General features: G+C 48.1%; 5 protein-coding genes across 6 annotated transcripts; 1 reads left to right on the top strand and 4 right to left on the bottom strand.

The window, feature by feature from the left end:
- Positions 1–16,877: 16,877 nt before the first annotated feature.
- Positions 16,878–27,756, bottom strand: LOC144180362 (uncharacterized). Its single transcript, XM_077708723.1, has 4 exons — positions 27,529–27,756; positions 21,021–21,265; positions 18,730–19,065; positions 16,878–17,381 (listed from the first exon to the last, which is right to left on the bottom strand). The coding sequence occupies exons 3-4, from the start codon at positions 18,996–18,998 to the stop codon at positions 17,060–17,062; spliced, it is 591 nt and encodes a 196-aa protein (XP_077564849.1). The 5' UTR covers positions 18,999–19,065; positions 21,021–21,265; positions 27,529–27,756; the 3' UTR covers positions 16,878–17,059.
- A 13,712-nt stretch (positions 27,757–41,468) lies between these two features.
- On the bottom strand, positions 41,469–49,345 carry LOC144179758 (uncharacterized). The gene is made up of 3 exons (XM_077708196.1): positions 49,268–49,345; positions 45,332–45,521; positions 41,469–42,156 (listed from the first exon to the last, which is right to left on the bottom strand). The coding sequence occupies exons 1-3, from the start codon at positions 49,343–49,345 to the stop codon at positions 41,906–41,908; spliced, it is 519 nt and encodes a 172-aa protein (XP_077564322.1). The 3' UTR covers positions 41,469–41,905.
- Positions 49,346–52,395: 3,050 nt separating this feature from the next.
- On the bottom strand, positions 52,396–56,212 carry Cysrs (cysteine--tRNA ligase, cytoplasmic). Its single transcript, XM_077706842.1, has one exon. The coding sequence runs from the start codon at positions 56,127–56,129 to the stop codon at positions 53,871–53,873; it is 2,259 nt and encodes a 752-aa protein (XP_077562968.1). The 5' UTR covers positions 56,130–56,212; the 3' UTR covers positions 52,396–53,870.
- Positions 56,213–56,427: 215 nt separating this feature from the next.
- LOC144178751 (GATA zinc finger domain-containing protein 1-like) lies at positions 56,428–70,808 on the top strand. The gene is made up of 4 exons (XM_077706843.1): positions 56,428–56,818; positions 57,921–57,980; positions 61,115–61,295; positions 69,429–70,808. The coding sequence occupies exons 1-4, from the start codon at positions 56,531–56,533 to the stop codon at positions 69,623–69,625; spliced, it is 726 nt and encodes a 241-aa protein (XP_077562969.1). The 5' UTR covers positions 56,428–56,530; the 3' UTR covers positions 69,626–70,808.
- A 14,602-nt stretch (positions 70,809–85,410) lies between these two features.
- Dtd (D-aminoacyl-tRNA deacylase) lies at positions 85,411–91,831 on the bottom strand. Of its 2 annotated transcripts, none has more exons than XM_077706853.1 (2): positions 91,684–91,831; positions 85,411–88,081 (listed from the first exon to the last, which is right to left on the bottom strand). In XM_077706853.1, exon 2 carries the CDS (start codon positions 88,027–88,029, stop codon positions 87,508–87,510), a length of 522 nt encoding a protein of 173 aa, XP_077562979.1. In that variant the 5' UTR covers positions 88,030–88,081; positions 91,684–91,831; the 3' UTR covers positions 85,411–87,507. The 2 variants fall into 2 exon arrangements, with proteins under 2 accessions (XP_077562979.1, XP_077562978.1); XM_077706852.1 differs by lacking the exon at positions 91,684–91,831 and adding an exon at positions 91,267–91,652.
- Positions 91,832–130,000: the final 38,169 nt, after the last annotated feature.

Below are 130,000 nucleotides of genomic sequence, written 5' to 3' on the forward strand. Positions count from 1 at the left end.
ACTGTTTTACCGTTAGCACTTCGGGGACAAATACGGGGTTCCTCCGAGCACAGACAGCATTCTTTTGACAGCATCGGACCCCGCTGTCGCCCTGTTCGAGTCTTACTGTAAGCTCGCCCGGAAGAGTGATGTTCCTGTATCGCCGCTGATCATCTCTCGCTATGCAGTAAACCAGTTAAGTTTGTTTTCGGCTTCTTGCCGTCATCACCAAGGCAGCAACGTTTGCGGCCGCTCGACCACCAAGCTACCACACATGATGGAGGCGACAGATCCCGGTTCTGGGACGTCTTCCCGAATCTAACAACGTACAATCGATACCTCCGAAAATTGGCGACCGACAACATAAAGTGTGCATGAAGAGCATAGTGATCACGTCGGGGCAGACGTGGAGACCAGACATGCTAAACCGTAGACCCTATACTGACCAGCTACGTCCAGCAGTCACGTCAAAGTCCGCCATTGATACTTCGACAGCGTTGCGCTCAGCCGCAAGCTTCACTTTCTTCCATCCACAATGCCTCTTGCAGTCGTTGTTTATGCTTAAGGGAGCCATGCAGACAAAACACAAGTTTGGTTCATCCGAAAGATTGCCTCCTTAAAATCACACTGACACCACTTTTCACGTAAACTTCGCTCAGATAAGCTATATACTAATGAGGAAAAAAGGGAATGGCCATGCGCCCCATAGCTCATTTCCCGCAATAGAGCCTATGACGTATTATGCACAGCAGCGATTGGCTGAGGCCGGCAAATGCAAACGCAAGTTAGGCAGGGCCTACAAGCTTGCAGAACGAGCTATCTTCGCTTAAGTGTAATGCATATTCATTTTATAGCAGTAAGAATGGGGAGGTCAAACAATGGAAGTTACGAAAGTACACGTAAACATATAGCAGTACCAGTGCGTACTGCTGTTGGTACTGCGTGCACTATGCTTGTAATAGCTGCACAGCAGTCTGGAGCCTCGGGGTTGTCTCACGCGGCACAGGCAGATTAGCATAAGCTACATTGGCTTACATGACCCTGTTTGTCGAGCATACCCAATGTTTCGCGAAATGATTACTACCTACCCGCACAAAAACAAACCAAGTGCAAATACGGTCAAAAACAAAGCAAAGGCAGACAGCGGTGCGGAGCAGTATGGTGGCGCCATCTAGGAGGATTAACGGTAAAAAAAGCATTCCGCATTCCGCTGCAGAGTAAACAGCGCACTAGCGTTCGCCTGAAGACCTGTCCTTGCTACGTCATCGCAGACATCACGAAACACATGATTTGGTGGGAGTATCAAAATTGTAACATAAATTTATTAATTTCTCAATGAATAAAGCATCGCTTGCTGCCGGACAAGCGCTGGGGCACTATAAAACACCAAATATTCCGAACAAAACCAACTTTTATCTTGTATGCGTGGCCCCTTTAAGAGGCTGAATTTATGTCTACCTGAGACCCTCTACAAAACGCGTATGCGGGGAATGGAACTACAGAGTGAGACACTGCAACACTCTGTTTAGCCCACTAGGGTGCTGCTTTGGGCCTGTTTGAATGACATGACGGAATCTTGAAGCGCTAGGACACAGGGACAAGCGAGTGGGACAACACAAGGCACCTTGTGTTGTCCCACTCGCTTGTCCCTGTGTCCTAGCGCTTCAAGATTCCGTCTGTTTAGCCTATACAAGGACGCTATTCCCGCGGATAAACCCAAACGTAGGACTTAACGCTATTCCCGCGGATAAACCCAAACGTAGGACTTAGAAGGACTACAAGCCAACTAAAGGTTTGGTGGCGTCGCGTGGCGCTCATTCAAATTCCAGTCAGTGATGGCAATGTGAACTGTTGGCACGCTTCACAGGGGAAGTGGATGTCAATGCTTTTTGACTATACTTAATTACGTCTGACTTCCGCAAGCAGGCTTCATACCGGATTGCGATGTGCGCCAATATTACCGCATACTACCTTCCACTGCCTTGGGTAGCAAAAAACATTGCAGGGTAGTCAAATAACCCCCGTACCCGCAATGGCCTCTGACTCCTCGTTCGGCGCTCTTTGGAGGAAGAACGAACCAACGCTGGGGCCACACCGCAACATCGCCGTAGCTAACTGGGTCGAACATGTTTCTGAACTCTTGGCGGAACCGGCGCCACCACCGCGTTGTAGCGGGACAAGGGAGCAAAACTAAACATAGAAAAAAAGCTGCAACCCGCTGGGTGGGGGAAAGGAGGGGTTGATGGGAGTAAGAAAAATGCCTGGAGCGGTGCTCAGTAATAAAAAAAGGCCGCCGAGCAGCCCGCGGTGGCTCCACACCCTCACCCCGTCAGCCTCTCTCCCCTCCTCTCCACATCCTTAGGCAGGCAGGGCCACAATTAAGGTCTAATTAATTGCCTGCCGCGTAAGTAACAATAGCTCGCGTGTGCGGACCGCCGGCGCCGCCGCAGCGGCAGCCGGTGGGAACCGCTAGGCTGCGCCGTTATAGGGGAGATTCTTCTGAGGCTTTCCCTGGAATGCGCAGCGCACTGGCCCATTTTTCAGGTAAATCGGGGCACGGTTGTCGTTGGGGTTGTTAAGGAGAACTGAAATTAATTTATTCCTTTCGCGCTGGGAACAAGTATGACAGAAAACAAACGCGCGTACACACGCAAAATGGCACGTGTGGGGCCCCCGTGTTGTTCCCACGACGACATAGCTGCGAGGAAAAGTGTAAGAAAAATGGCGCGTTTGTTTGCATTGCGGTTTCGCTGGGGAACGTAACAGGCCGAAAGCTTGGAAACTAGAAGTAGCAGCAACATTACCAATATTTACCAATTACCTATAAACGAGGCGTCAACGGTGATTTTTCGTAACTAGGCGGCTCTCTTATGTTGTTTTTGCGCCTCAAAACACTATAGTATACGTCCGGGTTTGGGCTTGTTTATTATAGGACAGACTACCGATCGCCGCAGGTTTTAGCACTTGTTTTGAGGGGCCGCTGCGGAAAGCAACAAAACTTCTGTCTCAAACCATCACATATGCGAATCCTAAGCACTCACACCGCACCCCGCCTGAACTGCTGCATTCTAAACTTTCTTTCGTCATATTTTTATCGCCGTAAAGCGTACTTTCATGTCCTCTGATGAGGTAATGCACGAAAGCTCGCGGCAGCACTTCATGTCCTCCTGTCCCCACCGTTGGTACGGGTTAAATTACTGAACGGCTTGGTGATCATCGTAACTATTGTTATCATCATCTCCATCACCGTCGCCGTCCTCGTTGAAATAATAAAATCACGTCTCCTTGCGTTTTTTAGAAACGACGTCGACGGACAGTTGCGTTTCTGCCTTACCACGTAATGCATCTTTTCCCTCCGACTCCCGTTCTTCTTCATCTCACCGCCTCTGACGCTTTAGTCACTTTTCCCCTCTCCCATTCCTCATTTTCTCCCTTTTCACCCGCTATCTCTCCATTACCTGTCCTCTATTCCTCTACTTTCTCTCATCCCTCTAGCCTTCTCTTCATTTTTCTTGCTCTCTTCCTTCTACCCCAACCTCCCCTTATACATCCCAACTCTCCTCTAGTTAGATTTCACCTCTCCATCTTCTTGGTGAATGATGAAGACGAAATTATGAAGTTCTTTTGATGCTCGAGCCGAGAGGACGATCTCGACTCACTCCGATGACCGACGTCCGATGCTTGAAGCAGTTGAGGGATGAGGACTGCCTTTCTTGCTGGATATTAAATTTATTTACACTATTTACATTACTCCAAGTATCTATACCAGGACAGAATGACGGTTACACTGTCACTCTGCCCGCAGCAGCCTGTTCGGCCAAGATCTATACTGAACTAGATCCCTCACGACCGACCTACCCCGTACCAAACCCCACGCTCCGGTTTTGGTCCCAAAAACCACGCCTCCAAAGGGGGCGTTCAAGAAAGAGCGAAAACCCTTTTCAACATGAATCGTATGAAGCACAGATTGGCCACAAGAACCAACCAATCCTAAACATGTCCCCACCTGCGGTCACATGACCCAACACACTCTCTCATGCAACTCCAAGTACGTTTCCCGCGTACGTTATTGCAACCGACAAGAAAGGACAAAACATCTGCTACCCAAATTCACTGACCGCGCGGAGTGGTCACACCATTACGTTGAGCGGGCGGCATCTGCTCAAAAGCCAAAGCCGAACGCTTAGAGCGGTCTTCGCGCGGCTAACATCTTACAGTGTATTCGCCCTGCCGCCCCGCATTTGTCCGCGCGCGCTCGCCGGCACAATGAGGGAGTCGTGGCTAATCCCCTCCCAGACTAGGGACGCCGCTGCCCGCCGTCTGACTCGCAGGAAGAGCTGTTCTAAGCCCAGGCGACCATTCTCGAGGCGAATGACCCTTAAACGAACAGCACCTACGCCGGATTGGCAAATCCTCAAAGCATACGCCGCGCTAGTCCACCTTGATGACGAACGACTGAGCCACTTCCCAATATCGGCAAGCCATAATAGCGGCATGCGCGCTGTCCGAGAGGGAACCCCGCGGCGGAGCTGTTTTCACTGCTGTGCACCCATCCGCCGTTCACTGATACTGCCCGGTCGAGCTGACCGCATACCAGTGTTGTACATGTTCCTCTAAAACAGGAACGAAAGCTCGTTCCTAATTCCTCCCAAATTTTGAAACGAGTTCCCGTTACAAGTTCCTTTATTGCAAAAGGAACACGTTCCAGTTCCACATCGAACATTGCAACGTGTCGTTACATTAACGTTACATTACATTACAAAACCCAAAGATATGTACACAATCACATGATCCACCCTCTCCCTCTCACTCAAACTCCCTCATCAAAGTAGAGTACTCATCAAAGTGCTCATCAAAGTAAAAGTATAACACAGGCTAAAACCGACCAACTAAAGCAACTCTGAATGCTGGCCGCCGACCTTCGGGCGGCCTCTCTCAGGTATTGTCCATACGGCGCGCGACGAAATTATGGCCAACAATGACGAAATTCCTGTCCTTTGTCAACACGACGCGTGCAATACAAAAAGACCTGGCACTCCCGTCGACCCATTCCCGCCAGATCGGCGACAGACCACACCGTGAAGAAATGGGCGCGTACTCGGTAACTTCAGCACAACAACCCCAGACACTGCGGTGCGCAGCTCTATTGATAGCCGGTGACCCTTCGAATGACCTCACAGCGAGTGCAACTCCCCCGACAACAACGCACCCGCGCCTCCCGCGCACTAATGCGGTAATTACCCTTACAATGTATAGATACCGTGGTTTCACAAGGGACCGCGCAGCGCCGCTCGGACTTTGACAACCTTTCCCCGGCAGAAAACAATTCTATCGTAGCGTCACTAAATAAGCTACGCTTAAGAGTACTGCCACTTCGTGCACCCGGGAGCGTCTGGGGGCCATTTTGTTTCTGGCTTGCAGTGTTGCCATCTCTCCCAACGAAACCGCCGCCGGTTGTGACGGGCAGAGTGTGACCAGCCGCTCTAGCATCCGCGCAGCAGAGAGAGGGAGGAAGGAGGGAAAACGTTTATGTATATTTTTTAGTGGTTGGGCGGCACTCCACCGAGGGCTCGTGCCACGTGCGACAGTTCCCGATGGGGTCAGCAGGGTTGGCACCCTTAGTCCAGGGCTCCAACGGCCTCTGCTGCTTTGCGTGCCCGCTGAATCAGACCGATCAGGTCCTCACACCAAGCGCTGGCTAGCAGTGCCTCCCATGGCTCCGCATTAGAGAGAGGCGCCTAGGAACAAAATGGCTGCGCCCATATGTAAAGAAATATCACATGTTGCCGACCGACCAAAGAAAATCCTGGTGGCACATAACAATAATAGAAAAGAGTGCCGATACTCTAAAAGCCTTTATTTAGTGACGCTATTCTGTCGGCCAGACACGTATACTGGACTCCCCAGACAAACGATTAAAGGTGAAAAGCATCCTCGCGGCTGCGCTATTCACCCTGTCGAACGCCGCGTAAGCTCAACCGGCATGAAAGCAAGCACAAGCTGCGGCCCGCTGTGTGATTGCTCTTCTGCCTTTGACCGTCGAGGAAGCACGTTCCGCTGAAGGACGGGCAAATTGGCCAGCTTATAGGAAGAGAAACACAGTAGCGACTTGTGGAGTTTTGTACTCGAGCCTTGGCATCAAAAACAGCCAACGCCTAGCGACGTAACGTTTGAAGAAGGAACGCCGTTCCTGCCGTTCCTTCAAAAACCTAACGAGTTACCGTTACAGTTCCACCAACCCTTAATGGAATGGTGGCGTTCCGCCAAAAAGGAACTAGTTCCAGGAACGCCGTTCCTTGGAACGCGTTCTGTACAACACTGCCGCATACCAACGCAACAAAGGTACTCGGGCTAAGCACCCAGGTCTTTTGCCACACAAAAGGAAAAAACACAAAGCATGCACTCGGCGGCCCCCAACTTCGCGTCCCTGCGGTTGCATGAAAGGAACGCAGCATGACAGCTACAAGCGGAGGCGACGCCGATACATGAGCCACCGGCGGCTTTCATTAATTAAATGAGGATCCCGAACTTAACACCTCTCCCATCCTCTTCCCCTCAGGTACTTGTCCTCCTCATTTCTACTCCTCCCGCTCCGCGCCTCTTCCCCATGCCCTGTCCCCCCAACCCCTCACCCGCTTTCCCGTTCTCCTTCCGTTCTTTCTTATTCATCATCCTGCAGGGGAGAGGCTTCCCTTTCCCTCCATCCCCATGCCGGTCTTGCTGCGTCCTCCTTCCCCGCTTGCTATTTCCTCCCTCATCATTCAACTCCCCTCCGCCGCAATGTTTGCCTTCCATTCCTCGCTCCCATTACCTCTCCCGCTGCACTCACCTTCCCACCCTGCTGTCCGCCCTCCCTCTCCACCCCACTGTCTTCCCTTTCCACCACTCTCCTTGCCTTCGCAATCCTTTTTCTACCCCACTCTCCCTCCTCCCTCCCTGCATTCCCCCTCTCTACCTTTCCACTGGATCCGATCGCCTTTCTGCCTTTCCACTGGATCCTTTCCGGTGGACACGAGACCCACCACCGATGACCCGTGGCTATGGGTAGCCCATGGGTCAAGTGACGCGTGGGTCACGGGTTAGTGCTGGGGACCCAATCGCTAGCGATTTAGCCGGTAACATTTGTGGATCATGCGGGTGAAGGACAGACAGACAGACAGACAGACAGACAGACAGACAGACAGACAGACAGACAGACAGACAGACAGACCATAATTTCCACGTTTACCTAGCCAAAAATATGTGCTTAAAATCGGCGGGAAAAAACCTTTATTACGTGGTTTGCATTCTGAAGCGTCGTGAAGGCGTTATACTTTTTGGCACTGCCACCGAAACGCAGTGAGAAGAGAACCACCGCAGAATTAAAGGCACTGTAACAACGACCGAATTACTTTGCCACTGTTACCATGTGGTGTCAAAATAAACATCGTCATGTAGCCAAATCACCCAACTTGGGACCAGGCGCGTCACGTTAACTTTTCGGCTTTAGTAGCACAGGTGCTGCCTGAAAGCGTCGCGTGGGGCAGAGCTGAAGAGGGTGGACTGGGAAGGAGTTGCGGGTCTCGTTTTCAGAGCGCCGCTGACGCCGTAGGTGGTTCCTCCCACGCTTGAGTAGACAGAGTGCCTGCGGCGCCAGGACAGGAGGCCCGCATACTCCACGTTGGCTCGTTGTCGGGGCTGTTCCTTTTGTCTCCTTGCTTGCGCTTTTGTTGCTTTTCCGTTCCGCTTTTATTTCTGCGTGCTTCAGCTGTCATCACCGTCCAAGGGCAACGGCACGCCTCACCCCACGAGGCCCGTACGCGCCTCTCGGAAACAACGGGCTTGGTGCCGTATTTCGGGCCGGAACTGGCGTGACTCAGGACACATGGCTTTAACCTTTGGAGGGCGAAGGGTCGTTTTAAACACGAAAGTGTTTTGTTCCGGGACACACAAAGATGTCACTGACGTCATATCCGTCACGGAAATGGCGCCAGTACAACGAAGCAAGTGGCCCGTAAAGGGTGCACCCCTGCACACATGGTCTTCTTGCGGGGAAGCAACCTTTAGTACTAAAGGCTACGTTATACTTAGGGTTGTTCGTTTACTGGTTTTATATTTTAACACGAAAGTGTTTTATGCCGGGATACACCAAGATTTCACTGACGTCATATCCGTCACGGAAATGACGGCAGTACACATTTGCCGAAGTGACCCACCAGCAGGACATCACTCGCCAAGCGCACCCACAAGACAGCCGCCGACTCGCAAATCATGCTCAGCTGCAGATTTCGCCGCACATTTCATTTTACTGTTTTACCGATTCCTATAATAGGGGAATAAACATCTTTTTTTTTTGTAAAAGTTATCCTGTCGCCAAGCTCTCACAAATTTAAAGGCTTCAGGGTTAATTACGAGGTACTCTGAAGAAAGTAGTTGCGTGTAACTTTACGTAACTTGTTGCATAATGGTACACTACTGACGGAACGGGCGTATTAACGTAGTTTGGTTGTCCAAACGTCGTATGACCTAACTGTGTGGAAATCTTGCTACACTTGTGACAACAGTCTCAACCTGCCGTAACCCGGACAAGTATTGACGAGACAGGAACGCTGTGGGAAAACACAAGGCTGACAGTCAGAAACAGAGGGGTTCGTTTCGAAGTGCGCAAACAATGGATGCGGATGCGACTGAAACGAGGACAGTGGTAATGTAAATAATCAACTTGGCGATTTTGAAGCTGGACGAGAAAGCTTTTATCAAAAGATTTAGGAATGGGGTCGAATTCACGATACGAACTACATCTATATTGCATTTGATGACGAATTTACGGACGCATATCTCCAATACGGAGACGAATATTTTCGGGGTCGTCCTAAAGCAATCGAAGGTTTAGGGGCCGACTTAGTGGTGGCTTTGTCAGGCTACACGAGATGCAGTTGCAATCACAGAACACCGACAAATTAATTCGTCGGAATCATTTTGGAAATATTTATAACAAAGATGCATCCCCAGCCGCGTTTCAATACACATAGTTATTTTCTCGGTTCGGACATCCACTGACCCTACATATATTTACGTTTTTTCTGTCATTCTTCCCTGCAGTGATTTTTCTCTTTGAAGTCCGCCCCTTTCTATTCGTATAAGGAATCGTTACCGGCGGCGCCCCTTCTCAGCGATGCGTTTTCTGAATGGCAATAATGTCTTTCTCTATGAGAATACAAATGAGAATACAAATCCTTACTATTATGGATTGACAAAGAACATTCACGTAACGTGCAACAGCTCACTGTCACGGAACCGACCGGTCGCTGAGTGTACTCTCGCCACGTAGTCGGCGCGCATTCTCGGCATTGCGTGGTCGGAGTGAGCGCCGGCCGCCTCAAGCGTCACGGGTCACGTGACGGTGCGGTCACGCGGCGCCAACAGCCATCTTGGTCAGGCGGCTTGACGACAGGCTGGCGACAGCAACGAGGGTCACGGGCTGTGCGCAGCCCCCTGTCCTTTCTGTCTGTTATTTCGCACTGACTCCTTATGCTTCCGTGCTTTGATCGATGATGACTGTGCCGTAGCCTACATGTAGGCCGCAGTAAAAGAAAAAAAAAAGACAACGCAGGCGTATACCGTATACAAACAGAACAGCTCAAGCACGTGTCTTTTCGCGACAAAAGGGATAGAGACACTCGTTCGTGCTTTCGGACAAGCGGGCTCAAGCACGGCCGCAACCAGAGGGGGAGATCTTTTGATCTCGAAGAAAGAGATGCGCTTTGAGCGGACGTACGCCACATAGATGGACCGAATTTTGTGCACGTGGATGACCCAAAGTCATAACAGAGGAGAGCATGGTTGCCGGTGGTGTCGCGTTTGTACCGTAACGACGTAAACGGGAATTGAAGTAGTGTATGTGCTTTGCCTTGATTCCTCCTCCGTTACTTTTTGGTTTGGCTCAGCCATTGCTTGTAATCGCGCGCTGAATCCACAGAAGAGATGGCCATTCATTGCTGCACTCTCAAGCAGGGGAGACCGATTGACAAGACCCGCACTAGGGGGTGATTAGGCGGTTCCCAGCTTGTGGTGTGCTTTTAATAAGAAACCGACAATCAAGCAGAAGAATGACTGACTGGAAACTGCCTCCGCTTGATTTCATTGGTTGTGGGGTTTAACACGCCAAAGCTACACCGAGGCTCCGGATTAATTTAGACCGCCTGGGGATCTTTAACGTGCGCCGAAATCTCGAACACACGGGTGTTTTCGCCCAACGCCTCCGCCAGGAAAGCAGGCACTGCGACCGGGATTGAACCAGCGTCCTTGCGCCCAACAGCGCAACGCCTTAGCCACTGAGCCACCGCGCGCGGCGGGTGATACGGTATGACAAGTATACGGGGATTTCTTTTACCCACTTATGGCACATACCCCTGCTTTGATAAGCTATCCTTTTCTGTGAATTTTCTATTCCTTTCCTTTTCTCTTTTATTCATTATCATGTGCCTTGGAGGTAGATTACCGAAAAATCGTATTCAAGACCCCGGATCGTTTCCTTTCTCATTGTCATTTATTTATCAGTACGATTACTTTTATTTGATCGAAATAAGTGTACATGCCGACAGAACCTGATGAAAGCAAAAAAGAAAAGCCTTTATTGTTGCGTTGTGTTGCAGGGGTTGTAACTACAAAAATGTGTCTCTCTTTATTTTGTCAGTTACAAGCTATTTTCATTTTCTTCTCCTTTGTACCATACCAAGCGAACAACACGGCGCCACTTCTTGTGCTGCATCTCTTTTTATACCGTTGTTTTTCTAGCGTCGCAAACCGCAAACTGCGGCATCAATTACGAGTTTTGGGTCTAGTAGGTCTCTTTGCAGTTACTACATGACCAGTCACAACAACAACAGCAAGCATACCCGCTAAGATGTAAAAGTTTTCGTACTGGCGCTCGTTTTCGTCATATATAGCAAGAACCGTGCAAAGGCAGTAGTTGTTTCCCCGATTTAGACTTCACCCTGTCGACTCCTTTTGTTTTCGTTTTCTTATCTCCTCCTGTCGCACTTTCTTTAAATAATCCTCTTCAGAGGCGGCCGATTCCTGGAGCGATGCATGCGTCAGGTGTCAAGAGTAATTGCGTTTCCGGGAAGCTGAACGCTGGCGTACAAACGGAAGCGCACCTTTATTTCCGCTGTTGAGGAAGCAACGACGGAACGTGTTTCTTAAATGCGCCGCGTCAAGGAGAGAGAGAGAGAGAGAAAGAGAAACGGGGTGCCCGTCTTACGGCGTAACATCACGATGCCACAGCAACCGGTGCTGCTTCTTTCTGTTGCTGCAGCGCTCCCAGCGCTAATCCCAGTGCAAGGCACCGTGCCAAGCTGGTTTCGGTTGTGCGAGAAATGGTCCTCGTGGCGCCATCTCTCCGCGTAATTGTTCAGCTAGCTCCTCCGCGCACGGATCTGCGGAACGCGCTGTACTTTTTCGACGGACGTCCCGCAGCATCCGTTCTGCCTCCCCGGTTTCCGGAGATGCGCCGATGTCTCCAATCTGTCGGGATTAGCGCGTTGCAGCGAGTGCGGCACTTGGTCAACGGGTTCGACGTGCGGGACGCTGCGGGCAGCCCGCTTTACCAGAATGGGCGCTGAAGCGCCGCAACGACCAGTGAAATTGGTAAGAGAAAGGCGCCAAGAATATCAGAGACTGCATAGTTGCTTCGCCTACTTTTAAATGCAGAGCATTTCAGTAACTCACGATGTCACCCGCGTTGACGTCCGTCGTAGTCCGCACCCCTACACTATATAAAAAAATTACTATCCGGCGCCTGGTTTCGATCCCTCGACCTTGCGGGCGGAACGCAATGTACATGGTGCTCTACCCACTGCGCCACAAAGCCGACACAGAATGGGAGGCTACGAACGCGCCTTATATCCTTGACTCATTCAAACTACGTCAAGAAGCTGCTGATACAACGCATTCACTACCACCAACTCCCCAAACACTAAACGTTAACGCAATACACCCACCCCCTATGCGACGCATTTACTCGAGTCCCCCTCGCGGGGAGATGGGCCCAATTTTTTCGGTATCTGGCTGGCAGGAGACCATCTAGTCTTACGCCGAGGCATTTATTGCAGCTGCTGTTAGTGTAAGAATGGACAGACAGACAGACAGACAGACAGACAGACAGACAGACAGACAGACAGACAGACAATAAACAAAAAAAATGGGAACAACAGCAATAAAAATGAAGTCAAACAGAAAATGTAAAGAACTTATGGGTTGAAAACGCGAACGTATTAATGTAGAATTCAACGCCGCTGAGCGCCCTTCCAGTTCTTCCCTTCCAGTAATGTTTTCGGGCTTTGTATCGGGGTAACATCTGCGGTGTACTGGCGGGGAAGGTGTACTGACAGTGTACTGGCGCGGCCCTTCGCTACAAGCGAGATTGCGGCCGCCGACGATGTAGGTGCTTCAGACTCCAGAGCGGTACGGTACGTACGGCCACGCATAGTGGACTAGCTCGCTAGTGACTGTTGCGCCGCTGGATGAAGCCACGCGCGGCCGTGCTTGTTCACGTCTCGTTTCCCTCAAACGCCACAGCGCTCTCCGCTTTCCACGTGGCTCCGCGAATACCCAGGCGTTGCCTAGCAACGGGCGCCCGTAGCCGTTTCACTGCTTACAGACGCCGGACGCTGGCTTATTTTATTTCCTTTTTTTTTGCTTAATGGGCCATTTACTTGGTGGCAACCGTTGGCCAATGCACCTCCGCGGGTATGTGCTCATCAATGGGTATGTAACTCCGTGTGAGTACTGGCGCAAGGGCGAAACGGACAAGGCTGTGTCTAGAGCGCCGTCCATCGGTACTATAAGCATTACACTAAACCGACGTCCACCGGCGTTTTGATGCAAAAATTCCGCGTGTGGCACTACTTCGATTTCTGTTAACGTAATGTAACGTGAACTAACCTGACATAACCTAACGAACAGAACAAATCATCTAAAACACCGAAAACTAAACCAAGACATAAAAATTTTAATTAAAAGTAGAGATGTAAAAAATAACAACGCAAGTGCCGGGCTCGAACGACCGCCCTAAAGAACTTCTACACCAGAACGGGAGACGCTTCGAGACGTGTCAGCCCACTCTTAAAGATTCGAATGTCGTCGGACTGTACTCTAGCCAGGCATGTAGCGCTCAGCTGGAGTGCCATCGGACGGCACTCTAAACACTGCGAACGAACAATCCCGGAAGTAAGCATTGACCAATATACCTCTGTGTGTGTAGGCCAAGCGTCAGAGCCAAACGGGAGGTTTTGGAGCCGTTTCTCTGCTACAGAAATCGGAAATTATTTCGCATTAATAATGCCCCCCGTTGATATGGCCTTTGTGGACAAATCGTTCGCGAAGATAACCACGCCACTCTCCGAACGCTCTCAGCATGACCTTCCCCGGTGATGGTGCATCATTTCCTGGTGGCGCCGGGTGAATTCATGAACGGAAACTTCTTGCTTCGTGATTTTGTTTCTCGGTTCCAATGGTGGACCCAGTACTGATCCCTGGTGATAAGGCGGCTGAAACGGTCATCAGTGTCGCTCTCGTAAAACTTCGAAATTTTGGCGGCTTGTCCTTTCCGCCAAGCATTTGCACTGATGTCGTGTATACCGTGTAACTCCACGCGCAGCAACCTTTCGTCGTGCTGTGAAGGATGTTGTGCACTGAGCCCGCATACACGTTAGCCTGCAGCGCTATTTGTTCAACAATTATCCGCGGGTGAGCGAGCACTACCTGCAGCCACCACTTGTGGAGCAATATGTGGTTAACCTTCGAGCGATGGTCGGCCGTGTACCATTCATCATCGCCCATGTTCGACTCCGGATTAATTTTGACCACCGGGGGATCTTTAACGTGCGCCGAAATCTCGCGCGCAAGGGCGTTTTTGCTTTTCGCCTCCATCAGAAAAGCGGCCGCCGCGGCCGGGAATCGAACCCGCGTCCTCGTGCTCAGCAGCGCAACGCCTTGGCCACTGAGCCACCGCTGCAGGTGCCAATGATTGAGAGAGAGAAAAAAAAAGAAAAACAACGAAGTGAACAGTTGAAATCAAACAAGTTTGTGATGTTTCTATTATTGTTTTTAATGCGCATAATCATAACTGGTCTAAATTTTTGGGAAAGATTTCTTCAGTACGTATTGAGGATGGTTCATCAATCCCGTTGGGAAAGATTTCTTCAGTACGTATTGAGGATGGTTCGTCAATCCCGTTTTAATGATTTATTTTTCTTCAATATCTCTAAGAACAATTTTTCTAAGGAGCGCGTCTGTGTTCTTATTAATATTTTACGCGCATATTTTTTGAAACGATTCCTCCTGCGAATATTTATTAAGGATCGTTTCTCGATCCTCTTTATTTTAATTTTCTCCCGGATTTGCACTAATCAATCTTTTCAATATTTTTCTGCGTAGCAACGTTTTTTTAAAAAGCATAAAAGCATAGAATGTGAGCTTCAGCGATATCAATGAGCAGAGATCAGTGTCACGAGCGCCACTCACCACTCACGAGAAGTGAGTGGGGATTGCGCTCACACTCGCAAGTGGTGACTAATAAGTGGCGCTCACACTCGTGGGTGGTGAGCGGGGCTCACCGCGAGTGGCGCTCCAACTCATGAGTGGTGAGTCGGGCTCACCACGAGTGGCGCTCACTCACTCGTACTCGCCAGCACGAAACGATGGCTAGGTTTACTCACCACTCACCAGTGAGGAGTGAGTGAGTGGCGTACGAGTGCATTGGTGAGTGAACCTGCTGTCCTACGGAACTTTGGCCGCATCGAAACCGTTCGCGCCATTTCACTACAGTGCCAGAATCTGAGGCATTGCCACCGTACACCACATCCAGGTCGGTGTGACTCCTTACACACCAAGGCACGCAACATAAAGCATGCGATGACCGGACACGCTAACCACACTGTAACTTCTCTTAATAAGAGTCTACAGCGTCGAACCCAATACCACGCGCTGCTAGACATCTTGCAGAAAACTTATCGCCTCTATATGCACGACTAAACAACGGAAGGAAATCGAGATTTCTGCGGACGCCAATATATCAAAAGTACTCTGCCTGTATTGGCGCTGCATAAATTTTCCCGGATGAGCCTTCCACACTAGGCACTCGACATCTTTCCATGCCGCTCACTCCACATTCGATGCCGAGCTTCTGGCCAAGGGTTTATCCAGAATTTCGATTTTGGGGGGTTTCGAAATCCTCCTGGGGGTGTTGGGGGGCTGTTTGGCGTGTGTGTGTAAATCCCTGGGTGGGATGCTCGTCAAATCCCTGCTGCTGGCCATCATTCATGCCTTTGACTTTGTCATGTATGAGCGCGTGTTTTGAACACCCTTCACGTACGTATCTTTAGACCAGCGGTTCTTAACAACGAGTGTGCCGGGAACCCCTTTCAGGCTTACAAAAGTGAAGGGGGACCACACGATAGTGGCGTAGCCAGAAATATTATTCTCGGGGTAAGGGGATGGGGGGGTGCTATATGCCGCCGGCAAATAATACTAAAAAGAGAGTGAGCCTGTCCCAAACAATATCTGAGTCATTTTTATTTCTATCCGTGTCATTTTTTTATTTGGTCTTACATGTATTTATTGTTCTTTATAAAGAGGGGATGGTCCACCAGGAGGCATAAATTGTCTCGCCTAGGGGCGGACACCAGAACGCTTGCTGGTGTAGGGGAGGTGGGATATGGAGGAAAGAGTACATAGGAATAGGGGGATAGGGGAGAAGGTTTACATAGATATGTTGATTCGGCGTGTAAATATGGACGTAAAAAGACGAAAATCCCCCCCCCCCCTTTCCTCTGGCAGCGCCTCTGTCTAATGTTAAGTTTCATAATGTCAAACAATTTGCTCGTGCACCCAGCCTTTTGTGTCTGGCTCTCCCGCAAAGCTGACGGATTCTGCAAAAAGCCAATGTTAGAACGTGGGCTACGCGGAGAAAATTCATGCAGAGAAGCCACTGTTTCGCCTTTCCAGTAACGTTTAACAAAAAAAAAAAAGAGAATTGCGTGACAGGGTCCCGGGAGAGCATCAGGGAGGGCTTCGCGGACCCCTGAAATTCTCTCACAGAACCCCATTTGAGAAGCACTGCCTTAGCATATTTTAAGCAATCGAACTATGGATACCCCTATGAACACACCCACGTTTTCATCATATCATCAGCCTTTGAATCACGCTCTTCACCCATGGCAAATTGCGGCTGCTGCTGCTGCAATCTGGGAATAAACGCGAAAAAAACGAGACGTAGAAAAGAACACACAGGATGGCGCGCAACTAGGAACTGGTATTCTATTGGGAAGGAACAGGCATTTATGGTGTGAAAACTCCCAGAAAAAACAAAAACAAATAAAAACAGAACGAGGTACGCAGCATTGTCACTACACGCGCGGTTGCCGAAATTTCAGTGCAGCATTGTGCAGTCTCAGCGAAGGTTGACAACGCACACCGACCCCTCCCGGCTGATATGGTACGCTTGTGTTCTCTCTCCTTGGGTTCTTCCCGTCTACGTCTCGTCTTTTTCTTGCTTATTCTCAGAATGTATCGCCACCTCGCCCCACGGACATAAGGGGAGAACCCAAGGAGAGAGAGCACAAGCGTACCGTATCAGCCGGGAGGGGTTGGTGTGCGTTCGTCAACCTTCGCTGAGACTGCACAATGCTGCACTGGAATTTTGGCCACCGCGCGTGTAGTGACCATGCTGCGTACCTCGTACTGTTTTTAATTTGTTTTTCTTGGGGGGGGGGGGGGGGGGGGCGTTTTTTCTCAGGAAATATGCCTGTTCCTTCCCAATAAAATACCATTTGCTAGTAGCACACCGTCCTGTGTGTTATTTTATACGTCTCGTCCTTTTCGCGCTTATTCCCAGAATGTATCCCCAAGTCGCCAAACTTTCAATTGTGTTGTACTGCTGCAAGATACAAAAAAAAAAACATTTTCGAGTGGAAACGTGGCGTATTGGAAATTTATAAAACTAAACCAGAAAACACTCTCAGACAAACAGTATGTAGTCCATGATCGGCGCATGGCGGGTGACAGCGAGGTGGCGTCGAAGGGTCACCCAAGGCAAAAGTCAGCGCATAAAGCTCTTGCGCCAAGTCCAGCGCATGCGCGCAAGCTGCCCCAGGGGCACGACGAGGATGACGAGCGCGTAGCCGCCGATGGCCACGTATCCCCACAGGTGGAGCGCCCGCGCGGGCGTCCAGAGCACGGCGTAGTCGAACGTGGGCTCGTCCGACATCGTGAACAGGGCCACGCCGAAGCCCGGGGAGTACGTGACGCGACCCGAGCACGAGGGTACCACGAACTCGAGGTAGTCCTCCCTCGACACCAGGTGCCGCTCCAGCTGACCTTGCTCGGCGTTCACCATGCTCGCGAAGTCCGTAGGGTTCTGCCTGAAGCATCATGCAGAGAGAGAGAGAGAGAGAGAGAGAGAGAGAGAGAGTTTTGATTTGATTGATTGTAGGCTTTAACCCGTCGACGCAACGCAGGCGATGAGGCGCGTCGTAGTGGAGGGCTCTGAATTAATATTGACCACCTGGGGATCTTTAACGTGCGCCGAAGTCTCGTACACCCGGGCGTTTTTGCGTTTCGCCTCCATCAAAAAATCGGCCTCCACGGCCGGAATCGAACCCGCGTCCTTGTGCTCAGCAGCATAACGCCCTAGCCACTGAGCCACCTATTTATTTATTTATTTATTTATTTATTTATTTGTTTATTTATTTATTTATTTATTTATTTATTTATTTATTTATTTATTAAATTTTTTATTTATTTATTTATTTATTTATTTATTTATTTATTTATTTATTTATTTATTTATTTATTTATTTATTTATTTATTTATTTATTTATTTATTTATTTATTTATTTATTTATTTATTTATTTATTTATTTATTTATTTATTTATTTATTCATTCATTCATTCATTTATTCATTCATTCATTCATTCAAGATACCCTCATGGCCCCAGAAGCATTACTGAGGCGAGTGGTACATGAGCACTACAACACAAACAAAAATGACAAACATAAGACAACTTGGCAACGCGTGTGCAAAGGAATAAAGATATTAATACAGCCAAAAATCTGTAAGCGCGTTCGTACTCGTAATAAAACACGTACTCAAAACATATACGACACGACAATGACAAATTGTAAATGCTACAGTGAACAGATGACCCATGAAAAATTATTACAAGACAGTAGCGAAATATATGGAACATTGTACATGGAATGAAATACTTCACTCAGCTGATAGAATACAGGTCATTCAAACGTCTTTTAAATATAGGTTTGTTTGTGACACAACAACCCTATATTCTGTATCACCGTGTCTGTCGACACTCAGGTCCTTTTATTGCTTGATGTACAGCACCAGGAGTTCATTGGCCTTCAAGTACTCCGTAGAGCCAACCAAATGGTGTAGGGAAGGTAGCAGCAGAGCAAAGGGAACACCGCAAAGAGGGCTGCTTCAGCGCCTTCTTCCGGTCCTGTTTCTTTCTTCCTCGTATTCTTTTGCGGTGCCCTTTCCCGTCATCGATAACTGAGTTTCCAAATACTTAATATATACTTTCTCACTGGCGTGACCTAAGGGCGATTAACGCTTTATTCGGGCGCAGACTCTCTTGCAAGAATTTACGACAGAAGTTTAGACGGAGTTTTGTTTTTCTGAAAGCAACCAGTTCCCGTTTGCCAAAACAGCGCGCTCACATTTTTTTTCCTCAGCTCCGTCGTGCTCACCTGGTGGCCCGGATGAGGGCTGACGAGAGCTCGTGCGCCGAAAAGATGACGTCGGGGCTGGCTCGCGCCAGCGTCCAGTTGAGCCGCACATCGAGCAGCGGAATAACCGGCGCGTGCGACAGCATGACGCGAACGGAGCCCTTGGCCGGTATGCGGACGTCTCGAGGCGGCTGCTCATAGACATCCCAGTGGACCGAGTAGAGCTCAAAGTTTTTGGCCACAAAGCGCAGACCAGGGGCGCCGAACTCGCGCCTGAAAACTCGCGCCATGACCTTTGTGTCCGGGGCCTCTATGTCCCAGCCGAGGTCCAGCTCTCCGGGAAGCACCACGGACACGCTGTGGAAGCCCAGAGCAGACGATGGTACGATTATCAGCGCTACCGTCATCACTATTGGTTGCATGCAGGGGAAGGCCTCTCCTAACAGCTTCTGTGCGATCCTACCTGCATCATCCGAATCCACTCTTTGCCCCCGCTACGATTCTGCGCGCCGCTACCATGTTCGCGCGTCCTGCAATTTGCGGAGTGCTATTGTGCTTTGTGGCAGAGCCTACAACTACGTGCGCCTTCCGCGTGGGCGCCTCGCTGCCGGCGACTCAAGCCGTAGCAGCGACAGCAAGCGGTTAAAGTTTGAGCTTGTCCCGGCGAGGCGGATGCCGAAGCCGAGATCTCCTCTCCCGTCTCTGACTCAGCGAGTCTGCCGGCCCCTCACAAACTCGGAAAGAGTGCGGTGTGTGGCTCTACTATGTTCTAGCTGTGTGCAGAAAGCATTAGAAGACCTGTTTGACTGTTAGCGCGTCGGGCATAAATACGGGGTGCCTGCGAGCGCGAAATTCATTCGTTTTGGAGCAGCGAATCCATGGTCCCGTTCTGCTCGACTCCTGTACTGTAACCTCGTATGGAAGGGCATTGTTCTTGTCTTGCTTCGGCTCATCTCTCACTATGCAGTAAACCAGTTAAGTTTACTTTCGACTTCTTGTCGTCATCACCAAGGCAGCAACCTTTGCTCGCCGCTCCCCACCACGCTACCATACGCATTAACAGAGGCGACGGAGTACGGTTACGGGACGCCTTCCTGTAGGTAACAACTGCTGCCAGCGGTGGGATGGCAACGTCGTAACATCCCTATGATCTAACTCTGCCTCGTCTGCGTTGCTCCACTCTCGGTACACCCTCAGGTACACCGGTACAGGCTGTCCTCAGGTACACCCTCCCTTGCACGTCTGACTGACCGGTTGCCCGTCCTTTGCGGCCCTTCTGGCCTGACCAGCACGTCCTTGCAATTTCATCAAGGATGTCTCGAGCACGAGCTCAATACGCGTTCGCAGAGCAGGGTTGAATGCGAACTCAACCCTCACCTTCGCGCAGACCAGTTTAAATTTAAGCTTCATTTTAGTAGGCTGCTGACAGCACCCGAAGAGTGCTTCAATTTCTTAGGCCGTGAAGGCTGTGGAAATTTTCACATGGTTCAAGCAGGGCACAATGTGGATCAATATGCAGCTACAAAAAAATACAGCAAAGCCCATGAAAATGGCCTTCGTCTATAAAGGCTCTGTAATAAGACGTGCTCCAGGCGTGAGCAATCATTTACGACAGTCTAAAAATCCCGTGCCCCATCCACTTTGTGAAGAAGGATGACCAGCAAAGCTCGGAGAAGTGCAAGGAGTGCACGAAAGAAAACACGTTTGTCCTGCAATTTGTGATTCAGCATACTTTTTAGGTACTTAGCTGAATGAAACTTGGAAGGACGAGAGTTTAGTTCCAGCGGACAAACATGGGGCTGTCCGTTTCCTTCCCGCGTCGTAGGCACCGTACTCTCTGTGTAACACACCAACCCTAACCGCTCGACCACGAGGACAGCAGTCAGGTCGCATCAGGCCGTGAGACGTCCACGTTCATCTCCCACCAGCACAACGGGTATGTCATTGCTGAGCGCGTAAGGAATGGTTTCGCAGTGCATTCGGGGTTACGAGGCTGGCGTCATGCCACCTAGAGCATGCCGCACCTCACGCCGGCTTCCGCCGGGACGCGCCACCCGCTCGAACGCTAAAAGTGGGGCAGCGCCTTGCGTTCCCGGGGTTTTCAGCGGACGCCGCAAGTGGCGCTAGGCAACTTGCGCTAGGGCAAATTGCGCTAGGGAATATCAGTTACAAATGAAGTTCTTGGAGCCTTGGACTACCCATCACGCGCAGTTGTAACTTAATTTTACTGTGTTTCGGTTTTCGTTTCGGTGACAAGCTCCATCGACTCCGACAGCCCGTACAAATAGACGGGTGAAGATGTGCGCACGTACACGGACGCGCTGAGCGCGAAGATCTGCTCGAAGCGATCCCTGAGTGGACCGGTCACGTTGGGCGACGGCAGATCGGGCGGCTCGGCGAACAGGTCCCCGAGGAAGGCGACGGCGTGCGGCTGCACGTGCTTCAGGGCGGCGCGGAAAGTGCGCCGCACAAAGCGCTCGCTGTCCCAGGACGACGGCCACTCGAGCAGGCCGGGAGAGAACGGCAGCCGCGGGTCGGCCACGAGCAGAAGCCGAACCTGCGCGGGAGGGAAACGGGAACCACCTTGAGCTCCCTAACGCCCCGGCTCCCTAACGCTGGTAGTCTGTTTAAGCGTGCGTCGCGAACGTGCACCCTGCAGTAGACCGAATGGCGCCCTGCTACTCGAACCCAAGACTCGAGTAAACCACCGACAGGCACTTGCCCTCCTCGCGGCTTCGATCGAGTGGTACTGATTTGTGTGATAGTTACCTTTTTGTGGGAGAGTCCGCACCTGTCGACAAAAGAGCAGTGACCGTTAAACCGATGCAGACTCCGCGCCCCCTTCCCCAACGCGCGGGACGAAAGTACAAAACGTGAGATGATCAGCGGCCAAACAACATGGCCGACGGAACCTGACCGTAGCCAGCCGGCTTCGTGAACTAACCGGCGTTTGCCGGAGGTGAAGTTGCATTGTAAATAAATCAAATGTAAATGTACAGTTCTCGTCACAGCTGTCTTGTTTACTGGAGATCCAGGAGCTAGATCCTCGACGCTACTGCTGCTTGGAGGACAAGCTTCACACTCTAAGAAAAAAAGGTAGAAAAAGGGAGAAAATCGCGGGTTTTCTCTCCCAGCGGAGAGAATTTCTCCCTTTAGCTCATTACATGTAACGCCCTCTGTACGCCCGCTACCAAACACCGAAAAAGGGGAGAAACTATCCCCTGCCGGCTGCGATCTGCCGACGGCGCCGACGCCAATAACGACACCGTTCCTTGGTTGAACAGCGCCTTTCGCCGATAGGGCGTACATGACGGCTCTGTGCAACGCCGGCGCTGTGTTGCTGTTTTGGCCTTTCACTGTCTTTTTTTATTATTATGCCCGCGACACGAAAACACATGGCTCCGTGTATTGTTTGGCTCACGTTCTGTAGGCACCGCTTCACGTTTACTGTGTGTGACTCGCCGGCGCCCGGTTCAACGCTACCACCGCATTTGCGGACGCTTTCTACTGATGCCCAAGGGTAAAGGACGGCGGCGGTGATACTAAACTGCCGGACGCGGGTTCTATTTCCGGCCGTGGCGACCGCTTTTCTCATCCAGGCGAGAAGCAAAAACGCCCGTGTGTTCGAGATTTCGGCGCACGCTAAAGATCCCCGGGTGGTCAAAATTAATCCGGAGCCATCCACTACGGCGCACCTCATCGCCTGTGTAGCGTCAGCGCGTTAAACCCTACAATCAATCAATACTAAACTGCCCATTTCTGCGTCAACGACCACGGACCGCAGCCTATTGGTAGCGTTTGAAACGGGTTGAAATGGTTGCCAGACCAGAACAAACATACGCGCCGTACTGTTTCTTTTCAAGCGCTATTTTTTGTTCTTTGTGCTATTCTACAACTTCTTACGAAACTTGAAACTGAAGTTGCACTTGCAGAGGTACATGTGACGGAATAACAAAACACAGGTAAGGCTCACATTGCTGTGGGTTATCAACACAAATAACAAGCTCATTGTTCCTACTTGCATGATATGCGATTAGTGTAATACTTTCTAGTGGGTTTGTGATCACGCGAATGTTATGGACATGTGAAAAGTGTGCGATGTGTTGTGCAATGTGTATGTAAATGTACGTGTATTATGGTTTCGCTGCTGCGTACTGCATGTATTGTGCGTTGGTGATGCTTTTAATGAAGCATGTCTTGCTGTGTTGGGATGTATGTTTTTAGGCAAAACATCGCAAAAAAAGATAAAGAAAGAGAGAGATACACGACAAGGACTGCGCTGCGTGTATCTCTCTGTGTCTTTGTCTTTTCTGCGCTGTTTTACCTAGATTTCCATGCCCAATTTTCCACGTTTATATACGTTCCTTCCCAATCTGGGCTCTATAATGTGCTACCTCTGTAATGTTGCCTGCGTTATAGAGGAAAAACCTTTATGTAAGCGCCAAGTCATATTGATCTTTAGTAAGCTCCCCCCCCCCTTCACACACACACACACACACTTTTTTTTTAAGTGCTTCGCGCACCAATAAACGACAAAAAAAGTCGAGTGGTCCGGATCACTAAATGCATCGTTTTGCAATTCGCAAGTTCGAATCCTCGATAACGCATCTCTCTTTTTTTTAAGTTGATTTATTTGTTTGTTTGGGCAATATATTCTATACTGAATTAATCATTTTTGCGCTGTAAGGTTCATTGCTACATGAGCGAATTCGCAGAACGCGCGCAGACACACCGACGCGCTAGCGAGTTCTCGTTGGCGTGCTGTTGCCATAAGCACCGACTGCTTGCGGGTACAGTCCCGAATCAGCCGACCCATGGCCTGGTGCGAACAGGCTTTTTACGATACAGTCACGAGCCAGGCAAACTCTAAAGTTGGGAGAAAAGCGCATCGCATTTGAGCGTCTCCGGTGACGCGGAGGGCGCTCATCTTCTGCGTATGCCTCGGCTAGTCAGTGTTACGATTCCAAGCCGTGCTGGTAGACTTATCGGGCGCATTTTACAACCGAAAGCGCGGTATGCCGATTACTGAGATATCGAGAATACCTAGCCAACCATAACATCGGATACCAAGCATGTTATTTCACAGAACCGAAACCGAAACAGGTTTGAATAATAATCTTGGACATCGTCCAATCACATAGCCCCTTGTATTGACGTCACTGCTGTTAGTTGGTGCGGTCACCACAGACCGCGCATAATAGTTCTTCTTTCGGGCTTGTAAGAATTAATACCGCCTTATCGACCGGATAAACGATGAAAAGTGTGTTTATTTGAGTCAGTCGACGCAGTGCAAACAAAAACAATTGCTTGAAAAATTCCCTTTAGTGTTTCTTTAGGGCATTTTTCAGCACCGAATCAATGCGAAAATATCAATTGGAAGGTCAGACTTTCATTTGAAACCAACTTGCCTGTTGCCTTCAGTGTTCCTTTAAGAAGTACTTAAATATACTCGGACTTTTATTACATGGTGATCTGGTTCTTGCCTTTCAAGAGGCATTCACAGGAGGCATTGTCTCGCCCGGAAATCGTGTGTGACCGCATGGCCGACGCTAAAGATTTCAGTAAATCTTTCCGTGAAATGCAGCGGGTGGGTCACTGTACGATTTAATAGATTTGGCCATCACTGAAAGGGCTCGTTCACGGACGCTACCTCCCCTTTATTGCATTTTGACGTAAATTAAGCCACTCCTAATATAAAGTCGACGTGAAAGGAAGTAGTTGGAGGTAGAAGCTTTTAGAAGCTTCCAAAAACAAACAAAAAATACGTTGCAATAACTGCAAATTGTAATAACGTGAAAGGAAGTAGTTGTAGGTAGAAGCTTTTAGGAGCTTCCGAAAACAAACAAAAAATACGTCGTAATAACTGCAAATTGACTGCAACTGCAGTTACAGTAAATTTAATTTTGACGTCAATTTGCATCAATTGGAGTCAATTGGTGACAATGTGTAGCTGACGCATGCGTCAACTGCAAATTGGCGCCAAGGGAAAGTAAACTGAATATTAAGATTAAAAATCGTATCAGAACATTAGAATAGCCTACCAGATAAAAAACGTTTATCTCTGCCTCATTCTGCACCTTAGCTGTCTTTCTTGCATGAAATGCGCTGCGTTGTCTTCCGCTGAACGTCTTGTTGCCGCCCGTTGTTCCATGTAGCGCAGTCTATGGCTTTTATCGCGCTTTCGGGCTTAGCAAACGCCGTTTGTGTAGATTGGGTTTTCTGCGCAGCTTACGCGCCTTGTGGCCGAGTAGCTCCCTGCAGGTAGGCCATCTAGGTCGACGTTCTGAAAGATCCACGCTACATACTAGGCGAGGTTCAAGATTTAGTCAATTGATAAATTTTGAAATAGATGGCAACACACTCGCATTGTATTCATAAAAATGAGAAACAGTTTTAAGAAAATGTCAAGTGGGAATTATAGAATAAATGTTTAATTAAGCCGTTCTGCTATAGACCGAGACCCTTTGTACTCGGACAAACAGTACTGAGAAGACACTTTTTCAGGCGCTATATAAACGGTCTGATACAAAAGTAGGAGGCGCTATAGGACCTTTTATTTCATACCTCCATGAGACCCCCTGTATCCCAATAAAACTCGACATACCGATGATAATGATAATGATTGATGATTTTTATTGGTTTCCCCTTTGTAGCGGGGTGATGACGTGTCATCTTACGAAAAAAATTGGCCGCGTATCTGCTCCTTTCGTTGCAAATGCCGTCAAAAGACGATAGTCTTTATCGGCTTTTGCGAAGTAAATGCCTCTCTTCGCTTTCCCGCTCACCTCTCATGTTGTTCCTCTTGCGTCGCGCTCCTCCCAAGGTAAAGAGACCAAAGGTTTGCTTAAATCATTTTAAATTTCCCGCGTTCCACTGCTCCAAACCGGGTGTCTAGATGCGAACGCTGCCGTACGGCGAAGACGCGCCTTAATCGAGACGCCCTACTTCAACGTTTATAGAACCGCGTTTCCCTACTCCACGTGCGTTGCAAGAAGAACGTGGAACCTATCTAGTGGAACCTTGCGTAACTGTTGCCGGTTGATTTCTTAAAATGGCGCCAGAAGCTATAGTGGCGCGGGCGACAGCAGGTGACGGCGGAGTGCATTCTTTTTCTGCAGTTGATGAAGTATTTAATTTCGCAAAAGTCAAGCATGTTTGATTTTCTTATAAAGGAACACTGCAAATATCACTTCTGTATTGATTTGTTGTCTCATATTTGCGTAATGTCTTGTTCTTATTCAACAATGTTGACAAGTATGAACATTACACCGGACATAGACGGGTAGATTTAGCTGTGACTATATAAGACTATTGTGCAGGCATTGTTTTGCTTTGGCCGGGTGGCTGAATCGAGTCACAGACAGACGGACAGACAGACAGACACACAGACATACGGACAGACCAAAATTTCTGGGTTTAAGTAGCCCAAGAAAGACTATCGTCTTTAAAAGGACTAATATACCTCTATTTTATACTCTTGGTTTAATACTAGCGCTGCTTACCGAGCTCAATAAAGTCGGCTTCACTGCTGCACACAAATGCTTTGCGGGCAGTACATGTTAGGGGCAATGTAAGGTGTAAGAGAATATAAAGCCCCTAGTAATATATTAAAATTCACCCCCCCCCCCCTTATCGGGGACAGGGGTTCACGCGAGGGTTGTATTGGGTTAAGACACATTAAAGAGGTACGGATTTTTGAGCAAACAATGTTCTTTAATTGCTAGAGTGCACTCGAAGCATGGGAAGGGTTCGCAATTATTGCCGGTCAATTTTGCAAGTTAGGATTATAGCCTTGTGGTCACTATCGTAAATTGGGAGAGGTTTGGCCATAGTAACATCGCACAGGTGATTTGAAAAACTTTGGTCAATGCGCGACCAATTGTTAGTGGTGGGGTACGGTTGGTAAACGGCGGGGTAGGGTGAGTGAAATTTTTGCCTTTTAATGCTCGCATAGCGACACGCGCCAATTCCCTATCAAGTCGGTTTTTATTTTTTGGAAAGCCTGTGAACAACAAGACGTCCTGATACTGAAGTTGTCTCAAAGCTATTGGACAAAATCAGTCACGCGTCCTGTTGATAACTTGTGTTTAACGGGGTGTTCTATTCCGCGTGCACCGCCAGGCTGCTCTGCGACTTTATGGGTGTTATAGGGTAATAGTAAATAGGAGGGCTTGGCTGGTTGGTTAAAATGCATAGCTCATAAAACGCGACACGGACAGAACGGAACTAATTGTGTTTTCCAACTGTAACGCATCCTCCGTACGCCACATTTAGCGGTGTTTTTTTTTTTAATTATGCGAACAGCAGTGCTGGGCAACATGCTTTATTATTTTGCCTTGGATACAGGTACACGACACTCTCCATAGAATGTATTTGAAGTACAGATTAATTTTAAAAAAAAGCTGTATCGGACAGATTATTCTAATAACATTCTAAATACTTCTACAAATTTTCATAAATTTCACCGCAATTGCATTAGTGTAGTATCCGAGGTTTCGGTTTCGGTTTCTGTGTCTGTGGTTGTACCACCAGGGGGCTAATCTGTGACGTCAGTCCGTGTATATATGTGACGTCAGCCTTAATAAATCACCTTTCTTGACTCTTCAACCCGAGCGCACGTCTCTTGCTTCGCCCCTTCGGGGCCGTCACCGACACGACACTACAATTACATTACAATTTTAAAACCTGCCAACTGCTATCTTTATTCACCGTGTTGGCTATGTTGACCTGGTGCCGGTCGACTTTTCAAAGAATGACGCGAAAATCTGCCAACGGCTGCAAACCTAGGACTATCTCAATGTTAAATGATGAATAGCTTACCGGACCGATACTGCAGCTCCTGTACTCTCTTCGCGAAAATCCGCACTGAGTCGAGGTTTGTCTGTCCGGCCGGCATCCCAGCGCGAACAATTAAGCTCGGCGCTCCAAAGCAGCAAATTTTGTCCTCACTCAGTAAAATTATTTTTCACCGGTGGCCAACCAACAAAACAGACGATGACGTGGTTACACTGCACCGGCGTGGTGTATAAGATTCCGCTGTCCTGCGGGAAGGCCTACATCGGCCAGACGGGCCGGTGTATTAATGATCGAGCACGTGAGCATGAATTGGCAATAAAGAATTGGGGGCAGCGCACTTGCCTGCACATTGCGCTAACTGTAAGGATTGTGTCGCACGGCTAAGTGAGATTAAGATTTTGGGCAGAAGCCAGGACGCAAAGGCGCGTGAAATATTGGAGGCCTTTTATATCAAGAAACATGGTACTGATTGTGTCAGTGATACTTCTGTTGCTCTTTTCTCTTCTGTGTTGGAATTTTTATCTTGTATGACATAGTGTTAACGGCTGCAGTTATCTATGTATTTGTTGCGATGATTGGTTGGGAGTTGTCTTTTAAATGGTGCACGCTGCGCATGATCGAGTCCGTTATTGTATAAAAGCGAAGATGTAGCTTGTGAATAAATCAGTTGAAGTAGCGCCAGTCATGTTTTTTCTTACGTGTGTCCTGTTCTTTAAAGCGCTAATCCCAGTTGTTATGACTAGTGACGCCTTTTAGGCTGTTTGCAGTAGCAGTCGCAGAAAACAAGTAAACAAGAGACACGGCAATGAGTGGAACCACACGGGGCCGGAAATAACGTGTCACGAAGACCAGTTTTTATCTTCTTTAACTGCAACTCTAATGTAGAGAAAGTGAACAAAAATATCCCAACGGGTTTCAGCTCTTCCCTGAGCTAGTTTAGTTCTGAACAAAGCCGTGAATTGGGTACAAAAAAAAAACGAATCAAAAGGTACTGCACTGCTTGTGAGAGACTGCAATACAGGAGGTGGCCTGGAGGGTATAGTGACGCTAGGTGCAACATGCCGCCCCCCGCCCCCTCCCGTTCTCTCAGAATTTGCTGGATTAGGGTGGGGGGGGGGTGACTAAACGAAACAGGAGCCAGTCTTTTCATCAAAATTAGCCTCAGTGATACCAATCGAACAATTTCAATAAACAAGGCACACCTTGGCCTTATTGCCAACGTCGGGCAAAATATCTTCTGCCCTGCAAGGTACCTCAAAATAGCATCTTACATGCAGCGCGTATTTCGTGGCCATTCGATACAGACAAACGATACTCAGATTGTATCAAACTGCATCTCAGATACGGCAGCCGAGCCCTCACAAATGGAAGCAACTGCCTGCAGCAGCACTACCGTGCATGCGGGCGCTTCGCGGCGTCTAACCTGGTTTGGCTTTTGGAAGATGTGTGGCCAGTTCCATCCGGGTGCCATGGCGTAGATGAGGTAGTCGAAGATGAACGCGTATGCCAGCACGGCGCCCAGCGAGGCTCGCAGCCGACTCTTGCTCACCATGGCGTCACCTGTTCTGAAGCTGCTCGCGAGACCGAGAACACTGTCGAGCAGGCAGCGGCGATGACGATGAAGGGTGGCCGATCGGGTTGGTTGCTTGGAAGTTTGATTGGTATCCTCGAATCACGGCGCATATCCATACAGGGGATTGGCCAAGAAGCTGCATGTAAAGATTAGGCTGTGACCAGGTTTATTTTAGCGGAGAAAATAATAAATAAAGAGAAAAAAAAAGAGACAACGAAAGATCTTGGAATCTTGGAGAGTTGGGTAATCGCAAAAGAAAAAGTAAAGAAAAGAAATGTGACATGATGATTACGGGGTGTGGTCGGTGACGTTGAAAAATACTCGTACCCTTTCATGAGATAGGATATATAGGAGGGGTTAAAAAGAACAGGACTGAAAATACAGCCCAAAAAAAGGCAAACAGACAACAGAGGTAAAGAGGACATGGACCTGAATAACGTGGATGGCAGGGGAGTAACCGGGTAGCGACCGCAGTGAAAGAATGGGCACATCATTCCTGTGGCAGTAGCGTACAAAATTATCCAGGTCACAACTTTGTGTTGGCTTCCCGCAGCAATTAGTTTGCGGCACTCACTCGGAGTCAGCAGTTGCAGCTGATAAGACGTCTGATACCCTTTTACCCCATCTCTACCTAAAATGACATTTCTGGGAAAGGGGGTGACTTTCTAATTGTAGTTACCGAGGCAGATTAGCCATCAGTCGCACAAACACACTTTAAGAGTAGCTTTCAGACCTCACACGCTAACGACATTAGCTTAGGTACTCAGTATTTCGCATCAAACTTTCGTTGGAACGACGTCTGACTCCAAAGTGCGGTCCTTCATCTCAGCACGTCGAAAGCACCAGGAAAAAAGTTAAAAAAGAAATTCGCACATCTCCGCTAAGTGAATCATCACGAGTGGACGAAGCACTGGGGATCGTTCTTACCGTAAATCACCAGTGGCATTGCCCACTCGCGCATGTAAATGAGTGATAACGCGTGTGTACAGTACATAAAATTTCAGTCCAATCCAATCCGATACAAGTCAATTTAATCCAATCCAATCCGATCCAATTCAATCCAGTCCAATGCTCCTCGCGCATGCGCAACACTGTGTACACGGACGCCATTGGACAAGCCACGGACAAAGCGCGGTCCTGAGGTGCTTCGCCCCTAATGTAGACGCCGGAGCACAATTGGCAGCTACAGATGTAACACTACGCGGGAAGCGGAAGCACAGTCCGCGTGTTAGCTCGTATTTTTCTGTTTTCGAACCTTTTCTGAGCCAACAGGATGCCGCAATTAGCTTGCGAGCTTCTACGTTGCCAAGTTCCCACCGCATGCATTCGGAAAACAATTACCGGCCCGTAATTCTCATAGCAACTATATCACCTATAGCTGAAAAAGTCGAAGAGCCGCAGTTTCATAATCCGCGTAAGCTTCTCGTGTGTCGTGTAGATACACGAAGAACTAAAAAAAAAAAAGTGCTCAGCAATACTCAGGGGAAAGCGCTCGCCTATAATCCGAGCGAAAGCCGCTCATTTCAGCGGCAGTGGGGAAAAAAACGTTCGCACGACCTCCGTCGAACTTTGACCCGGGCGGGCTCTCCCCGTGAGCTCAGTGGGGAGCAGGGATTCGGTTTCCGAGCGCCTCTTTCTCCGCGGCCCCCGTCGCCACCACCACAAGACGAAGAGGCCGTCGTGCGCACTGCCGCAGTTTTCTCTCCTACACATTCAGCGTTAGCCAAGTAGGGTGCAGTGTCGGGAGAAAGACGAGGGTGGTCCCGTGTTTTTACACTTTCCGTTTCACCCGGCGACAACTGCGCTGATTTAAAAATTCGGAAAGACAGCCATATCACTCTTTGTGAGTTTTATTTGTTACTTTCATTCGTGTTTTAGGCAACAGCAATGAAACACGTGTCATGCGGAATAAAAGAAAAGGATTAAGGGTGAAACATTTCTCGGTCGCACTCAGCTAAAAAGCTCTATCGGCAGCCTGTTCAAGACAGTCAAAAAAGTTCAAGAAAGTCAGAATAGGCTTTTTGAGCCTATTCTGACTTTTTGAACCCGACCTGGTGCGTAAACAAACGAGTTTTGCTGAGAGTGCGAATTTTTTAATTAAAGGTCAGAACAACCAGTAGTTCGCCTTATTCGCTCATATCTGCTTGTTTCTGCAGGCAAATAAATGGCCACATCTGTGAGGCACCGTTGCTTACATGTTAGAGGGCGCTCTAAAATTCTAGCACTTCCTTCATGTTCTGTATTGAAGAAGTCTCTGCCGGGTGCATGAAATGTCATGCATGTTACGACCTTTCCGGGAAAATACAAACTGCAATCTGTGCTTGCGTGCGTGCACGTGTTTGTACGTGCGTGCACGTGTTTGTACGTGCGTGCGTGTGTGTGTGTGTGTGTGTGTGTGAGAGAGAGAGAGAGAGAGAGAGAGAGAGAGAGAGAGAGAGAGAGAGAGAGAGAGAGAGAGAGAGAGAGAGAGAGAGAGAGAGAGAGAGAGAGAGAGAGAGAGAGAGAGAGAGAGAGAGAGAGAGAGAGAGAGAGAGAGAGAGAGAGAGAGAGAGAGAGAGAGAGAGAGAGAGAGAGAGAGAGAGAGAGAGAGAGATCCTTTCCGCTGGCGTTGTACTTCTGGCCACGCTGCACGCATTTGGACCGCGCGCAGTGGCGGTCCCGATTTTCCCGGCGAAAGCCGAAGCTGTTTGGAGCGGCCGACACCCTGCGCTGGAGATATTCTAAATCTGCCGTTTTTCTTACGTAAGGATAAAAACACAAACATAGCTCGCGCACCCACACGCTCGCCTAAAAAACGGGAGAAAAGTAGGCAAGACAAAAAAAAGGAGCAGTGAGAAAATGGGAGGGGCCTATCCGTATAGTTCAGGGACCGTTATTCTTGCGGGCTCGCTTTTGTCACTTGATTGATAGCTTCCTCTCTGGGCTTATTTGCTCCCTCTTATCTTGTTCCTTTACTGCGCTGTTGAAACCCAAGCTTATCTTAAGAGTTTGACGAAATTTCACTCGCTATTCTGTCCTCTCTTTGGCTCCATCATTGCGCAACGGTTTGTTTGTTTTCGTTTACTCTCTTTTTTCTGTCCACGCCTTCCTCGCGTTTTCGGTTAGAAGAGAAAGCTCCTCCGTTTTACAGTTATGTATTCTCGTTGAAAACCCTCGCATTAGGATAAAAACGATAAAGAGGAAGACAGAGGAAGAGGGGGAGGGGGTGAGGTGAGACGATGCGTGTTTAGACACGTACACGTGCAAGACACGGAGCCCGCGGGGAGCTTGTGTGGTCGCCAAGCTTGCCGATCATACGGGCAGCTGGCAGCGGGCTGAATGGCCGCGGGATATGCCCGTATGCAGCGCCGTCAGGTATGTGGGTCTCGCGAAGGGAGAGTTCTCCACCTTGCGATCCGGGCAGATCGTGCGAGGATCGGCGGATGCCGGGACACCAGGAAATCCGCTCCACATACGAACTCGGCGCCGCATCCCGCAGGAGACGCTTCCCTCTCTGTCTGCCCTTTGCGTTTCCTTAGCGTTTTCTTCGTTCGCGTAACACTGGCTCCCAGTCGCCCTCGTCTACGCTGCAGAAATGAGAAGACCCGCTGAGCTCGTTTTGCGCTTCTCGTGAGAACACGTGAAAAGGGAGACTGCAGTTGACGCAACTTTGCGGAAATTGGATAAGACGCGGCCCGGCCAAATTGGAAACGGGAGCTTCTGTCTTTTTGGGGGTTCTTGTTTTGTTTGATCACCCCGGGTGCTTCTATCGCACGATTTCGCATAGCATTCGGTGCACGATGTTCAGTGATTGATGGAGCTCAGCTGGTAGAAAAGCGAATTACGTCACGGAAACATCTGAGAAGCTTGCATGTACTTCGTGAAAAAATGAAGAAAAGGATTGAAGCACGAACACGCACGCACACACGCACGCGCGCACACTCTCGTGCACACACGCGTGCATTCACACACGCGCATGCACACATGCACAAACACTTAGGCTTCTTACAATCTAACCTGCCCCTGTCAAGACGCTTAAGCAAATGCAGTATACTTCTACATACACTATACTTCAAACATATTACAAGCTCAACACGTTCGCGGCTGCATATGTTCGTTGGTGGGGTTGAAACAGTAGCAGGTCAAGGACCCTTTCCGTGGTGCAGGAACTCAACACCACTTGGCCTATCCGAGCAACAAATACACGAAGCATCTCTTGAAAGAAGTTTTATTATTTAACGTCTCTAGCAATTTTTTTAAGAGATTGCGTTACGGATAATGCATACCGAGTCCCAGGCTTCAGAAGAGCGTTACCAATCTAGTGAGTCCTAAAAACAAACAGACGTTGTCTGCCACTTCCCCATCACTTACGCCCGAGATCTCTTCATCTTTCTTTGAAAATGCTCATTCTGGCGACAACACGTGGGCTTTCGGCGACACCGAAGCAGGAGCCGCGGAGCGCGAGGCAAAAACGGAAGTGAGCGTGACCCAGACAGCAGCACCCCGCTGGGGGATGCCAAGCGAGCGTTGTTCATGCAGCGGCGGGAGCCCAAACGCGCAGTAAACAATACTTCGACGGTACGACTTGTGCAGCTCCGTGTGGAAGCTGGGAAAAGGAATGAGGGGGGGGGGGGGATTCATCAGCGGCAAGCCGGGACGGAAGTAAGCATCCGGAAATGAGGGATCGCGTCGTCGCCAGAGCACGGAGTGAAATTGAAAGAGATCCGAATAAGTGGAGAGATTGTCTCCACTTCGCGCGGAAAGCAGGTGGGCCATAGAAGAGAACAAACGCAGGGCCGGTTCCCTTCCCCGCCTGTTGAGCCGATACTATTTTTTTATAATAACACTGACGCAACAGCAGACGACCGGGGAGCAGCAGACGACGTGGTAGAAGCAGACGATGCGGCTTAACTGCTCGGGCCGCAGAAGGTAGGAAAGAACAAAGGGCTGTCTTTTCAGTGGCGCCCCCTGGAAGTTCTCCCTGTTCTGTGGGAGAAGCATGAGAGAAGGCACAGTGCAGTGAAGCGAAAGGAGGCGAAAGTGAGGCGTCTTGACCCCGCATGCGCCACGCAGAGACCGGAAGTGACGCAACGGCTCGCTCTTCCTTTCTGTCCGCTCCCGGGCGCCACGACGCCACTTCCTCATTTTCCCCACTGTGTTGTGTGTGATCGACCTGCGAGGAGCGGATAACGGTGACAGCGATAAATAGGTTAGCAGGAATAATGGAGCGTTCTCAGGTCCTTCACCTGCCGCCACGCAGGAACGGGAAGCGCTGCGCGCCGTCCTGTGACAGCGTTAGCTGCTTTTCCGCCTTTATTGCGTAACAACGCTCTCCCCTTCCTACCGGTGGTGATATGTTCAGGGAAAGAATAGACGGCATCGATAGATATTCGTTATGGAAGCGCTGCCTCCTTGGAAACGAGCACTTCCGGCATCTAGTCGCTGCGCTCAGCGATTGCGGGCGGTAAACAGTGTGTGTGGAAAAAGAGAGAAAGAAGATAAGGATGGAGAGACGACGAGGGACAAAGAGGACGCAGTAACGTAAAGACGCCAGCAGTACCGAATATGAATGTCCCGCTTATGCGGGTTTATGCGGGGCCTTTTTAATTACAGAATTCGGACTAACCGCGGAATGCCCCGGGTATTTCGTGGAGTCCCTCACCGTAGGAATATAGCCCATACAGAAAAGATCACGGGAGATGCTTAGAACTATCTAAGGATGTAAATGCGCAAGCCTGGCTGGACCTTTTGTTTTGGTATTCCATTGAACTTTCTGTTGGACGCTGTGGCCGCGCCCCTCACCACTTGACCAGCCCCCTGCACCGGCCGCGGTGGCTCAGTGGCTATCCTGAAGCTGAGCGCGAGGACGCGGGTTCGATTCCCGGCCGCAGCGGCCTCCATCAGAGGATTTCGAGGTTTCAGCGCACGTTAAAAATCCCCAGGTGGTCTACCGTAAAAGCCCGAGAGATGCCCCACCCCCGAAAGATAACCCACCCCTGTTTTTGGCACGATTTTTTTTTTTAAATACCTAAAGATAACCCACCCCTGACAATAGCATCATCCCAGCCGGGGATGACGCCCGCGGAAACGAGGTTAGCTAGCGTGGGTAGGGTGCGATAACAGGTCACAGGTCACAGGAACCTGGAAAGGTACGGTATATCAACAGCCCTCGATGGATCAGAAGACTCAGAGCTTCATGAGCGGCTCGTTTCGGCGATCCCTCCTTCTGCTGCCCTGCCAACCACGTCGAACTCCGTGCGTGAGGAGGTGGTCGACCTTTTGTTTGACACTGAGAGCGACTGTTCGTTCGACAGTTTTGACGGCGAATGAATACAGTGCTAATAAACGCGTGTTCGTTCTTTGGCTGCGATACATTTCTCAACTTTTTTTTTACTGCACACCGAAAGTTAGCCCACGTCATATTTTCACTCGATTTGCTCTCGATCTTAGGTGGGCTATCTCTCGGGATTTTACGGTAAATTAATCCGGAGCCCTCCACTACGGCGCGTCTCATCGCCTACGTTGCGTCGGCGCGTTAAGCCCTACAATAAATAAGTAAGTAAATAAGTAAGTAAATAAGTAAGTAAGTAAGTAAGTAAATCAGTAAATAAGTAAATAAGTAAGTAAGTAAATAGGTATGTAAATAAGTAAAGGAGTAAGTAAATAAGTAAGTAAGTAAATAAGTAAGTATGCTGAGCACGAGGTCGTGGGTTCGATTCCCGGTCGCGGCGGCCGCTTTTCTGATGGAGGTGAAAAGCAAAAACGCCCGTGTGTACGAGATTTCGGCGCACGATAAAGATCCCCAGGTGGTCAAAATTAATCCGGAGCCCTCCACTACGGCGCGCCTCATCGCCTGCGTTGCGTCGGCGCGTTAAAGGGGTCCTGAAATACCTTCCGCCGATGCATGGATGTACATGTACCTAAATAAAGCAATGTATTTGCAATCTCCTCCCGTAAGAATTTTGTTAAAGCGATGAGTATTAGCTGAAAAATCGTAAATCAAAAACCGCGCATTATCGTCGCTCCGCGTTTCCTCCTCCTTTCGACTTACTCTCCGCTGTTGACGGCGCGCGAGCCTTGCCTCCCATGATGCTGCGCTCCGCAGCGGTGACGTACTTCCGCTATTGCGCTGCTGAGACTGTCGTCTGCTACGGGCAAGCTTTGTTGACACCATGAATCCCGGACTCCGCTCAAGGCTGGAAAAGCGAACGAAAAATCTGGCCGCATGTATGCGGCGGCCTGGCCTTGCCCTTTCGCGGTGTACGTTGCTGGCGGCACATGACTTTTTATCGGCGGCGAACTCGCAGCCGCACGGGGAGGGGCGTGCGCTCGTTCCCTTGATGCACCGCGCACTGTTTATCCAAAAAGCGCCGTATCAGATGTGGCCCCGCTGGTGCCGGGTCTTATTTTGCGGCGGTGGTAATTCCTGCCGGCGGCATGTGAAAAAGTCATACTACACCGATACAGAACCCGTGCACAAAACGCTTCAATCATGTGACCAGTTCAGCTTGGGGCGACGCGTGGTGGAGAGCGGCAACGTTGGCAAAACATGCTCCGGCGCGGCTCTGAGCTTTCTAGCGCTGGGGCGAGCGCCATTTCTTTGACAATCTCAAACATCCGTTGCCTTGGCAACAAGGCCCAAACCGCCCCAGAAGTCAGTTGCCGTTGCGTGATCCCGGTTCAGCTCGGGGCCCCACCTCGCGACATGTGGGCACTGCAGTCGTACCACTCACTCCCATTGGGAAGTGTGAGATGCGTTTGGCATTACAGGAGGCGATGGTGTGTGTGTGTTGTTGACGCCTTTGTTTCGCGATGAAATGCGACGTTGTGCTTCTGCGGGTGGATAGTGCTTCCCATGGTCTGGATTATCTTACTCGAGTGACGTACGACTCAACCTCGCATGGGGTATGTGCAGTGTGCGTGGCTAAAAGCCATCTCGGCTTGCGCGCCAGAGTTAAGTGACTTGCTGTTCGTCCCCGCAAACCGCGCGCGAGGTGAGTGCCGAATTTACGACGGGCAGGAGGAGGCAACCTATCGTCGGTCAATCGCGGTTCAGACTTGCAACGCATGTTGTGACGTTGTGTTCGTTCGAAACGCATCTCTGGATTGTTTTGAGTGGAATAAAATGTATCCGTCAAACCCGGGAATTTGGCTCAGGGCGTTCTCTGCGATTGCACGAAAGAAGTGCCACGGGGCTTCAACGCTTTCTTTAAGGAACGTACTCAGGTAAGAGAATATCCATATCGTGTTATGGCCGTGTTGCATTCAATACGAACGGTTAAGCGTTTGTTTCCAATTGTTTCGTGTACCGTAAAATGTCCAAGCACTCCGACACTCCACTGGCAGATCAGCCGGCGAGCCGACGCTGAGCAGACGACTCATCTCTTTGCCGGAAGTGCGTGAAAAAGCCGCCCAATAGCAGGATGTCTAGCTCATGACGAACATCTGGGAATCGATGATGTAGACATGTGAAGATGGCGGCGTCCAAAAACACGAAGGAAAGGGTGAGAAAAAAGCGACAAACTTTGCAACAAAAGTGTGAGCTTTCCGCTGCGCGTAAAAGAGTAATACTTGGCCCAGATGACCTTGACGACCCAATCTAACGATTGCGCTACTTCATTTAGTGTGCTCAAAACGCCTTTCAGGGCCCCTTTAAACCCTACAATCAATCAAATCAATCAAAATAAGTAAGTAAATAAATCAATAAGTAAATACTTAAATAAATAAATAAATAAGTAAATAAGTAAGTAAGTAAGTAAATAAATAAGTAAATAAGTGAATAAATAAATAAGTAATAGATAAGTAAGTAAATAAGTAAGTAAATAAATAAATAAAAGTAAATAAAAATAAACAAGTAAATAAATAAATAAATGACCAGCCCCCTAGGCACAGTACCCCTGAACAACTACCTCCGAAGCTGGTTTCGCTCTCTACCCACCGCCAGCTGGCTCGCGCTCCGTCTGGCAACAACTTCTACTCTTTGTACTCCCAATTTTCTGTACCTCACAACGCGCTTGCTTGAAACGTAGAGATCTGAAGCTTTCGCATGAAAACTAGTACCCGATGGCGTCTCGGAGACTCCACGACGAGTCCGAAACTGAAAATCGAAGTCCCCCCTCCCCCCCTGTCTTGAATACGAATGAAGTTCAGCACGAATTTGACTGGGCAGCTAATGAGACCTTGCTTATGCTGTTATTTCTTGCGCTAGATAGCGTTTTACACTGCACGTGTTTCTCATCACGAGACGCCAAAGGCTCGTTTTTCACTATATATCGCCATTCGGGAACACAAATGGTGTAGGCCTAGCGTTGGTTCAATGTTTTTCAAGAAAAAAACAAAGATAGAAGAAGCGTTCTTTCGTTGTTACAAACGAGGCAGGTGGCTATAATGGTACAAATATCCATACGGTTGTCACAGCTCTTTCGTCATAATGACAAATTAAGTCGGTTGCATCGTCTCTTGGCGCCACCATGGGGACTGTGTCTTCGAAGGCGTCGTCTCACGGACGGAAATGGTGCGACGAAGCGGTCTCCGTCCGATCGTTAAGGCTCAATAGGGATAGCTGTCTAAAAAACGGAGCTTTCGAAATTATTATGTTCTAAGTGCGCTGAGCTATTGAAAGCAAGGACATTTGAGTACGCCAGTATGAATAAAACGAGCAAGTCATTAAGTAGCTTCATGCTAATTCCCAGTAGAAAAATTTGCTTTTTTTTTTTTGGAATAAGGGTAATAAAAGAAACACTTGAGATGTGAAAGCACTAATCGAATGTCTACGATCGCACTGTGTGGCCGAAAGGAAGAAAATTCGCGTTTTTACAGGGCCAGATACAACTGGCTTATTAGATGCACTGTAGAATGGTTATTCTACGGACTAATTTAGACCACCTGGGCATTTTTACGCACGCTGAAGTCTCGACACACCGGCACTTTAGTTTTTCGCCTCCGATCAGAAAAACCGATGCCCCGGCCTAAATCGAATCAGCCGAAGCATGCCGAGGAGCACGATGGGGGAGAACAGGAAATGGATCTCGGACCATTTGGCATATATCTTCGAAACATTACGCACTTTATTCAATGTATTACATAAAAGAGTTGATTGCCTGCTCGTGAAGTTCGCGCCGAACAACTGGCTTCATTTTTAATCTCAAACTGCCTCAGGTTTTATGCATGAAAAAGGCGTTTGGAGTGGCTCACCAAGACGCGAAGCTATTTTGAAAGAACAAAGCTTTGAGCCTTCCAAGCGGTCTTTTCATAAGCCTGGGTGATCTATGATATTCGTCGGGGTAATGAGGAAAAATTCAGGCAGGCACTAAACACTCATTTCTTGTGTTAAAGGCGACAGCCTTATACATACCTCTATTTCCCCTATTCATACACGAATCGGCCATGAGCTTCTGACGCCAGCTGTCATCGTCACTGGCCAAAGTTCCGTCGAGTGGGTACGGGGGACACTGGGCGGTTATGTTGTCGTCGCAGCCAATGGTAATTGGTGGCGGCAGCTGTCATCGCTATACTGGCCAATCCCCTGAGTTCTTAACCAAGCTCCGTTTTATCAGAGTCCTCAAAAGCATTGAAGGACTCTGTTCATCTGTCATGCCGTCACGTAAGATGTTTTGTTTGAAGTGCTGTTGACGTCGCAGCCAAATGGAATGTGTGTATCGGCCCCGCGAACTTCTTTTGAAAGTGGTGCACACAGAGAGTCAGTGACGATGATGGCTGCCGTCAGACAGATCGCAGCCGATCCACCAATTCCCATTTGGCTGCGGCTTGAACATAACCACCTACAAATTAACTGCTTAATTCGAGGCACCACGAAGACAAAACACAAGTTTGGTTCGTTCAAAACACTGCCTTCTCCCAATGCAACTCTGGATACTCTTTTACGTGCGCGACAGATTCAAGGGCCTGAATGGTTGTCTGGAATGTGCGGCATGGAAAGATGACGACCACCTTGTATAGATGGATCATCCGGTGCGTGTGATATACTGACGTCAGTAAGAATGTCTGTGGATTTAATTAGGTTCTGAAGTTATGGATAGCGAGGCGATACGTTTTCTACGAGCACGTCTAGCAGCGCCTGATACTGGATGCAACGTCATACTCTCTCTGATAAAGGGGTGTTGCCAGGGTGGAATAGGGCTAGGAACATCGGAGATGGTTGTCGTCGCAGATCATCCGAAGCTATGAACTGTGTGCCTTGATGTATAGGTGGTCGCGCGTAGTTCTTTTGTTCGACTTGTTTTTAAGCTACGTTTACTTTGATAGGTGGAAGAGGGGCAGTAGTTTGTAGTTGTGGGACTCTGGTAGCACGATGTAGTTTACTGATTGTGCGACGACTGGCACAACGAAGCGCCTACACAGTCCAAGTGTGTGTGAAATTAGGAGTGAAGGGTCGCGCCCCATGTGTGAAGGTGCTGACAGTAACAGTTCGAGCTACGATTTCTGTGGCCTATGGATTAGGTAGGCTTGCGCTCCAGAGGTGAGGGTGCTTGTAGCTACAGTTCGAGCCCAGATTTGAGTGGCCTTTTGATTATTTCCACCGTATTTTTTTACAGGCCTGAAACAATATGCTTCGTAAGTTTCAATTTTCTTTAAACTAATTTGTTGAAGCCGTCTAATTTGAAGTGTTTATGTCCGATTATGGTTCCAAGCAGTAGTGATTGTGAGAGTGTAAGCCGTAGTGATGGAAGAGGGCCGGTATGTCGGCGGTTGTTTGCGGCCGAGTACTGCTACTAAGTTACCATCCCACCGTTGCCATCCCAACGGGACGCGTCTACAGGAAGGCGTCTCCGTCGCCTCCGTCATGTGAGGTATACCGTGGTGGTAAGCGGTGAGCAAAAGTTCCTGCCTTGGTGATGACGACAAGAATCCGAAGGCAAACTTAACTGGTTTACTGCATGGCGAGAGATGAGCCGAAGAAATACAGGAACAATGTCCTTCCCGGCGAGCTTACAGCAAGACTCGAACACAGCGACAGCGGGGTTCGATGCTGTCAAAGGATGCGGTCTGCGCTCGGAGGAACCGCGTATTTATCCTCGAAGCGCTAACGGTCAAACAGTTCTTCTAAGGCTTCTGGAACAACGCACACGAACACTCTTTCCAGAGTTCGTGAGGGGCCGGCAGAAGCGGCGCACGTTGAGCCTGAGAGAGGGGGAGGTGATCTCGGCGAGCTGCGTCTGCCTCGCCGGGTGAGGTATCAACACGCAGAGTTTGCAGCTGTCGAAGTTCGTATCACGCCGACAGCGTGGCGCCCGGGATCCGGCCGGTCTCAGGCACGTTGCGGCTTGTCCGAGGAAGCTTTCTTTGCGTTTCTTACACACCGGGGCAATCCGCAGAACTTTGCAAGACGCGCGAACATGGTAGCGGCGTGAAGAATCGTAACAGTACTGATAAGCATTCTAATGTCCGTTCTGGTGCCAACGTGAAGCCCAGGCCACGGAGAATTGTTCCGAGTCTTCAACCTGCAACCAGTTGGGTAGCGTGTGCTAGGAAAGCAGAATAAAGGCGCAGATGTAATGTAATTTATAGTTAATTTGCTTGCCGTTTAAACTTTGCTGTGTTAATTAGCGGGTAAGTATGTGCTGCAGTTCTCGCTTGCATCCTTAATTTATGTTGCTTGTTGATGACTGTTCATGTCCCCTGAACCACAGCGCTAGCTCCTTTTTTTCTGCTATTCGCCCAGAGACTTTCACAAAGTTGTAACTTAAGAGCTGGTCCCATCTTTAGGATTTTATCTAGTACCGTAAAACCCCACCGTTTGTCTGGTCGATTCAGCAAGTTTCTGGAATAAATGTAGTATCCTCGCATCTTCGAAACTCTCTTCCCAGTTTTTTGGGCTCGATTATTTATTCATGCCTCTATTTCACGGCCGCTATACGTCTCGATTGCGTCGGATACTATTAGCGGCCTACGACTAGCGGTATCGTCGTCTTGGTCTTCCTCTTCGTCGTCCTGACTCTTCCAGAGTGGGGAGGACATTCCTGGTACCGCTGCGACGGAGTAATCTTCTTTCAGATCGCCTCGTTTCCACTTCAGGTACGACTCGTAACTTGGAACTCGCACCTCCGTACCCTGAGCCAAGGAGCACAGAACTCGGTAGCCTGCACAAAAGCATAATGAGATCAGTGTTAATGCTTCGTCAATAGTGGTGACACGTAGCGCCGAAAAAGCAAACGGGGACGAAAAGTATACACACGGACACAGAAGCGCGTGTCCGTGTTGTTACATGCTGGAAGGCGACCACGAACCTCTCGTCTCCGTCATGCGAGTGGTCTTGATGACGACTACAAGAAGCCGAAGGAAAACTTACCTGGTTTACTGTATGGTGAGCGATCAGCTGAAGCAAGACAAGAACAATGCTCTTCCTGGCGAGGTTACAGTACAGGACTCGAACAGAGTGATAGCATTGATCCGCTGCTCCAACAGCAATGCACTTCGGCGCTTGGGGCACCCCGTATTTATACCCAAAGCGCTAACGTTCAAACAATCGTTCCCCCTGCTTTCTGCACACGGCGCGACATGGTACAGACACACACAACGCTCTTTCCAGAGCTGGTGAGGGGTCGGTAGTAGCGGCGGCACACGCTGAGTCCGAGAAAGGGGAGAGAGGGGTTCACCGCTGCGGCTTCCGCGTCCTTCGGACGTGTATCCGCACGTCGCATTCGCCGCCTCTGAAGTTTGAATCAAGCCGACAGCGAGGTGCCAGCGATCCGGCCTTTCCCACGCATGTTGAGGCTGGTTGGGACCCGTTTGCGGTCGCTGCAGGCCTGATTAACCGAGACAGTGAACCCACGCAGAAGGCGCGTGAAGTGGTGGCTCCGCCACAAAGCACAAAAGCTCTGCAAGTAGCTTTCAGAAGAGCGGCGCGCTGATTAGTAACAGTGTGTATACTTTTCCTCCCCGTGCGTTTTTTTTTTTTTTTGCGCTACGTATCACCGCCATGAGTTACCAACTAGCCCATTCAACAGCTGTACTAAGTTAATGCTTTGTCAAGGAAGGACTGTCCTTCAAAAATGTACAGAAATTCAGTTTTGTCTTCCGACACATGAGCCCTCCCAAGCCGCGTCTCTCCATTTTGAGTTTTTTTGTTCGACCAATTATCTTGTTTTACACTATTATAACGATTAAATGGGTTAACTTCTCCAATTATGCATTTCTGTGGATACGCAGGGAGTAGTTACACGGTTGGACCGTTTTCACGATTTTTGGTGTTTCGGTTTGTTTTGGGGCCTTTTTATTTTTGCTTTCGTCACATGAGTGTGTTTATAAGACAGATATTTTCGAGCTCATTAGTAAATTTTATATTCGTTTATTTTGGTAGTTTTGATGATTCTTCAAAATTCCCTTCTACCGGCTACCTCCGTTTACACTATTAAAGCGTGTAAATGTGTTAACTTCCCCAGTTATTAATCTTTGCGTTGGTACAGAGGGTTACACGGTTGGTGCTGGGGGTACTTTATGCGTTAACAAAACGCCAAGCAACCGACGCAGACTTCGGTAGTAATAAACACTGCAGCGAACGGCTCAGTATGAATTCAGGCCGGTCAAAGCTCCTGAACATGCACCCAGGAAAAAGGCTAATGTACCCAAGGAAAAGGTTGATTAGCACTCCTTTTGTCATAGAAGACGCGGATAGAGACCCGGTCATCCTGTGACTGCCAAATCAAAGGAACAGGTGCCCAAGCCCAGCAAAGACGTAGTCCCGTTTACTGGTGTTTGGGCGAGAGCCACGCTTGTTTTATTCACATTCACTATTGACCTTTGCTACCATGCAGCGCAGCTGAACGTCATTTGATTAAGATAGGTGCCCTGAAAAAAAAAATCGATGTTCACACTCCCACTGCTCGCTGCCTGAAGTTCAAGAACATTTGATCTTACGTGTCAGAGCAGCGCCAACAGCTCGCGGCTTTCTCAACTACGAAAATGCTACCCACCTTTCAGTTTTTCTTTTCATTTCTTTTTACTCCACTCTTGTAAACATTTTACTCAGTCCCTTACTCAAATCAGTATTCAAATTACCCGCCCTTCTTCTTTGTCTCTTTCCTTCTTGATATTCTACTTTCAGCTGAAAATTTCGATTAGGATTTGCTTCTCCTGCGTAACCACTTATTATAATTTGATCACCACTTGCTGTTTTGTGCATTAGGCATATGCGAAAGGCCAGATATAAAAGTTAAAATAAATGTGGCCCCCATTACCAGCCCTAACTAGCCGTGGTATAAGTAATTTATTTAGTCGCATAGTGTGCGAGAGTACACCGGCTTATGCTTGCGCATTTTTTCCCCTTGAATGATGGTGATGATGATGATTGCTATTGGTTTCCCCTTTGTAGCGGGGTGATGACATATCATCTTACCAAAAAGGACTAATATACCATGTTTTACACTCTTGGTTTAATACTAGCGCTGCTTAGGGCTGGCACAAAAAGCTTATTAGGCACAAAATACTTTTTTTTCTGTTACAGGTGGTAACTGTCCTAGGCAGTATTCCCCTCTCTGCTTTTCGTCCACCAACATTCTAATTTGTTTTTCGTCCCCTCGACAGCCTTGGAAGTCAACTTGCATGTATAACAGAGGGGTACTTCACCGCAGCAGTGACCAGGCTGCAGTGGTGCACCCTTTACAGGAGCACGTAGTTATACCATCATTCAAAAATTTCAGCGGGGATGTGGGGGATGATTAAGGTCATACAGCGATTGGATTCACTGAAATTACAGTGATTTCAGTTGTGTAATTCCAGCAACAAAAGGTGATGGTAATTAAGCTTGTGGGGTCCCCTTCGCCTCAGGGTTGTCTCAAGTGTCACCCTGCCGGAGGTCCTGGAAAGCTGTAGTCCAAGGATTTGTATTAATTTTAGCGCTTACAAGAGTAGCAGGTTTCAGAAAAACGGTTCTGTGCAATATCGGGTGTCAGTCCAGTTTCCCTCTGCTGTTCTTCACTGCCAATATTCCAGTCTCAAGGCTTGCTGCACCCATGGCTGCAAGCGTGCAGGCATGTAGCGCCATCTTATGCATAAAAGAGGAACCAAGCTGAAGCGGGAAAGATAATTGAAGCTGACAGCACCGAAGTTCGCGAACTCACTTCAATGCTTAGAATGTCCTGGCTGCGGGCACACGGAAGGTGTATTGGTCTGGACGGGACGGTAACCTAGAAAGCTGACCTAGGAGAGGTGAGGAACCATCTACTATCCGTGCAAACGCCTGGAGCGACCCCGTGATTCGAAAAAAAGCGTTTTGAATTTTCGCGGTCATTTTCGCGGAAGAGAAAACTTCCTCACAGGGGTCCCTGAAGAGCAGCGTGTCCCACAGTATGAGCATGTTCTGGCGGATGTCGCGGCAGATCTCGGCGCAGACGTAGCCACAGCTCACAAGGAACACTGCGGCGATGACGACGCCTGCCAGCGCTGCCAGAATCACTCCGATCAGCCACTGCATCTCTTCGTCGGCCTTCCGCAGCACGTCGGCAAACTGCACCCACGTTGTTACCAATGAGTCTGCAGCCTAGTCCTATGGTGTGAGAGGGCATGGAACGGCGAGCCACATGGGACCTAGCGCGTGCTTTATGGTTGGCTAGTCCGTGCCCAAGACACACACGCGCGCATGCGTGCGGGCGTAAGGAACATTACACAGTAAAAGCTCGTTAATTCGTACTCTGTTAATTCGAACTTACAGTTCAATTCGACCTTACTCCCTGGTCCCGGCACAGCCCTGTATATTTCGGTGATAGAAAACTCCCGATAATTCGAACGGGTCAGTATTACGGGTTAATTCGTAATAGGATTCCCTGGTTTCCATCGCTCCTTGCAGAAGAAGTCGGCCCAGAGTGATTACAATGTCTTGTAAATCCAAACAAAACCAAATTTACTAGAGATGAAAAACAACTAAACAGAAAAACAACAGCGTAGTGCACGCGCTACGCTGCTGTGACAGTTTATTAATTATATATTATAAACTAATTTCGTTCGCTGTTCGCGCTCCATGAATATTATTTACGAAATCACCTGCCCCAAACGTGTAGTAGCGCCTAATTCGCGATAAGGAGTCCGGAAGTAGTTTCTTTGTGTTCTTCCCGCGCAGTGTGGCTCGATGTCCATTCATTCTCCGCTTAATTCGAACAATTTTATGGCCCCCTTCGAGTTCGAATTAACGAAGTTTTACTGTAGTATCTTCTAGAAATAAATTGGCCGCGCACATGCTTGCTTAGTTGCGAATGTCGTCGAAATACGATAGTCTTCTGCCGTAGCTGTCACGTAACTGCCTCTGCCAACTCTCACGTTGTTCTCCTTCTGTCTCCAATGATAAACGCAACTACAGGTTTGTTTTGAATTCAATTCAATTTTCCTGTGTTCGGGATGCTGGCGCGTTGCTCGAACACACGGCCCTAGCCTTTTTTTGTATTTTGTGTTATAATATTATTTCTAGCGTGTGTTCTTCGTTCACTGTCGCAAAAATTACGCCGACGTTTTTTTTTTTTTATTAAAAGAACGCTGCTAGTATCAGTTATGTAACTTAGTTTTTCCTCAAATATGGCGAATGTTTTCTTCTTGGTGAACAGTGTTGACAGGTACGAAGTATGCTAACAGAATTGGTAGTTTGGAAACGTTCTGCCTGTATTGAGAGGGCAAGGTTCACTCAAGAGGTCGATGTCCACGGCGACCGTTTATTCGGAAGCCGCTTGAGCGAGAAACTAGCGGGCACGCACGATGATGATGAGCATCTACAGAGATGATGACGAAGTTCTGGCGGTTCAGCTAAGGATGAACACAATGTACAGATAAAGGGGGTGAACTGACAGCAGTCAAGAATCCTCACACCAGGAGTGGTCCACCAACCTGATGGAATGGCCAAGGGCGCTCACAATATAAACATTTCGTTCAAGAATTCTAATGTTTGGCCATGGCAGATGAATCGACAGACAGACTGACAAACGTACACACATGCACACATACCAAAATTTTCGCGTTTTTGTAGTCGAAGACTTTCCTCTTTAAATTGTAAGGGCACGGAGAGCCAAGAAGTTATTCCCGTATGCACACACATTTCCCATAGGCAACAAAACCTACAGGCACTTCGAATACGCATTTGCGTATGTATAGCAGTACACTACACCGCATGCATCACTTTGCCTAAAGGCGGCACTCACATCCTCCGTCGCTGCTGTCGGCTGGATCGCGGAGCCGCTCATTTCGATCGTCGTGCACATGTTCGGCACTGTGCGCAGAGTCTGTATGCACCTTGGCGCGTGGTGTACGCCCCGTGAATGCGCGAGCTACGTGCAGCTGTCTTCCTCTTCTACCTTCTCCGCTACGCGCGAAGCCATCCGGGTAGAGAGTGTACGAACGAGCTCGTCCTTTTGGAAAAGGGGCGAACCGTACCTTGCAGGTAGTCACGGCCAGTGGAGCAGTTAAGGAGTGCAAATTGTGCAACAAGTGACCTGGAATCTCCATGCTTATTGTATCTTTCAAGATAATCGCGCCGAAGTACAACTTCATTGTCCCGTTAGCGAGGGAGCACGACGACAGGTGCCCCTCGTTGCACATAGGTGAGACAGCATGTCTCTCTTTGTGAATTCTACACAAGCTAATCCTGACTGTATATCATCAAGGATTGCTCTTACGCCCAAATAAGGTAACCTTTTTTTCTTATCCTGGACCCTCTTGAAAGCGACTAAAAAAATATTCGACCACGTGCTTCCCAAGGCGCGCCACTTTACCACGTATGCTTGAATCCAAATAGACGTTTTATGAGAATGGATTGCACAAGGCTCGACAGGAAAGGAGGTGCCACACTATGTACGGGCGTATGCATTATAATTATTATTACTGTTGCAAAGTTGCCATCCCACCGCTGGCAACCCGTTGTTGCGTTCGGGCAGGCGTCCCCGAGCTGAGCTCCGTCGCCTCCGTCATGCGTCTGGTAGCAAGGTGAAGCGAGCGGCCAGCAAATGTTGCTGTTTTGGAGAAGACGACCAGAAGCCAAAGGCAAACTTAACTGGTTTACTGCATGGCGAGAGATGAGCCGAAGAGATACAGGAACAATTCCCTGACGGGCGAGGTAACAGTACAGCACTCAAGCAGAGTGACAGCATTGAGTTACTGCTCCAACAGCCAGGAATGAACTTCAGCGTTTGGGGCACCCCCTATTTATACCCAAAACGCCAATAGTCAAACAAGCCTTCCCCCTGCTTTTGCACACGGCGCGACATACTTTTTTCAGAGTTCGTGAGGGGTCGGTAGTAGTGGCACACGCCGAGTCCGAAAGAGAGGGATAGAGGGGTTCTCCGCTGCGGCTTCCGCGTCCTTCGGACGTGTCTCCACACGTCGCGTTTGCCGCCGCCGAAGTTTTAATCACGCTGACAGCGAAGCGCCAGCGATCCGGCCTTTCCCAGGCATGTTGCGGCTCGTTGGGATCTGTTGGCTGTCGCTGCAAGTCCGAGTCACCGACACAGAGGCGTCCATGCAGAAGGGGCGCGTAGTAGTGGCTCCGCCACAAAGCACAGAAGCGCTGCACGAAGCTTGCAGCCCAGCGGCGCGCTGATTCGTAACTTTACTTAGAGCCCATGCATTTTTGGACGCTGCAGGACAAAAAGCTTTCCCATCATCGAACATTTTAAGCCATGGAGGAAGATTCTTTCCTCCATGGCATGAGCAAACAATACTCCGTGACTTCTTTCCTCCGTCGTTTTATCCGAATACTATATACGCCGGGGTGGCTAGATCCTGTTGTGGTGAGGCAATGCTCTTTGCCTCCCAGGGAGCCTTTCTCTAGTATGATAGCACCTATGTAGTTTATCCTAACTGGTATTCGATGATATTTATAACGTAGCAGGCAGAAATCTTCAACGGCGAGTGTTTGGTAACGTTTATTCTCACCTGTGCCCGCCGCCCCGCCATTAATAGATATGGAGAAATAAAAGTCGTACTGCGTTCCACTTTGTAATAAACTTCCCTGCTTTAAAATTTGGTGCGCACATTTCAAGGGGGACTGAATTACCGCGAAAGGGGAGTCCGGCCGATCCGAAGATGCAGGTTCGTATACAAACGGTGGTATCTCGTTGTAAGATCGACTGAACACGGTCGAGCGCACCCCACCCTATATTCCCCGCTATGCCGCTTCTGCGAAGTCTCCGGGACCATATTTCACACCGTAAGGGGCTCGCACTATCCCGTCCATTCTTCTTACGAGCTTTGGGAGGAAGCACTGGCCAGCCCTACCTCGATGACCAGCGCTTGCTGCTGGTGTTGATGGAACTGAAGCAAGAAGGGCTCAAAGAGACTTGAAGGCTCTTCCATCTAGCAATAAAGATGTCCACACAATGGACGCGCACGGTCATACACAATTTAGATTTTGAATACTGTGCTGTGCAGACTACAGAAATTGATATAACGTATGTGTAGTTTACCCGATGTTGTTGTATAGTTATGTTAGAATTGTATAAGGTTTGAATTACTGTTTGTACTCCTACTTTGTTTCTTGTAACAAACTGCTGTTTGCGCTGCTTGGGGCTAGGGGCCTAGTCGGGGGAATTTATGTTTCCTTCTTCCAAAGCCCCACGGCAATCTGTTGTGTTGACCAAATAAAGAATTCAATTCCAGTCTCTTCACCCGGATTGCACGGCGATGCGCACACAAAAGGCACCGTGTCTCCAGGGCCTCGTTTGCTGCTGGGTCGTCAGGGGTCTTCAGTAAGGACCCACTTTCCAATCATGGCAAATGGCGGGTAGCAGTAACCTTGCATCCCAGTCTGTCGAGCTTGCCAAACGGCTCCGCTAACGCGCACGTGCCATTTTCATTCTCGGTAGCATGCATGTGTTTCTGGCCTCCATCCATCCACTAGACAGGGGAAAAGTCGACCCATCTGCATCCAGATCTAGATCTACTATTACTACTACTACTATTACTACTACTAGTAGTAGTAGTAGTAGTAGTACTAGTAGTAGTAGTAGTAGTAGTAGTAGTAGTAGAGAACTTCATTGGCAGAGGAATGGGTGTGGCTCCTCATTCCAGGAGCCCAAGTTACGACTTGGGGATCTTTGCCCCGGACTCCACCCTCAGGAATGATCGCTGCCCTTGCTGGGCGAGTCGGCGAACCGTAAATGATAGAATTACAGGATGCTGCAGCAATACATCAGCCGCTTTAAAAAAATAAAAGTCGTTTTTAACAAACGGCTGGCTTGAGTGAGCTCGAACTTAGCACGAAGGTCGCATTTTGTGGCCGATTCTTTTTTTTTAAGAATAATGCAGGAAACAGCAATTATTCTTGAAAAAAAAAAAGGGAGAGGGGGCAGTTTTCGCGTATGGGCGCAGACTAAGACTTTTTAGTTTTTTTACATGTATTTGCACAAGGAAATAAGTCAGACCGCCAAGCTTTTCTTTCATGGGAAGAAATTAATGACCTTCGTGCTAAATTTGAGTGCACAGGAGCTAGCGGTTTGTAAATTAAAACTAACAAATAAGCGTCTTTAAACAAAGACGCTCATTTATTATGTATTTATGTACTGGCTCGATTCATGGGCGCCCGAACTCTGACCACCAACGGCATGCTTTTTGTTGCGCTTAGGATTTTTCCTCAATTGTTTAGATCAAACTGCCACTCTTCGCAGGTCCCGTGCATCGAATCATGCACTTCAAACAAACGCTGCCCTTTTCGCTGCAGAAGCGCTTGTAAAATGGCTGGCGGTTCGGTCAACACAAATGACAAACACCAGCTGCGACTATAGTACCACGCACGTTATACAAAACAAATCACCCCAGCTGTTTTCACAGGACGAATGGCTGAACGGCGATTGAGAGAGACCGGAGACAGAGAAGATGTCGAAAGTTCAGAGACCGTATTCACGCCGCCCTATCCAGCGCAAAGCTGGTCAATCGTTCAGTCACCAGGCAAAGAAATGGCCACCTGCAGACGATTTTAAATCTTTTTTTTGCACCCAACCTGACTGCTTCGGCGTGCGTAAACAAAGCGGGCGTTTCGAGGAATATAAAAGGCCGCGTTTACATGACTACGACAGCAGCGCAGCGAACCCACTTTCTGCCGTGTCAACATGTAAACGGCAGGATTCGCTCGCGTTCTCTTGGCACCGCAAATATCTAGATGTAGCTCCCCTAAGGAGCAGAGATGCGCGTCCATCCGCCATCTTGAGCTCCAGGTCGTGCGGGAAAGCCACCCGTCTCGCATGTACGAGCTGCCGCCGGTCGCTGCGCTAGCGGCAGCGGCGAGGAGCGGCGCGGGCAAAAACTGGCGCACGATAATCGGCTACTTATCAGCTCAAACGGCCGCCGCTTCCGCAACCACCGATGCTCAGTTGAGCAGAACTGGCTGAATAACGGGGTTATGGGTGCAGCACTGAAAGCGGGCTTTCCTGTCGAACTGGAACCCGCGGCATGTGGCAATCAGACACGCAACTCTTGCGTTACGCGATATACAGGATTTCTACTGGGACCGCTTTCACAACGCCGTATGTGACAAAAATACTTTATAAATCCAGATCCTGGTCTTCAGTAAAATCGCGCCTTCCACCGATTATTCGCAGCTTACCGTCGCCCTAGCTAGAAATTTCACGGCTGCACTGCAACCTAATGCTTTCTTCGATAACTGAAACCATTGTAACTGCAATTGGAGCTCGTTAATCAAATACAAGGCCTATGAAAGCCCACTTTTTGCGAGCATTGATTGCACGCATTTGATTATTTCGCATAGTCCTGCTCCTATTTTAGTCAAGTGGAATTCGGGTTGAGTGCTCGAAGGAACCAATTGATAGATGTGACACGCTCTGATGCTCAAATGAGTGAGCAGCGGGTCGGTGTTTATCACCCGCACTGTCTTATTCATCATCAACCTGTCTACGCCCACTGCAGGGTAAAGGCCTCTCCCATAGATCTCCAACTATCCCGGTCCTATGCTAACTGCTACCAATTTATCCCCGCAAACTTCTTGATCTCACCTACCAATCTAATTTTCTGCCGCCCCCCTGCCACGCTTGCCTTCTCTAGGGATCAACTCATTTACCTTGTCAACTCTGTTACCCTTAAATATCGACGGCTATCTTGCCTTTGCATAACTTTATGGCTGAAACTAAAATCTTAGCCCCTGGACACTGGTCTTTCTTGATATAACTTCAGATAATTATTGTTCTAGCAGTTTTCTGACATTTTTGACTTCGTAAACCAAAGCAGTGAAGATATTTTCTGCTCCCCCAACTTTTGTCCCGAAAATGCGATGTTCTGGAAGCATTAAACACTTATCTCTGCTAAACTCTGTTTTTGGGCATGTCACAGTTAACAAAGAGAACAGTGCAAAACAGACGATGCACAAATGAAGAAAAAAGGACAAACACAAGCACCAACTTGCAACTGATTTGTATTTTCATATTTTAGATGCCTTAAATCCAGAAATCAGGTTTTTGGGGGGTTGTCGGAATCCTCCTGGGGGTGTTGGGGCGGGGTGCTCATGGTTGCAGAATTTTTTTGGGGTGTGTCGAAGTCCTCCTAGGGAAGTGTTCGGGGGGCGTGTATAAATCCCTTCCTTAAAGGAAGATCAAAAGAACATCACTATAATGCACATGAAGTGATTAGTGATCACTTAAGCGGTCTACACTGTCATGATTGCATTTGCTGCTCTCCAATCTTTCCCGAAACAAAGGTTATTGATAACACAAAAAGAAAATAACTACAGAAACCAATAGAGCACCCAAAAGAAAATTGTATTAGTAAGCCCTCGTTATCCCTTTCAAAAAGATTGTTTCTGGCCCACAGATGATTGTGTACGTGTTTGTGGCGCATGACAATGGTGCAGTGTGACGACTGCATGGAATCTGTAGCAATTGCTAGTCCTGTTCTTTCTTTGTAGCAATTGTTAGTCCTGTTCTTTCTTTCTTTTTGCATATATGTGACATGCTGAAAAATACAAATTAGTTGTAAGTCAGCGCTGGCAATTGTCCTCCTTTTCTTCAGTCTTCTGCATCATCCGTTTTGCACTGTTCCCTTTTTTATTAGTCATGAACCAACTCGCCCAAGCCTCAACCATATCACACACAGTGCATCAATGGAGAAAAGAAACAAAAGATAGCTTTAAAGCAACAATATAACTCAGCGTGTTTGGACACTCGTAGCTAAATCTGGCCGTAAAGGACTCGCAATGAAGGCAAAAGGAGTAAGAATGCATTGGTAGACAACCCTCACTATGGTGGCATAATAAATGAAAATACGTTTCTGCATATAAAATTCCACTTAAACAAGAGAAACGACAAGGACTTACTTTTGCACCTCACTTCATTGAAATATCCACAAACATTTCAAAGCAGATAATTAGATGAGCAGGCAAGCACACGCATAAAATAAACAGAAATGCAGCGAGATCAAGCACCACGAAAAGCAAGTACTTTTCAAGAATACACAGAGAAGGTAAACACCGTGAAGGTATGTGATGTGGATTCACAGGTCAAAATAGCCTTGAGGACAAAGCAGCAGCCACTTACACTGCGGCCACATTCTTACATTTAAACGTAATTCACTTTAATGCTCAGATAACAAATGCATCATTTATAAGTCTACACCTGGCTTAACAATAGTACACGGAGGACTTAACCATCTAGTTACACTTTGACAATATGAATATTATATGTATTTGTATCATTGAACTAAAAAAAATTTTGCAAACATTTTTTTATACCTCAGCGACATCAAGGTCGATTCCAAGACAACTGAGACCTATAAAGGGTGAGGGTCTAACTTTTTAAGAACCACCGGAAGCTTGCAAACAGACAGCAATTCTCTGCACCAAATCACAGAACACCAGGCATCGCTCATTCAGTCCTACCTAGCCCACACATCCCTTCACTTCTGCGAGGTATTTCTCATATTTCTTCTCCTGCGCTTCCTGAAGCTTCTTCACCTTCTTCAGCTGCCCTTTGCTCAGCTCCTTCCCCTCGGCATCATGGGTGGGCAGACCTGTCTCCAAATCAAACTGGCTGTACTTGTCCGTTTCACTGAGAAACATTTCCTTTGGGTTTACAGCTCGCTGCATGTCCCTTTCTGCCTTCTTCTGCTCCATCTCCAACCTCTTCTTCTCCTTCTCTTCCCTCTTCTTCTCTTCTTTCCTCCTTTTCTCCTCTCTCTCTGCCATAATGGCTTCTCTGCCCACAATCTTGATGACTGATGTCATCGCTCCATTCTCACCCTCACGGTCTTCCAGACGCACTCCCAATTCGGGCAGCACTGAGTCTCTGAGGGAATCACACAGCTCCATCAGTTCAGTGCTTTCGCGTGAACCACTGAAGCTCATGGCAATGCCACGCACGTTCTGGCGAAACATGGCCAGTGCTTCTAGGTAAGGCTGCAAGGCCTCTTCGTGCGCAATGTTCGCCGCCTTGCTGTCTCCTGTTCCGAGTCCAATGACGGGCGTCACAGTCTCGTTTGCAACTCCGAACACTTCCAAAATGTGCGTAACATACCCTGCAACATTGCGAAGCAAGGTTACATCTGGAGACTTCTTCTGCTCCTGTTTGCTCCTAAGGTACACGTTGCATGCCGTCACGGCCGTGCGGAGGCCCTCCAAAGCTGTCCTCGTGTCAATGTTGTCACACAGGGCTGCATGGACATCAGCCTTTGCAGCGAGGAACTTGGTGTTGAGGCACACCTCCTCTTCAGACCATTTGACAAAAGCACTGGCACTGTCCGCTCCAGGTGCTCCCCGCAGGAGATCTTTGATGTTAAGGAAGAACTCGCTGAACACTTTTTCCCACTGCGACGCCATGTCCATAGTGTTTTCACTGTAGTCGAGCGTGTCCTTCCACGAGTGGAGCAGGAAAGCCATGCGCAGTCTTCGTGCCGAGTGCCGGCTGAGGGCATCGCGGATGCTGACGAAGTTTTTGAGGGACTTGGACATCTTGCAGCCAGCGATGGTTAGGTGTCCCGAATGCAAGAAGTAGCGGACCCAGTGGTCGTTGCCGTAATATGCCTCGGCCTGGGCCAGTTCATTGTCGTGGTGCGGAAACTTGAGGTCGTATCCACCAGTGTGAATGTCCAACGAGGCTCCGAGGAGGCTACTGGCCATCACCGAGCACTCAATGTGCCAGCCGGGTCGTCCGGGACCCCAGGGCGAGTCCCAAGCCGGTTCGCCAGGTTTGGAAGCTTTCCAGAGAGCGAAGTCGTTGGCATTTCTCTTCTCGTCGTCGGAGGCCACGGTGAGCGCTCCTTCACCTTCTTTCAGCGCTTTCTGGTCGCCGTATGCCTCGGGGACGAGCTTTGCATAGAAGTGGTCCGGGTCAGCGTCGAAGCGGGCGGTGTCGAAGTAGACAGAGCCGTTGGATACGTAACCGAACCCACGTTCGATGATTTTCGTGACGTAGTCTACAATCTCCGGCACGTATTCACTCACACGCGTCACCACGTCCGGTGGGCGCACGTACAGTGCTGCCATGTCCTTGTAAAACTCTTCCTCGAAGTGTCTGGCCAACTTCCCGAAAATAGAATGGTCGGAGACGGTGGCACCCATCTGCGAGTCCAGCCAGTCGGAGACCGGGTCCTTGGCTGCGTCGAGAAGCGCCTGAGTCTCAGACTGCCCGCATCCCACGCTTACGGCTTCCTGAAACTTATCAACAGCTTGCTGAGCCTGCTCCAGCAAGCGTGTGCACATGACCCGCTTGTCAGGGTCGTCCTCCTTGTCTAGTTTAGCTTTGTAACGGTCGATCGCCGATTTCACGTCACTCAGAAGTGTTTCAACAGGCCGGTCGCCTTTGCCACGATAGCTCTCGAAAAGATGATCTTGCCGAGCTCGTTTGATGATCTTGTCGTCGATGTCAGTGATGTTCATCACGTAAAAAACGTTGTAGCCGAAATAGTCCGTGAGGACACGACGAAGAATATCGAAACTGATGTAAGAACGGGCATGACCCATGTGCGAAGCGTCGTACACCGTTGGACCACAGCTGTACCAAAGCACGCGGTTTCCGTCTTGCGGCACAAACAGTTCTTTCGATCTTGTAAGGCTGTTGTACAGGCGCAACTGAGGCATAAGTGGATTCTCGGGAGATTTCCATGACGGCTGGCTGCGCTTGACATTTTTGGTATCTGCCATGTTGGCGGTGAATGCGATGAAAGGGCGGTTCTTCAAACAGCCGCACCGGCCGATCAACGACGAATGATGCAACGAGTTCTGCGAGTACGTTGCAGAAAATCGGTATCGACACGACGAAGTGTTGTGTTGTCAGCGCAGACAAACCAAACAATAAATTTAACGTTTTACAAAATATTTGTTGCCCAATTAGTTTGGTAAATGAGCTTTAAGCCCCCCATTTCGCCAGAGTTACTCTGCATTTCGCGACTGCTGAAAAATAATTATTTTTCTGGTTTCGATAGTTGATGGTTATCTCCGGCAGGAGACGCGACGCCCGCACCGTCGTCTTAAACAACATGGAGTCCGTGTTCGCTATTTTGGCGTGGTGACAGCTGCATTTGCGTTTTTTCCGGCGCTTCAAGATGCCTTTCGGCATCAAGCCTATGTGCACAACATGCAAGACTACCGTGTCTTCTATGTGGCGGAAGACTGAGAAGGGCGACGTTGTGTGCAATTCGTGCGGGCTGCGCGGACACACAGTGCCGAGCGAAGCGGAGCAGCCAGCCGCGAAAGAGGCCAACGGGAACGGCTGCCCCTTCACGCTGCGCAAGAGTACGAGGGCGAAGAGTTCCAAGTTGAAGCAGCAGCAACAGCAGGCGAAGGCAGCAGTTCCCAAAGGAAAAGGGCGCCGAGCCATCTTCAAGCGAGCGGTTTGTGGTTTCTCTTTTTGCTTCTTTTTAACAGTGAAGTGGAGGCATTTGTTTGGCGGGCTCACGTTTCACTTGCAATAAAAGTATGCGAGAGGCGAAGAACAGGACGATTCCAATGTTTCGTTCGTAATCCCCTGTAGCTATGTTCTTGCCCTCTAGTCTGGCGTGTGCCAGATTTTAATTTTCTGCGACTGTTAACAAAAAACAGATCGTTACCTTTCTGTAGTAGCTGTTGTGACGCTGGGATCAAGCGACCACCGCTTGCCTACTTCCGACCTTATGAAGCGACGTTACGAACTGCTTTTGGCGTCAGATATTTTGCGTAGCTTCTGCTAGGCATTCTTTTCCCGGTAGCGTTTCGACTGAGAATACCCGCGAATTTGTTCCCTTTTCTAGTGCTCCGTGCTGTTGGACGAGTCGCGTTTCTCGGTCCTTTGTTGCAGAAAGGCGCGCTGTGGTAACCTTACACGTCGGCAGTTTTCGTGCTCGTATACGTGGCTTCCGTTTTCACGACTTATATGAAACTAGTGTTGCCGCTTTCTTTTCGATATAATGTTTCACGGAAGATGTGCCTACGCCTCTGCTAATGGCGACCTGAGAGATGGCAGATAAGCCCAATATGGCCAGCCAGCAACCGGTCGCCAGCCAGCTTCGGGCGCGGCTAGGTTGTCTGAAACGCGCGTTTTTTTTTTTTTTTTCTTCTTTTTTGCTGCGATGGTGCGTCAATAATTCGTTGCGCGTCTCGCTAGGTCTGCTGTTTTAGGAAATCTGGGATAGCAGCAGTCTGGGTGGAAAAGGAATCATCTTCCTAGCATAACTTCTGGTCTTACGTGCTTTTAAACTAGCTGATTGCCGCAGACGTTTCCTCTTCTGGAGGTGACCGCAAATGGGTCCCTGTGCGACAAAATTGACCAATGTGATGAGAAACTTTCTGGGCGAGTAGTTTTCTTAAACACCTTGTAGCATTTTTGTAACATTTTTATAATTGCCAGTAACGTTACTTGTAAATTTTTCTGAGCTCTTGATGCATTACAGAACATGCGATGGATGTTTTTGTGACATCACTGGCTTTTGTGTAATGATGCATATTTCTTCTTTTCAGCCCTTGAGAGCACCAACAGCTGTAGCAACTTGCGTTACCAGTGATTATGTGTTCTTTCGAGTAAGTACTGCTTCAGATTCCATTTCCCATTGCGTATGCACTCCGAAAGAAGGCCCTGTACTAGGTTCAGTATTGTCATACCATGGCAAATGGACCTTGTGAAAAACAAGAGTGGGCATGTGGACTGCTCTTTCAAGCTACGCCTGACAACCAGTCTGGGTTGCAGTGCGTAAAATATTTCTCTGCTTTTTTGCGCAGAATAATGTTGATCCTTTGTTATTTCCCCATCTGTCATTCAGTTTTCTTCCCCAAGAGCCCTGTTCATTCAAGTTTGCTGGGAGCGAAGTCAATGGCACTTATTCAGATACCGGTGCATAGCTGGCAAGCCAGATTTCTTATTAGGCAGCAGTTGAAGGGAACTTGCCCAGTGATAGTGATGGAGGCTAGACCCTTTGTAACGAGTAGCCATAGCACCTAGTTTGCTCCGAAGGTTTGCTCAACTACGGAAAAATTGAAATAGTAAAAAAAAAAAGAAAGAACTATGAAATGCTTATGTGGTTTGAAGGCAAAAGCATTGTGGCTTCCCCTGGCAATACCTATCAACCCCTACATTGTGCTTGAGTCTCTTGGTTCTCATTCGTTTCTTCATTTTTTGGCACGAATTACTTGAACAGGCAGGCGTGACATTTCACACCACAGCTTCCCAGAATGAGTGTTCTCCATGGTTGGCCTACCCCTGTGCTGATCACATGCATCATAAACTCTCTCGTGACACGTCTGCATGGAACACACTGGGCTAACTCTTGTTTTGCTGCTTGCAACGTGCTGATGTAGCATAGTGGCAACGTACTCGGCTCCTACTGTGAAGACTCTCATTCAATTCCCACACAAACTCAAATGTGTTTTTTTTTTCATTTGCTCTTTACAGAGGTGGCCATTTGTTTTGTACTGACAACAGCAATGCTGGTTTTTCGCACAGTGAGGCACTCGGAGCTCTCGCCTTCTAATACTCGAGACCTCAGTTGTGCCTGCGACTTCACACTTCCCGTAGTGCACCATTTTACCACGAGTGCACAAGGTGGCGCTGCCACTTGGTTGCTGCCAGAGCCTTCTATACTGGTTGCTGCTTGCACTGAAACCAAGTGCCCTGAGCAGGCCTGGCCCACGAAAATTCCCCTATACTTATGCACCGTGTGCGCCATAGTTTCCTCTGACATAGCGCGGGGGGATACTTGTGAATATATCTGTGAAACAGGCCTTTCACTCGTGTCTGCGACGCTGTGGAGTGTGCGTTTACCAATAGGCTGCCCTTGGAGTTGTCCAGGCACTCCAACTGGCCCATCTCCTGTTTTTGTGCCAAGTACAATGTCAACGTCAGCTTCTTCTTGGCTGCCTCCAGCCACTCCTCTGTCTCGGCATTCTGAATCCGTCTCCGAACTTCATTCGTCGGCAAGACGTTTTGGCTAACGATACCAATCTCCAGCAGGGTGATTGTGGGCAGCCCACGCACCAAGTGCAGATCCAGTTTTTTTTCTTACATTGGAAGCTTTGAGAGAGGAAGGGCCAGCTCAGTGATATTTACATCGAGAATTCACTGCAAACAGGCTTGGTAGGACAGCACCAATCAGCTCTGCAATGTACGTTATGGGGCGTACTGACTTCAAAACTAGCAAGCAACAGCAACTTGCTACTGCACATTTCTGGTGAAGTGCAGCACTATGTGAGTGTTGAAAATGAGACGGAAGCGACCACAAAAGCTACACACCATAAGAGACACCGGCTCTGCTCCTGGCGTTGTTTTGTAGCCACGGCAATTATAGAGTTTTTGCACAATTGGGGAACCCAAGAGACTCCAGAGCACCCTTTTTTATCACGATGACATCCACAATTGCTTTCAACAGTGTGCCCACTAGGTGGAATAGGTACATGGCCATGTGGCCATCCCAACCCCTGGTACTGGCAGAAACACTGCCCGACGATGGCACAGCAACCAAAAGGCCATCTGTGCTGCACTGCTATGACACCTAGGTAAATATTACAAGGACACCTAAGCGCGCCTTATGGTGTAGTGATTGCGAAGGCATGAGCGTCCAATTGCCGAATGTGTCCTCTCGTTATTGTCATCTAACCCTTGCCCTTTTCTCGTAACGGGCTGAATTGCCATGCTTGATGGAATAATTATTTATTCATCGCTACTGCCATTGCCGCCCGTGTGATGTTGCACCGCCTGGCAGATCGCATCTGGTGCATGCCATCCAGCAGCTGTGCACAGGCCCTTGAAGAACGTTGGCCTGACTGACGCCAATGCGTTAGTCGCATGTTCATAAGGAATACTTGAAAACTAAACAATCGTCCACCGACAAGCACCAAATAATGCGCCTGTCATTGATGACAGCAATTATTTTGCCTGTAAGCAGGACAGAGTAAGCCTCGCAAATTTTTATGAAAAAAGTTGATTGATTGATTGTAGGGTTTAACGTGCCGACGCAACGCAGGCGATGAGGCGCGCTGTAGTGGAGGGCTCCGGATTAATTTTGACCACCTGGGGATCTTTAACATGCGCCGAAATCTCGTACACACGGGCATTTTTGCTTTTCGCCTCCATCAGAAAAGCGACCACCGCGGCCGGGAATCGAACCCGCGACCTCGTGCTCAGCAGCGTAACGTCTTAGCCACTGAGCCACCGCGGCGGGTTGGCTGGGTTGAAAAAAGTTGGCTGGGTGCCTGTGAGATATTGGTGTGGTGCAATTATTGGTGAGCTCTGTGTGGGGCAACAACTTGACCGCTTTGTCTAAGGAGGGAGTTTTGTCAGGAAGGAAAGGGTGAAATGCTGTATTGGTTAAAGGAATTGGCTCACCTTTTCACTCTAGGTAATTTAATGAAGAATTTCCTTTTGGATGGAAGCTACCTTTCTTTATGGGTTAAACAGTTGCTGCCTGATTTGTTATTTCCCTTGGGCACCATTGATGTCATCGTTACTGAGGTTGATTTTCAGGATTTCGGCTGGTCTAACCAGTGCAATGCACTTGTTCCAGTCCTGTGAGTGGCTTTTGTGTGCCATCTCTGCAATGTTGAACGTCAAGCATTTGTAGTAACTGTGCGTCTTCCTTCTGCAGGGAATCGCTGTTGTGTGGTGTAGCTGCCACAGCTTCATCAGGTTTGCCTTGTGCTGTCTTCACCCCCATTCCACGCAGGGCACGTACTACCAGGTGGGGGACATTGTGGCCCTGATGGACGAGAACGACGACACGTACTACGCTCAGATCCGAGGCCTGCTGCAGGACCAGTACTGTGAGAAGAGCGCCGTCATCACCTGGCTCCTGCCCACCTCCGAAAGCCCCAGGGATCACTTCGACCCCTCCACCTACATCCTGGGTACGCTGGGTGGGCTGTTTTTCCCAGGTCCCTCCTGTATTGGGATTCTGTCTGTGCTTGAGTTGTCGGTTCCTGATTGGCAGTTCGGCACTGGCCGTGTCCATGTCAGTGTCCCCCTAGAGTGATGCTGGAGTTCTTGTACCATGACAGTGTGGTTGGTACCTGCTGCTAATGAGAGGTGTGGGGCCACGACTGGTGCATTGCAGCCAAACTTGAGGTGTGCTCCCTGTGCAGTGCTGCAGCTCTACTCACTCACTATCTACATTTAGCTCGAAATGGGCGGTACCCTGTAGAGACCAGTGTGGCGTCCGTGCATTTTAGCTTTAGCCAGAAGGACCACAAAAAAATTTGGTCGCTATAAGTTTTTTTTGTGTGTGTGTTTTTGCAAATCGCTTAAAGTGAGTCTGTCAGCTAGGAGGTGACTAGCAGTATTTTATTTCCATGAGCCTTCAGTTCTTCACTGCCCCGCTCGAGTGTGTCCAGAGAAAGTCAGCTGCTACACACTGCGTTTGACACATCGTAACTCGTGACACATAACCATCACCTAATCGTACTGTCGACAGTCCACAAATTTACTTTGTTGTATCAACTACTTTGTTACTGTCCATTTCATTATAATGAAGTTTAACTATAGTACTAACACATAATCTTGGGTGGTTGCTGCAGCATCAGGGCTTCTCCTATTTGGTTCCACTTAAGTCTATCCTTTTTTAGGCAAGTCATTTTCTTCCCAGAATTTCCTTATCTTTTCACTGAATTGAATATTTTGTCACCCTCAACTTGTGCCCACATCTCCCTGTAGCCATGTTTCCTTGTGTGGTGTACCTGTCGCTCATTCTTTGCATTACGGGCCTTGCCGAACTCAATTCCTTTTTCTTAATTTGAGCCATGATATCCTCCACTTAAGTTCACCTGATCAATGGTGGATGCTTTCCCTGCTTAGCCATGGCGCCTACCATCTTTATTTCCATAGTTCCTTGATCTAATACAGTAAAAGGTCGTTAATTCTAACTCGAAGGGGACCATAAAATTGTTTGAATTAAGCGGAGTTGAAATTAACAGGCGGGCATTAGAATGAATGGACATTGCGCCACACGGCGCAGGCAGAACACAAAGAAGCCACCTCTGGACTCGTTATCGTGAATTAGGCGCTACTGCACTACACAGCAACCGCAGCACAAAGAAAACCTGCAACGGCATGCGCCGGAGCACTAGTGCCGGCGGCGGTGCGCCCGCAGTGAAAGTGGAATAAGCTGTCGTAACAGCATAGCGCACGCACTACGCTGTTTTTTTTTGTTGTTGTTGTTTTGGTTTGGTTTGGTTTAGTAAATTTGGTTTTGTTTACATTTAAATACATTGTAATCACTCTGGCGCGACTTCTTCTGCAAGGAGCGATGGAAACCAGGGGATCCCAGTTCGAATTAACCATTCTGGATACCGACGCATTAGAATTATCGGGAGTTTTCCCCCATTGAAATATGCAGGGCAGTGCCGGGACCAAGGCATCAGTTCGAATTAACCAAGTTCAAATTAACGAGCTTTTACTGTAGATGGTATAAGTCACCTTTTAATGTGCTTCATACGATGCCATGTTTCTCCTTCGTAATTTAACACCAAAAGGGTGCCCTTGAGTGTATGCCCTTTTTAACTCTTTCACTCCGGTGCCATAGGTAATCGGAAGTCGGCTTCCGATGATTTCAAATTTCCTGCGAAATCTAAAACTTGCGCTCCACAGACAACTATCGCCATTGGCAACTTCTCTTTCAGTTTTCGTTTCGTTTGTCTATGTGTCGCGTGTGGTGGCGGTGTAGCAAGAGAAATTTGAACCAAAGGTAGAGGGGATTAGGAGGAAAATGGCATCGGGTTCGCGCCACACTGCGCGCAGTCGGACTGCTGTAGCAAGCACTTCGGCAGCTCCTGCTGTCGATTTTTCTGATTCCAGCAGCAGTGATGGGTCAAGCAACGATGTGGGATATTCAGATTTCAGTTTCGACGACGAAGCTCCGGTTCAGGTGCCTTGCACTTCAACACGCGATGGCAGTTAATTTCGTTGTGACTCCGTGCTGTATTTATAAACAAACCGTGCTTCTTATCTGACGACTGCGGTTTTACTTTTGTGTTTAGGGTCTCGACAACGTACGGCCAGGATATCTTGCCAAATGCACCGTGCCGTATCGCGCTATCACCTTCTAGGTAACCTGGCGCTTATGTCAGATTAGCGCTGCAGGGCGATGCGCGATGCTTCTCGAGAGCGGTGGATTTTTTTTTCTTGTTTTTTACCACTGAACTGATAAAGATTTTGTGCGAGAACAGAAAACAGTATGCTTGGATGCACATTTTACAGAGACTCACTCACCCTTCAGTGCCTTCGCGGCGTGGCACAGCCGTCAGTTCCGCTAGGCTGGCGGCCCCTCAAAAATCCAGAACTTGATGTACATGGTTGATTTATATATGGAATCATAGCCAAGGAACACAGGAACAATTTGTGTATCTTAAAATTCCTGAAATAATTTTTAGTCTCAGTAAAATTGCCGATTTGTGTTTTTCATATACTTTTCTTGGGGGCTTTTTTCTGATTACTTGACGAATAAACTGTAAGTAATCGTACCTTTAATAAAACTGCTGCTTTGTGTTTGGAAGAGCAATCTATGAGCTACAATTTCATGCATAGCAAGGCTAAGTGTGTCCAGTAGCTTAAAGGAGCCATGAAGACAAAATACAAGTTGGATTTATTAGAAAGACTGCTTAGGCCCGATAACAATGATACCAATATCATCGCAATCTTCGAACAAATAGCGGAGATATTGAAGAAAATGTGTGAAGCAGTCGCGACCCCCTAGCCAATTTCCCGCAACTTTTCTATGACGTCACGGAACCTTGTTTGTGCGATTAGCGGCCGCCGAACCGACCTGTGGCGACGACACATGACTGGACGTCTGTAATGGATCCTCTAGTTCCATTTGACCGCATCACTTGAATGGTAACGTGCAGTTAACGCACTGAAAATTATGTTTTATTGTTGGCCCATATGACGTCATTCTTGCTCATAACACGTCACTGTGGCGCAAAATTTGAAAGTTTTTAAATACTTCTTGCTTTTTTTTCGTTAAAAAAACTTGTGTTGGAACTGCAATGGAGCTGAGTGGGATACTGACTCCTAGTTCTTTCAAATTACACGAAGTTGTATTTTCTCTTCATGGCTCCTTTAAGAGAAAAAAAACGTTTTGTGGAAGCACTCAAAATCGGCCGTTTTTTCGCCGTAACGAAAGAGTTACGTAATGGGGTAAGCTACTTATCACTGTTTGGAGGCGCTTCCCCATGCACTTTAGCCCGCCGTTGCTCGCAGCATAGTTCTCCGTGCCAGCGTGCCATCTGCTGTGAGAGTGTTCTCTTCCCTTTGTGGTTCGCCAGCCGCATCACAAACATGTGGCCATGACACATTTTGCCACGATACACCGACATTCCCTTTCCCATTGTTGCTTGGAACCCCTCTTGCTTAGTTTATATCTGCATGTGCACTCCATGCTTCAGAGGGTTTTCTGCTGGCTAGCAGTGGACAGTTTGACCTAGCCATCGGCAGCTTCGCTGTAATATAAGTGGAATGAAAAGTGTTCGAAGCACATCTGATACTTCAAGTGTTTGTCAAAACCCCTTAAGGCTATGTTAAGCATACAGGGATAGTTTGCTGTTCAGTTAAAAAAAATGTGGGTGTCTTAAGTGGAAGCTGGTGCAAAATTGGCTTCATTTACGACCTCCCTTCGACCAAAATTAGAATGTGGTAATTTGTGTAAAATCTGTCTGAGAAATATGTAAAATTTATGTGATTCAAAGTTTTCTGAAGTGGGCAGCAAGCTTTAAACCATTCCGTACGTGTATGCTGCATCAGCAAAGCCTGGCATTGCTTCTCCAGTACATAATGCAAAATAACCATGTGGAAGTTACAATCCAGACCAAGTTATGCAGATCACTCTTAAAATATCCCTTTCTTTGTTTTTTACGTGTCAAGGAATAGAGCTATGTACCACCAGACGAAATTCGTAAATTCAGATGTTTTAAATCAGTTTGAAGAGCCTTAATTAGCCACCCACTCTTGTAGTGCTGTTGTGGCGAGCCCTGCAAATTAATCTGGAAGCGATATCCTTTTTATTCCTTCGTAATAGGCACTTTAATCTCAGGTGCGTGTTTTAATGCTCTTTAGAGATTATTCAGATCTGTGATGTTACTCCTCATCCCGCTGTGGTGAGCTGAATGTCTGGGGTGATTTCGCTTGCCCATTCCAGATTTACTATTCAGATTCTCGCGGCACTATTCTCTTTGGGTCCACTGACCCCGTAAATTTTATTAATGTTGTTTAATGTGTTAGGTTTCGCGTAATGGCTTGACATGCCAGCAACAGTCAGCAAGTAAATATTTATTAGAAGTTTCATCAACAAGCACTCAGTATTGTGAATGTTTTCAAGTGCATGCAGGAGCCCAGCTTTGTCATGAGCGTTTCATTTTTTATGGTGCCTTTAATACTCTAATCCCTAATTAATACCAGCCTTAAGTTTATAGCAAGACATCGCTGAGGTGCGCTGGCCCTATTATCATAGTGGCTGTGTCGAAATAGCTATGGCTGCAAAACAGTGAGCGTTCTAGTGGCAGCTTGGGTGTAGATTGCTGGAGTGTCGGCATCTCGACGTCAAAGGCCTGCAGTCAACCCACTTCGCCTGTTCAGAAACGTTCTATAAACCCTAAGCTTTGCAACTGCTGCGCTAGTGCTGCCGCCTCTCTTTCAAAGCACATACGAGGTGAGTGCTGCATGGCTGATAGGGGCTCGTACAGTGTTCTGGCTGTCTCTCACTTCTATTTGCCTTTTTGCACCCTGAGAAACTTATTTTCAAGCAAGTAGGCATGTCAAAACACAACTGTGGCCTAGTAGAGTGCTTGAACGCCAACCAAAGCTGTTTAAGGACGCAGTTCTGCGTGCTTCCTGGCCACCCTTGTGAGCTTAGCAACGACAGCAGCATATTACCACTGTCACATCGAACCATGTCAGGCTCAAGTACATAAATCATACTGTCGCCTCGGTGGGACCTAATAACGTTAGTGACAGGTTGATTTTGTGTTGGAATGCTTATCTGTCTAATCTAATGATTGTGGCTTTGTTTCAAACACATCCAGTGTAGAAGAATACGTAACAGAAATGTGATTACACAATACCCAGCAATCACCTGTGCTTTTTATGTTAATATGAGCGATGCTATAATGTTACACAAGCGATGAAAGGTGTCAGAAGAATGTGGTTAAAGTTGTGTTCTTTGCCCTGGCTTCTTTTCTGAGTAGCGGTAACATCGAGGATCTGACCCCCCAAATCTCCAAGCAAAGGACTCCGCTAAGACTGTGCATTTATTTACAATGACGAATGCATCACTGGATAGCGCTAGTTAGATCAAGGAGCGGTCTACAACAAGCAAAGGCTCCACCTCCAGTCCACCCCGACTGTCGCTTCTTCCAAGATTTATGCCTATGTGTTTGTCTTAGGTTCAGGTGATGTAAGCAAAGTGCCTCATCAGGAATATTTTTCGAGTCCTCATTATTCTTGTTAAGAACCTGACAAACCCCATGTATACTCCTACCAAACATTACTGGCTAAGCAGCTAGGACATACAGAGAGCTAGGAATTCAGCTCACAATAGCCGGCGAGGTCGGTCACAATCTTATATTACCAGTAATCACATGCTCGCTTGCACCTTTTGAAGCCCAATTAAAGGCAAAGGGTTCGCTTCTATAACATAAAGGAGCATCTCGTACTGCAACTATTCATCATTCTCGTGAATGATGGAAAGTGTGCTGGTTGGCGCTGGCTTCATAACTGGCTTGGTTTCCACTCTATCTATGGATAAGTGGTATATTTGTAAACTTTGTAGCTTTTGCAGAACAGCAGATGCAATCTGGTCATGTAGACCACATGCTAAAAACATATGTTAGACTTTTAGTTTTTATTTGTTTTCTGTTAGGTATTTTCAGCTTATGATTTTTTACTACCACTGCAAATAGCAAAGCCTTCATCTGCTTGTTTAGCTAAACTAAAAAAAACATATCTTCACAACCACTTAACTGTTCCAAAGAAATTACAAATCTAAAAGCAATGGCTGCAATTTTCCCACCTGTTATGTGCTCCTCATCCACTAAAAAATGTGTTTTGATCCCTTTTTTTTGAAGTATTTGTAAGGTGTGATAGTATGAGTGGTATGAGCAAGACATTTCAACATATATCTGCCCTACACAGAGCACCATTATTACCGTGGCCAACGCTGTAGATCTTGGGCTGCCCTGCGATTGACGGGAAGTGTACAGATTTGTATAATAATTTCATAACTGGCTACACAGATAAACCTCGATATAACGAAGTTGACAAAAATTTGCAATTTTTTGTTACATGCAGGTTTTCATTACATACAGGTTTCGACTTATGGCTCGCGGGAATGAAGCAGGAACGAAACCAAAACACTTTTACCACAAGCCCGCCGCGGTGCCTCAGTTGCTAAGGCATTGTGCTGCTGAGCACGAGGATGCGGGTTCAATTCCCGGCCGCAGCGGCCGCTTTTCTGATGGAGGCAAAAAGCAAAAACTCCCGTGTGTATGAGATTTCGGCGCACGTTAAATATCCCCAGGTGGTCAAAATTAATCCGGAGCCCTCCATTACAGCGCGCCTCATCGCCTGCGTTGCGTTGGCGCATTAAACCCTACAATGATCAGCTTTTACTGCGAGCTTAGTCACTACACAGCACTCCAACGAAGCAATCTCACTGACCCTCGTATTCACAAATGTAACTTAGGTTTCACTTTTGCCTTTTGACACTTTTTGGTGCCTTAAGGCATTTCAAGGGCCAAACTTTTGCTGAAAGGATGTTTTTTCGTGAACTTGATGGTCTTTCTGCACTCGAAATTGGTGGGAGGGCATTGGCTGGTATTCTGTACCAGGCGGCTACGTTCTTCTTTTTCATCGGCGAAAACGGCATTTACAGTTGCGAGCTTGTCTTGGAAAGACTAAGCGTTTAGTTTTCCGACAGCAAAACTCGCCACCGACGAACCGACAGCACAGATAGCAGTGGCACAGCCGTGGCAGTGGAGATGCGCGAATACACGCCGACAGGCAGGCCTAGCACCTAACGGACACCACACTCGCACGAGGATACGCACTGTAGCTTGCCGTGCAAACGAAATTCACTAAATTAGTGCATTTCTGCCGCCGATTTTTCAGAAAAAAGTGCGAAAAGGAATGGGTCATCAGCGTAGAGAATTCGTTACATCAATGCGAACCGTCGGAACTCTTTCGTTACATAGAGGTCGTAAACACATGCGTTTCAATGGAGCTGGAAATGGGGGACTGAAAAACTTCGTTAAATCCAGGAATTCCTTACATAGACATAGCTGCCAGGTTTCCCGAATTATCCGGGAGACTTTTGAATTTCGACAGTTTTGTACAATTGTACGAGTGAAACAAAAATCTTGCGAAAACTACCCGTGTTTTGATAAATCTTTCCCCCAAGTATGGCCATATTGCACCGGAGCTACCTCACAATGCAATGCAATCCTATGCTACTTGACATCGTTATCAGCGAAGAAGTTAAAAAGCGTAGTTGGCCGTGCGCAGAAGTTGAACCAGTCAATACCGCAGCAGCGCTGAATGGGAGAGGCAGTTTAGCAGAGCTGAAAAAAATCGCACCCTGTTCCGACCTACCACGCCTGATAAGCTTCAGTCACGTTCTTTTGGCGAAGTGTCGCAGGGGAGAACATTGTTAGCGTCGACTTTTTTCCTAGGACTTCCTGAAAAGTGCAGCGTCAGCCATGTTTAAGATTTAACAAGTGACCAGTGGTGTAGGTTGTTAGTAGTTTGGACGACAAAGTTCGGTACCTGCTCTGTTGTAACTAAGTTAAAAAGGCATGTAAAATATTCCATTGTGTTACTTCTAATCCCCCCCTGTTAGGTCTCCCTAATGCCATCCCGGGGAACCTGGCAGGTATGCATAGAGGTTTGTTACATCCAGGTTCAACTGTATTTACATTGCTTGAGCAGCTGCTGACTCCTGTGACGGCAGCTATGTGACACAACACCTGCTGACTGCTGTTGTGCGACCATTTTTCCAGGACCGGAGGAGGACATTCCCCGCAAGCTGGAGTACATGGAGTTTGTGTGCCATGCCCCGTCCGAGTACTTCAAGGCCCAGAAGTCGCCCTACCCTGTGCGGAGGCCACCCGGACCTGAGTGTGGCTTCATCTGGACTAGGATAGGCCCTCAGATCAGGCCCATCCCCACTCAGGAGGAAGTGTTTGGGACAGTCTAGGTGACCCAAAAGAGACTCCTGCGTGTTTTCAATTGCGCACCCGCAGCATTTTCTGAGCTGATCGATCTGAGACTCTGGTGACAGCCTTGTGGACGCTGAGGTGACGCTGATACACTTTGTTTGCTGCCCCGTGAAGATGTTGTTTGTGCAGTAGTTGATAGTAGTCCTGTGACCGGTCTGGAGCTGTTGATTCGGTTAACAACTTCCTTTGTTTAGCTGAGGGAAATGAACAGAATCTGCGACACATCTCTGCATGGTGAACTTGTTAGCTTTGTGAACTATATAAAGTTCAGGTGACTTTAATGCCCTGTACTACTGGGGAAAGTGCTCGTACTGTAATTCTTAGCATGGTACAGTGCAACCTTGTTACAGCAGGTCTGCTTACAACAGATATTCGGATACAACATACTGATTTGCGATGCTTGGTTGGTCTTCCTGCTTGTGCCAGTAGTTAGACTTCATTTACTGCAGATTCCGTTACAACATACATTCAGATATGACAGACCAGTAATTAAATGGCTAGCAAGTCCATCTTTGCACCTCTACAGTGGACCTGTCAAGTGAAGGCAACCTTTAGTTTCGTATGTTTGCAGTGTTTGTGTTTCTGCTTTACAGTAGTGGTTAAACGAAAGCAATTTGAAACAGTTTAAGATAATTGTGAATTAGTAGAAGTGAAACTTTTTGCGTCCACTTGCAGTATGCGTAAGTGTGATGTCCTGCCAGTAAAGTGATCAAAGTTGAAAGTTAGCGATGTTATAATGCAGCAGGTCAGACGTCTATGTATGAAAGTCACCATTATTAAAACAAAAAATGCATGCCCCCATACAATATAGATGGCTAAATCTCTAAGCTTAGCAACAAGACCTTTACTTTCGCTTTGTTTATATTCATGTGGAGACTATGTAAATGCAAGTGTAGGTTAAAGAAGTGAAAGAGTAACAACAGTGTGACCGAATAAAAAGACTGAGGGAGTGCCATACAACAGGAGCCCAGCAAATGTAAAAAGACTTACGCGCATGACCCGCTGCGGTGGCCCAGTGGCCAAGGCGTTGTGCTGCTAAGCATGAAAATGCGGGTTTGGTTCCCGGCCGCCGCCGCCGCTTTCCTGATGGAGGTGAAAAGCAAAAACACCTGTGTGTACGAGATTTCGGCGCACATTAAAGATCCCCAGGTGGTCAATATTCATCCGGAGTCCTCCACTACGCCGTGCCTCATTGCCTTCGTTGTGTTCAACAATCAATCAATCAACTTATGCGCATGATTTTGTCATGCGCTTCAAAGTTTTGCAAGAGGATGAGAACACTGAAAAACCCAGTTCATCTTGAAGGTTTCCATTAGAGTCTATAGTAACAGTATTTGGATTGCTCATGCTTCTTTTGTAGCAAGCTGAAACCATGACCACTATCATGGTCTGTTGCAACGAGGTTATGCTGTATCGAGGTACAGTGAGACATATTTGCCGTGCATTTAACTTTTGCCTCTTTCAAGGTAACTGTTGGAGAATGAAAGTGTGAAAGGGTATAGTCAACAGTCACGTGCAGGTTTGTACTGCATTTTTTTTTCTTCTTTTTTTTTTTTTTGGCTTGGAGGTATTTTTTGTGTTCAAAAAGCAGCATTTTTATGCTTCTTGTGAACTTACAATTTGTCAAAGCAGTTACTTCATTTTATTCTTCATTTCTCCTGCCGATCTGCTGTCATGCCATCCTATGCTGTTAGGAAATGTGTTCTCCGTAGGCAAGCATAGTGTTGATAAACAAGGGAAGTGCTTTCGATGGCAGCAACTGGAAGATGTAGGTTACGGGTGCAAGCTGTAGGGGCACCACTGAGAGCTGTCCGGGGGCATTCCTTGAAAGCAGCTGCGAGTTGCTCCGGCTCTCTTCCTATTGTTGCTGCTGCTATCAGTCAGAGGAAGTGATTTACAGGAAAAGTATTTCTGGAGCGATGGCTTGTGGTATGATTGGCCCGTATATACAGCGTGCCAGGCATGTGTCAGCCACCAGCAGCTTGACGCCGGCATGTGACGTGAAGCCGACTATTACTCAACTTTGGAACCTCCCAGCAATGCCTTTACTTAGTAACCCGCATTCACTGGGAATGTCATAGCGTGGCAATACAGTTTGATGTAAATCGGTTTCATGCACCTAGGTAATCTAGTGCAGACCTGCCACGGCGGCTCAGTGGCTAAGGCGTGCTGCTGAGCACAAGGTCGCGGGTTTGATTCCCAGTCACGGCGGCTGCTTTTCGGATGGAGGTGAAAAGCAAAAATGCCCGTGTGTACGAGATTTCGGCGCACGTTAAAGATCCCCATGTGGTCAAAATTAAGCCGGAGCCCTCCACTACGGCGCGCCTCATCGCCTGTGTTGCATCGTCGCGTTAAACCCTACAATCAGTCAATCAATCAATCAAATCAATAATCTAGTGCAGCACTAATACGTTGCGGCACACTGGTTATGCCTACCGGTTGTACCAAGCGATGGTTCCAGAAATGGCTGGTGGTACAGGGAGTAAAAATGCGTCAGAAATGCTCAGATTGACGAACTTCTCGGGAAGGTTCCTGTAAACGAATTCAGTACTTTGAAAAGAAAATTTTGGTACATTTCAGTTTGGGTTGGCATTGAACCCAGAGCATGGGCTGTGAGACAGCGCTCTACCCCTGTGCCACGGCTGCTCCCGTTTTTGGTTGACGAAAGGTGTCTAGTCTGTGCATTACGTCATGGAACATTAGAACAGGTGCATCCCAGCCACAGAGAACGCTGCTTCGGGGAAGTAGTAGTGCGAGGTGCTTTGTGCGGTGTCTCGTGATGGAAAGTGCTTCCACGTCAGTAAGTCGAACCTCGTTCTAATGAAGTAGTATCGGGGAAGAAAATTTGTTCATTATAGCTGATATTCGATGTAACAGTAGAGGTAAAAGTCGGCTATAACAAATCGACAATCTGGCTCGCGCAAGAATACTTTTACAAAAATGCATTTTTTAAGGCTTCAAACCCACAGTAAACGAGGTAACCTTCACCTTTCTCCTTGTTGCATTTCAAGCTCAATGAACGGGAACATGAGTACGTGAAATTACAACAGAACAAATTTCACTTGACAGAACTGGCCTGTGTTCTCATTTATTTGATGAAGGACGCAATCTTTGTCTGGTGGCTACTCACAGCATTGGGCAGGGTGATGTTTTCCCACAGTGCCCCCGAACAAAAGGGCCTTTATACTTCTGCGAGTTCGGACTACATGTTTTTTTCCAAGTAGCTTCTCGGCTTCCTGGTATATCCGATATCGCGCGCGACTCTCGCGGTTGCAGTTTCGTTATAAAAGAATAAGTGCCATTGAAATAAAGCGTGACCAACCAAAGTTAGTATTTAGTTCGCTATAGCCGATAATTCACTATATCAGTGTTTGTTCAGCTGTACTAGAGGTTCTAATACCAGTTTCTGTACTGGCTAAGCATGCCTGACCATGCAAGTATTGATTTGATTGATTGTGGGGGTTTAACGCGCCGACGCAACGCAGGCGATGAGGCGCGCCGTAGTGGAGGGCTCCGGATTAATTTTGACCACCTGGGGATCTTTAACGTGCGCCGAAATCTCGTACACACGGGCGTTTTTGCTTTTCGCCTCCATCAGAAAAGCGGCCGCCGCGGCCGGGAATCGAACCCGCGACCTCGTGCTCAGCAGCGCAACGCCTTAGCCACTGAGCCACCGCGGCGGGTCCTGACCATGCAAGTACACCAACAAGGCTGAAGCACATCAGGTGAAGAATACAGCTTGGAAGACAAAAGTCATAAAGAAAGGAAAGCAAAGAAGACATAAGTGTGGTGTAGCAGTAAATCTGTCCTTGATAAGTATCACCAGCCATTATGCCTTCACTGTCAAAGCATGTAAGCAGACGTAAGCGCTCCAGTTATTTTTTTCTTATTTCTTTTTCAAAGCAAGTACGAGTTTTTCGTTTCAGATTTGCAGACACTTAACTTTCACTGCTTCTTGCCCCAAGTCATCAGTGTGCTCATAATTAGCAGTGTGTGCACATATTTGGTTATAAAAAGACCTGCACTAAGTCCAACCTTTGAATGTGGCTCACATTTGCATAAAAAGTACTCATGTATATAAAATGATAGGTTTCTTGTCCCTCCAGTGCGATTTTTTTTGCAAGATTTATGTTCAAAATGAGGCTGGAATCGTTATCACGTGAACAGATGCTGGTTGAAAGGATAAACCGACCTGTCGTAACCCAGATCATCTTGCTGGTTTAAATGAGGCGACAATACAAGTGTACTAAACTTGTAGCTGCCGCCAGGTGAGGAAGATCTGCTGTGGTTGTCCCTGACACTGGTGAGTCCAGCCTGGAAATGGTTAGAACAACAGTGCCAGTGAGCTTTTGTTGCTGTTTGAGCAAAAGTCCTGACAGTATTATTATTTGCTTACAGGCAGGATATCAAGTTTTGTAGTGGGCGGACGGGCAAAACTGAGCAAGAAAAAGCCAAAGCACCGAATTGGCCCCGATAAATTATGCAATAAATTAGGCCTTGATACGGGTGCAACAGGCAGCACAGTAGTCGCGACCCTATAGGCAGTAGTGCTGAGGTGTTCTGGTTTAAAAATGGTTTTTGGTTGAGTACGCGTGGAAATTGACAGACGGCTGTGTTTGGTGTCTTTAAAGGGACACCAGTGTGCATAAACAGTGGGCCTGTATCAGTAATGCATGAAAACAGGTGAGCTGCCGTGTACATTTTGAATTGCGGTGTGGCAAGTTATCAATTGTGAAACGAGACCGCTCGAGGTTGTCTAAGTGTTTCTTTAAAACAAACGGCGAGGTAGACATGTGTAAGTGTGGAATAAATATGTGTGGGAAATTACCCTGAGCATGTACTTTTTACAAAACACACTTGAAAATTGAAATGCTATTGTACAGCTTTCCTCACTCCAACCGGTGGCAAAATTGGTTTCAGTTTTGATTCCCACCAAATGTTTTGCCTTGTACAAGTACGGTCAGACAATTTGTGCAGATTAATGCGGGAGCCATTGTTCTTTTCGTACTGTCAGTGTCTGTATAATGTACGACCACAAATGGCAAAAGTCTGAGAGGCTGCCACAATTGGAAATGCCACGACCTGTCTGGCTACCAGCCACCATGCTGGTGATTAGCTACGTTTATAGATCTTTTCAGTTTTTTAACTTCACTGCAGCACGTGACGCCGTTCTGTTGACGCTGCAGAACATAGCATATAGCACGCAGAACAAACAGGGGCAGCCATACAGTGGTAAGACTGGCTCATCTGCACCACCAGCGTTGCACTGCGTACCCAGCCCACAGTGTCAGCACAGAAATTTTAATGCGTCAAGAACGTAAATATATACGTTTTGAACCTGCCCTATCAGCTTAAAACCAGGCATTATGGCACAATCGACTCGAAAATAACCCCTCTGTGTCCCGGTTACTGTGGAGTGCTGCATAAGAAAGTGCGCCGAGCGCGCCATCGGGCTGTCCGTAGCAGCGGTGCCAGTACGCAGGCGTAAACGAACAGCGTCACATTAACGCGCCGCTTTCAGGTGAAGTTTTACAACTGGGATAGATCTAGTAACGTTGGGTGATTAGTGTGAGTATTTTCTCCCCCTTATCCTATGTGGCAGCACTCCCCTTGCTTGAATGACTTTGTAGCAGTCCCGCTTCGTGATATGCGATGTGCTCTTGTGTATATAACAAAAAAAAAAATGATGAAAAACAAAGGAGAAAAATGCCGGCATTTATCATTTTTAAACAAACAAAAAATCGCTTGCCATCGAACAAAAGCCGAAAGAACTTTGAGAAGTGTTAGCTTTCAGTTAAAACAGTCATTCCGTGTTTGGTGTCCCTTTTCTTGGTAATTACTGAACATGAAAGGTGATTGAAGGCACCAGATTGTTTGTTTGCAGCGAGGACAGGCTGAAAAGTATCCAACATTTGCATGTATCCAACATTTTTCTCTTTCTTGCTATTAATGCCTTTCAGTCGGTTTAAAAGTTCCTGCAACCTACTCTGTACACGTTCGGGCTCAACATTACTGCGCTGGGGCCTACCAAAACCATGTTGCACAACTTTTTAAAAAAAAGTTGTGCATTAGCCATTCGCAGTGTGGTCATTCTTGTCCTTTGCTTCCATGCCACCGCTTTTCTGATGGAGGTGAAAAGTGAAAACAACCGTGTGTTGAGACTTCGGTGCACGTTAAAGATCCCCAGGTGGTCAAAATTAATTCAGAGCACTCCGCTACGGCGCGCCTCATCCCCTCCGTAGCGTCAGCGCATTAAAACCTCATAATCAATCAATCAAATGCTTCCATGCTGGTCACATCCCTGCTCACCCATGCCACCATATCTGCACATTGCATGTTGATGTTTCTGTATCCTGGTGTTGACACACTTGAGCCTTTCAGGTAACTCGCCCTATCCTGAAGCGGGATTGCTTTCTGCAGCTATGATTAGATTTTTTTTTTTTCTGCTTTTGAGCACTGAGATGTTCATTTTCACGACGGTTGCATTTATTCTGCGAATTCCTGCACCAGCTTGCTTCACTTTGCTTGACAATGGTAATAAACCAGCCTGTGGTATCTTGTCATTCGAAGCCCTGCAACTTTCGAATGTTTAGTCCTTAGGATGCAAGGGTTAAGGCTTGGGCGAGTTGGTACATGATTATAAAAGGGGAACAGCGCAAACTCAGACAAGACACAAGAAGAAGGAGGTGACAAAGGAGGTGACAAATAGTCGCACTGTCTGCACAATTGCCCATTGATCATGATTTGCATGCAATATGAGGACACATGGGAAGTGTGCCCAAGGGGCTTAACTTGCACCATGATACGCAGAACTCTTCAACTAGACGGCTGGAATGCTCCATAGTTTACGTACAGCCTGCATTTGTGGCCATGAGATCTGTGATTGTTATAGTACTGAGTTGTGTGAGAAACTGGGTATCTTTTGTACCCACCACAAGGGCTTGCTCCAAACTTTCTTGTACTGTAAATCGACTTTGTTTTCATGCACCCGTAATTTTCAAAAATTCCTAATCACGTAATTTGTGAGAATTTTAGATTTGACATTAAAATTGTGCTCCAACCGGTAATTGTAATGTGCTTTCACTGTTTGCTGTATAACAAACCACCCTACGCAGTTGCACTGATTCTCAAGACAGAAGTGGCCGTATGCAGCAGATGCAGCATTGGTGTTGCTACCAAGTATATGCTGTACAAATCGGTTGAGCCCCTGACTCACAGACGTTCTGTGCCTTTTAGCACTCGGAAAGAAATTGCTCAAAAAATTATTGTTTGATGTCTGTCCTAGCTGTGTTCTCATGCAGCGCTTTGTTCAAGGTTAGACTTTGGAATGTTTTTCTGGAGGAAAAGAATGTCACGGAACCTTTTGGCTATAACGTCCTTGGCATAGTGGCAGATCTTGGGTGCTTGCTCACTGTGGTATTGGTAAGCAACCCCTAAAAGATAAACTAAGGTGGGAAAGCACGAGACAACTTTCTCTGAGGTATCGGTACGCCCTCTTGTTCTGGAAAGCCGCTTGCTCTCAAGTCAGCCAAATGTACTTGGGTGTTTTACAATTCCTGTGACGGAACAAAAACGAGACCCTTAAACAAATAAAAGGGCAGTCCGCTTCCATGGCTGCCTATTTGTATTCAAGCCCTAAACTGCGGTCATGAGGATTTGCAAAATTTCGTGGCCACAAATGCGTGCCATATGCCCAGTGTGCGAAACTCAGAACCACAAATTTTGAGGGTTTTACAATAAATGTATTTACACTTGCAGTACATTTACCGATTATATTTACATTTACGAATATTTGCACTTCTAGCCTTTTTCTTTTTGCTAGTTTATAATTAGTGGTGAAAAACAACAGCAGCAGCAAATAACCAGTGCACAATAATGTTTTTAGGCGAACTGTAAGCTCACTGAACTCAATGCCTGGTGCCAAGGACAGATTATTCATGCAATCAAATTGCCGCCAGTTCTAGAGCATGTTGCCTTGCATTCTATACTGAGCAGGGCCCATTCAGGTACGTTGCTTTTGGCTACAGTGATTCCATTGCACAGTAGCTGCTGTGCTGAGGTACCAGTAAAGATGGTATGGTTCTTTATGGTGACTTTTTACTCAATGTTTGGGAGTAGAGAGTCCTTATGTGATCTGCGGTGGTTCCTCTTGACCTGGCACTAATGACGGTGATGATCGTTGGAGTTGGTTTTTTTAACTGTAGTATAAGTACACCAAATACATTTACAGAATATATATACTTGACTGAACAAAAAAATAATAAAATGAATGTTGTAGGCCACTACTTTGTGCAGTGTGGCACCCCCATCGGCTACAGACCATGGCCTAATGACAACTCAAATGGTGGGACCCTCCGTAGCCGAAGCTAGCTAACTCTGCCATACGCCGACCATGCATAGCACTCTTGAAAACACCGACGATTCAACCGCAAGACCTCGCGTCTCATGGTTTTCTTCGTTTACCTAGCCTCTGCCTATGACACTCATGCCAGTCAGCATCTCTACCGATCTGGTTGGTTACGTTGCCAAATACGTCCGCAAACTGCGGCAGACACCTCATGTGTAAGCTTAAAGTGCTCATAACCCCCTCCTGCCACAAGAGAAAAAGAAAACATCAAAAATAAAGGCAGGACACACCAAACAAGCCACACACTGTAAATACATGGTCTAAGGCACAGAAAGAAAGCAGGTGCGCAAGGTCCACAACGTAGCACCAATTTCTGGAAACGGCCTTGGGTCGCCAACGTGCAACATCTGCTACCTGACCCACTGCGCTTGTTGTCTCGGCAAAGGCTGAGCTACCATGACTCACTAACCGTGTCCAAAGGGTTCGACCTTCTCCCTCTCTTCCTCAACAATTACCCTCCACGAAGGCTACGGCGGTCGCGATGGTACTACATGGCTGAAAATAGCACGTTATCCAAAATATGGCAACACCCCAAGGCTGCTTGTTTTTGACAAGAGAACTAAAAACGACTGGTGCAAAACTCGCCTTGCTATGCCCCGTGTTCCCGGAGCTGATACTCTGCTCCCTGCACACTTGACACGCGCAGAGTCGCTGCCGCCTGTACACTTAACAGCACCCTCTGTGGGAGAGCTTCGGGAAAGAGCTCTCACAGCACAACATGGGGGAATCCAGCCTTGAGCAGAGCATTATCCTGAGCTTGGCATGCTCTGCGAGCATGACATCTACTGCTAGAGGCAGGCTGTCATTCTATCTTGGCTAATATTGCCTCACAAATGTACCTCATCGTTTTAGTATTGCGCGGTTGCGACCCAGGCGTTCTTGTAAAGACCACTTGAGCATCCAGTGCCACTACCTGGCTGTCCCTTTTGGTGATTGGGTTGGGAATTCACTCACCGCAGGAAGTCTTGAAATGTGTTTCCTCCACAACGGGGAAGCCCAGTCCTTGCAACCGATCCGCCATGTACTTTTCACAAGAACCCACATGGATGGTGGGTTCTTAGACATCGCTGATGTATGTAGCCGAGGGTCTTCAGCTCCTAGCAGCCAGCTCAACATGTTGTAGAGACATCTTGGCCTCATCTGATGCAAGTGAGGCATGGCAATGCATTTATTCTATTGGGCTCTAATTTGATAAACTGACAGGAAGATCCTTTCAGTGATCTAGCTCCTTCTTTTGGCCATTGTAATGATGCTGATGCCTTAAAAACTTGCTGACGAGATGTCATGTGCAGCTCTGTGAAGCATAGCTGTCAAGTATTTCCTGCCCACATTTATGGAGCCTATGATTTTACACCTGAATAGGCACATCTGTTGGGATAACTCCAGCAGGTGTTGGATGTAGGGCAGCTGGAATGTTAGCCTGCATGTAGCACTGTTGGTCACCTCCAGTGCTCGGAAGCATCGCACGTGCGTGGAAGGGACTGAAGTCTGCAGGCACAGCATTCCGAGCTTACTCTCTTCGACCACTGCGTGAGAGAATCTGAGAGGTTCGTGTCTGATGAGACAATCGAGCTTCATGAGTAGTTTTGCACAGGTGGGGCCCAATATGAGCTGGTGATAGAGATGAGGCATTGTGTAGAACTCAAATATGCCCAGCCACCGCTGGGCGACTAAGACCAGGTGAAACAACAATGGACCATTTATCTAAGACCCAGCGAAACAACACTGGAAAAAGGATATTGCCTTGAAGGATACCTTGAGTTGCATGTGCCTGCCAAGAGCTGTCTGGACATGTTAGCGAGCACTGAAGCCTGTGTGGTAGATCCCTCTGATGTACCAATGAAGTCTACCGAGAATCCTTTTCATTTGAGGCCTCCCAGAATGGTCGGTAGGGAGACATAGTCAAATGCTTTCCGAATATGTAAAGAGGCAAGGCAGAGCGGATGTAGCTTCAAGTGTAGAACGTTTTCACAACATCCATCAGGTAGAGTAGCTACCTTTTGCTTGCAGCCCAGAGGGGCCAAGTTCAAGAGCACGTGCTGCCAAAATCTTAGGAAGAATGAGGATGAAGAAAAACTTGATTGGCCTAAACTCAGATTTTAGAGGCACCATTCATTTTGGGGATGAATTTTGTTCATGCTACGCGTAGACAAGAAGGCAGGCACTGCAAGACAAGTGTTGAGTGCAGATCTTTGGCAGTAAGCCCGTCTGGGCTGGGCTCTGCTGTCATGAGTGGGGGTATAGCCGACCTGATATCTTTTGCTTTAATGAGGGATCTCGGGTCCAGTGACAGAGGGAGAGAGTGATGAAACCCTTGCCTGCACGCTTGCACCTCTCGGGAGCTTTCATAACATCATACAAGCTTCTTAAAAGTGAAGAAGTTCTGGGATGTATTTTTCTTCCTTTCCATTCAACGGTTCCCATGCTCATGCAATTGGTTTTTGTAGAGCCTGTCCTGAGTTTCGGTGTATTCTTGTCGTCTTCATTTTCAATGGAGCTCATGGGCAGGAGTCGAAGGTCATCAACATGACTAGGTGTTCTCTTTGAAGAAGGTCTCTCGCAGGTAGTTACTAAAATCTATTTTAATATTCTTCCCTTTAATAAGCCATGTGGCATTTTTCATAGTCTTAGGGCATTGTGCGTATGGAGCCTTCCTGTGCCAACCTCATTAATGCAACCACTGCATGCATTGGACGTCAAGCATGCTGTTGAAAATGTGTGGTGTGATCAATTGCAGGGCAGTGTTTAAGGGCAAGCCAGAGATTGCCTGTATTAAACACTCAAAAGTCTTTTGCTGAGATTCAGTTTACTTACACAAATGTTAAAAGGTAGCCCAAACAGAAAATTATGCCTGGCTTTACTGGAGCATTGCTTCATTTTTTTTTTCAGTCTCGCATCTTGTCTGAATTTTTTTCACTGCCTTAAAATTGAAAAGGTCTTTATAATTCATGCTATTTCATCACGTATGTTAAAGGTTTGCAAATTTTATCTGTGTAGTATTTTTGGTCAAGCATTCCTTGTGGCGGCGTTGGGAAAATGCTGCTTGCTGTAACTTTTTCAGTTAGCCGATTGGAGAGAAACTTCACCGGTTGACACTGGTCAAAGGACCTTACCTTGGTTTTGCAAGCCTATCAGCTGTAGATGTGGGAGGCGTGCTGCAAAGGGACTGAAATGAAGCAGGAATAGTTTTGCACTGTGTGGCAAGCATGCCCATACCTGCCAGGTTTTCCGATTTGTCCGGGAGGCCCCCGAATTTTGATGGTTTTATACGATTTTACAGCCGAAACAAAGATCCCCTGAAAATGCACCTGCATTTGGCCAAATCTTTGTCCCAGTCTGGACACATTGCGCCGGAGCGACCTGACAATCCAATCTAATCTTACACTGTTTGACGTTACCAGTGAAAAGATTAAAAAGTATAGTTGGCAATGAGCAGAGGTTGAATCGTTCAGTATCACGGCAACATTGAATGCGAGGAGCAGTTGAGCACAGAAGAAAAAATCGCGCCCAGTTTGGAGCATCCATGTCTGACAACCCTTGGTCACGTTCTTTTGGCAAAGTGTCGCACGGGCGAACATTGCTACACTTAACAATATTCCCGGGACCTCCAAATAAGGGCGCATCAGCCATGTTGAAGACTTTGTAAGTTGAAGATTTTGTAAGTGGTATAGGTTGTTAGTAGTTTGGCAGAGCCAGTTCGGTTCCTGCTTTGCTATAGCTAAAAAAAAGGCATGTAAATATTCCATTCTTTTGTTACTAATCCCTTCCCAATCAGATCTCCCTAATGCCGTCCCGGCAAACCTGGCAGGTATGCATGCCTTCCAAGGCTGGAAGATTGTGCGAAATATTTTGACACTAAGTAGCTCCAAATATGGCGCTTGCAAGCGGAGAGCGGTGGCCCCCCTGCAACCATCACCATCACCAGCCATTGGATGCCGTTGCACAATGCAATGCTTCCCCCCCCCGAATTTCCAAGTATTGTCCATCACCTAGTTATGTGCACTCCCTGCCTACAGTGTTACCTGAATCCATAATCAAGTTAATCATGAGTTAACGTGCTTTTGATTACACACTCGCTCATTAGTACATATGCTCACTAGCATGAAGTCGTTAGTACGTAAATACTCATGAGTGCGTATGTTCTTGGGAGGGATTTTGGGATTTCACGCGCATCAGCCTGTATTCACTTGCGACCAGAACTACGTTTTATTTTAAGTGCACAGCACTTTAGGGGCTCGCCTTGTCGTAGCTCGCTATAACGCTCGATGTCAAGTGACTGGCGGAATCAGGAGGCGTAGTGAGATAACAGACCCAACCAGAGCCTGGCGTACCATCGTAGGGTGTCCCGCGGAGGCTTTGAAAACCAAGCGGTTTAAATAGTCATAAGCGTTCGAAACTCGTGAACTGCTGGTGCTTGTCATACATCACCCCGTTGTTTAGCGGAAAGAAAACTGCAGGTACATTTGAGGCAAAATATACGTAATTAATCGGCAGTGCCAGCGTTCATTTAGAACGCTCGTTGGGGTGGTTTTTGCAATAGTAAGCGAAAAAAAGTGGCAGTGCAACACCGGCACGTGCGAGAGGAAAAGCAAGCACAGAAAGAACAGAACTACCGCTGGCGCAGTTTCAGGCAGGGCACTGCGAAGGCAGGAAGTTTGAATTGCATTGGGTGGTAGCAGTGAGCGGATAATGGCGCTACGGCCCATTAGGGCGAATCACTGCTCTGCACTTCCAACAACTTTCACGTTGAGTGGAACGGCTTCAATTTTTTGTCTGAACATGCACTCGCGCAGTCCTGTACTTGTGTCTTTAGGATGGGTCCATGCTCACTCTGAACCATACTAACTCGCTAGTTCAAGTCAAAATGAGCACGAGTGGCCACCCAACTGCACAGCTGCACGTTTTGAAGCTTTGTAGTATTGTAGGTGCCAGGACAACTGCTATAATCCTAATTTGATAAAGGTACAAAAGGAAGTTGTCAATTCTCATCAGCTCGTCATATGTTTTTAGGCAAAGATGTTGGCAGAAGTAGGACGGCGGCAGAAATAAAAACCACTTTTTGGGAATGGCAGTAAATTGCACTGATTCAACTAAAACAATGTCTTGCCGGTATTTTGCCGTTGCAAATTTTTACTCTTTACTTTTACTGCAAATGTATATCCGACTGGGCAATCATCACTTTCGGGTTGCTTAGCATTTCCTTTGGGTTTGTTGCGTTGGCTTTGGAATTTGGTTTAGCTGAAGTGGATCACGTCGATAAACAATGGGTTCAGGTCCCTTCCATCTAACGACAACGGTGGTATAAATTCTAGTACACTATAACGGTGGTCTAACGATGACGCTTGGTGGGGGGGTGGACGCTAAGCTTTCTCGTGAAGGGTTTGTTGAGTTTGGACTTTGCCTCGCAGGCAGTTCACACTTTGATCGTTGACGCTTATACCCATGTCAAACTTGCCTAATTAGTGCTCTTCCACAGAGTGCACTAGGCTAAATTGTCATTCAGGCGCAGCCAAACGGCGACTCTGAATGACATTTACCACCGAACGCACTTCAAGCTGAGCGTGTTCCCGAAACACACTTTACCCGTGCCAGCTCGCCAAGCGAGTTGTCTCGGTTGCAGGGGTTAAAAATCGGGAAAAATAACACAAAACAGCGAGCGTTTAGATGATAATAAGTAATGTTACAAGATAATCATAGATATGTTGTTCAATTATTTTTACAAAAAGAGAAGCGGCGAAAAAAAAAAAAAAACAAGAAAATAACGTCGCTCTCAATGACATGCCAGCGCCGCCTGGTGGGGTTTTGCTCCATGGCGGCCGTTCTCTGTGACGTTTTCGTAGGTGGCTTCTTGTGGTCCTGTGGCTGTGTTCCCGTTTCAGCCTTCTGTTATATTCCACGCTTTCAGATAATTTCCCCTACATTATAATGCTGCTGCAATTCGCTGCGCAGTGAATAACCGTGAAGCTATCAGCGCCGGTGTTCAGTTGCCATCTCGACTACGTTTTATTGTGGCCTTTTGTGAGGCACCAATTGCTATTTTGAACAATGCAAACACAACGTAATGTTTACATTGTTGCTTATGTGATAAATAGATGATATTTCAAGTCATTTTGCGTAATATTTACGCTTTCTATCGTCATTAATAAATAAAAAATTAACATCATGGCCAAGGCCACTGTTTCGTCGTTTAGCAGCGCGCAGATTCGGGGTGCCCGAGTGCACTTGGCGTAAGTGCACTTAAATAGGCAGGTTTGATAAAAGTATTAGACTGATTCCAGCGGTTTTCACTTTGGAACTTTGCCATATGATTTTCACATGCAAGAAAGCTTCGAGTTTCAATCATTGTAGTTGTGAAACGGACACAATATAAGCTTTTTTTTTTTTTTTGTCTTGCAAATTTAGTTTTTCTCGGCCTTCCCGACATGACAGATAGCACACAGTTTTTTTTTGGCATATTACAGCCTGAATGCAGGGGCATTGGCTTCGCACAATTTGAAGCATACACATGAAGTGACACACAGTCAAGTTTTATTTGCAGATGTCAAGCATGGTAGGCTCACTCAATTTCTTTGCATAGAAGCTGACAGCAGTCCCACTGGCAGTAAGTTCAGCATGAGAAGCTATAGAAAAGCTCTTGCAGAAGACACGCATACACCTTAGGGTATTTCATACCACACCCCAGCTATGATTTCACGTACACAAGTCCCAAGTGGAAAACCCAAGTGAATTTGATAAGCCGAGTGCGCAGGTGTGCTTCACGCATAGGATTGGTTGCGTTCACCTTTAAGCAGTAAAGGAACTCTGAAGAGACTGACAAATTTTCGCTTTGCCTGTGGCTGCACTGAATAGTGCAGTGCAGCTCAGAACAAGTTCTGACCCTTATACCCCTGTCACACGGGCACTTTCAATCGCGATTGAGTCGATCCGGATCGAGCTCGATCCGGATCAGGCCGCTGCTACACGGCAGTTTCAATCGCGATCAAGCTCGATCCCGCTCGAACTCAATCCTGGTTTCTCAAGCGCGATCGAGGCTTCCAAGCGCGATCAAACGAAGGCGGCGATACTCTCGTCCCTGCTCAGCAATGGCACAGAAGGTGACAACTTCAACTAACGCCGCAAATTGTGTCAAATAACTTGACCAGAATATGCGTTCGGTAACATTTACATAGTTACGTATACCTACGACCGTGCGAAGTTACCAGACGCCGGCCGCAAGTACATTGTTAACGCCATCTGGCATACACGAGCGCAACCGTGCAACTTCTTGATCGCAATTGAAACGGGCCGTGTAGCAGCGGCAGTGCTTCGAGCGCGCTCGAAAACTCAATCGCGATTCACTTCAATCGCGACTGAAAGTGCCCGTGTGACAGGGGTATTAGTTAATGCACCCAGCTCGGGCAAGAAAGGGATATCTGCAGACCCCTCAAGAATCCTTAAAGATCCCCAGGTGGTCAAAATTAATCCAGAAACCTTCACTACGGCACGCCTCGTAGCCCAGGTGTGTTCAAATCCCCAAAGTTAATTTAATTTGTGGCCCCCTTATCAACATCCACGCTTGTTTACAATGTGGTATGATTCTGCATCAGTCATAAAAATGTTGATGTTCATGTACTTCTTGACTAACATGGACATTTTTGGGCCACCTTAAACTGCCATAAAATCACTACTTGTAGCCTGATCAAAAAAGTACTCCTACCATTGTGTTCTTCGAGCTTTCTAGTACCTTTTAGGGTGCAGAATGCAACATTCAGTTAGTTAAGCTTTTTTCTACTGATTCGCAAAAAATCACCAATTAATGTTAATTATACTAAAAACTAATTCGCACAGAAACAAAATAAGTGCACATTTGAGATCAGCAGAGAAAAACCAGGGAGCTAAGTTTCCTAGCAGTTGGTGAAAAAACAAAGAAAATAGGTTTAAGACCAGTGTCCCCCCTTAAAGAGATAAAACGTCCTCGCAATCAATCAAATGCTGCCTGTCAATTTGGTGGTGCGCTGCAACAACTGATGTCGGCCAATCGACAATGGAAATTAAACTTTCGAACTTGGTTTTCTCGTGAAAAAATTAGTAAATGAGCAGCCCAAACTTGGAACATAAACTACATATTCCGGAGCTTAATCTGATAGAGTAGTCAGGCAACATTGCACTTCTTTTCAGGGTCCCTGTAATGAATCAAAATGTACTTTTGGACTACACATAGTGAACAGTACCCAGCCCAATTCAGGCCTGCCGGTCTCTGGCTTGGAACGGAATGGTGCTCAGTCATCCAGTTGTAAATTTCAGTGGAACAGGCTAAGCAGAAACATTCAAATAGTCCCCAAAGAATGCAGCTTCAAATTCACACCACACCATGTGGTGGTCGAAACTTGTAAAAACGTTTGATTAACCTCAATGAATTTTACACAGCACAAAAATTGAGATGCAAACATTCGCTCACACTGCTATGTATCACCAGCCTGTAGGTGCAAGAAAAAAGTTCAAGTTTTGATTGAAACTAAGCGGACATAAGTGCTACCAGCATTCAAGAAAGTAAACATTACATCTTTAAATAAGTGAGACCTTTTGCAAACCTTGAGCATACATCTCCAATTCTGTGAATTGCAAAAAAAAGGGAGAAACTAACCAATATTGGGCACGCTACACAACTTTGATACCCAAAAAAGTTGTACATAGCGCTGTATGCCAGTAAAAATCATTGTTGTTTTAAGTCAACCCTACTTAAAACCACGGAGCAAAAATATGTACAGGGGGCGAGCAACCAGATAATGTCACAAAGAAAACTAATGCGGGCTACATAGCTTCACAGCTGTGATAGCAAAAGATATAATAGCGGCACTTGATGAACGACATGATAGTGGCCACGCAATGTTTTGGCTGCGCACTGGAATGCTGAACAACAGTGCGAAGCGATCACGACAACTGCGCAGTTTCTTTTTGTGCAACAGATGCCACTACCTTAGCCCGCGCTGAGTGCTTGTGATGTTATCTGGCCGCCCCAGGAAGACCTGTCTTGTTTCTTGCTCTGTGTTTAAAACAAACTGGAAGTTTATGTGACACTTTGTTCGTTGTATCTTAAGTTTACAGTAAGGAAAGCATTATGAATGGGCTCAACAGTATATGAAAAGGGGGTCAGCGTATGACACACTGCAAAGCATCTCACAGATAACAATGCATGTCAATAATGCATGATGGTTCTGTTCTGTTTTCCAGATAAAAGAACACTGCCTTTCACTGCCACTGAGTGATTATTATGGGAGCAGCAAAGTTTCCTTCATAAATACCCATGTCTTTGTCCGATGAATATCACTAAACAGCATGCACTTCACCTCTGTGGCGGCCATTTCCAACAAGCACAGCACTTACAACCACAACAGTCGCTGATCAGATGATGTCAAGTACAGGCCATCCATGACAGAGGCGAACCGCCCAGGAACAGAAGAGGGCCCCTCTCCTTCAGGGAACTGCATCGTCTGCCACACCTCCATCAGGTTCACCGCGTTCCTGGGGCACAGGCACAACTCTCTTAAACGCAGCCGACTCTATTTCCAGTGTGACGGGGCCGTCGTTCTGAATGTCCACTTGCATGAGCGCGCCAAACTCTCCGTCCTTCACCAGGTCCTCCCTGTACTCCGACCTGATTTTATCCAGAAACCTCTCGTAGAACTGCTTCGAGCGCTCCCCTTCCATGGCGAGGTGGAAGTCTGGCTTGTTGCCCTTCAGAGTGCCGTACAGGGTAAACTGGCTCACACAGAGCACTTCGAACTGCAGGTCCCTGGCCGAATGTTTCCACCGCTTTCCGGTGTTGTCGTCGAACAGCTTGAGATTGAGAATCTTGCGCACGATGTAGTCGATGTCATCGTCCGAGTCGTCCCGGTGGATGCCCACTAGGACGCACAGGCCACGGCCGATGGAGCTGACCAGCCGCCCCTCGACGTTTACTGCAGCCGACCGGACCCGCTGAATGACCGCACGCATTGCAGAATGAGAGGCACTGGGAGGCAGACGTTCCTCACACGGCTGGGATGGCCTGCGTGAATTGCAAGCACGAAACTTGTTTCACATCCCCATATTTCACCCACCTTGTCTTTATCCGTATGTAATCAGCAATACCCCGCTCACAACAGTTGACACAACCAGTTGGCCCTTGGCATTCACATTAGTAGCAACCTTTCATGGCAAACGCAAGTAGATTATGTAACTAACAATGCTAATTGCATGCTTGGCTGCTTACGTCTTAACTTCTCCTTAGCTCCTGTTTCCTTGAAACCACTGCTCTATAAAACAATTGTTAGGACTAGACTCGAATATGCTTCGGCTATTTGGGATTCGCATTTATCATTGCTTTCCTCCCCACTTGAGTCTACTCAGAACCGCGCCTCCTGTTTCATCATTTCCAATTACTTCCAAACAGCTAGCATATAATCAATGAAAGCAAACCTTAAACTTCCCACTCTAACAACTCGCAGGAAAATTGCACATTTAAGCCTTTTTCACAAGACATACTACACTAATCCTGACATTAAAACTGGCGTTATGTCGCCACCAAATTATATTTCCCCACGCTTTGACCACAGATTAAAAGCTGCAGTCCCAAGTTGTCGGACCAATTTGTGTTTCAATTCGTTTTTTTTTTTTTTCCGAAGACAGCACCATACTGGAACAGCCACCCCGCCTCCATTGCCAGCAACCCTGGTCCTGTTTCATTTAAAATGGCCATAACTCACATTGTATGACCCTTCCCACTCCTCTCTGTAATGCCTTCCGGCACATCGAGAGTACTGAAATAAAATAAATAAATTCTGTGATGAAAAGAGGTTGGAGCTTCTGTGGCATTGTGCAAGCACAGCACTTCCATTGATGCTCTCCTTGTTAACGAATCCTGACGTATGCGTGGCCTCGTGCACGAAATTGTACGGACTTACGTCAAGATACATTGCCATCATCACCTTTACTTGCCCCTTGGCAGCCATCGTCATCGTCAGCCTGTGGAGTAAAATGTGCTGTTGGACCACGTTCCCACCTCCGCCCCGAAGAAATCTAGTGAAGGTTGAGTCGACAGCAGAATGCAATGACAAACTATTATGTCTCTTGTTTGTCCCTCAAGCCAGCTAAATAAGAATGAACATTTGGTCCCTCTTATTTGCTTGTCTAAGGAAGTTTTTAGCTGTTCCTGGGCAGTCCAAACTGGTCTTACGCCAGAGTTTCTGTGGGAAAATAAAATACGGAGCTGATATGAAGCAGATTTGAGCAGCCCGAAATGACAAATAAAAAAGGCCTGCAGTGAACACGCTCAACCCCAAGCATCATGACCCACAGGCACACCAGACACCGGAAAAAAAGCTCGTGCAGTGCTTGACGGCATTCGTCAAACTTATAACCAGCGTTCTGTACTTAAAATGGCCATGAAAACAAAATGCAAGTTTGGTTCACTGGAAAGACTCTTGTCCCGACAACAATGATACTGTTGCAACGTTGTCATCCCACTGCTGACAACCCATTGCTGCATACAGGAAGGCCGATCCGAGCCGAGCTCCGTCGCCTCCGACATACGTGTGGTAGCGTGGTTTGAAGCGAACGGCCAGCCGCTGTTGCAGCCGTGAAAAAGTCCAGAAGCCGTAGGCTAACGTAACTGTTTACTTCATAGCGAGAGGTGCGCCGAAGCCAAAGAACAATGCCCCGACGGGCGAGGTAACAGTACAGGACTCGAGCAGAGTGACAGCATGGATTCACTGCTCAAACAGGAATGAAAATACAGCGCTTAGGCGGGGTCTATTTATGCCCAAAGCGCTAACAGTCAAAACAGCGTTCCCTCTAGATTGTGCACACGCCACGAACGTCACAGACACACACAACACTCTTTCCAGAGTTCGTGAGCAGTCGGTAGTAGAGGCGCACGCTGAGTCCGAGAGAGGGGAGAGAGGAGGACTCCGCTGCGGGCTTCCGTGTCCTTGGGCAAGTCTCGGCGCGCCTTGCCGGCAACTGCCGAAGTTTGAAACGCGCCGAAAGCGAAGCGTCTGACCCGGGCTTGTCGAGAAGTGAAAACATGCGTCACCGACTTGGTGGGGCTTGTTGCGTCGGCACGCCATGGAGGCTCCGTCGCACAGCTGAGGAGTGTTGCAGGAAAGTACGGCGGCGGGCCGAATCGTAACAATACCAATTTTATCGCAAGCTGGGAACAAATAGTGGATATGTTAAAGAAAATAAGCCACATGCCTGCAACTTTTCTGTGAAGTCGCAAAATCTTGTTTGAACGATTGGAGGCCGCTGAACTAACTCATCGCTAAGACACATGACTGGACGACTGTAGTGGGGCCTCTAGTTCTGTTTCATCACTTGCACTGACGTCACGATAGCTGCCATGTTGGTGAACCGCATGGACGGCGAAAGGCAGTGAACTTATCTGGTGCTCTTACCTCGAGCAGCGCTAGGAAAGCTGCGCTTTTGGTGCTGGCCTATATGACGTCACTCCTGCCCATTAAACGTCGCTGTAGCGCAAAATACTAAAGTTTTTATTTTAATACTCGCGTTTTTCAAATAAAAAACGTCTTTCGTGGCAAAAATGGAGCGGAGTCAAATATTGAAGCCTAATTCTTCCAAATTAAACAAAGTTGTATTTTGTCTTCATGGCCTCTTTAACACGTTGCTGTTGTAGTTATCGATTGATTGATTGTAGGGTTTAACGCACCGACGCAACGCAGGCGATGAGGCGCGCCGTAGTGGAGGGCTCCGGATTAATTTTGACCACCTTGGAATCTTTAACGTGCGCCGAAATATCGTACACACGAGCGTTTTTGCTTTTCGCCGCCATCAGAAAAGCAACGTATGGGTACGAGCTAGTTGGTACTCCATCTAAACACCGTATAGCGCAGTAGGCAAGACACAGGACGTCCGTGTCCCCTTCGTCCTGTGTCTTGCCTACTGCGCTATACGGTGTTTAGATCAGAAAAGCGGCCGCCGCGGCCGGGAATCGAACCCGCGACCTCGTGCTCGGCACCACAACGCCTTAGCCACTGAGCCACCGCGGAGGGTAAGTTATAGCTATCGTTCAGCAACGTTCAGCTAGTCAGCCAGTACAGAGCGGCCAGATTCAACTTGCATAAGCACTGCCCGTGTGTTCGGCATTAAAAAAGTAGTACAAGACCAGCAGCTGTGCAAAGCTTGGGGGTGACAGGGCAAGTGAAGGGATTAGGTGAGACGCGTTTTCTTTCTCACCTTTTTTGTTGTTGGAACGAGAGCAATACAACACGGCGCATTTCACTTTTGCACGCTCTTAACGTTGTAGCATTAGAAACTCGAAACGCGTGAATGGCTTCTGTCCTGCAGTAATTTGAATTGTGTAATGTCGCCGCCACTGCGCAGATCAGAAAAAAAAAAGTATTCTGTCCACAGAGTTGTTTGTACTATGCCGTCCGAGATTTCGGCCTCCACACCTCCGTGTCTCGGCTTGCCTTTGAAAGCAAAGAAACCACCACCATTGGCAAAATAAAACACAAGAGGTAGCAGAGGTTTGAACAACACTTATTACGAACTGCACTGAATAGTAGTGAGTATCCCGTTGAACAGAACGTTTTCATTAAAGATCGTGCACAGTCACTGTTCATTTTTGGCAAGTTAAAACGGCGAACTTACCTTCGCTGCAAATTCGAAGAAAATTACACGTACGCTGCCATGCTCGCCATGGTTGCCTCAACTATCACGCTATCTGCCAAGGTGAGCGCTATTTTCAAAATATTTGCACTCTACCAAAACTATTTTTGCTTATTAAAGCTAGAGTTGTTTGTCATTTTATTTTGCACCAAAAAAAAGTTTGTTTATTGAGATGTGTGTCGACTACGCCTGGCTAGAGTTCTCGGCGTGCTAGGTGCGCTGTTGCGGTGTTGCGGTTTCGGTAGGATCCTGCGGCTTGTCGCCGCTGTCGCTTCGCACCGCATGAAGCCTGGCGAAACGTCTGGGTTCAGTATTTGTGTAATGAGAAGGTGTAGCGGCCAAGACGAGTGTCGCATAGCTTTTCTCTCCGTGTTCTGACCCGAAAGTGAACAGAGAGACAAACGAAAGAAAGTGAAGAGCAGCACACCGCGCATGCGCCATAACGCTTTCTCAACCCGATGCAGACTGATGTCGAGAACAACCGCAGCGCTGCTTGTTCGTTGAGCGAAAGGGGGCTGTCCTTTCATCCTGTGCTTTATTATTTTCTGTGTGCGTGAATTCTCAGTGCAGGCAGGAACGTTTTCGACCAGGATCAGCGGAAATAGTAAGTACGTATTTATGATAATTTGAGCTGAAAAGTCGATTCTCCACATGACGCGCCGACGCGAGTACCAGTGTTCTCCACTGGTTCATCAACATCAAGGCCAGCTGATTTCCCCGAGGGTTTAGGCTTAATCACCGCGTCACAAACATTTTCATGACCGTTCCGTTACGAAATTAGCTGACCTTGCCGTGGATATTTTATAAACAGGCGCGTTTAAGAGGGAGATTTTTCGCCAGCGGCTCGCGTACGTGACCTTCGAGGTCTCTCCAAAACTCCCGTGCCCGCGACCCTGGCGAGGGGCTTTTTGTCTTATCTGCCGGTTCCGCGTCCGTTGTTGTTTGGACGCGTGCCGTCTTTTTCGTGAACTCCCACTGCTGAAGGTCTGGGGCGTGTACTCGGAAGATGTGCAATAATGATCACCGGCTTAGCTGCGACACCAGCGAACTACGTCGCGAACAGGCGACGCGCACGTACGGCAAATGTGTTTTTGCCTGCGCATGGGCTTTGGAAGCCGTCTTTCGTTATCGGAAACGAGGCGGGCGATGTTGCAAAAAAGCTCCCAGTCAGCTTGTTGCGCAGTCTGCAACCTTGGTCAGCGCCGCGTCAGTCTGCGGAAGTGCGACACAGCGCTTCGTGGGTGCTGTATAGTGTAAACGCACTAGTAGCTGTAATTGTAAATTTTTCTTCTGTTGTGAAATCAATTTTTGGGTCCTTACTTGCGAATGTGTAAGCCATTACCTGCGGTGTAACCCGGAACCGGAGCATGTAATTTGAGCTGTTCGCGTTTTTCTATGGTTAGCGCGGAACTGGCATCACTGAGGTGCGTTCCAAATTTCGGATGTTGTGCATACGGTTGCGAGTGTCCTGACGAACTTGTGACAACTCTAGGCAACGTAGTTGAAATGCACCTGTCAACAGCCGTACTGTCATCCGTAGCGGCATTGTTCGCTGGTCGCGCAGCAGTTAGACGCCGCATACCGTGAGTAAGACTGTGTGACTTGTAAATACGTTCAGCTGGAAATGTTTACGTATTAGTCTGGAATAACCCGCAAGTTGTTGTTTTAGCCACTGGTCGCTGTGCCGTTTCGAGTGAAGCGAGCACGGTTCAAAGTAGTTGGTTTGGTACCTAACGTGCTTGAAACAAAGCAAAATGGGATGAAGGGTGTAGGCCAGACTTGACACAGGTAGAGCAACCACAGTCATCAAGCTAACCACATGATCAGGTGTGCATAAAAACAGGCCCAAGCATGTCCTATACAAACTAAAACCGTCTTGGCGCAGCTGGTGCTGGGTTCGAATGGTCATGTGTGACACAAATGTATCGGTCCTTTTGCTAATTGGCAGATGCGTCTTTCACTTGACTCTAAGCAACTCTTGGTCCTTGTAGACATCGTAGATGGGCTGAGCAGTAGACATGGCTGCATGGCCTGCAAATTTTGGAAGGTTACAGGCAACGCTATGGTATTGTAAAAACACACTTGAAATAAGCAGCAGTTGCAAAAAGAAAGTAAAACAGCAGCAGTAATAGTAGTGCATAGCCATAAGATGTGCCTCCAAGAATCCTTATTGGGCAGTGAGGGGGCTTAGAGGAATTGTGTGTGCCTGCCACACCAGCTGTTTGTCTTGGCGGGGTGGCTGAAAAGTTCCCCCATGCCGTGGGAGTGTAAACTAGAGTGTAGCCCTGCACCTGGCAACTTGCAGCCTAACTCTAGCTTCAGTGCATTACGCCCCAATTTGAAAAGAGCACTCCAATCCAAGTTCCATACAAGGAAACCAAACATTAGTGGTGTTGTTCATTTACACAGCTTTTTAGAGAGAAATGGAGGGACTAAAAGTATCTGCACGTGGCCTGTTTGCTGTGTGTCAAGAGCAGAGCAGTAAGAGTGGAAGGCAGGTGCTCATTTCGAAAGCGTGCATACCCAAGTGCAACATCACATCCGACAGTGTACCTACGCTGAAGGACCAGTTTGTGCATGTTTGAGCACAGTCAGTTTGCGACAACTTGAAATCCGCTTGTGTGTTCAGTCTGCAAGGATGGACAGACTTTTGTTCATGTGGGCAAGGCATGTGAACACACACCACTGGGTTTTTGCAGTACACACACATTCCAAACAGTACAGGTGTTTGTCAGATCAGTACTACAACTGCCTCCATCATTGACTGCATGGTTTATGGGAAGTTGAACGGTTTTCTTTGACATGTACACAAAAAAATGTCTGTATTGCTCTTAATTGAATAATGGAAGCATTTGAATTTAATTCTCGAGGGTGTTAAGCATATTTAAATGCTTCGTATGCTTGTGGTTGTTGCAAGATCAGCTCCCTTTATGTGACTGGTTCAAAACAACTGGGAATTTTGTTGCTGCAGTGTGCTTCAGCCACACATCATCATGGTTGTGTTACTTTATTTTTGACTACTTAGCAAATCAAGCATTATACCTGTGGGCAGTTGTAATGCTGAAGCTGTAAATGTTCTTACAAAGCGTAGTCACAGCACTTGATAACAGGCAGTTGTGCACTTCAGATGACTTGCAGGTGGTTTTTCTACCAAAGCTATATGGCTCGTATATGGGGGCTTGTTAAAATTGTACACAAATAACTAGCCAAACCAGAATCTAATTAATGCTTATCCAGCTTTCCATGCCTGAAGGAAGTACGCCATTCAGTGTTGAACCAGCCTGACTAAATTTTTGTCCGTGGTGTCGTTGAATCAAACTTGGCTTTCTGCTCTCGCTATTCCAAACCCACTAATGGCTGGCTGCTTCTTAGTGGGATTATGTCGTTTGCGATCCTTCGGCCGTGCTGGCCCTCTGCTTTCGGTTTCGGTTCCGAGACCCACCCCCTTCTTCGCCCACACAGCGCTGTTGTTGGTTTCCGGGTGCAGAAGTTGTAGTTTGACGTTTGGCCCAAGTGACCGGTGTGCGGGTGGCGGTGAACGGTAAACTGCATGAGCTCCATTTTCAACAATTCTGTTGGTGCAGTTGACATTTGGCAGTAAGGGTAATTGATGCCAAAATAAAATCACTTTTGCAGGTGAACCTTTCTAGTTGCTTCGCTCTATTTTGGACCAGTTACTTGGCAGCTAGGACCTTTTGGTCTCGATATCAAACTGCTCTTTCCCCAAGCCGGTTGCATTTCTTTTGCCAAAACAGGCAAAAAAAATGTCATCATGTTGATGTTCAATGGTGGGCTTATATTTAATGCATCATTTCTCCGAAAGTATGTCTGCACATTCCGTGTTAACACAGTGTAGGTTTGCAAGCCCAACAAGGTATTATTTTTGGCAGTGCTGAATGCCCTTGAAGCACTCTGATAAAATCGCGGTGAAGAGCAAATTTTTTTTCCCGGGATTCAAGCTATTCAATGTGTGACTGATACAGCTGAATAAGTGACACACTGTTGCGACAACCTTTGGCAGGTATTTTGGGCAAAGCCAGACCTCCTGATCATTCACTTAATCTTCAGCCGCTGTAGGCTGGGATACAAGTGCTCCTCCCAAATATTGATGGGTGGTATAGCTATCCAGCCCTGTTTGCTCTCATTGGTGGCCATTGCGTTGTGTTGCTGCTGTGCAGTATGCATCAGATGACGCATGGCTTGGGTGATATTTTGGAATTCTTTCCAGGTTTTACGACATTCAGGATAGGAACGTTCAGAAGTCTATGGGACAGGTCATCGGACATAAACAGCCTGTTGATTACTATTAATGTTGTCATCATCATCATCATCATCTTAGGAAATAATGGCTGCTCCTGGGCAGTTTACGAATTGTTCTGCGATTCGGTATATCATGTTATTCGACCTGTAAATGCGAACAATTGTCGTGCAAGCATCATTTTGTTCCATCAAGCTGCTTCATTCCCATTTCGTTCCTAAACACCATTCCATTCCTGAAAGAGTTGTCACTGTTCCATTTGTGGGTGGCGAAATTCTGGAATGGCTCTGGAATTCTTTTGATTGCAGTGTGGAAACCTGTGACATTAGTGTTTGCTATTACCATTGTGCTGCCATCAATGGGATGGAGGCCTGTGCTGTGCATTGTCATGCACCTGCTTTTGGCGTACTTCAGCCTAGTCCATTCCCGAATCCACAGCTCCCCATTCCTCCACGTAGCAAAATTGATTGAAGGGAGGGAAGCTCAGCCGAAAGGGCCAGCCATCTGTTGCACTTTTCTGGGGCAGTGGTAACACGAACAAAAGTATGGAAGGGCAATGGGCACTGGGAATTATAAGGACCAATTGGGACCTATTGCTAGAAGGAACCCTGTCGTATTCCAGTGCCAGCTGCATAATCATCTCTGTCCTCACTTATTGATCCATCTGTGAGCCACAATTTGTTTACTGTGCAACAGGTAGCTATTATTCCACTTGATCACGTGCTCTTCCAAACTTCTGTCTGTTACATTCTGTTCAGTAGGAACCTTGAATCTAAACGTTTTGAAGGAATGCTTGATAAAGCTGTGAGAATGAAGACTCTGGATGGAGCCGTAGAGTGGTAAAGATGAGAGCAACGTGGATGAGGGAGCTAGCTTGACTGTAAGAAAGTAAAAGTAAGGCACGGCAGGTCACCTTTTGCGTGAAGCAGTTGTAGAATGTTTGGAGAGGGAGATTGGATGGAGGGTGTGATTACACCACTTGTGGGCACGAGTCACCCTCCTGATGCGATCAGGGGATGTTTGAGATCACGAGACCCGCTGCAATCAAATAATGGCTATTGATCATCTGTTAGGAAACGCCGGTATGTGGCCGTTCTCACTATCAGCCGCGCCGCGGAAAGGCTGTAGTGTAATATACGTGCAACTCCTCAAGGGCAGAGCTCTCAACAGCATCGAAAGACAAATTGGAACATGGTGCCAACTGGTAGTCCGTACCAAACAGGCTAGGTGCGTTGGTTGCGATCGGCTGTTGTTTTCCTCCTAATAGCATATCTCAGTTTTGAGGCCCCGCATTGTAACCAGAATCTGTGGTAGCACTTCGCCGGTTTGATATAACAGAACTTAGCCTAGCTTATCATGGCTCGGAGCAACACTTTTTTTTTTTTTCAGCAGAGTAGCCTCTAGTTGGTCATGTTTTGTTTTGAGGGTTACGCACCCACCGAAGAGCAGCACATACCTCCAGGGGTGTATTGGCTGATGTGTTAGGCTTAACGTTACGCATGTTATGTCTAGAGCTGCTAGATAAGCTTATCTAATGGCTCTAGTTACATCCAACGAGGTTAGCAGGCACCCGTAGCTCAATTGTACAGCGAACTTGGCACGTCGTTATGCTTAACGTTAGGCCTACCCAATGTTAAGCCTTACCGGGACCATGGCACAAACATGCAGGAAATTTTTTGGCTAACACTTACCCCGGGGTTCATTTCGTGCAAGTCGCTGGGACTCGCCCATTGCTACATGCCTAGAGCGCAGCATATAGCTGTGCATTTTCCATTTGGGAGCCTGGGTGAGCACGTGCTCATGCGACCTGTTAGGCACGCGCCAGGACGGTCGTTTTCCAGTTGAGGATTTGGATGGACACAACATGCTGGATTAGTAGCCTAAGACTGTGGCACATTAAGAGGTGCGTAACTCTAGGCAGAAGCATTCTTGGGCGCACAGAATACAGCATTATTCACGGCGACCACATTTTGTTGGGAGAGGCGCAGAGATGTTTTTTAGTGCGCAAGCACTCTGGCGGCCGCAACTGTGATTTGGCGGCGGAGTTGTAACTGAGTGAGCGAAGACACTAAGAAAACGGCGGAGGAAAGTGGGGAGAAAGGGTGAAGGGAGGGCAGCAAGCTGAGACCGCACGAGATGCTCGTCGGAGCGTCTGGCGGAAGTGTGAGGGGCAGGACGGCTCGCGCTGCAATGGCGTCGTCTCTCTCACTGTCACCCCCTCGCACTTTGGCCAGACGCTACTCCTCCCTGCGTGTCTCGTGCGAACGTGACACTTGCGCGGGAGGTTCAAACACGATTTGCAACAACGTGCTTGCCCGTGGCGGCGACGCGCTGCGAGATAACAGCGCAGTAGCGCGCGCCGCTGACTGCGTTCGGTGGTCACGCTGTCACTTCCCGAGACGCAGCAGATATGCTCTGTGACCGGGAATACTGCAGTTCGCGCTGCGCTCAAGTTTCGCATTAGGTAGTTTATTAATCGACTTTTTGTGTTGTGTGTGTGTGTGTGTGTGTGTGTGTGGCCCTGAGCGCGCCTTCAGAAGACATACAGGGGGCTACCGAATTTTTTCTGGGGGCTGCGCCTTGGCACATCTCACGGCCGACCCCCTTGCTAGACCACAACCCCACATCCGTGTAATTCATTGATTTGATTGTAGGGTTTAAAGGCGCAACCACATGCGACGTTTTGGTCGCGTTTGGAGACCGTCCGCGGCGACGCGCGTTCAGCGCGCGCCACCAAATACACAGCAGCGCGCTCGGAGCGCCGGTGTCTGCGCATCCCAGATTTTCGGTCCGTTTTCGGCGTCTGCGCCGGATGTTGCTATCCTCAATTTCCGGTCCCCCTCCTCACGCAGCATGGCAATAAGTTTGACAGTCCAATTGCAACACAACATTGCACTTTATTTATTAGAACATTAATTTAACGTGTTTTGTTTGTTGAAGTTTTGATTATTCTTCAGTTTATTAGCATAACTTAAACAGAACGATGCTGCATTTACCAAAGTAAGTCTGGCAACTTGGATCGGAGAAGCGCTCTTCGCGCGTCTCATGTGGTTGCTCGCCCTCTCCAACGCCCGTTCCGCGTCGGCGCCAGGCGCCGCAGACGGCCGCAAGACGCGACCAAAACGTTGCATGTGGTTGCGGCTTAACGCGCCGACGCAACGCAGGCAATGAGGCGCGCCGTAGTGGAGGGCTCCGGATTAATTTTGACCACCTGGGGATCTTTATCGTGCGTCGAAATCTCATACACACGGGCGTTTTTGCTTTTCGCCTCCATCAGAAAAGCGACCGCCGCGGCCGGGAATCGAACCCGCGACCTCGTGCTCAGCATCCGTGTAATTCAGCTTGACAGGGGGCCTCTAATTAATCTGGGGTGAAAAAGAGTTGGCGGCCCTTTCCAGCAGTCTGAAGTTCGATGCAAAGCTTCCGCTTTGAGTAAAGTGCCCGCGGCGGAGGTGAACCGGCCTGGGAAACCGCTCGTAGTCTTCTACTTCCGCCAGCTGTTAAACCGCGCCCTGCGCTCTCGGCATTGCCGTATTCCCATTCAATCCGCGCTCTGTTTGTATCGAGGCTTCGTCGCCGAGTGCTGCCCTCGGGCTTGCCGGTGTTCTGAAAGAGATGCCGTCGTGTTCAGAAGCACGCCTGTTGCGTTGCTTGAGATCTCGATAAATACGTCTTTTTTGTTAGGATTATTGGCGCGCACTCGCTAAATCGGCAGACCGTCTGTGCGAAGGCCACGCACACACATGTAAGGTCAGGGCGATTCCCTCGCGTAAGGGCTGCATGCCGCCCTAGCGGGCCGTGCGAGATCAGGCGATCTTCTTACTTCGCTTCTGTTTATCGGCCTTCTCGATCGGTTGTCGGCTTCTGAATCTGCGTCTGTCTCGGAATGCGTGCTGCCACCGTGCCGCGAGCACCATGCCTGCCTTTGGAATAGTTGCGGCGCGTACGAGTGTGCTACGCGAACTGTGCTCGCGTGCCGCCTTGTCTGATATGGGGGCCCCTTGCTGGTGTGGCTTGTTTTCGTTTTGAGCGTTGTAGACATTGGACGGAACAGGTTATGCCGTGACGGTACATTTTGGCGCGGTTTTTAAACTTTTGTTTCACGCAGGTTGTTCCGTAAAGTGGTGAGGAACCGCGACCCTCACCTCGACCGCGACCTGTCGTCCTCCCTGGTTTGTGAGGACGACAGGTGTGATCGCCATTTTTTTTTGTATTCCGTTGCTTCAGCCTGTTACGGCATCAGCGAGCATTTACGACTTTCAACACCTCTTACACCGAGTGTCAGCGCATTTGCATATTTGTAGGAAAGCCGGTGGCCTTCCTTGCTTCTGCAACTTGGCGGCGGATAGCGACGGCGGCGCGGCCAGCCGGTCGAGTCCAGCACCGCTAGCGACAAACAGTTGCCTCACACGATAGGGCTTCGGATTAGCGGCGTGGACGTGCCGCGCATGGCGGCTAGCTAGCCGTGCTTTTTTCCCCCCTCTCTGAAGCAGACCTCCTAGCATGCAAAAGCCGCCTAGCGTAATCCTTTGGCGACGCTTTCTCCTCTTGCCGCGGTACGCTCCCGTTCGAAGTCGCCTTCGACTGCGAAGGCCGGGCCATCGTAAAAGCCAAGTTCTGCGGGCGCACGCCATGTGAAGTGGGCCGGCATGACTAAACATGGCCTTGCCAGCTCTCTCTCTCTCTCTCGGTGTGGACGGCCAGCGCAGCACGCTGCCAAGGAAAGCCACCAGCCTTGCTGGCGGCTCCTCGCTGCGCGCATCAGTGCGGCCCCCGGAAAGCCGAACTCGTGCCAGTCCGCTCTCGGCGGATGGGGGGCGGTGCTGAAGCAGCTACGAAAGCGTACTTCGATTCAGGAAAGGGCCACACCTCGGTGTGCGGACGTTGTGTCGTTTGGAGACTTCTGGAAATGCAAGGTCTTGGCAGCAGGACGCACTCACCGTGATTGATACAAAGCTTTAGTGGAGAAAAAGTTTTGCCGAGGCTAATCTAACGAAGGTGATTTTAGCGCGTGTATCCGCGGTCTCAGGAACGATCTTTGAATGCAAGTTCGATCCGAGAAGCGAAATGGCGTCCTTTTCAGTGCTGAGTGAACGTGCTGCTCACTCAGCTGTGCACATGGAACGCCTCCTCACCCTGTTACACCTATAATGGCTTCGCACTCCACACCCGCCTCCTCGCTGCGATTATTCTCGACAGCCTTCGGCAGTGCTGGCTGGCGTCCTGTGGGGGCGTCGTCTGCGAGGTTCGGCTTGTTCGAGATGTCACAAATCACGCGCCTCTCAGCAGCAACAGCGTTCCGCGCAACTGCTGCTGTCGGGCGACGAGCGGGGAAGCCGCAGCGGCGGTGTGTGTGCCAGCGCCGGTTGTCAGAGCACAGCGTGTTCGTCCCCTCCGCTGTCAGCGGCGGCTTGGCGCGGCGACTGAGCTGTCGCAAGGCCTCCGCGCGTCATCGGCAAGGTCGCCGCCGTCGACGCACAGGCGCGCAGGAACGGGGAAACATGCCGCGAACGCCGCCTGCACTTTATGTTCCCTGTCGTATGTAGCCTGCTGAAGGCAGTATTCGGCGCTGTCATCTCTACGATTCCGAACTGTTATCGTGGATGCGGAAGGGGTAATCCCCATCACTCGGTCATCTCTCATTTTAGCTTCCATCGCGGAAGGTGCCTGTAAGTGGGCTTCCCGCCTGGGTAACGCGTGTACGTCAAAGTGGTGTACCTCCTTCACAACCTTCGTCTCCTGAGCGGCACAATAACGCTGTTACTGAACTGCGCCAACGGCCCAATAACATTGAACGGAGGGACCTAATTGCGCAGGAACAGTGCAAGTCAGAACGCCTTGCGCATATCTTGTCAGTGGAGCTAAAAACTCTTTCGAGCGTCGTTCGTGTGCAGAACAGTTTCTGGTGGGGCAAACGAGGTACTAAACGCGTCGTGCACGTTCATTTGTTGACGTGAAAAGATAGGTTCGTTTTAGAGAACGCTCTTTTTTATCACAGGTCGTCCTGTGCCTGCGCGCGTGACGACACGACGCATCGCAAACTGGGGACGGCGACATCCTCCCCTCCATGAAAGGAGGGAGCTGCGAGCCATCCCTGTTCTTCCTGTAGTGAAGACGAGAGTTTCCATAATATCGAGGGACAACATTTGCTCGTCGTGGCCAATCGGGAACGTGTACGTGCGTCGCCCGACTCCCGTCGTCGTATACCCTGTGTTCTCGCCCATTTCTGCAGCAGCTGAAGAGTTATTTGCGCGCGGCTGGCGCATGGCTTTGGCGCGCGAGTGAGTCTTCGCAGCGGTGTTGACGTAAACGGGCGTCCTGCGCGTTATGAAACGGACGACCCGGACGCGCGAGAGCGTCCTCGTCGCTCGATTACTCCACTGCGTCTCTCAAGGCTGCTGCTGCTGCTGCTAGGCCTGCTGGGTTATTAGATAACGCGTGCAGCTACAGCCAGGCACATTGTCGCAAGGAGGACGCGGGCGGCCGCCACCTTGGGGCGCGCCAACCCGCGAATGTCGAAGTTGGGACGAGCACTTCGTGGGGCTCTCTGTGTGGCTTGTTTACGCTGGAAGTCCGAACGTTCCGCACTTCGTTTTAGCAGGGAGCGCGAGCCAGTTGCTGCACACACTTCGGTATCACCCGTTTGCGTAGTGATGTATGGAACTACTGTTTTAAGCAACCCCTGCCTTTCTTTTAGCGTTCGAATTGGTACAATTTGTGTCAGGCAATCGTAACGGTCGATGAGCCATTTTCATTTATGCTGAGCCGGAGAAAAAAAAATCAAGCTTATTCTATGAGCTGTTGGGATAAATAAATGTGGCGGCTGCGTAGGATGTCGTGCGCCTTAGAGAGCGGGTAGGGTTAAACGCGTGGCTTTGCAGACTTCTTTCGTGGCGAAAAGAGCGTAAGCAATTGCTTTAGAATGCCATGTCGTTTCAGAAATGTGTCCGTTTCAATGCGCAGCGTAGTTGCCTGTTCCACTTTTCGTGCGTCACATCCGTGTCGCATGCCCTCAGCCAATCAGCACTCGCTCCAAGTGAACAGTATAATGCAGACTTAAAATGGACAACGCTGAGTATTCCACCTCAAAACACTGTGGCATTTTCAGTTGCAGAAAAGCTGCCGAGTTTTGTTGCAGGTGACTTCGCGCCTTCCGTACCGTCAGCGCCACCTCTGCTCAGGGCTGACAGCCGAAGCTTCGTTATGTTGGCTAAAAGGGTGGCCCTTTGGTGGCCCTTCTAGCCACCATAGTTTCGCACTCCATTCCGCAGGTCTTTTGCTGGGCTCGTAGGGAAGCTCCTGAACAGACATCCCGTTTCTTTTCATAAAATACGAGTGCTGCGTACTCAGCGAGCTTTACTTCATAATGTACTTCGAAATAAAATTTAGGGCACGGACCAAGGATTTAAAAATAATTTTACGACAGTCGGTCTGTCTGTCTGTCTGTCTGTCTGTCTGTCTGTCTGTTGGTCGGTCGGTTTATATGGGCAGAACTTTTCCGATCCACAAAATTGGGAAACACGCCTCGTGCTTGTCAACATTGTTCAGGAAAAAGAAAACATTAGGCGTATTCGAGGCAAAACATCAAAGCACAACTGGTACTCGGAGTGTTTTTGTAATTAAATATATACTTGGCTGCTCGATTTTCGCAATAGCAAATAATACGCTTGGAAAACAATCGTTTGACCCAAAAATACAGAGAGAGCACGCGACGAGTCTGGACCACGTGGCGGCGTTCCAAGTTCAACGTTTGCGGAAGGTTCCAATAAATGGTGCGCGAGCAGTGGAACGCGCGAAAATTGAATTGATTTTTAGCAAATCTCCCCCGTGCGAACCGGGAGGGGAAGAGCGTGGCAGGTGGGCGGGGGGAGAATACAGGAATTTAAGTGGTAGGGCATCTTTCGACGGGGTCGAAACCCCACGTGAGACAGTTTCGGGCCCATTTCACCCAACTTTATTTCTCTCTCTCTCTCTCTCTCTCTCTCTCTCTCTCTCTCTCTCTCTCTCTCTCTCTCTCTCTCTCTCTCTCTCTCTCTCTCTCTCTCTCTCTCTCTCTCTCTCTCTCTCTCTCTCTCTCTCTCTCTCTCTCTCCACATACACACGCACACACAACTTAGCATAACATCTCTCGACAACATTTGCAACGAAGTGAGCAGATACGTGGCCAATATATTTTAGTGTACAAGTATCCCGTGCTGGGGCCGAAACGTCTTCAATTCCTTGGTGGGTGACTTGTTCGAATGTATTCTCCCGACCAGACGGGCGTCCGTCGAACCCTCGGCTTCCTTAAACATTAAATTCTTACTTTAAACATTATTTTGGTTGTAACTGATTTTTATTACCTGACAATCAGCGCACCTGGCGATCGAAGTGCTTCCGTTGTAATGTCACCCGCCGCGGTGGCTCAGTGGCTAAGGCGTTGTGCAGCTGAGCACGAGGTCGCGGGTTCGATTCCCGGCCACGGCGTTCGCTTTTCTGGTGGAGGCGAAAAGCTAAAACGCCCGTTTGTGCGAGATTCCGGCGCACGTCCAAAGATCCCCAGGTGGTCAAACTTCATCCGGAGCCCTCCACTACGGCGCGCCTCATCGCCTGCGTTGCGTCGGCGCGTTAAACCCTACAATCAATCAAATAAATCCGTTGCAACGTCAAATCTATAAAATAACCTCTCCTGGAGAGGAAAAGAACATTAAATGTCGTTGGCGCGATTACCTGCGAACGCACAAATGAAAAGCGACCCGATGCACACACACACACAAAAAAAGACTGAGTGTTTTTGTCACTTCTTGGCTCGCGATGCATCTTCACCACCCTTGGACTAGGAGAGGAGGAGAGAGAGGGGGGGGGGGGGCGATTTGTACACTCGGGCCGTGCCAACATCATGCTCGGAATGGGATGTTCGCGTTAGCCAAGGCCGGCTCGTCCTTGGTTCCTCTCTGAGCTGGCGTGTCGCGTACGTACGTCGCGCCTCGGCGAACGATTGTCTCCCTCCCTGGGCGACTCCTCGACTGGGCCGCGCTTCGTTAGCAGGAGAAAAAACGGGAGCCACGGTATCCTCCTACGCCCCTGCGTGGTTACGCAACCCGCAGTCGCTCGGACATCGCGACCAGTGTGTCGCATTATGTACGTGGAGTGGTACCGCGTCGCAGGACGACCAGTGGAATCGGCATTTTAGTGAAAGCTCGCTGCGGCCTTCTCTCTCTCTCCCTGCGTTGAACACGCGGGCGGTAAACAGCACTTATGTCGCGACTCCCTTCGTATTCTGTCTTTTATTGCTACCTGGGTGGCGACGTTTTGACGCTAACACCTGGGCTACAAGCGTAACCATTATTTTTCCTTTTTTTTTTTTTGTTCCACAGTGAAATTGGCAAAGCCGCCTCGGAGGCCAGCGCGGCTGACGTAGTTGCGCTAGCAGAACTTTTTTGTTTGTTTGTTTTGGTTTAACGCGCCGACGCAACGCAGGCGATGAGGCGCGCCGTAGTGGAGGGCTCCGGATTAAGTTTGACCCCCTGGGGATCTTGGACGTGCGACAAAGTCTCGCACACACGGGCGTTTTGGCTTTTCGCCTCCATCAGAAAAGCGGCCGCCACGGCCGGGAATCGAACCCGCGTCCTCGTGCTCAGAACGCCTTAGCCACTGAGCCATCGCGGCTCAGCTAGTGTTCTAACGCTCTTTACACGAATCACTGTCGCTGACAACCCGGTTACAAAAAAAAAAAAGACGAAAAAAAATTGCGAAGAGCGTCTCGGTGACTTCACTAGCTTTTGTGTCTTTCTGTGGTGTGTAAGATATTCTCTTCTTTTTTTGCTTGCCTTTTGGCAACTTATCGCCCTCTACGGCGTAGTTGGCCTCGCCCGATGACCCTGGCCTACGTTGGCTGGCTTTGAGGCACTTCACCTGAATATTTGTAGCCTTTTCGTGTGCGAGCATGAACTTTACGTCATGCAACACCATGGCCTCGGCTGTCCCGTAGGAGAGTCTCCAACGCTTTGTGGCTTAAGGTGGAGCAGGAAGGCTAACGTGCTTGGGGCGTAATGGTATGCACGTGTATGACTATTATTCTTTTTTTTTTTTCCCTATCACATCACAATGAATAAGGAAAGCAAAGCTTATCTCTCTCTCTCACCTCCAACTGTACAATATTCTGGTAGCCTACGGTCCTGGATTGGTTCGCAGCTTGATTGTGCACGTGTGTCTTCGGTAACCAGAAAGTGGGCTGCAGGTGTCCCACTGTGGCCAACATTTGGCTTCTGGTTTGACTGCTTCCGGCGCGCTCGTTTCGTTTCCGCGTTGGACCAACTGGACAAAATTCTACCTTCTCTTCCACCCAGGCGGCCCGATTGCTTTCACGTCGACACAGTGAGCTGTAGCCGAGAGAGGGCAAGTTCCTTCGTTACCTATTCTTATTACCTGCCGCTGTGGGAGGAAAATAAAGTGGCTCAGCGCGTTCGCTGTTCCGGGTGTAGCGGTGGCTTCCCCGCGTAACCTCCTTCCTTGTTACGAAGGCGGTGTGAGCGGCAAGGTCAGGGTCTCAGAAACCGCAATCGCAGGTAACGTTTCGGGGTCGATACCGCGCGAGCCCATTTTCGGGGCCCGATTGGATGACGGAGCGCAGCGCTTATCTCTCCGCTCGAGGGGCGACAATGGGAGAGGCGCCCAGTTGGCAGCCGCTTTTCCGGGGGTTGCCCTTCGACGCGACGGCCTTCCCCGCGCGGCAGCGCCGGCAGCGCCGGCTTCCCCCTCTCCCGACGGCGTGGAGGGATCGAGTGCGACCTCGGGGATGGCCTCGCAGAATTCATGGTCGCCGTTACGCCACGCGCCCCTTGTCTATGCGCCGCTGTAATCGGCATGTCACACGAGGCCGGCCGGCTGAAGCTCCGTCGCGCCGCGCGCACCCGGCGCTTGCGACTACCCGGCATTGTCATTGCCGCAGCCCGGTGTCGCCGAAGTGAGCGGCTTGTACGTGTGTGAACGGTGACACCGAGTCGCGGCGAACGGGAATGCCTTTTCGGAAAATAGGAACGTTTGTAGGATAAACAAAGCCACCCCGACAGCTGATATAGCTTGTGCGGGAACGCGCAGAGCACTTAGCTCTGCAGCGTTTTCGTTTCTGTGGTCGCAACACATAGAAAACTCGCAGTGCGCTGATCTTTTTTCTTTTCTTTAAACGCTGGCAGGCTAGGCTAAAATGTCGACCGAAGCGCGTTCCGACGGAGTAGTCAGATTTTCGAGCGATCTGGTTCTGGCCGGAGCAGTCAGCTCCCACAGAAAGTGTGTGAAAATTATAAAAGAAACAGTTCTTGGTCCATTCAGTGCGTGCTAGCTGGCGACGGCCGTGATGCGATACAATGTCGTGCGCGTACAGGGTGGCTGCAGAGAAGGGCTGGCTGCCTCTACGGCAGCGGCAGCAGCAGCGCGGTTTGGCACCGAGGCTGACCTTGCTTGCCGCGCGGAGAGCCGCTTCTGCGCCGCTGCCAAGGTGATCGCGTACGCGTGCCCTTGTGTGCGCCCTTCTTCCGCGAGGAGTGCCTCGTTTCATTGTCGGAGTGGGTGTCGCCAAATCGAACTGCGCATGCGACCGAACGACGGCCTGCTTGCTGCCTGCAAGGCGATCGAAACCGCGCGCACGTGTTTCCTTCGCGCCTTTAAAAAATCGGGACCGAAAAGGTTTTAGCCGGAGTGCGCTCTTTGAACGCACCCAAGGTGACGATCCTTGTAACGACGTGGCCCGGTGGCGAATCGAAACGAGCCGAACGTGGCTTTTCCGTTAGGGCCCACCCACGGCAAAGCGCGCAGTCCGCGCACACCTTTTTTGCAAGTCTCAGGATTCCGTAATACGTTCACGTAGCTTCGCCTTATCTTGCAGAACTGCCTACGCAACGTCGCACGCTCTGGGAAAGGTTACGCCGAATATTTGTCGTTCTTGCTCAGAATTGGCCAACTTCGCCTCAGCCACTTTTTGCCTATACTATGTGACGGCGTGGCAATTTAACCAAGGTAAATACTGGCCTGAAAAATTACCACGCTGAACTTCCCTGATTAGGGAGAGTTCTTGGTTGTTTTTTTTAACAACGATAGTCTTTCTTGGGCTACTTGAACGGGATAATTTTGGTCTGTGTTTGTATGTCTGTCTGTCACTCTATTGAGCCAGCAGCATAAAGTAAAACAGATGCTCCACAATAGTCTTATATACTCACAGCCAAATCTAAAGGGCAAGTCCGGTTTTAATGTTCATACTTGTCAACATTGTTGAACGAGAACAAGACATTACGCAAATACAAGGCAGAAATTCAATACATGAGTGGTATTTGCAGTGTTCCTTTATTAAAAAATTTAGGGATGCCTGCTTTTAGCGATAGCAAATAAAATACTACATCAACGGCAGAGAACCGTCGCCTGCTGTTGCCCGTGCAACCTGGCGGAATTCGAAAAAATCAAACAGCAACAACGAAAGGTTTCACTAGATGGGCTCCACGTACCGCTTGGAACGCCCGCTTGAGTAGGGCAACGTGGTTCTATAAACGTTGTAGTCGGGTGCCTCGATTCACGCGAGTCTCCGCCGTACGGCAGCGCTGGCATCGAGACACCCGTCTTGGAGCAGTGGAACGCGGTAAGTTTAAATTGGCTTGTGCAAAACTGTAGCGTGTTATCTTGGAAGGAGCGAGACGGGAGAGGAAGAGCATGAGAGGTGAGAGGGAAAGAGAAGGGAGGCCTTTACTTCTCAGGGGCGCCAGTCGACTATCGTCTTGCGACGACATTTGCAACGAAGGCAGCAGATACGCGGCCAATTTTTTTTTTTTTTTAATTTAGTCACGCCTATTTAGTCCCACCGTTGAAAACACGCTAGGGTGCATGTACCACAAGCTTTCCTTTCGGATCAGAGCAAAGTCGCTAATGGGTGCCTACTGGTGTCCTCATTTCGTCGAATACCCTGAACCCTGTTTTGCTTCTTGCGGGCTGAACGTTTCTTGATACACACCGCGCATGACCTGCAAAAAGCTCGCTATAGTTAAGGGGTGTGTCGTAAACCTGCGCCATCATGGCATTCCGAACGGGAACTCGCCCGCAAGCAGAATTGCAAGCGATCTGCTCAGCTCCCAAGAGGTGCCTGCACCCCCCTACCCTCCTCCTGCATGTCGGGGATTTGTACATACCCCCCCCCCAACACCCCCCAGAAGACCCCCCCCCTTCCCCCCAGAAGAACTTCGACACCCCCCCCAAAAGATTCCACAACCACAAGCACCCTGCCTAGGGATTTATACAACCCACCCAAACATCCCACCGACACCCCCCCAAAATCGAAATTCTGCATAAACCCCTGCTGCATGTTGCACTAGTGCAGTGCTTCCAGTGTAGCGCCGTAAGCGTAGGCTCGACCATACACCGAGCTACAACCAGTGCACACCCAGTGTAGGGTAAACATTAGCTACTGGTGGCAGTCATTCCGCTGTTCATTGTTTTGCGGAGTAGTACCTCCATCACGAAGTTCAGTGAAGGAGGAGTGTGGGTGGATGGACCATGTGAAGCCATTCCGCGTTCTCCGTCGTCTTCGTTCGTTTCTTCGAAAGAGGGATTGACCGTGAATTTTATCTTATCCCCGTGCAGGCGAGTTGATAGTGCTCGGCCTTACGCCGAGCGCCAAAAAACCGGGGAGTGACGGAAAACATGGATTGTGAGATTAATCGCACTTGGCGTGAGCTACAGCATTGCGTATTCGCCCGGAAATAACATTATCATCTCCAAGCTGGATGTGTCGATTGATTGATTGATTGATTGATTGATTGAAGTTTAAGTCGCCGACGCTACAAAAGCGATGAGGCACGCCGTTGTGGAGGGCTCCGGAGTAATTTCGATCTTTAACTTGCCCCGAAATCTCGAACACGCGGGCGTTTTGGCTTTTCGCCTCCAACAGAAAAGCGGCCGGCGCGACCGGGAGTCGAACCCGCGTCTTTGGGCTCAGCAGCACGTTGTCTTAGCCACTGAGCCATCGCGGCGAGAGCTAGCCGCGTCAAATGCATTAGCAATGTTTTCAATGTATACGCCGAGTGAACACTTATTTTTGAAGCACCGATTGTAGGACGAACTGTGGATAAACTGCATCTTTTCTTTTTAGGTCATTTAATGAACTTTCTCTTCGGGCAGAACCCGTAGCAGCTGTACGGACTGACCCACATCGTAGGCAAAAAATGGTTTTTCGAACACCCCGAATCCGTTTTTATTTGTTCGGGGCCTAGCTGTTTCGTGCACTGGTCGGAGGTGCACGGAACGGGAGGAAGCAGCGGGGCCGACAAGCCTGCCAAAGTTAGCAAAAAGCGCGCGAGAAAGCTTGAAATGCGTTGACCGAAAGTAGCGGGGACTCGTGACTGTGACAGGGCGACGAACAACAGGTGGGCAACCCGTGGAACAGTGTCTACCGCCCAGAGGCTCCAGGGATAAGTCGGCGCGGACTCGTGGTTGAGATAAGAAAATTCGGGGGCAAATAAAGGACAATCAGCCCACTCAGGAGAGCGCTTATGGTCACTAGATCCAACAGGTCATTAGATCCAACGAGTCAGGAGATCCACTAGGTCACGTGATGCCCGAGTCAGAAGATCCAACGAGTCAAGAGATCCAACCGTGTCACTAGATCCAACGCGTCACTAGATCCAACCGAGTCACTAGATCCAACGTGTCAATAGATCCAACGCGTCACTAGATCCAACCGAGTCATTAGATCCAACGAGACTTTACATCCAACGAGAAAACCTGCACTGCCCGTCTTTCTTGGGGTTCAAATCAATACAACATGATAGCGGAGCCATCTTTAATACACAATTACTGTAGAAATGGTTTCGAAGAAATTGAGTGCCCTTATAATTATTAAAAATGAAAATGAAAAAATCTAATTCATTGCAACTCCACTATGTAGCCTTGCGGCTACCTAACTGTGCGTGTAATGGTATGTTGATGCACCGAAAAGGCCTTCTAAAAATGCCGCCAAAACAAAGTTGTTATTCCATTTTCTTTTTGTTGTTGTTGTTGTTGTTGTTTTTGTTGTTGTATAGCAAATTTTGGATTCTGGATCCCGATGGGCGTTCTCCCCAAGGGTCAGCGACTTGTCCCTCCCCGAATTTCTCTCGACAAGTGAGGCACAGGTTTTCTTTTTTTTTCTCTCTTTGCGGCCCATACCCTCTGGGAAAGTTCAGCAAAGAATGCAACCCAGAGTGGGCATGTAGGGTGGCGTGTGTTGATAACTTCCCACTTCACCGCCTCAATAAAATGTTTTTTACTCACTTACACTCAAACTATAGACAGGAGTTCACAACCCTAGACAGAAAAGTGAGGCTGGGACGTAGCGTAATAAAGTTCTTGGAAGACGGGCTACAACGAAGAACGCGGGCCCCCCTTTTCTGTGTTTTCGGCCGGCTGCCTAGGGAGCGGCTATAATCTGCACGTTTTCTTTTTTTTTTTCTCTCTCTTTGGACTCCTATAGTTGGTGACAGCTTAACTCTGCAGCGGCTTTTCAAGATCAAAGGGATTTTGTGTTCATCCGCAACCAATGGCGTCTCGCCATTTGTGTGACGCCTGCGACGTACGTTTGAAAGGAGAACTACTTCCAATATGGCCGCGCTCGCTTCCTCACCGCTGCTGCCCGTGGCTGCTGCGCTGTCGAGCGACAACGAGGTTGCCGAGAACCAACACCTCTGTAGGCGATTTGTGTTACGAATGTGATTAGTGCATCAGGAAGCCGCTTATCGTCACCTGTCCCGTGTGTGTCTTGCCGCGTCGTGGTTTGTACGTACGTGAGGAAATCGTGGCGGCACTGGTGGGCTGCTTTACGTACTCGGAACGTCGTCAACGAACTCGATCTGAGAACGGGAAAGCGTCGAAGCTGCATCTGTTGCTGGTGTGATTGTGGAAATTGTGTCGGTGTAACGCAACCTTTGTGAAGAAATAATGCGATTTGCTTTCGTCTACGGCAGTAGCGGTGACAAGTTGCAAGCGTTTTCGTTTGTTGCTGTGAGCGTAGGCTGCGCCCGATGTTGAGCGCAGGCCTACGTGGTGTCCGTCCGGCCCGACGCGGATCGTGCAAACGTGTGCGGCATGTTTTTTGGCCGGATACGGTAGCTCGTACAGTTGAACACGTTATTAAGACGATTGCCAAATCTTACAATGTGAGGTATCTTTCCTTGCCGATTCGCGCATTGCTTTAGCCTGCCGGGGTACGAACGGAGCAGCGGTGTGGCGTTTTTTTCCCCCTGGCGTAAACAGGTATGATTAAACCATTATTGCAGGGACTCGCGAAGAAGTAAACGTTCGTGCACAATTATCCGAGACTGGGTTGGGTAGCTTTCAGAAAATCAGTATGAACCTGCCTTCCTGCGAGAGACGGGTGCCTATGGCGTTCTGTTTGTGCCAATGGGCACGTTATAGAACATACAGAAGTATGAACGAGTGCGAGTATTGTTGAGGTAATCAAATGTGGTTGCGTTTCGTTTCTTGACTCATTGGTTGGTCGTAATCATCAGTAGCATTTTTGAAACGTATAAGAGGGCTAAATAAAAACATCGAAAGTGCATGATTGCTGGATTTTGAAATTTGAACCACGTCGTTGAAGGAAGTCGGAAATGTGGCCCCGCAACATGATCATGTAGTTTTTTATACATTGCCAAAAAATACACACGCGCGCTGCTTTTTATTATGCCTGCTAAGCTTATGGTGCGTATGCTTCCATCGCTACACTAAGTGGCATCAGAGAAACTGACTATGCATGTACTGAGGCTGCGTATTTCGTGTGCAGTGTGGAATTTCTCATTAAGTGTCGTGAGCTGTTAAAGTTGTTTTGAAATAGCTGAATGCGTTTAGTAGGAATGAACCAATAGATTATCTTCCCTTTATTTTCATGCAGTTTGTGTGATGGGCTTTATGAGTTATAAAAATTTGTCTATTGCAACTGTGTTTCATAGTGATGGCTGTAGTTTAATGATTGCATTTTGGTGCTTGTGCAGTTTAAGTTTCAACAAAGGGGTTACAGTGTATTGGCAGACATTCAGATTTCCAGTGTCTCTGTCATGATAGACTGTTATTATACAGAGTGGAGGACATGTTTGAGCGTCTTATCATGGAGCATACTTTAATTTAGATTCAACACCGCTTCCCACTTTTAGATGTTTTTATTGTTCCAGCAACTGTGGAGAGCCTTCAAACAGTGACTGAAGGTGGTTCAGGTTGAAGAGCTGCAGCAGTAATTGCTAATACTTGTGTGTCAGGTAGAAATGAGATATGTCACCCCTTGAGAATGCTATGTTCATACTTTTCAAGCATGCACTGTTGATTCTGGTTATACAGCTGCAAGAATAATAGAAAGCAGTGATGCGGCATATCAAAATGGTTAAACTTCAGGCCTCCAGAGGGTCATGTTGCTGCTTTCTGTGCGCACTGTTGCTTCCAGCTGGTTCAGATGCAGTAAAAATTGGAAAACTTACTCAGCAGGTCGCAACGATTTTACGTCACTTCTTCAAGATGCTATGTAACTCCTTTGCAAGGTTGAACTGTTCCTTCTGACTAGAAAGCTATGGTAAGAAGTGAAAGCTCTAATAAAATACGTTGGAACGTGTTTATGCCAGGCCTTCAAGCTGTGATGTCGCTGCTTTTTACACACACATTGTAGCTTCTAGCCATGAAGTTGTGGTGAGGGTTGGAGACACTTGCATAGTACGTTAGAATAAATTTGTGCCACACTTTCAGGCTATGAAATCGCTGCTTCTCTCGCACACACATTGTAGTTTCTGGCAATGAAGTTGTGGTGAGAGTTGAAGATGCTTATGTAGTACGTTAGAATGAATTCATGCCACACCTTCACGCTGTGAAGTCACTGCTTTTCACGTACACACTGTTGCTTTTGGCTTTAAAGCTGCATTAGGCATTGAAAACACTGGTGCAGCAAATCAAAATGGATCCAATGTCAGGCTTTCAGGGCGCCACTTTGCTGCTGCTGGCTGGAAAGTGTGGTAAGAATAGAAAATACTTGTGCAGTAGCCCATGACACGTTGACAAGGGGCAGTGAGAATTAAATATTTCTTCTCCCTGTTCCAGTTTGGTGCTCTGATTGGTTGCAGAAGTGGATAAAATGGAAATGCTTACATGGAGATGTCGGCACATTTTTAAATAATTCACTTAGATCTCACGTTCATACTCATATCATTGGGCCTGTTGAGTGTGGTTGTCTAAATAGGTGCAGTAAGAATTGAGTGCACTTGTATAGCTGTTCGTTCAGGTTTCGTATGGGACAGTCAGTGTTCGACGTCACTGTTTGGTGTACATAGGGGAAGATTATTGGCTTCGGGAAGATTATCAGAAATTAAAATGCTTCCACAAAAGCTTGACATGACATGGCTGCAAAGCAACTACATGTTGAACCGAATATTTTCTTTATGTATGCTATTTCAAAAGCCTCATCAACAATAAAAATATCTTCACGGTAGGCTGCTGCACATCAGTGTAAAGCCAATGAAAGTTGAATGTAGCACAACTTGGAAACGAACTTCGGACGCATGCATTTGTACGTCACTATTCGTTTTTTTCCATAAAAGCTCGCAACAGTAATTTTTTTAGGCGGCTGCTAGTGCTTAAGGGTGTTTTTCTATCAATTTTCACCGTCAGTTGGGGTTCTCTGCGTTATCATTCCACTGTAAACTGCGGGGTGGTGATATGACACTAAAGAAACGCCGGCAGATCTTTTATTACATCGCCGGGAAACACCTCGGAAATGGTCGCCTGGATTGAAAGCATGACACTGTATACTGTCAGTCTAACCAACTGACGTAGAGCGTCTTGCCACTCGCGTGTCTCGTGAAGTAGAAATGCTTAGTCTTGTAACGTTTGACATCCCGCAGTTCTCTGCTCGCGCCATACGGTGTTGTCTCGTTTAAGCGGAATAAAATAACGCTTGTTTCTTCGCACCTACAGCTGATTTCGCAAGGCAGGACACCTTATGCGGCATCGCGACCTCCACGGTTGCGTGCGTCGCCGCGATAGGTGTTTGCAGTGCGTCACTACGTTCGAAACAGTCGCATAGAACAATGCGTGGCCCGTTGATATCGCGGCTGATTTCTGAAATACACCGATGAATTTTCGCCGCTGGTTTCCTTTTCACCCTGGGCTTACACAGTCCGTGCACTGCATACAGCCATTGCGGCGACGAACCGCCCCTTTCTTCCGCCCTGCGTTTACGACGATTGATTTAGCGGTGATGATGGCTGTGGAAAATATTGTACCGACTACATTTCTTGACAATGATTGCACACGCGAAGTGAAGAAATAGTCGAACTGCGACGAGCCCGACAAAATATAACGACGACCATTGATTATGTTTCTCCAAGCAGACGACGGCTAAGCGACGTGCAGCGGTCGAAATTCGAACTATTCAGACCCAAAAAATCGTGTGCGCGTTGTTTATATGTTTATTTCTGTTGTCTAACAGTAAAACAATCACAGATAGCTTTAATTTAAGCATAAAATACACCGGAAATAGTTTCTATCAAGAATAACCTTTGTTTTAGTGAGTAATTTTTTTTCTCCTGAGCCAGTCTTCAATGAGGACGACTTTTTCTTTTTCCTGTGAAAATCATTCATTCTTCGGAATGAAACATATATAAACGACATTATAATCAGATGGTTATACTGTCAGCCGCTCATATTAGTAATCATGGGTATAAACAGCTGCAATATAAAGAACTATTTTTTCTAACCGCGGAGAGTCAGCTAGCGGCCAAACAACGCTTGTGGGCGGAGCTGCATTCTTACCCTGTCATCAACTATAGAGGAGGGTTCGTACGTGCATACAATAATGGCTTTCTAAGAAAAGGGGCGAAGACGCTTGAGACTGACCATGCTGCCAGCACATGGCTGCCAGTGAGGGGGTTACGAAAATGAAAAAAAAAAAGGGGGGGGGGGGGGCGCTTCGAACACGCCAGATTAGTCACGAGAACGTTCGCCTGCTACCGTGACATTCATGTGAAAGGTGGGGGTGACGGGTCAGTGTGGAAGGGGCAGCAGGACCAGGATATTTTGTGCACGAGTTCTCCAAAAGCCAAACTTTCTTGGGGGTGTGCCTTACTGCCATTTTTAGTTCGCCGTGGCGGCCGCTAGAGGGACCGGTACTGGAAAAAGGTCCATTGCGGGAATAACGTAATTTGTGAGAACAACACGTACAAATTAGGTACAATTACACTTTCTCACCCAGCAACCATTATGCAAGATGTACGAAAGATAATGAGTGATGCCTTATCACCACTTACGTCTAAAAACACACCGCAAATTTTGTTTTACCGTTCCTGTGACGAACTTCCCTAAGTGACAAAATGTCCTATGACGAATGATCCTATGTGACCAAACGGCCTATTACGAACCGGCCTATGACGAAACGCCATGTGACGAACGGGCCTACACCCGGATGTATGGGAGACGCGAGGGTGTAGGTAAAAATACTTCCCCTCGAGTGGACGGATATTTCAGTATTTTTGTGTAGGGTGGGCAGCCCAATCTACTTCGCCGAACGGGTTTGTTCCCATGTCGTCAATCCAGATGACTTCCCCTCTTTTACCATCTTTCACAAATGTAAATAAGCATACGTAAATCTCGTTATTTTACTTCAAACTTCGTCTTCCTGGCCCTCATTTACTTTGGCAACGAGTTTGGCGCGCAAAGTCACCCCAACCTCCAGTTGACGTGCAAGACGGAAGATCAACGAACAATCACTCATTTATAATTGATTCCCCCCCAGCTTTCCTGCTCAAAAATATAACTGGACAGGAGCTTAGTTAATCCGCAAGAGAAAAGTGATATTTCGCACTGAACAAGAAGTGGACTTGAATATGAAACTCCGAATAGTTTGCGTGTCATTAAATATCAAAAATTACTGTTCAGACACCTATAAGGGATATTTTAATGGCCATGAAGCCTGGTAGAACGTAGTTATAAACTTGAAACTGCGCAAAAAGCAAGCTTTTGTCCCCAATATAGGCTGCGCAAAAATTCATTGCACTGCGCTCAATAACTTCATAGTAATCACATCTGGAAGAACCGCGGTAAGCCGGAAAGCGTCACCTGGTCTTGCTTTATTCAACCATTTGTTATACCCAATTTTTTCCCGAGTAGGTGGCAATAAAGTTATTTATTTTACAGCACAGCTCTAAGTCGCTCGCTCGTGTGCATTTCTAATTTACCGTGCTATGTAAGCAGGATCGTTCAGCAGAATACGCTTTGCGACAAAGCCCCAACTTTTCAGGAAGCTGCTGTAGCGTAGACATCCCGGGAAAAACTATAGTGCGGCTTGACTGGTATTTTATTACTGATTCATTTACTTGTCGTAATTAGGTGATCCACAGTGAAATGGTTGAAGTCGAGGAATTGTCGTTTGTTGTAAACATGTGGACATGTACGGGGTAAAAATGGTTGCAGAAAATGGCTGTAACTCTTGTTTTGCTGAAGAGACCCCGAAACGGGATCCGGACAGTTTATCGAACGCCGTTTTATCGAGCGCCATTTTATCGAACCCAGAAACATATAAACTAACTCTGACTACTCGCGGGGAGTTTTATAGACTATATCACGGGTAATTACCAGGCGCAGTTTTAATACAAAGAACATGAAGCAGCTGCTCCTAGGACATTCCATTAGCGTCTCGAAAACAACGTAAAACAGGCAGCGTCATGTTCACCTGTTGGAATAAAACTGCAGTAGTTTCAAATTTGATTACTACATTGAACTGAAAAATAGCTTCTGTCGAAAATAACAATAGTGTCGTGTTCCTTGAGCTCGTTCGGACTACGTCCGGTCAATACGCTCGCAAACAAGATTGAACCGACTCTCGATAATTAAAAGTGGCTTAATTAGAATTTTCGGTTAACTTGAAGTGATGTTCTGGTCCCGGCAATTATACGTGCAATTAGATAAAAAAATTACCCGATAATTTGAAGCCAAAACCAAGCAAGTCGGTTAACTGGGAGACATTTTGAGTAAAAAACATACAGGGGGCCGTCATTTCTCGATGAAATTCGATTTTTTTTTCGGCGCCAAAACAGCACCGTGAACTGTGTTATGTCGGCGCCATCGCAACTGAGGCCGCGCGCAGCCATTTCAGTTAAAACTCGCGCCAGCGAACGCATCCCTACGTACTTTCCGCGTTTTTTGTTGCACACAACTCCATGTAAGCAGTTTACGTGCTTGGACGCCTCAAGCTTCAAATTTAACGATGAGTCTTGACACTCAGGACAAACCATGTCGTGCGCTTGAATTGGCGAGGAAAGACAAGGTTGTGACGAACATTAAGAATAAAGAAGTTTAGCGTCGTTATGGCAATGCCGTCTTTGTGCTATGTTTCATTGATTGATTGATTATGAGGTTTAACGCGCCGAAGCTACACAGGCGACGCGGCACGCTGCAGTGGAGGGCTTCGGATTAGGTTGAACCACCTGGAAATTTTTAATGTGCGCCGGAATCTCGAACACACGGGTGTTTTCGCTTTACGCCTCCATCCGAAAAGCGGCCGTCGCGGCCGGGAATCGAACCCTCGTCCTTGGACAACAGCACAACGCCTTAACCACAGAGCTACCACAGCGGTATTCAGTTTATTTCAAAGTTGTGTTGGTTCCAAGCTTTTTACGGTCCCCATGGAGTTCGTATCAATAGGAGTCAACTATATTGTTAAATCGCAATTCAAAGCGCTTTTGTAATTCATTTCGTAACATCATTTTCATCGGTGTCTAACAGCTCCACTGTCAAATCAGCTGAGCAGGACTGATGCTCAGTTTTTATGCGAAGCTTCCGAATTTTGGTACAAACTGTGCGCATCGCTACTGAAGTAGTTTGTTTTGGCTTTCCGCGTTTTTAAAGCGAAGCTTCCGGAAGGTTCAAATATTCCAGAAAATATTCAACGAATAAACATATGCTTTTGCCGATGCCGCATAACCATCCGCTGGGCAAAAAATAACGCATAATTGCGAACAAGGACATCTGTAATGAATAGGTTTGATTAAATAGGTTCGAGTCAAAACGTCCGCGCACCGCGTGTTTGGGACCCCCGCTTCAGAGGAATCGATCAGGAGCCCGGCGGGCCGGGAACGGCTAGCGGGGCTTTGGCCGCGGTTGGGGTCAAGAAGACGACGTAGGCCACGTCTGAAGCCTGAATGCAGACTTTACTGTGGCACCAATAAATGTTTTTTTTTTTTACAAACCAATCGGAGATATTAAAAAAAACGTAAAGAGAATAAAACGTGATCGAGGAACTATTCTCAATTAATAAGTACACGAGAAATCGTTTCAAGGAAGTCGAGTGCGTTTATATTAGGCTGTGGCTATATGCCGCCCGGCGGTATTATAAGCCCTTCACTAAAGCGACGCCCACCAGCGGTATTTTGATGAAAAATGGTCCGTCTGGATAGTGCCTAGAATATACTAGGCACTGTAGTCTGGCACTACTTCGCCTTCCATTATGGTAACGTAAGGTTAACGAATCGAACACAACCTAACTGCGAGAAAAAAAAAGAACAGCGAAAACTAACCTAAGCTGTGTATGAAAACGCAAAAGAAAAATAAAGGATGGCAACGAGCCGCACTCGACCCACTGCTTTCTGTAGCAAAAAGCTAAGATGTAACCGCTAAACCACAACGGCAGATGTTCTGGCCTTTTTTAGGTGCGATTGTGCAAGCTCGAGGCAATACGGTATGGTTCGGGTAAATGCCAACAAAGCGTGTAGTAGAGGGCGAAAAAAATATATGCCCAGCGAAATGAAACTAAAGAAATCGAGGCTCGCCCCTCGTGCAGCCAAACATCGAACGCCTGCCGTGGGTGCCACGCAAATAAATTCGCTTCCTACCTTGTTCCATTCCCGCCACGCCTTGGCTCAACACAGCATTAATAAAGCACATGGCGTTAAATACGATTTGGAGCGGCACACTCAGATTGAGGATGCGGTGGAGGCGGAGGCCTATTAAAAACTGTTCTACTTTCCTAAAAAAACGACAACATGCCCGAAAATATTAAATTACTTGCATGCGAAAAACTTGTATGCCCTATTTTAAAGTATGCGATGGGTACAATGGGTACAAGTTTATCTTATGAATAGAAAACAGTACGTTGATGTTAGTAATCGTATTTCAAATGTATGTGGTGTTTCTTCTGGAGTTCCGCAAGGAAGCGTACTCGGACCGCTGTTATTTTTAATTTACGTGAATTCTGGTATTCCGGCTGACGTTTCATTGCGGTTGTTCGTGGATGATTGTGTTGTTTTTAAACAGGTTTTATCTCCAGATGATCATAGTTCACTACAAGGTGCTGTTTCTACTATTGACAGGTGGTGTGAGAAATGGGGCATGGAACGGAACAGGGGAAAAACTGTACTGATGCGCATAACCAGGAAAAAGTTACCGAGCTCATATTTTTATAAAATTCAAGATTGTATTATTTCTGAGGTCAAAGAACACAAATACTTTGGCGTCACCTTCACAAGCGATTTAAAATGGTCAGCCCATATCTCGAAAACCTGTGCGTCCGCAATGCGTAAGCTTTATTTTCTCAGAAGAAAACTCAGAAGCGCCCCGGACAGTTAAGATTTTAAACTTATAACACTTTTGTAAGAAGTAAATTAAAATATGCAGCGGTAATATGGGACCCAGATACGAAAAGAGATAAGATTCAACTAGAAAGAGTCAACCGCAAGGCCGTGCGATTTATATTTGGGAAGTACAAAAGGAAGGACTCTCCTACCCAATTAATGCATGATAATCAATTTCAGATCTTGGAAACTCGCCGAAAGATTAGTCGCATTGCATTCTTACACAACTGTTTCTCAGGAAAAATTAAACTAAACCTACCCGTTTATGTAGAACCTCTAAAAACAAGGAGCACTCGTCACAATCACCAACATTCATTCGCTCCCATCTTCGCAAAAATTAATAGCTACAAGTACAATTTCTTCCCTCAAACAATTGAAGATTGGAATTCACTCCCTGCACAATTATTTCTTTTTTCTAATTTCACCACCGAGGTAGAAAAACATTTCCCTTTTTAAATTTGCGGGACAAACATTTAATCATTCTGGTCAATGTGCAACCTTCATGTGAATAGTGTCGTGCATTTAGCGTTGTACCCTCTCCTGGTGGGGCCAAATTTATGGCCTGCAGTATTGTCAAATAATATATGCCTCTTCCATGCGGAGTCCTCATCAGCATTGACTGAGCATAAGATTAGTAAAAAAAATAAACAATACCAGTGCGACTATACGTCGGGATAGTATCTGTCAAAAATATCTTAAAATCATATGATTTGGAACTGCTGCAAGTCAACTGACACAAGAACAGACTGAAAAAAAGTTTGAAATTATATATTAGGGGGATAAACTAAAATAAACGAAGACGCGTATGAACAACCGGCCACCAAACGAGGTGCTCCGTTAAGTTATAACGAACCGATAAGGCCTTATCTGGCTCGTCTAGACGGGTTTAAAGATCTTTTTTTCTTAAGTGCGGAATAGGCTATCGGAGTACGGTGTTGCTAGTTTGATTGTTAGAGTTTGAGCATTCGCTAGGATTGTATTACCGGCAGCACGAATCCTAATGTTCTTCGTCTTATAGTATATTGGTTTCTCGTTTTATACTCCTACCTGTGTACCCTGAAGTGAGGTTTGCAGTATAAAATAAGTAAATAAATAATTTAGCAAAGAAATGGACACGTTCGATCCCCGACTGCAGCGGCCGGTTTTCTGATGGAGGCGGAAAGCGAAAACGCCCTTATGTTCGAGATTTCGGCGCACGCTAAAGATCCCTAGGTGGTCAAAACTAATCCAGAGGCCTCCACTACGGCGCGCCTCATCACCTGTGCGGCGACGGCGTGTTAAACATCATAATAAAAGCAATGATGCAATAAAAAAAGCAACCCGAGAAAAAGACCAGGCACAGCTCCGGGTCCGTGTTTCCTTCCTTGCGTTGCTTTTTTACGATGTTTCATTTACTTCTATTGGGCACACAACCGACAAAAACCAAAAAAATAAACCTTTTTCCTGTACCGGTCTTCCTAGCAACCGCCACGGCGAACTAAAATTAGCAGTAAGGCACCACCCCCCCCCCTCACCCCCCATCTCCAAAGTAAGGTTTTCGGAGAACCTATGCACATAATATCATCGTGGACAATCTCAAACGTCTTTGCCCCTTTGCTTTGAAAGTCTTATTTGTGTGCAGCACGAACTCACCACGAGCTTTCGACAAAGCGGATATAAAGGTGTGCAGCGCTAGAAAGCATAGCCGCGCCCCAAAGCAGTAAGCAGAGGGGCGCCCTTTTGTTCATTTTGTAAAGCCGGAATGGTAGGCGGCGGGGGAAGGTTTCTCCCCTAACTACCCTCCTCTCCCTCCCACCCCACCGAGTCACTAGATCCAACGAGTCGTAAGATCCAAAGGGTCGGTACATCCATCCGAGTCATTAGATCCAACGCGTCATTAGATCCAACGGGTCAGTAGATCCAACCGAGTCACTAGATCCAACGCGTCAATAGATCCACCGAGTCAGTAGATCCACGAATGGATGTAATGACTCGTTGGATCTACTGACGCGTTGGATCTGGTGACTCGGAATCTCAGGAGAGGGGGGGGGGGGGGGGGGGGGGGCTGTCGTGCTGCAGCAGACAAGCACAGGCTGATGACGGCCCCCGTAAATGAGTCACCGAGTCCGAGGTCGCTCCATCCATCGGTGCTGCAGTGCAGGAGTCATCTCCGCGTGCCGCACAGCGCAGCCTGTCTCGTCTCCATGGCGACCAGCCTGGCCGTTCCAGCTTCGAGCCGCGGGTTGTCGATACGAGCTGTATCTGTCCATTTGAACCCGTCCTTCCCTCGCCGCGCGCGCACCTTTCGCCACTGCTTTTTAAGGACAGTAGTCCTTCTTGGGCTACTTAAACCCGAAAATTTTAGTCCGTCCGTCCGTCCATCGATTCAGCGTGAACAAATGTAGCGCAGCAGAAACACAAGGGACGGAAAGAATACACACGGACGAGCGATTCAGCCTTCCGGCGAAATGTTCAAATAATACTTGAACGAGAGATGTATATAATGAGAAGTTTTCCAAAACACTAAATTTGGAAGCACTCTTCATGCTTGTCAACATTTTTCGGGTTAAAAGAAAACATTAGGCATATTTGAGGCAAGACATCAATACATTGCTACTTGCGTTAATTGTTCGTTTAATTTAACATACATGGGTGCTTAATATTTGCGATAGAAAATAAAAACACGCTGAAAACAGTATTCTGTTCCATAAATACAAAAAAATGTGTGACCGGTCTGGACCGCATGACGGCGTTCCAAGTTGACCAGTAATGGAAGGTTCTGATAGATGGCGTGCGAGCAGCGGAACGCGGGAATATTCAATTGACGCCAGCAAACCTCCTCCGTGTTTATCGTGGGATGTGCGAAGAGCGAGGTGCGAAATTGTGACATAGACGGGGGATAAGAGAGGGGTGTTTACATGGCAGTGGCGGCAGAAGACTCGTATTTCGACGAAATTTGCAGCCAAGTGAGCAGATACACGGCCAATTTTTATGGTCATCACACTCATGCAGGTGTGCGATTGGTAGGGAGGGGGGTGCCGGAGTTAGATGCGACATGATCGATTTGGGGGCTTCGGTTCATTTTCTTTTTGTGTGTGCGGAGCCTGCGCAAACATCGTTTTGTGTGTAGTTTCGGTAATTGACAGAATAGCCCAACGGCGTGCTTTGTTTTTTAAGGTGCAGACGTTAAGCGTTGGTCGTCAATTATGGGTAATCGTCACATGTGTGCTATTTCCGCTTGACGGGGGGGGGGGGGGGGGGGGGGGAGTTTAAATTGCCGGATAAGACTAGTCATTAGATTTTTTTTTTTTTTACTGAACCAAAGCTAAATGACAAAGCGAGCGAGCCGGTTATGACGCTCAGTGTCTGTAACGCCATAACGTTATCGCTATCTATGCCAGTTGCGTACGGCGCTTGCAGAATGCCGTACTATTTCGATTCGTCTTTTACAATGACTTGCCGCACGAACGAGTTTTTCTTGGAATACGCTTTTGAAAAGGTGTGATCTGATTCCGATTGTAGGGTTTAACGCGCCGACGCAACGCAGACGATGAGGCGCGCCGTAGTGGAGGGCTCCGGATTAATTTTTACCACCTGGGGATCTTTAACGTGCGCCGAAATCTCGCGCACACGGGCGTTTTTGCTTTTCGCCTCCACCAGAAAAGCGGCCGCCGCGGCCGGGAGTCGAACCCGCGTCCTCGTGCTCAGCAGCGCAACGCCTTAGCCACTGAGCCACCGCGGCGAGTTTTTGAAAATGTGTGCTTCAATTTAATTCTCCTGTGATGGTGGATCGTTTTTTGCACCGTGCTTGGACTGCGTTTCTCTCGCTTACAATTTATGTCGCAGTTTGCGGCCATATTAATGTGTCATCACGTATTGATTTGGCCGTATGTATTCGGCGTGTTCGTCCCAGTGTGGTGTTAGAGATATTCCCGGGCGTGGTGCGATATTGTTCTTAGCAGAGCCCGCGGAGCGGCCGGGGCGATGCAGGGCGCATGAAATGCGCGCGTGCTGCCATTTGCATGGATCGCCCTCGCCCTTGGCACGCCGTAGGAAAGTGATGAGTCCCCTGCAGTGAGGAAAGAAAAGAGAGAGAGAGAGAAAGGAAAAAGCGGACCGTCTTTTCCTGGACGGTTTCCCAGCAGCGATCGGCAGGCGCGAGTGTGTCCATCTGTCGGGTCCGTTGCGGCTGCTGCGGCGACCTCGTGTGTTATAACATAGCCTGAGACGGGCTACGAAAATAGCGTCCGTCGTGCGTGTGTGTCCTCCGAGTCCTTGGGCCTTTCGAGCGAACGCCCATTGCCGGGAAAGGTCAGCCCCTCTACGACACATTGTTTTGCACTTCATTAGCGGAAGGAAAAAGAGAAGCAAGAAAAACCACGTGTTGGTGGTTTCGCATTAGCGCCTTATGCGCACCTTCCTAGAATTGACGCTTTCGAAGAGCGGCGGCGCTGTGCAGAAATGGCGATGCCGCTCAGATGCGAGTGGGCGGACACTCCTCGCGACGTCTGCGTGCGGTCCCGTCCGTGCGTGTGCCAGGATTTAAGGGTCTCATCACCTGTAAGGTTTCCGAACTGTTGTGGGACGTATCGGGTTCGATGTCCCTAACTGCTGGCCCGCTGGGATGCCGACGTGTTGTACCGGCCGTTATTTTTGCAGTCCGCTCGGCCTGAGGTCGGATTCCGGCTGGTCGTTGGTCCTTCCAGTACTCATCGAAGGGAGAAAATTTATAAAATGATATCTCTCTCTCTCTCTCTCTCTCTCTCTCTCTCTCTCTCTCTCTCTCTCTCTCTCTCTCTCTCTCTCTCTCTCTCTCTCTCTCTCTGTTGGCTGACGGTTGACAGCACATTCAGCAACGGGCGAGGCGCGAGCGCAAAGCTGTAGATCTCTCCGCCTATAGTCCTGAATGGTGTGTTGGTTTGGTAATTTCGTTGGTTTTAGTATTCGTTGGTTCAGTAATTCGGTGCGGTCGTCACTGTTTTTAAGTATGCTCGAGTGACGCAAACGCAGCGATCTCATCCGCGTGAATTAAAATGTCATTTGCGCGTTGATTCATGTTCCCATGTTTTGTGTCTGCGAGAGCCGGAGAACTTGGTTGGCTTGGTTCGATTCCGTCTGATTGAGCTGTGTGAGCGGCTGTAGGAGGGGCCAAGTGCTATGCATTGCTAGTCCCCCCTGAGGCACTCACACATTGAGTGTCACTTGTTGCCTGTAGCATGCTGTTGTGTCACAACGGGTCCTTTAGCTGTCCTTCCGTTGATTGCCTGCGTTCAACGCTCGAGCGGCGTCGTCTAATGAAGCACCCTTCCCTGATAACGAAGTCCGGGTGAAGCAGGCTTCGTTATCTTCAGCGATAACTCAGAGGTACAGCACCCGCCTCGTGTGCGGGAGTTAGTGGGTTCGAATCCGCGTACCGCCGGACACCCACCGGTTTCATTATTACAGCGGAGCTTTAGTGTTCTCACAAATGGCGTCGGTAAGGCGAAAACGTCCAACTGAAAAAAAAAAGAAAAAAAAAAGGTGGGGGGACGCTTCCTGTAGCCGGAATCGAACCAGGGTCCCTCACGTTATTTGACTGTTTTTTACTTTAGGGTTTAACGCGCCGACGCAACGCAGGCGATGAGGCGCGCCGTAGTGGAGGGCTCCGGATTAATTTTGACCACCTGGGGTTCTTTACGTGCGCCGAAATCTTGCACACACGGGCGTTTTTGCTTTTCGCCTCAATCAGAAAAGCGGCCGCCGCCGCCAGGAGTCGAACCCGCGTCCTCGTGCTCAACAGCGCAACGCCTTAGCCGCTGAGCCGCCGCGGCGGGTCCCTCGCGTTATGAAGCCGGCGTCCATGCGATTGCTCCATTTCGACATGGTCGAATAGACGACAACCGAAAGATCGTCGTCGTTAGACGCAGGGGTGCATTATTTTTGGTGCAGGCGTCCACAACCGAGTGCGCACCCTTGAGAGCGATTCACGCCTGCGAAGCTGCGTTTATTGTTGCGAGCGGCCCTTTTCGATGTTGCGGGGCTTCCCGACCTTCTATACAACACTTCATTGCCCGGGGGTTGGAAGTCTTGCGGCTGTCCTGCCACAGGCGGTTACCTAGTTGAGCGTCCACCGTGGCTGTAAAAGTGGTGCCGCGGGCACCTACCGGTAAAACACGTATACACTGGCCTGGCGCTGGGCCCGGCACGGAACAAACCTTGCGAAGTTTAATTGTACAGGAAATCGCCCCAGTTGAATGTGGCGCCTGGAACAGCGTCGAGGGCAGGTATCCTTGGGTTATACACGTCATTACTTATGTCCCGCGCTCATTGGGGGCGCACACTGACGACAGTACGTGCGGACAGGTGGATAGATGCATGCCGCGGTTTAAATTTTTCGTTCGAGACAGTTTGGCGCAGTGTGTTTTCAAAATATTCTTTTCAAGGATGGCCTTCCTTTCATTGCTAGAAATGGAAGCCTTCTTTTTTTTAGCACGTTTTCTGCTGTAAACAGTAAATTTGTTGGGAGAAAAAAAAAACGTAGCCAGGAAACAATGGAGCGGGTATTTTCGTTGCTTTCCCTCGCCCTCTTTGCAAAAGGTTTGCCAGATAAGCAACGAAGGATGAAGGGAAAGAAGGGGGAGGCTGGGTTAAATGTGGGAACAGGAAAAGTTGCCTTCCGCGATGAACAGGTTCGCGCTACTGCGGCTTCTGAAGAGCTGCTTTTCGAGCGGTCATGACGACAAAGACCTTGCTCAATTTGAAAGAACCAACCCAGCTTTTGGTGCTTATCTCTGTGCCAGCCACGGAAGACAGTTTTGAACTGAAAAGGGCGCCCCAACATCGCGCTTGCTGTCTTGAATAAAGTTTGTTCAATCGGTAAAAAAAAGAAAAAAATGCAAGAGATCGAACTTCCAAAGTTTGCCCTACAGTGACGTATGTAAACAGGAGTGGCGTAATATGGGCCGGCGCCAAAACAGTTATCAGTGCGTTGACTGCACGTTGAAGCGATACGGTCGAGCGGCGCTTGAGGACTGCAATGGCCCAGTGATGTTGTTTTGCGCTGGTTTAAGTAGGCGGCCGCCGATCGTACAAACAAGATACTGTGACGTCATAGAAAAATCGCCGCAAAGTGGCCGGGGAGCTGTGTTCCTTACGGCAGCTACGCCGTGGCTCGGATGAAGATCGAATAGGAGAAACTATAGTTCATCTCAGAAGCTAGCTGCAGCACTGTGGAGGCTACATTGTTGTCCCCCTCAGGGCGCCTAACTCACCGCGAAGGAAGCGACAAAAGGCGCCGGGGCTACCGGGGCCGTGCGGTGCCACTTGCCGAGAGGGGAGAAGGGAGTGTCCTTTCAGGACCCCCTTCACGGCGGATTAGGCGCCCTCAGTGGGCGCACTATTGATAACAATGTAGCCTCCACAGTGCTGCAGCTAGCTTGTGAGATGAACTATAGGTTTCGAGAATTTAAAACATATAATTGTTGAGAATACTGACGTTGCCGTGGGTCGGGACAGAGGAGCGGGGGGAGAAAACGTCTGACGCAGTGCACTGCAGACGTGGGGTGACTCTCACTGCGAAGGCGCGTACACGTGACAGAGTGAAAACCCGCATATGAAGGGTTGCAGACAGTTCACCGAACGCTGTTACATCGAACGCCACTTCATAGAAGCCGCTTCATCGAACACCGTTTCATCGAACGCCGTTTGGTAGAAGGACGTTTCATCGAGGACATTTCATCGAATTTGGTCGTACACAATATAGCAGAACCATGAGGGTGCATGGACAGCAACAAATGAGATTGCTATTTTTTGCGCGCTTTTATCTTCATGCTGATCGTTTTGGTATGGCCATTTTAATACGTAATAAATCGTTTATTTATTTTGTTGAAGCATTCGACCAAACACTTTGACATGTAGCTAAGTTTTTATGAGTTCGCTATATACTGGAACCTACGTAAGTGTCTCAGCCTCAGCAAGGGACGCCGATTTTTCGGCCTCCGTCAGACAAACCTGCGGCTTGTCCGCCCTGCCATACCATTGAATTCGACTGAATGTCAATAGACTACACTTACTGCGCGTATTGCTGAAATCTTGCTGGCTAGCAGGCGTTTGACGAGCTGAAGGAGTTTCCGCCAGCTGTCTCCGAGCTGGTATGCTGGCTCGGATAAAATTACGTCGTGGCAAAGCCACGGGGCTGGCCGAGCTGCCTGGTGGACTGGCGATCTGCGCGCCACCTCGGTTGGGCCTGCCTTCTGGTTCGTTCAGCCCTTAGCGGAACAGTGGTTACCAGGAGGAAATACGTTGGCACCGCAGGTTTTCGAAAGTTGTTGGAATCTGACATTCCGGCGTTGGGCGGTTCTACCGCCGCCTGCAACAGGAACAAAAAGCTACGGACGACCAGCTGAAAGCACTTTTGCGTATCCAGCAGCCGCTTCAGCAGAGGAAGGCGGTGATAGCCAAAAAGAGGCCCTAGAGCGCATCTCGAACTACCGGATAAACATGGCAGCGAATGATTTTTTGAGGGCAAATGACGATCAATAAAAAGAGTTACTGCGTTTTCGTACATTTTTATGTCATTGTACATCATTTACAGCTCGTATCTTCCTTGCAATATACGCTTTTTTTAGTTTCTAGCAGTGGGTCGATAAATTTTTAGTGTGTCCTGTAATGTGTGCCTTCTGATTATTTATACGATCAATTACTTTGTATAAACACAGTTCCAGAAAACCTAAAGAGAGGCAATAATAACAAACTTCAATAATCACAACACAAAACGCACCATCACCCGGAGCAACTTCAGCTCATTACATGTTGCCTATTATCAGTCACAAAGACTCGTGCTTGGAAAGTACGAGGTTTTCTTACGCGACCCTAAATTACAAAGCCTTCAAGCTTCATGCACTTTATGACGAAAGAGCTTGAACTTTTCTAGAAGCAATACTAATCGCGACCGCGCCTCCCGAACAGCATTCGATGAAACGGTTCCGATGAAACGGACATGCCTTCGATAAAACGGCGTTTGATGAAATGGAGTTCGATGAACTGTCACGTACCCGCATATAAACACTCGCGTTGCCTCTGGCGTCGCCGCATGTTCTCGGGCATATAACACACCCGAGTCAGGGGCGCGTTCTTGCTCTTGAAGAGATCGGAGCTTCTCGGCGCAGCCGTGGCCGTTAATTGCGGTTTTCTGCGTGTCTTCGGGCGGCAGCTTCGGCGGTGTCGAGTGGCTAAGTGCTTCGTGGTCGACCGTTTTTGCGCAAAAGACGAGGACGAAGAGACGAGAGGACAGCTGACACTTAAATCTCCATTATTTTAAGTTTGCCGTTGTAATCATTGTTACCGAGCCAAAGCAGTCGTTTTGTCGAACCAAACTTTTATTTTGTGTTCGTGGCACCTTCAGACGTTACGTGGCCACGGCATTCAGGGTTTTCCAATTGTAGAGCTGCGTCTCAGTTGTCTCCTGTTGACAGTGTCTCATCGTGCGCAG

Source organism: Haemaphysalis longicornis, unplaced genomic scaffold (assembly GCF_048455015.1).
Source record: "Haemaphysalis longicornis isolate Haplotype H1 unplaced genomic scaffold, Haemaphysalis longicornis Haplotype H1 scaffold_4, whole genome shotgun sequence".
NCBI classification, from domain to species: domain Eukaryota; kingdom Metazoa; phylum Arthropoda; class Arachnida; order Ixodida; family Ixodidae; genus Haemaphysalis; species Haemaphysalis longicornis.

Coding starts and splice junctions, on each gene's coding strand:
- LOC144180362 (XM_077708723.1), bottom strand. CDS start 18,998: ATGGCGCGAGTTTTCAGGCGCGAGTTCGGCGCCCCTGGTCTGCGCTTT. Junction 17,382..18,729: donor GCCCTCATCCGGGCCACCAG/GTGAGCACGACG, acceptor ATGATGCTTCAG/GCAGAACCCTACGGACTTCG.
- LOC144179758 (XM_077708196.1), bottom strand. CDS start 49,345: ATGGAAGAGCCTTCAAGTCTCTTTGAGCCCTTCTTGCTTCAGTTCCAT. Junction 45,522..49,267: donor AGCAAGCGCTGGTCATCGAG/GTAGGGCTGGCC, acceptor ACGTGGGTGCAG/TTTGCCGACGTGCTGCGGAA. Junction 42,157..45,331: donor GCTGCTCTTCAGGGACCCCT/GTGAGGAAGTTT, acceptor GCTTTTGTGCAG/GCTACCGAGTTCTGTGCTCC.
- Cysrs (XM_077706842.1), bottom strand. CDS start 56,129: ATGGCAGATACCAAAAATGTCAAGCGCAGCCAGCCGTCATGGAAATCT.
- LOC144178751 (XM_077706843.1), top strand. CDS start 56,531: ATGCCTTTCGGCATCAAGCCTATGTGCACAACATGCAAGACTACCGTG. Junction 56,819..57,920: donor GAGCCATCTTCAAGCGAGCG/GTTTGTGGTTTC, acceptor TCTTCTTTTCAG/CCCTTGAGAGCACCAACAGC. Junction 61,296..69,428: donor CCCCTCCACCTACATCCTGG/GTACGCTGGGTG, acceptor CCATTTTTCCAG/GACCGGAGGAGGACATTCCC.
- Dtd (XM_077706852.1), bottom strand. CDS start 91,307: ATGCGCCGTGTTGTATTGCTCTCGTTCCAACAACAAAAAAG. Junction 88,082..91,266: donor TCGTTCCAACAACAAAAAAG/GTGAGAAAGAAA, acceptor CAATTCACGCAG/GCCATCCCAGCCGTGTGAGG.